This window comes from Calonectris borealis, chromosome 17 (genome assembly GCF_964195595.1).
Source record: "Calonectris borealis chromosome 17, bCalBor7.hap1.2, whole genome shotgun sequence".
Classification (NCBI taxonomy): domain Eukaryota; kingdom Metazoa; phylum Chordata; class Aves; order Procellariiformes; family Procellariidae; genus Calonectris; species Calonectris borealis.
The window spans coordinates 16,281,291-16,419,516 of NC_134328.1; the positions used below are offsets into that span (position 1 = coordinate 16,281,291).

The window sequence follows — 138,226 nt, forward strand, 5'->3', positions numbered from 1 at the left end:
TCAGCTCGGGGGTAGCCCAGCACGGCTGCGGCAGGGTTGGGTGCTCGGGGTGCCGGGGGCAGGACAGCCGGGGCATCTCGGGCATCCTTGGCTGGAGGGAGCACAGCCCGCTGCGGTCCTCGCCCGCCGGGTCCGGGGTGTCTGAGGCTGCAGGAAGCCATCGGAGACATCCCCATCGCCCAAGATGGGCGCAGAGACCACCCTTGCCAGCTCTGCCTCTGCTCGGCACCGAGCCTCTCCATGGATCTCCCTTCAGCTTGTTTTCTGTAAAACCAATTCCCCAGTCGTCAGTCAGGTCCTCTGCCTCAGTTTCCCTGTGGCAATGCTTGTCGCTGGGTGTGTTTAAGGAGCAAGGCGGTGTGATGTGATCTGGATAACCTGGGACACACGGACACATCGACAACCGTTTCCTGCTCCATTTTGACTTCTTTTGGCCAGTTGGTCTCCTCTTGCATGAAGATGTGCTCGAGAGGTCTTTCTGAAACCTCTTCCCACTTAAAACCCACTAGTTATGAAAATGAGCTGCAGCAGGTCTTCTCCAGCCCTCCTGCTCTCCCAGGGTGTGTTATCCCTGGAGGTGGATCTCCTTTGGGTGCTGCTCTGTTTTTGGTGCTCCGATGACTTGCCCAGCTTGCTGTGGTGGAAGCAGGTGAGCTGGGGGATGTTCTGGTCTTTGCTTCTGCGGATCAGTGCTGCTTATGTCAAGCCAGCTGGCTTTTATCCGGAGCAGACAAGCGCATGAGCCCCTAATACCCACGCGTCCTCCTCCACAGCAGCCGGGTCCCTTCAGCCCCCCCCAAGAAAAGCTTTGTATCCTCATTGCAACCCGAATACCCCCAGCTTATTAAAACACAAATGTGAGGGACAAAAACCGCTCGTCGTGGGTAAATGGCTCTTTGTGGGCCATCGTCATGGGCTGGCGCGTGTTCGGCCACCACCTGGGTGTGCAGGTTTGTGCGCCCGCGTGGCAGCAGCCGTCCCCAAGCAGCCACGGTCTGTGCTGGGGGGGGACTAATCTGCGTCCCCTTCTCCATCGGGCTGCCCAGGGTGGGGTTTACCTGCTTCCCATCCCTCGGTGGCGGCAGATTAATGTCAGCCTGGTCCATGGAAAGTGGCTCTTCCCCTTTTCCCTCCTCCCGGCGTCTCCCCCGGCAGAGCGGCGGTGACGAGCGGGAGGTTATAACCACGCGGCGAAGATCAGCTGCGGGTCCCCACGTCTGCTCGGCAGGCGGGTGTCAAAACAAGCATCGCTCGCGAGGGGTTTGTGTGGGCAAACATCTTGTCGGCGCCTGCCGGTGCCTGGTGCCAGCCGGCGGGTTCGTGGGCTGATGGGTTTTCTCCCTGGCAATGGGAAGGGAAGGTGGGAGGGGGGAGATTTTGGCAGTGGGGGGTACAGCCGAGCTCGACAGGTCCCGTGGGGTAGAAGGGGCGTTTTTGGGTGCCCAAGCACGGGGCAGAGGGGGACTGTGGCCGTCTCTCACCCCCCTTCCCTCCGCAGCCGCCGCCGCTCACTTCAGCTTCTGCCGCAGCCTCCTGGAGCACACGGTCTCGGCCGAAAACCTCAGCTACCGCCTGCAGAGGAACCCGGGCAGCAGCCTCACCTGGCACGACGGCCGGAGCCAGCGGGCCGACGGCAGCCGGACCGTCAAGCTCCTGCGGCAGCCGGGCACCGAGGGCTCGCAGGTACCCGCCGGGCTCCTCCGCACCCCCCGGTCCCTGCCCCGGGGCTGCCCAGGGGAACGCGGCTCCTCGTGTTCCCCCCCATCCCATCGATTCCCTGCAGGAGCATCTCCTCTTTTCTGCAGGATTAGGCCTTCAGATCCTGTTTTGCTGAAAGCCCTTGTGATTGTTGGGCATTTAACTATAGTAATATATATAAATATAATAATTTAATTATTATCATCAGGCTGGGGGCTGTGCTGGGGTGAGCTCTGTGCGTCCTCCACACCTGGCGCTGGGACTTAATACAATTTTGCAGTAAATGTGCCAGAACCAAGTTCCTTATAATGCCTTAAAATCCCCGAGCGCTTGGGTATGTCTCTCAGCCAGGTTTGGACCATTGACCTCCTAAAATTCTGAACTTTATTGCATTAATGAGGCTGTGAGATGAAGGTTTCCAGCCATTTGCCTGCTGCCCTGCCTCTGCACGGCCGTGGGAAGGAGCATCTTCCCAGTGAGCGGCTCCTGGTGCTTCCTAACCCCTTTGTAACGCCCTGGGAGCCGTGTTCGGAGGCAGCACATCCAGCTGGAAAGAAAACAGGGGAAATCAAACTGCCCAGCTTCCAGCTTCCAACATGGAGATGCTTTTCCATCTTGAGGACCTGACTGGTTCGGCGCCGGAGGGCAGCAGGGTCCCCGCAGGGGTGGGTACAGCCCCACCGTCACGCTGTGATGCTTACATGAGCGGCAGCCCCTCGGGTCCCCCTGTCCTGGCAGTGCTGTGCCTCTCGTCCCCATCACCCCTCCAGGCACCCCGCTGGTCCCTTTCCACTTGCACCTCTGCAAAAAGCATGGGGACAGCACTGCCTGCACAGCGCTGCCTGCACAGCGCTGCCTGCAAGTGCTGCCTGCACGGGGACACGCCAGCCACTATGTGCCTCCCAGAGGGATTTGGCAGGGAGAAAGGTTTTAATTTTGCCATAAGCAAAGAAAAACACCCCAGAGAAGGGAGGTGACGTGAGTTGCTCCTTGCAGCTCCCAGGGGATGGCTCCCATCACCCAGCTCCCCCCAGCCACCTCCTGCCTCCCCGCGGGAGCAGCCTCCGAGCCCTCCTGCCTGCTCTCCTCAACACTCAATATTCACAGCTGAGAGTTTATCAGAGAGACAGAGCCGCTCAACCGACTGGAAAACGAGCCCGTGATTCATTACACCTCCCCTTCCCACCCAGGGGCTCACTCGGGGACCCGCGGGGGGGGCTTTGCCTGCCGCAGGGGATGATGCATCCCGAGCTGGCAGCGGAGGGTTTAGGGATGCTGAGGGTCTCCGGCGCGGGGCTGTGTCTGATGGGTGAAGCGCTTGCAGACGTGAGCGTGCCCAGGGAAATTGCAGGTTGTTTGTCACCTCTTCCGCCGTGCCGTGGAGGGTTAGTTGGATAATAGCTGCGGGAAGCTCGCGGGAAGCTCGCGGGAAGCTGGCTGTTATTTCCCCCAGCCCCTCCGCTTCTCATCATTGCTTGTTAGTGAATCCAGAGCAAATCGCCTCCTCCTCCCCACGGCACGCTCTCCGGCACGCTCAGCCGAGTGTGAAGGAGCCGAGCCAGGCGCAGGCTGGGGCTGCTCCCACGGGCAGGCGGCTCCTGGGATGTGTCTGGGGGGGGCAGGCAGCTACCGGGGGTCCCCAGAAAGGTGAGGGTTTGGTGTGGTTGGGAAACCAAATTGTGTGCATTGTCTACTGCATTTTCCCTCTGCTTTGGAGATGGACTCCTTGGTTATTAATTTACAGCCTCCCAATTTTGGCTTCTTCCCTCTCGCTGGAATGTCCCCAGTAGCCACAGGCGAGCTCTGTTTGAGGCAAGGTCCCTTTCCAAGCCCAAATGCTCCCCTGGGTGAGCATTGCCCGGCACAGGGCCACGGGAGATGTCCCAGACCCTGCTGCCCTCCGCTGCCTCCTCTCCAGCATCTCTCAGGGACGTGTCATTAGTCTCAGTAACAACGGGATGTCTGGAGTCCCTGTCACACTAATTATCTCCGCTCCTCTATTAGGCATGCTTAATTAGCCAATATTCACACATGGAGGTCGACATTGCCATACCGCGGTCCAAGCGCTGTCGACCTTTCCCATGCTGGTACGTTCCCGCATCGGCTGCTGCTTCTGCCGTGCCCCTGCCGTGTCCTGGACATGGGTGAGGACCGTGCCGGCAGGGACCCTGACAATCCAGTCCCCTCCCGTTGCAGGCAGCGGGGACCCCTTTCGCATCCCCACCTGCCCATGGTCCAGCCCAGCACAGTCCTGGCAACTCGGGAGCTGCTTCGGAGGAGTGATGTTTGCTGGTGCTGCTCGAGGATGAAGTCTCAGCATCACCAGCAGCGGAGAGCTCACCAATATCCCCTGGGTGTTAAAACCAGGAAACGGTGCTCTGCAGGTCCTGGTCCCATCCTGCCCCCAGGCAGTTGGGGGCCAGGGCAGTCCAGGCAAGGGGCGAGGGTGCGTGGCAGAGGTCTCCAGGAGGTGGAGGGTGGCCAGGGCACATCGGAGTGCTGAGGACTGTGACCCTGGTTATCCCGGGCATGGCATTTATCCCATGACTCTGGGTGTGGCAGCACCCCAAGAAAGAGCTGTGGGGTTCAGAGGTGGCTTTAGATGCCCGGGAGGCTGCAGGACCTCGTCGTGGCTGGTCAGCTCAGGGTTGAAGGAGGCTGAGCAGGAGAGAAAGGGAGAATCCCTCCTGCTCCAGGGCACCAGCTGGCTGCTGGCTGCTTCCCTGGGGAGTTCTGGTGGGGATGGCTTTGCACCGGTACCGACTTCTGGTGGGGGTGGCTTTGCACCGGTACCGACTTCTGGTGGGGATGGCTTTGCACCGGTACCCGCTGCCCCCCAGGATCTCGCTGGCTCCATCCCCACTGCCCTTCTCTGCCCGGCGAGGGGGGACCCTGGGGACCCCCGGGATATCTCCCCAGCCCGTGCGATGCTCTGCTGGGCTGGGAGACGCGTAGGGGAGGGGGACCGGGGCTCTTGCCTGCAGCAGGAGGGCCGGGTGGCTCCCAGGTGTGGGGTCTATGTAGCGCAGGACCCCCACCTCACCTCCCATCCCGCCTCCCTCACCGGTTCCTCTGATGCTGCTATTTCAGGGCGAGCCCAGAGACTCCAGAGGGTGCAAAGCCAAAGCCTGCCGGCATCGCCGCAGTCCCGTGCCGCCGGCCAGCATCTCCTCCGTCCCCGGGGGCTGACCTCCCGGCTCAGGCATTTTCCTCCTCGCAGGGTTGAATCCCGCTAACCCCCTCCCCTCCCGCTCCCTGTAGGGCCGTGCCTGCGACCACTATGGCATCTACCACACCAGCCCCACGCTGGGCAGCCTGGCCAAGCCCGTGGTGCTCTGGACCCAGCAGGATGTATGCAAATGGCTGAAGAAGCACTGCCCGCATAACTATCTCATCTACGTTGAGGCGTTCTCCCACCACGCCATCACAGGTATGGTAGACATCCCCACTAATCACCGGTACTAATCACCATCGGCACGTGCTCCTGGGCAATAGCTGTTTGGAGGTTCGTGGTTCGGAAGGCAGACGTACCCCCCCATTTCTGTCCCCTCTCCCCGTGGAGTTGCAGCTGGGGTGAGAGCCGCCCCATGGCACCGGGCATGGGGACACCCACCCGGGCTGGGCAGGAGGCATCCGTCCCTGGGGTGAACTGCAGGACAGGCTGGAGCTTGTTTAAAATGAGCATAAATTGCCCAGGGGAGATTGTGGTTTATAAGATGGGGAAGAGTCTTTTCCTCGACTAGGTTAATATAATAAGAATATTTTTATAGTTTTTTAAGTGCTGGAAATTTTTGCGGAAGAGGAAAGATCTCTGCTCAGCTGGAGTTCAAGTTGCAAATTTCTTCCTCCAGGTCTGAATCCAACTCCCAGCCAAGTCCTTGGAGGATAATAACCTCAGGGACCTGCTCCCTCCCCTTTGCCCCCTGGGGACTCTGGCTTTGACTCCTATGTACGAGCATCGTCTCGGTCCGACCACGATGTGCGCAGGGCCAGGCAGGGCTCTGCCAGGGCCAGGAGAAGGCAGCGGGGAAGGGAGCGCTGGAGCTGCCCGCAAGGGATGCAGAGCCCTAATGCAAGAGCTCAGCCAGCCCTTGCATGGGAAACAAAGGCAGCATTAGCAAACGTACGCTGGGAAACAAGGACAAAAGCTGGTTGTAAATCCCTTGTCTAATAGCCCCTGGACTGGAGAGAGTGGTTCGCCGGGGACGGTGGCGGCAACACTAATGTGTTTTGATGGGTACCCCCGTTCCCCCGGGACGGCCAGCCCGCGCGGGGACCGTGCGCTCGGAAAAACATCTCCTGATGCGGGAGGTGGAGCAGAGAAATGGAAAGCTCCTGCCTGCGGGGATGGGTTACGTGACTGCTGAAGCCAGTACCTGTCTGAGGCTGGGCACCTCCAGCTGCCACCCGGCGTGCTCCGAAAGTGGGGCCACCTGCGAGGCTTCTCCATCCCTGTGGGTCCAGGTGGTGAAAGAGCACTTTAGGATTTCTTCCCTTTCCGCCTCCTTGTTCCCACACGAGCACGGGTTCCCGCTGAGTTGCACTGGTACGGTGTCCCCGCCACGTCGCTGAGTGATGCCGTGTTTGCAGGTCGGGCGCTGCTGCGGCTGAACGGGGAGAAGCTGCAGCGCATGGGCATCGCTCACGAGGCGCAGCGGCAGGAGGTCCTGCAGCAGGTCCTGCAGCTCCAGGTGCGCGAGGAGGTCCGAAACCTGCAGCTGCTCAGCCAAGGTAGGGCCGGCGGGAGGCCGAGCGGGGAGAGAGGCTTTGAAGCCCAACCCCGGGGGGGTTGTGCCCCTCCTGCAGCCGTCCAGACAAGCAGAGCAGTGGCTGGGTGGCTGCCAAAGCCAGAGGCACCCACCTGCATGTCGCACGTGGAAATGCAGCCCATGCGGCGGCTGGGATGGGGTGTGGAGCACAGGCTGGGGGGCACAGGGAGAGGCTGTGGTGCACGGGCTGTGGGGCACAGGGATGGGTCGTGGTACAGAGGTCGCGGTGCCCCGGGACAGACCTGTGCGCAGGTTGTGGTGCACAGGGACAGGTTGTGGTGCACAGATTTTGGTGCACAGGGGCGGGCTGCGGTGCACAGCTCAAAATCCATCAGTGGCATTTTGGATGGAAGGGACAGGATTCTCCAGGGCTGGCAGTGGGTGAGCTGGAACGTGCCACCCTGCAGGCTGTTTATTCCTTCCTCTCCCGCCTTGTTCCAGCTTCTTTTGGAAATGTCTCCTAGCTGATCCGTCTGTTTGGCAGATTGTACCAACACTGTGATTGGAGTACCTCTGGGATGGGCTGTGCACCGCCGATACGAGACCTGAACCACGCGCTTGGAATACGAAGAGACAGCTTCCCAGCCACGCCGGGGCTTCTCTCCTTCTTCTTCTTTCTCTTTCTTTTTTATGAATACATTTCTGTGCAGAGATGGGGGGTTCCCTCCAGCAGACGTGGATCTTGGCTGGAGGAAAATTAGCCAAACAGCCTCTGGGACAGATGAACTTTTGCCCACCTGAGCCAAATGGTTCCCAGGGAAAGAGATGGAAAAAAGGAGACGGCGACAGGCAGGGCTCAGCGCTGCGGACAAACCGAGCGTGGTTATTCCCGGGACGGCTCAGAGCTGTGCACAGGAAGGTGAAGCCTTACGCACATGGGCGACATCCCAGCACCCGGCAGCTCGTGTCCATACCTCGGAGCTTATTTAGGGAGCTTTAGTTTTCTCTTCAGACTGGGCTGTCTTCCAGCATCCTAGGAGGTAACGTTATCAGTAGCAAATAAGATGACCTGACTGGCCAAAAAAAAATTAAAAGCGGGGCCAAGCAAGCAGCGCCTGGCTCCCCTTGCTGGGTTAAAAAGGGAGCTGAGTCATCGGAGCTGGAAAATCCGGGAGCAAAGGCAGGGTGGCCGTGCCGGGAGGGTGCCGTGGCCTGGAGGAAGCTGTGCCAGGAGCTCATCCGTCATCGTCCTCGTTTGCAGGCAGACGGGGGAGCCGATGCAGGGGCCGGGTGGGAGCAGCCGGGGATGCTGCCGGACGGTGCCGGGTGCTGCCCGGGGTGAGGCTGGGGATTCCTGCCAGGTCCCCGCCGGCCCCGCTGCCCAGGCTGCTCCCTCCTGTGCCATCTGCGCTCCCACCAGCTCTTTGCAGAGCTCTGCTCCTCCAGGCATTTGCAAATGCTCGTCCCAACCTCTTGCCCAGGGACTGGTGATGGTGCCACCGAACCCAGGCACCGACCTGATGACCCAGCTCGTCATTAAGGTGAACCAATGTTTACTGTTACACCCCCACCACCTGAGCCCCCCTGTCCGGAGCCACAGACCGCTCATGCAGGCAGGTAAGGACCAACGATGCCTAAAACCGAGGATTTGGGGGCAGGTGACGAAGGCAGGGCTGCGGGGCTGGGGGGGTCCCGAAACGGCAGCACCCCAAAGCCGCCGGGGCGTCGGAGCTGGCAGGGATGCGGAGGCAGGTCGGGGTGGCCCCCCCGGCCGGGCGCCCGCCCACCGCCCACCTGCTCCTCTGCTGGTAATAAAATAAGAGACTGTTATTTTAACTTGCTGCTTTTCCGACTCTTCCCACACCTGAACCTGCGCCGCGGGTTTAATCCTTCCAGCCCTTCCCAAAGATGCTCAGGAGATGTCTACAGCCCTAAATCCCCCTGGACAAGCACCTCCACAAGGGACAGGGGTCCCGCCGGACGGCCCTGCGGGAACAAGCCTCCGCCTGGGGGTTTGCCAGTATTTAAATCCCCTCCCAGCTCCACAGAACCGCTGCGGAAATGAGAATTAAGAAGCTCCTAATCTTTGCCGGTGGGTGGCTGGACGGGGGGATTTGGGGTCGTAGTTACCACTCCAGTGCAGATAACGGCTCGTGGCAAAGCGAAGGTCTCCAAAGCTCGTCTGTGAGCGGCATTACCCCGGCTAACGAGCCCTGCTACGCAGGGTGGGAGAGCACGGGGCTGCGGGCAGGGTTAAGGCAGCCGGCAGCGGAGCCTGGGGCTGGTGTGGAGCAGCGGCAGCCCCGTGTCATCCCAGTCCCATCCCTGTCCCATCGCGGTGACACTGCTCCTCAGTGAAGGAGCTGGGAGAATTCCATGGGGGTGGGATCAAAGAGGAGCTGAAAATGAGTTGTTTGCCCACAGCTAGCAAAAATTGTGATTGCACCCAAAGTTTTTTTGTCTCCCCCCTGAAATCCCCAAGGAAAGCTGTCCCCAGAGCTCTCCAGGCGATGGTGGGGCAGGAGGAGATGCCCCAGGGATTTGCCTCCAGGATATGGAGGGCAGGAACCCCCCAGGGCTCGGACCCCCGCGCACCGACTGAGGCTGGGCGGGGGTTTCAAGCCAGCGCCTGGCTCGGGGCTCGGGGGAGGACGTGGTGGGGCCCGGGCGGGATGCGGGAAGCACGGAGCATCCTCAGGCTCCGGCCGCGGTGGCTGCGCTGGGTCCCTGGGGCGGGGGTTGTACAAGGCCCAGGTGATGGAAAGGTCTCAGAAACAAAACCTAGTTCTCACACCGTTTTGGTTTGGATAACAGATTCACCAGATGGTACTCGGATCCAAGCAGGTGAATTCTCTCTCCTGCACCAGGGTGATTTCCAAGACACCAGCATTGCCAAAGGAGTTTATAACTCACGTCTGTCACCCTCAGAGGAGGGGTTTGGTGCTGGGCTGAAGGCAAAGACTCCAGATTTCCCAAATCCAACTTTCTTCCAAATTTCCAAAATCCAAATTTCCTCCAACTCAGCGAAAGGCATCGCCTGGTCTGTGCCTGCAACGGAGCGACCCAGACCGTGGCGGCCGCTCTCTTCCCTCTCTGCACGTGGCTGGGCTCGGCCGGACCTCGCCAGCGGGTGATTCCCGTTTGAGCTTTGCTGTGGTGGGGGCAGGGGGTGGGCTGCCGCCCCCAGGCTCCGTCTGCAGGGAACCAGATTCAGGGCTTTGCTGTGAGCAGCCCCCAGCTCCCCGAGGACAAAGAAATCGGAATTTCCTCCTCTGCCCATATCGACCTTCTAAAAAATGCAGCAAAATTGGCCCTTCCCACCTCGCTAGAACCTCATAAGCAACAAAGCTGGGAGAACTTATTGAATTTTAAGAAAAGGAGCACCACGGCAGCGGTGCTTTCAGCCGTGGGCTCTGCACTGATGGCCGTGATGGAGCCACGCACCCGTCCTGGCTGGTGCAGGATCTGCGTTTGCTCCTTGCTACCCCCTTACGTGGAGAGCAGAGCCCTGCGCAGGATGCGGCCCCGTCCCCTCCTGTGCAGCCACATAGGACACTATGAAACCTCCAATCCTGGAGGGATCAGAGCTAAATAAAGCCCAAGCGAGACAACCCATGGCCAAGAGCTGGGTTGACTCCCCACCTCCACGGGTTTGGTTTCTGCCCCAGTAGTGGGTGCCAGTGAAGGGGTGGTGGTGGGTGCCGGGGGGAGCAGTAGGAGCAGTGGCGGGGGCACAGGGGGCTGCGGGGTGGCCAGGGAGCAGGCAGCATCCCTGAGAACAGACGGCGGCTGCTGGGTGCCTGGCTGCGGGTGAGGCACATCGTTAGAGGGAGATGCTGAGCTTCTCTCCAGTGCTTCGGAGCTGCGTGGGGGAGAAATGGCTTCTCCAGGCTCCGGCTCCGGGCTGTGCTCATGCAGTAAGTTGGTGGTGGTTTTGCTTGAAATGCAGCCGGGGTGCTGGGAGCGGTGCTGGGGCTGCCCCTGACCCCCCGCAAAGGCAGGGTGTCCCCCCCAGGTCCTGTCCCAAACCCGGCTGCCCCTTGCTGTGCTCCCGAGGGTGTGTGTGGCTGTGGGACCCCCGCCGTGTGCCATGTCCACCCGTGCCAGGCTGTGCTCCGGCTCCCTCCGGCTCCTCATCCCCGCAGAAGAAAGGAGGCACAGAAGAAAGCAGAAACCCCACCAGCACTCTCGGCTGGAGCCCGAAGCACGGCCCGGTTGGGGTGTCCCTTTGAGACCCACCTGGGCTTGCCGAGACCTGGCAGGACGGGGCTGGAGGAGCTGGGTGAAACAATCCTCGGAGGCAGGCGGGAGGACGCTGTCCTGGCCCCCAGCCCCCTGCCCTAGCGGGGTCTGTGCCGGCTGTGCCTTCATCCCAGCGAGGATGGTGATGGTGAGAGCAGAGCATCCTTCCAGGCTGGCTCTGGACCACTGCTCTGGCTCTGTGTCTGGTGCCATCGGCTGAGGGGCACCCAGGGCCAGACTGCCCAGGGCAGCAGGGACGCATCCGGAGCAGCCCTGAGCACGACTTTGCCTTCGGTGGCTCTGGGCACGCAGCACAATCCGTCTGCATGGCGGCACCGAGGAAGCACCGTCCTCCCCACGGGCTCCTGAGTGAGCACCTGGGCCCGTGGGTGCTGCACTGGGACCCCCGGGCACTGGAGGACGTGAGATGGGTGCTCGGGCTCCTGTCCAGACCAAGGGACAGCTCAGTCACTCCTCAGCTTTTGCAGAGCAAGAAAAATACATTATATTTGTCTACTGCTTATCTGCCAGTAGTATTTCAGGCATTGCCTCGAACCAAACAGTGCCAGACAATGAAAGGCAGATGAATCAGGCACAGATTCATGCAATGGTAAAACCAGACATCAGTTACAGTGAACAGAGAACACCAGCAGCAGGCAGGAGGATGCAGGCACCGGCGCGAAGGGGCAGGCAACGGCAGCTATCAAAGATCACGCGACTTTGCCACCTTTGGTTAACTTTTTCTGCTCGTGGTGATTTTTTGCAATAAGCAGGACAATGCACTGCTGGCATCAGAAATAATGGCCAGCATCTTCTTGGCTTATAAAAGAAAAATCCTTTATAAAAAGGTAGAGGCAGTTTGCAGATTCTAGCAAGGTTTTCAAGCAGGAAAAAAAAAGTCAACACAGTTGCACATAGAAAATGCATGCCTACTTTGTCCAAGTAATTACTGAGCCCGGCTTGATGATGCAGATACCTCCAGCTCTGAAAGGCTGCTGATTGCGTCTCTGATTCAGGAAACGCTCCCCATTCCCCCAACATTGAAATTCATGCTCGGCTATGAACACAGCCTGTGATTTCCCTGGCTGCATAGGGTTCAAGGACACGATTTGCTGAGCAGAGAGGGATGGCAGCGCCTGCCACGGGCTCTGCTGAACTGAGGCCAGTTTGAATCTGAACACCAGTCCCCAGCAGATTACACGCTTGATCTAGTTAGGAGCCTGTCCTCCCATCAGGTGTCCAGGGGGGATTACAAACCACCTCGAATCATCGCCTTTTTGGTGCTCTCAGGCAGCTCTTTATGAGGTTTCTTGCACTGGAGACCTCTGGGCACCTGAATGCATCACAGCAGGGTGGCAGGCAAGAAAAAAGGAGGAATCGCAGTCGCTGGTGGCACGTGCCACGTGTCGGGGCCACACAAGCCCCAGGGAAGGAGAGCAGGGTGCAGGTTGGGGGGGGCACTGCAGCCTGGTAGGGCTGCACGGGTGCTGGTATAATTCAGAGCATCTCAGGGAGGCGTGAGCTGGGGGAGATGCGGGCGTATGGTGGGGGCACAGAGAAACGGCTGCTCCTGGGATGCTCCGGCAGCCGCATCCCGGCGCTGGCAAACCTCCAGCTGCCTTGTCCCGGAGCCCTGGTCCCCATCCCGGCTGCCTGGTTCCGAAGGACAAGATGGGGCTTGGGGACACGCAGGGTCTCGCGGCAATCTTGGCAGAAGCCTTCTGCCCCAGCATGTCCTCGCTGCACGTCCAGGACTAATCAATCTTGATTCATTGCTAATGAACTTGAGAACAGTGTTGGGATGGATCAGGTGCCACTCAGGGTGAGATGGATAATATAATTAAGATTTCCTCAAAGGTCCCGTCTTTCTTACCTTGTTAATTAAGCTGATGCGGGGCCCTCTATGCAGAATGCATAATGAGAGGCTGCCGGAGATGGAGCTGGCTATTAGCGGGAGACGATGCTGGGGGAAACGCTGGCCTTAACCACAGGGCTGGAGATATTTTGACAACTCTTTGGGGGTTTGGTTCCCCCAGAGCGGCCGAGAGCTGATCTCTGCTGAGAAATCGCTGCATCCTTTGCGCCACAAATGCATTTGGACCGCGCAGGGCAGAGCGTGCAGGCACAGGGATGCAGGTGGAGATGGATGGGCTCATCCCTGCCCAGGACAGGCTGAGCACCACGACAGAGCTTACGGCTTCCTAAAGCACCGGCTGTGGCGCGGGGAGCAGGGCATCGCTGGCAGAAAGCTGTGAGCAGCCCCGTGGCCTCAAGGAGCAGCTCCCGCGCGGCGCTGGAGTCTGTGGCGCGGCGAGGAGGGAATGCTGCTCTGCTCCTGATGGCCCCGGCACATTCTTGGTACTTGCACTCTGGTGGTGACTTATGACAATGAATTAATGGCTTCTTAATAAGGGTGACAGTTCCCTTAATTAGAAAGTACCAGAGCAGGGATAATTGCTTCATTTCATTTTTTTTCCCTCTATGACTTCCTTCATTTTTGGGTCCTCATTCTCAGCTCCTGGATGCCTGCCGGGAGCGCTGCCTCCCCAGAGCCAGAAATGCTCCCAGGTCCAGCGGGTGGGATGCAGAGCCGGGAAGCACGGAGAGCGGGGGGTGCAGGTACGGCTGCAGAGCTGCCGCTCTCACCGGGGCAGTGCCACGCTTGCAGCAATGCCGGGTGCTGGCAGCACCCAGGCAGGATTGGAGCAGGTCCCTGGCCGTTCACGCCGGGCTCGGCGGCCCACGGGACAGCCCGGCGCAGGGCCAGGGGTCTGGCAGGGCTGGAGGAAGGGGGAGATGGCATTTGCAGGCTGGGAACTCCCAAGCGATGACCCAGGGGAGGCAGGCAGCGAGCAGCAGGAGCGGGGCAGCCCCGCGGGGCAGCAGCGACCGCTTGAAGCTCAGCCCAGGGCAGGCAGCGGGGCTGAGAGAAAGAATTTGTCCCAAAATTAATATCTTTTGGGTTGACCAGCGCTGTTCCCCAGCCTGGATGCATGAGTAGCTTTGCTGCAAAAACAAGCCCTGCGGAAACATGTTGAAATATTCGCAGCATTTCACTTGGGCCTTTTTTGGAAGGGAAAGTTTCAGGCTTGGTTTTGACACAACATTTCCAGGCTGCGTGTTTGCACGGGCCGTTAGCGGGGGGCTCCAGTAAAAACCTTCAGACCCCCAAATTGAAATGAGCCACTTTGCTTCCCATCAGAGCATGCATTTCTTTAAAACCAGGGGGATTTGGGGATTTTGCAACCATGCAGCTTCATCACCAAGCCTGCACTCCCCAAGTCCTGTCCCACACCCCTGCATCTCCCCACTGCCCTCCGTGGGGCTGTGGGTGCCCCAGGGACCCGACCCCCCCGACTTGGGGCTGGGTCCCTGCGGGAGATGCCCTCCACGCTGATACGACCCTGTAAATAATAAATAGCAGCCTCAGGGCTGCTGGGAGCTTCGTTTTTCTCTGCCGTCAGGAGCGTTTCCTCCGTTAACCTTCCCTCTTTGCACTGCAGCCATTTTGCACGCTCGCCATATCTAAAATTAAATCTGTTAGGATTTTCTCTCACTCTTTTTTTTTTTATTCCCTTTTGCTTATATTTGCTGAGTGCATTCAAGCACAGGGAGGGGAAAAAAAAAATAATAAAAAAAGCCATCAGCATAATTCATGGCTCGCACAGTCATCGCGGGCTCCGGTTTCCAATCAGAGGCCCGGGCTGCGGAGCCAGCGTGCCGGGGAGGAGGGCTGGGGCTGGCCCGGATGCTGCTTCACAAACCAGCAGCAATTCTCTCTTTGTTCTGGGATCGCTTTGCTTCAGCCAAAACAGCCACCACACAGCCTGTCCTGCAGATGCGGCAGCGCAGAGCCGGTCCGAGGGGCTTTGTCCCCCCCCTCTGAGGGTAATAGGTGATGGAGCAGGCACTGAGTGGGTTCGCAGGCTTCGGACCCAGCTGCGATGCCAGGATAAAGCCCTAGGAGAGGTGGAAGTGCTGGGTCCCCTTCCCTGGATCTGGGCATTGCAGTCGTGCCCTTTCGCTCGCCTGTCTCTGCGCCTGGTGCATGAGGCTCAGCAGACATGGGCTGAAGTCTGGGCTCCCAGTCCTTCCCAGTCCCATGCACGGAGCATCCCACCACCCTCCACCCCCGGCGGAGCTGCTGGTGCTGGCCCCGCACAGCCCCATGTGCACAGCAGTTAGCAGGAGTTCTCGAGATGGCTCCAGAGCCAGCGGCGTGAGGAAGAGGCTCTGCAAACCCAGCAGCCATTTTATTCTAATAGTGTTAACGGTTTGAAAGGCGCTGCTGTGGGTTAATGTATGTTTGAAAGTTGGGTTGGGTTAATATATGTTTTAAAGTTTCTCGCCGTGTAAGCGGCCCACCAGCCAGCCCCAATCTGGGCGAGGGGCACGGTCCTGGCTTCAGGTCCCAACACCCCCAGGAGGATCCACAGCCAGAAAATCAGATTATTTCCTGCCTTTCCTGTAAGAGGGATTTTTGCTCATTTCTGGTATTTTTAATTCTTGCCCAGGTGTCTTTACACACCAGAATTGACCCTTGCCAGGGGTACCTGAGATCGATACTGGGTCATGGGTGGGGGTCACCACACTGGCTGCATCCCGGCATCTCTGGGGAGACCCAGGGAAGCTCCAGGGACCCCTTCTGCTCGGCACCAGCACAAGAGGCCGGAGAAGCGATGTCGGGAGCGCACATAGGATGGCAGCACCTCGCTGCACACGCGGCCCGGCTGGGGACCGCTCTGATGGCAGCGGCGGATGCTTCAAGAGGGCCAGGGTCCCCGGGGTGGATGTGGAGCCTGGTCTGTGCCTCCCCGGGGGCAGCGGAGCCGCAGGGATCTGGCCCCTCGGTGACACTCGCTGTCCTCACTGAGCGAGAGGAGGGAAGGCACACGTGTGCTTGTCCCGGGTGACACCCCGCTGGGTCATCCCGTTTCACCCCTGCCCATCGCAGGGGGACGAGGCCGGGGTTGCCAGCCCTGGTAAAGGCTGCCTTGAATATACCTGAATTTCCCCTGCCCTCTCGAGAAGGCAGAGCCTCCCGCCCTGCCTGCACCGCTGCCTGCAGCCCCTGCCCTCTGCTCAGCCTGATGCGGGAACGGGGCAGAGCCGAGGCCAAGCACCAGCTGCACAAAATGCAACGTCCTCCATGGGAAGCCCGGTAAGAAGGTCTCCACACCAAGATTTATCTCATCCTGGCTATGTAATTGCTTTTGCCCCCCTCTCCTCTTCCTGGGGTCTGTATCAATTTAATTTACTCGATGGCTTAGACTGCTTCATCCCCTGCTGCCAAGCTCCTTCTCAGGCATTTATGGCCGCAGCGTGTGCCGGGCTGCCTCTCCTCTGCCTCCTCCCGCCTTGCGCGGTGGGAATGGTGGGAACGCTGACCCAGGGGCCAGAGCACCGGGGAATCCCCACTCGGCACACGTGGTCCCGTCCCCCCCACGGCATCGTGCCGGTCTGCGAGGATGAGCTCTTGTCCACGACCCACCTCTGCGACGAAGCCACAATGCAAGAGGAGGCACGATGGTTTCCCGTGAGCAGGAGGAGAAAGGCAGCACTGCTGCCTCTGCCACTATTCTTCCTCCTCCTCCTCCTCCTCTTGTTCCTCCTCCTCCTCTTCTTCCTTCTCCTGCCCTTCCCAGCAAGGCTCTTCCACACCGGTACAACTCTGCCTGTAAAACAAAGCGCTCCTCAGCATCTGCTGTGCATTTGCTGTTCTTTTCAAGTCCATTCCTTGGCCCCCTCCCCTCCGCTCAGCGGGGCCTGAAAATAGCAACTGTGGCTGCCTTTATATCACATTATTTCAGAGTTTCTGTATCTCAACCAGGCCGCGGCCGGCCACCCTCCAAGCCTCTGTATAACCCCCCAGGTGGCCGGGCTCCCTGGCATCTCCCTCTCACCCTCACCCTGCTCCTCAAGATGCAAAATTGTGCTTTGCAGATGCAGAAAATGAATGCAGTGGCACTTCTGCACACACATGTGTGCATACACGTGCATGTTCCCCACCAGCACATGTGCCCGGGGTGGCCGTCAGGATGCTGCGGGGACGAGCAAAGGCAACTGGGCACCGTTTGCAGCCTTATAGCGAGGAGGAGACTTTGAAGGTGCTGAAGGTGCTGAAGGTGCTGCCTGGTCCCCGCGGGCACGTGCAGCTGCCTGACAGCCCTAACAGGCAGCTGCTTTCCTGCCTGCTGCAGGTTAACAGCTCTCCTGGCAGGCAGCTCGTTGGCTGGGAAGCAAAGCTGCCTCGGATATGCCTCATTTTATACAAAGAAGGTGGGCTGTGCCTGTCCCTCCCACCCCGCTGATCACCCTCCGCTCCGCCGATAATAATACCTAGCAATTACACAAAGCTTTCCCTGCTCTCCGCAGACATTAATTAAGCTCTTTCCCCACAGTGGAGACAAAGAGGGGAATTGCGGGGAAACTCCCAACTCGGGTTGGGGGTTTTTTCGCTTTGATTTTGCACGGCTGCGCCACTGGTCCTCCTGATTCCCGGTGGCACCGCATGAGCCGTGCGCTGGTGATGGTGCTGCAGGGTGGCCCCGAGAGCGACGGTCGCTCTGGGTTTGCTCTCACGTAGCAAAATTTGTTTTTCCCTAATTTCTAGGCAGCTGCAGCCACTCAGATGGTAGTGCTGGATCCCGGCAGGCTGTGCATTCCCGGTGCCAGTAACCGAGGCTGGCTCTGCCCTGCGGCACCTTCCCGGGTGCCACCAGCTCTGCATGGGTGACACCCCGAGCCTGAGAGCCGGGAAAACTGGACCATCCCACAGGCACCGTTGCCGGCCTCGCACCCAGCCTCGTCCCCAGGAGCCGGGGTGGCTTCACAAGGGGACCCGGAGCCTCCTTCCAGCTGCCTGCACCCCCGGGTTAGAGCGGGGATGGATGGGCAGGGCACCCTGCCTGCACCCTGGGGGCAGGACGATGGGCTGGGCACCCTGGAGGGCAGGACACCAGGCAGGGTGTGCTGCCTACTCCCTGGAGGGCAGGACAACAGGCAGGACACGCTGGAGGAGAGGATGACAGGCAGCGCACCCTGCCTGCACCCTGGAGGGCAGGATAACGGGCAGGACACCCCGCAGGGCCAGATGACAGGCAGGACACCCTGCCTGCACCCAGCAGAGCAGGACGACAGGGCAGCCTGCCTGCACCCTGGAGGGCAGGGTAACGGGCAGGGCACCCTGGAGGGGAGGACGACAGGCAGGGCAGCCTGCCTGCACCGGCAGGGCAGGACGACAGGCAGGACGCCCTGCCCGCCCCCCGGACAGGCAGAGCAGCCCCGCCCGCCCGCTGGCGGGGTGGGGGGAGCAGGCGGGAGGGCCGCCCTGCCCTGCCCTGCCCTGGCCGCGCCGGGGCCCGGGCAGCCCCGCCCGCACCTGCCCGGGCCGGGTCAAGCCGGGCCGCGCCGGGGGCCGCTGCCCGGTCCCGCCCTCCCGGGGCGTGCCCCCGCCCGGCCCCGGCCCCGGCCCCGTCGGCGGAGCCACGCGAGATCCGCGCGGCGCGGGGCCGGCGCGGGCCGGCGGCGGTGGCGGGGCGCGGGGCGGGCCGGGCCGGGCGGGGCGGGCCGGGGAGCGCGCATGAGCCGCGGCGGCGGCGGCGACGGGCGGGCGGGAGCGCGGCAGCGGAGCGCGGCGCCGCCGCGGGTGTGGGCGCGCCGGGGAGCCCCGCACGGCGGCCCGCAGCCGGGGGCGGCGGGCGGCACCGCCTTGCCGGCCGGGGGGCGCCCGGCCCTGCGCGCCCCGCACCGCGGCCCGCCGCCGCCGAGGTAAGCACCGAGCTGCGGCCCGGCCCGGCCCCGCCGGCACCCCCGGCCCGCCGCGGCGGGGACCCCCCGCGTCCCGCTCCGCTCCGCCCGCCGCCGCGTCGCCATTTTGCCGCTCGCTCTTCCCCTCCCGGCGGCGCGGCCGGGCCGGGCCCTCCCCGCCGGCCCTCCCTCCCCGGGCCCCGGCCGTCTCCCGGGGATGGGGCTGCCGGGGCCCGGGGAGGCGACAGGCCGCGGGGCGGCCCGGCCGGCTGACAGGCGGCGAGGCGGCCCCCGCTGAGGCCCGGGGAGGTGCAGGCCCGGGGCGGCCCTGCCTGCACGGTGACGGGTGGGAGCAGGGGTGACAGCGAGGTGGAGCAGATGCGGGGACGAGGGAGGTGGGGCACGGCCAGGCCCGGGGAGGTGACAGCAGGGCCAGGCAGGGCGAAGGTCCCCATGTCCGCTGGCCGCGGGGATGCCCGGGGCAGGGGGACACCCCGCTCCCCGCCTCGGCACGGCGAGGTCTCATTGTCTGCCGGGCGGTTTCCGTGTGCTTTTCCCCTTTGCTGTTGTGCCTGGGGACGGGCGAGGGGGGAGGGACTCGCTAACGTGCTTCAAACAGAAACTTTACACCATCAAAAAAGCCTCGCCCGCACCCAGAGAGAACCGCTCGGCGGGAGCACGGCGGCCGCACGCCGAGGGGTGAGTTGTTCCCTCCAGGAGAGCCTCGCCAGGGACAGCCACCAGCCGCCAGGCTTCGCTCGGCGTGGGCGATGGCGAGGGGCTGCACCGCGTGCTGCCGGAGCCGCCCGGTCACCAGCCGTGCCCGGGGAGGCAGGGGCTTGCAGGGCTTCACCCGCCACGTGGGTCCCTCTCGGGAAACCTCCGACGAGGGCGATTCTGCTCCCTCCTGAGGAAGCCTCTCCCGCCGCTTCCTCATCTTTATTCCTGGGAAGTTTCTCCCAGCACGTGGCCACAGCTGCGGTTCGGCCTCGAGTTGGTGGGAGGGAGCGCAGCTCCTCTGGCAGCAACGAAGACGGCAGTGCCCTTTGGCGTCCATCATCCATGTTGGTCTCATCGCATCTCTGCCTGCATCCTGCCTGGCACACCGCTTGTGCGGGCAGCTCGCTTGCCTTTTTGGCATTGCCTACATCTGGAGCCGTTAGTAAATTATTAATGATAAATGGAGCGAATCAACGGGTGACCGGGCCGGTTGGCGTGCGGCGCAGTGCATCCATAGCAATGGGACCAGGGTGGGAGTCCCGGCAGGAGAATTTGTGGTCAGGACCCGCAGGTGACTTTCCCCCTTGTAGCCATAAGGATGTCTGGGCGCCAAGAGGGTCGCAGCCATCCTTGGCTCTGTGTGTGCTCCTGCGGATCCAATCCAAGGTCACAAACGGGCATTTGTACTTGGCATTATTTCCCCTTTTCCAGTTTGTGCCCAATTTCAGGGCCGTTCCCAGCCCGCAGAGCCCAACAACTCCGCAGGAGGGATCTGTCATGGAGGGAAAGAGCCTGTCAGGGCAGTGAATGACTGGGGCGTTGCTGTCCCTTGTCAAACCCGGCAGAGGAGTGCGTGGCCGTGCCGGCTGGGCAGGGCTGCCGGTGGCTTGGGAGCACGTGGCGGGTTCCCAGGCTTCGCTTCTCCCTTCCCGCGGCCACGGGCTTGCTCCTTGCCCCTGTTCCTGGCACTGCCGGCTCGGCCTCCGCTCATCCCGCGCTGGCTCCTGTGTTGACGCAGGCTTTTTTTGTCCGGAGCTGGAGTGGGACGCTTTGAAAACGCTGCCACAAACTTCTAAAAAGTTACCTACAAAGAGCTGGAGGCTTCATCAGCAAAGACGCTGCCAGCCCCGACCTTCCCATGCTGCATCCTAGCCCCGCTCGCAGGCAGGACCTGCTGATATCTTCTTTTGTTGCAGAAGAGTTTTCACCAAAAACATAACGAAAGCGTGGAAGGGCACGGGCTGTTAGCCGGTTTCAGCGTGTGTTACTCAAAATGAGTGAGAAGTTTGGACATTAAAAAAAAATACAATGGGCTGATTTCTGCTCTCTGGCTCCAGGGCAATTCTTCTCGGATCCCTGGGGTTGTATCGGTGGCCAGGGAGCAGAGTTTGGCTCTCACTAAGTGGTTTATGGGATTTTTATTTTTCATTTAGCCAAAAAATAAGAAGGGAAAAAAAATTCAGTATTTGGTGCGGAAAAACAAAAGACATTCAAAACCTCCTAAGCTGGCCAGAAAGGATCCCTTTGAGGGGACAGATGTGTTAAGGGGAATGAGAAGTGTCCGGCTGCGGGAGCAGGGCTGAGCCAGGCACCTGGAACGCGGCAGTGGTTTTGGGAAGGGAGCATTGGGGGGTGATGCTCAGCACCGCCCCGGCTCCCGTGGTTTGGTGTGCGCTGCCGCAGGGTGTTCCGGGCGCAGGAGGTGGGCACCTTGGCCATCGATGGGGTCTGCCCTGTGTGTCACCCTTTGCGAGTCGTCCTCGAGCCGCCCAGCGAGGGAGACACGGAGATTTTGTGGTTTGTCACCCGTCCAACAGCAGCCCTGCCGGCCTGCGCCGGGGTGCGAGCGTGCTGGTGGCCGCCATTCGGCACGGGGGGTCCTGCTCAGCCTTCGCCCCGGCGCTGGCCCTCCCTCCCCTCTCCTGCTGGGATGTGTGCCCGGCCCAAGGGGCGAAGCCACGGCATGGTTGCATTTCGGCACTAGCCCAGGTTGGATAAGCGTGTCAGCTGCGTGGGTTTCCTCTTGGTTTTCACCCCATTGTAAAGCGCGGAGATCTTGTCGTCTTCAGCTTTCAATTGGCTGGTCTTTCGTGAGTCTTTTTTTTTTTTTTTTTTTTCCTTTTTCTTGGAGCAACTTGACTGAGGATCGCTCAGAGGAGTCAGGAGATAGCACAGGAAGGAAGGGGACTGGCATGTTCGTCCCCGGAGGATCGGGGACAGTAGCAGTGCCCATGCGGGTGAGAGTGGAGCCGCGATTTGGGAAGGGGCTGCAGGGACCCCTCTCTGTGCCTGCTCCAGAGACCAGCTGTCCCAGGAAGGAGCCACTGGCAGTCAGGCTGCAGCTCCTACCCAGGTCTCCCACCAAAAGAGCCCAAATTAGCTGAATAAATGATCCCTGTGTCCAGCACCAAATGCCAGAGAACCTATTTCCAAGGCTGGAATTTCTCACTTGATCCGATTAACCTTTGTGTCCGTGCAAACAACCACATATGTGTCACCAGCTGAACATGTGCTGGAAGCTTTTGCCAGGTCTTCTCGGAGCATCTGGGCTGCATGCGATGCGTGGTGCCCATTCCCGTGTAGAAAGTCCCCAGGGGCACCTCGGAAAGGACTGTTGGACCCTCATGTCCCACGTGTTGATGGCACGGCTGGTGATCCGGGCACACGGGAGGTGCTCCCCCGACCTCCGCCGTCCCTCTGGGCACAAGGACAGGCGGGATGAGTCTGCATGCTCAGGGCATCAACTCCAATGACTTAAACGATGCAAACATGATCTCATGGGAGGAACTGGGAGTGACAAGTCAAATCTGTGTTTTAAAAAACCCGTGTGTGTGGGAGAGAAGTGTTGAGCAGAGGTGAAGAAGGCACCAGCTGGCACTTCCCTTAGTCACACTGCCGGTGCCTGGCTGAGCATCAGCATCGCGTCCCGACCAAGGTCTCAAGGCCGTGGTGGTCCAGGGAATCGCCTCCCAAGGGCTTGGTGCTCTCGTGTTGGAGGCTTGGAGGACTCCTTTCTCCTGGGGCCATATGTGGCATCTCCCGACGCAGCCCCCGTCCTCAGACGTGTCTCTGGTTGTGCTGTCGGGAGGGGAGGAAGGTACTTGAAACCAACGGGGGGAGAGCCAGCCGCGCCGTGGGCTTCGTCCTGGCACTGCCAAAGTGGAGGGGTGTTCTGCTGCCCGCTTCGTTGGGAGCGAGATTGGGCCTTCTGCGATAATTCCTGATGTTCATTATTTATAGAGAAGCCAAATTGAATTATTAATACGGAAAATTCAGATAACATTAACAATTCTCAGTTTATAACAGTTTCCCATTAATAAGGAAAATTGGAAATTTATCACTACATCTGTTCGTTAAAACTCACTATTTTTTTTTTCTTTTGGTGTCTTAAATGAAAGCAGAGAAATAAACGAAGAGGAAAAGCCATTTATTCGCTACTTCTCTGGACAAAGTCAGCCCATAATTTTTAATAAAGTCTTTGCCATTATATGTAGAGGGGAAAACAGCCTATAATGAAAGCAGCTTTTCAACCATGTCTATGGCATTGCTCGACCGTAGAACAAATACTTGGAAGCACGTCCCGTTTCTTCTCTCTGTGGGAACCTTTAAGCTGCATGATAGTTTTCTAATTTCCCTCCTTCCCCAGCAGCTCTCCTTGCTTTCAGCATGTGTTGCTCCCGGCTCCGAGGAGTGAATTTTAACGCCTCCCCTGCTTCTTTCAGAGATGGCGGATTCCTATACCTGTAAAGGTGGAAGGAAAACTGCAGGCTCTAACAAACCCGCTGCCAGCAAAGAAAGCAGGACAGAGACGAGGATAAACCCGCCGGCAGAGCTGCCCAAGCTCGGTAAGGAACTGGGTTTTTCGTTCCGTGGAGGTGGAGGGGACGAGCCCAGGGGTTGGGGGGCAGCTGCCAAAGCGAGGGGGTGCGAGTGCATCGGGTCTGGGCGTGCCTTGGCTCCTCGCTTCGACCCACCGGCGAGGGCTGTGCTGGGCCAAAGAAGCCCCAGACCCTTGGAGCTGCAGAGAGCCGGTCCCTGGGAACAGGAGGGGAGGGACAGGGACGGCCTCTCCCTTTCGAGGGGCGTGCGTCTAGCTTAACGAGATGGGTGTCTCGCCACCTATTTATCGTGTGGGTAGCTAAGTGTTACATCAAGGATGGAAAGGCTTAAATAAGTTCAGACCATCTGCTGTCTCCCGTGTCGCTGCCCCCGGGATGGAGGCTTGCGAGCGTACGAGCCCCGGGGGACCCGCTTGCTCAGGGCTGTCACACTGATGGATAGCTGAGTTCTCTATCCAGGCATCTCCAGGCCCAAGGAGATTTTTCTCCTGTCTGCTTATGCTGGGCAGATCTCCCCTGCGGGTGCAGAGAGCCTCTTGCTGCCTTTACCTTGCTAACGGCAGCCTGGATGCCGTGGGGCGCCTGCACCGAGGGCGAGGGTCAGACCCCAGAGATGTACCCCATACCGGGGAACCATAATCAGCGGCCTTGCGGGGAAACGTGTTTCCCAAATGCCGCTCTTCCCTTGAGGCTGGTGAAGCCGTAATTGCTAACAGAGGGGTGTATCTTATTGCTAAGGGGAATGAACTCCAGCTGTCCGCAGCATGAACATACCTGTGTTCAGGAGAGCATTTTTCCCTGCACCACATCTTATCAGCACCTTTAAAAGTAGAAAAGCCCTTTTTTTTCAGCCCTTCCTTCTGGTTTGGGTGGACTGAAAGCGATGAAGTGGAGTGAAGGACACTCCGTGATGAAGATATTTTGTGGCTCTCCCTGGGAAAGTGCTGGAGGTGGAAACGTCTGCCAGGGTTCACTTTGTTGGGGCGAATTAGGCTTGGTGCAGACGGGGGAGACAGGGATCTCTCCTGCAGTTGCTTCGCAGGCCCCCCTCAGATGCAGCAGCCTGGTTTGCAGAGGGAGCATCCTTTCCAAGCCAGGTCTTGGTCCAGAGAAGCCTCGAGTCCATTGGCAAGCCATTCCTGTTTCTAAAGAGCACGCCGTTTCTGCCCGGCTGACTCGGCACACGACTGCGGTAACCTGCTGCAGGGGCGCGCAGCCGCGGTGCCAGCCTTAACACCGAGTGCCATCGGGTTCGTGTCTCCTGCGACTATAAAGTCCAGGGTTTAGCAGAGCTGGCGGGTGGTAGCCAGCAGTGGGATGTTGGAAGAGCTGTGTTTTCTGCTCCTCCCATCCCTGTCCTCGCTATCCCCAGCCGGCAGCTGGTCAACGAGGGCATTGAGGGGCAGCTGGGCTGGGTGCTCTTGTGCACTTGTTTGGCATGAAACATCCCTGAAAGTTTTGAAACTTGTGCAAGTTGTGAAAAGGAGAGGAGAGCTGTCACGGAGCATCTGCCGAGCCGCAGCCCCGCATGTGCTGGGCTCCTGGGGAGAGCTGCCCGGAGGGACAGGGACGTGCTGCTGTGGGATGTTTCAAATTTGGAATATTTTGAAGAGTTTATGAGAGGAAACAGAAAACAGGGAGAGCAATAAGCAGGTAACTGCAGTGTTGTGAGCTTTTGCTGCAAATCCTGTATAATTTGGTGGTTTATGCATAAACTCCCAGCTCATGGAGTCCCATGACATGCAAGAAACATAGCTCCGTTCCACGTGCAGGGCGAAGCCCTCGCTTACAGGAGTGTGGAGGAAAAGCCTAAGCACGCAGCCTAAGAGCAGTGGAGAAAATACAAAATGCAGAGGGCAGCTGCGATGCACAAACGTCCTTCACAGGCACTGCAAGAGTTTTGAATGAACCCTGCACAGTTACTCCAGAACTAGTACAGTTTGGGGCCAAGCTTGCAAAATCCTCCCCTCTCCGTAGGGCCACAAGCTGTTTTGGGGCAGGAGCCAGGCAGGTAGGAGTCTGAACCGAACGGGGTGTTTTCGGGACAGCTTAGAGGCTGCCTTGCAGTGGGGGGCAGGTAAGTGGGTTTTTAGGGACTTTTTGTTATAGTCCATAAAGGTCACCACCTCCTGCAGACGAGACTTTCTGGGCTAGAGGGATTCGCAAAGGATGCTCTATCACCAAGGGATGCTTTTACGGGTATCAAAGTGGAGCAAACCAGCTGGCGTGACTTCAGGGGACTGGAAATACATGAGCCAACTGTCTTGTTTGCTATTTTACCTCTGGCTGCTGGGGCAGAAGGCATGAAAAGGGAGAGAGTGTGTGGTTTTGGCAGTGCCTTTGTAGGTAACTGGTTGGCTTTCTGTTTGATCTCTCTCCTTTGTTCTAAAAAAATCTTGGATTGGTTTCTTAGTACAGCCCGTGCCAGGCTTGGAGCTGAGCTCTGGTTTCTCAGGAGCTGGAGGGATTGCCGGCTTGGCTTCCAGCCTCTTCTTCTTACCTGATTTTCACCAGAGAAGGGTGTTCTACAGGTTGAGTTTAGTTTTTTTGATCTCAGTTATCTTCTCCTAGCTGTTCTGGGGTTTCCTTTTCAGGGATGCTTTTTGGCTTGTTTCTGTTCTCGTAGCAAATGGCTTTTATTCCCAGTGCCGTTCATTAAGCCCTCCCAGATCTCAGCCTGATCTGTACATGGCATTTCCCGTGGGCCACTCGCATCTGCCTAGCTCGTCTTTGGGTTACATTGACTCCAGATTAGCTCTGTTCCTGCTCGGAATGACGGGAGGTTGGATGTGAAAGTGGATTGATTTGGTGAATTGCCCTCAGCCCCTGCATACAAACCCCGGTGAAAGTTGTCGTGATTTTCATACTGCTTTGCTCAATCCATTTGGGGTGTGAAATAGGTGAAATTGGGGAGTTTGCTGTCATTGTGAGCCGAAGCATCTGGTCTGGGGCTCGGCAGTTTAACATGTTTGTACTTGGCGTGCCCCATCAGGCGACATCAGGGACTTCGTAGTCTCCCCTGGTTGCAGTGTCTGGTTGAACGGGGCACGTTTCTGCCCCGCTGGCATTCAGCTCCTGCTCAGGATGCCACAAGAGTCTGCTCTGAGCACACGCGGAGCCGTGACCCCTCGCAAAGGTGTCCCCATGGCTTCTTCTCCCCACCCGAGTCCCCCCAAGCAGTGCCTTGCCCTGTCCTCGCCCCCCAGCCATCCCCATCCCTGCGGCTCCCCATGTGCTCGTCACATCCCCTGGGCCAGTGTCCTCCTGCAGCCCTGGGGCTGCCCAGCCGCACCGGCCATGCAAAGGGGATGGGGGATTTCTGTGCTCGACAGCCTGCCCAGGGCCCAGCATGCTGACCTAGACGCAGATTTCTTTTGCTAGGTAGCGTAGTTGTTGAAGGATTTCTTCGAACCCAAGTGGAAGGGCGGTTTTCCAAAGGAAGCCCCAGCTGTGCTAAAACTGCTCTGTGTAAATGAAAGGAGGGGGGGTGGCAAACCCCAGGAGGAGCAGCCATCTCCCCTGCAGATATCTGCAGGTGTAGGGGCTGTGCACTGAACTGCAGGGGAGCTGGCATTGCCTTCCAAACGGGAATCTCTGTCCTTGCCAGGGCAGGGACACGGCAGCCCAGAGCCGAGGCAGACCCCATGCAGAGCGAGGGAGCTGGCCGGGCGGCGGGAGGCTGGGGCCGGGCAGCAGGATTGCTGGGACAGCAGCTCCTCCAGCACGGCTGGCTGGACAGCGGGTGATGTGCCCTGCATCTGTTTGCAGGAAATGCAACCAGTGACAAAACCGAAGGCAGGAAGAAAGGACGACCCAAGGCCGAGAACCAGGCACTGAAAGACATCCCCGTAAGACCCCGCGCGCTCTGATCCCCGATGCCCTTCCTGCCTCGCTCCCTCTGACTTGCCCTCCGCGTCTTGCTGCACCGCTCCAGGGTTAAACCTGCCTTCCTGGTGGTCTTCAGAGCAGCCTTGTCTTGGACTTTGCAAGATCTTGGCCCCTGAATCCCCTCCATGCCAGCACCCAGCATCCTCCAAAACCCTGATGGGGAACAGTACCCCCGCTCCAGCCTCCCCTTCCCGGGGCCATTCCCAGATGAGCTGGATTCTCTCGCAGCCACATCAGGTTTGGCTAATGATCCGGCAGCACCGACAAAGGGATGATTTATTCCCTGCAGAGTTGTGCAGTTTAATTCCAGCACGGTAGCGTGGACAACACACAGAGCAGTTTGTCATGAGAGCATGGGCATGGGGTGATTTAGTGACTAGATGAAATGTGGAGTGGTTAAATCACCCGGGCAACTTCTGGCCTGATTTATTCCCCAGCCTGGCCGGGAGCGTGTGTGCGCTCTGGGAGGCACGGCAAGGTAAAGTCTCGGGAGGAACCATTAGCCTGTAGAGCCTGCAGCTCCATCCCAGCACCCCTCGCTGGAGGGAGCACCGCTGCACTGAAACACAGCCCTGGGGTCTGCTTTGCAGCTGCGTGGTGGGAAGGGCTGGACAGAACGATTGGAGGTCCCATGTGCCCCCCCTAGCCCCCTCGGGATGCACCGGCACAGACCCAGGCACGCAATGATCTTTGCTCAGCTATGTCTCTTGTCTCTCCTGTTCCCAGCTCCCCCTGATGAACCAGTGGAAAGACGAATTCAAAGCCCACTCCAGGGTGAAATGTCCCAATTCAGGCTGCTGGCTGGAGTTCCCCAGCATTTATGGCTTGAAGTACCACTATCAGCGCTGCCAAGGGGTAAGGAGACCAGAGGGCTGCGTGTCCTTCCCAGTGGCCAGCTCTTACACTACCATCTACAGGGTAAAGTCCCTCTCAGGTCTTAAGCCCCAGCAAAAACTTGAGATTAAGATGGGGAGGGCACAGATGGGCCAGGGGCAGTCTGTGAGGTGTGTATGAGAGGGACTGGGGTCCCTCCAGCTCAGTGTGAGGTCTGGCCTGGGGGGATCATAGACCATTGGTAACCGTTTGGAGGGGCAGAAGGGTATTACACATCATCTGTGTTTGTGCCTGTGTCAGAAGAAGCCTGTCCCTTTTGTGGTCTGACGTCCATGTCCGCCTGTCTCTCCCTGCTCCGCACAGGGTGCGATCTCAGAGAAGCTGACCTATTCGTGCTCGTACTGCGAAGCTGCCTTCACCTCCAAAACCCAGCTAGAAAAGCATCGGCTCTGGAATCACTTGGACCGGCCAGTGCCAACCAGCAAAGCAGAAAACAAAGTGCCGAAGGCCATTGGGAAGAGCAGTGGCAAGAAAAGGTACCAGGCTGTGGCTGGGCTGCGTGGTGTGGCTAAGGGACGGCTGGGAGAAGGGGAACCTGCCCACCTCCATTCCCCTGATCTGGGCTGGCGAGGGGGGAGAGGTGTCAGGACGTTTGTCTAACAACCCCTCTTTAAACAAGCCCTCTGTGCTTTGCCCTAGAGCTGCTGAGAGTTCAGCTTGCCCCACCATCCATCCCAAACAGGCAAAGACGGAAAAAGCCGTGGCCCAGGACCACGCCGAGAATGGCGAGTGCCTGGCGGAGAGCCGGGAGAGCAAGGAGTTTCAGATCGCAGCAGCCGAGGCAATGGCAGCCGCCACCCCCACGGCGAAGTCCTCGAGCGGCAAGGATGCTGTGCAGCAGGGGGGCAGCCAGGCCTCGCTGCAGGAGGAAGACCCCGAGAGGATGAAGCACAGTAAGATTAGAGCCCGGGGCTACGCTGGTTCAGGAGCCCAGAGAGGGGTGTCCCGTGGGAAGGGGCTCTGCTCCAGCCGATGCTGCTGCGAGTGTCTCTGAATGTATCCAAGCCTTGTTTCAGCACCCTGATAATTTGCCCCCCCGGTTGCTTGCAGCAGTGAGTTCCACTGGGAGTTAAAAACCGGTTGCAGCTGTGGCAGAGGTATTTCTATAGGACCTGTAGGATTGGAAATGGGTTGAATTCCCTGCAGCATAGCAAGCTGCCCTGTCAGCCCGTCTGTCCTCACTGAGTGTGGCAGTTTAAACCAGGGTGTTCTGGCAAACCCATTTTCCTGAAGTATTGGGGCAGGGTAAGGAGGCTCGCTCTGTCCGTGACCACTGCGGGGCTGGCAGGCAGGGCCATGGTCGTCCTCATCGTGGCATGGGTTTACACTGCAGCACTGAAGTGAACCACCAGCAGCCACTTTAGCTGCTGAGGCTGTGGAAACCACGCGGCTTTTGGCACTAGACAGAGCCACCACTCCCACTCATTGAATTAGCGCTGGATACCATTATTTTTCATGGGTTTGTGAGGTGGGAAGCAGATCCTGTCCCTGTTTGGTGGGTGGGTGCTTCATTCGACAGCCCCTGTATTTCACAGTGGTAAAGGCCTCCTCAAGGTGATCCGCTCCTGACGTGGAGCGTGTGCCCACCCCATGCCCTGGGACTGCAGAAGCCCCCCTGGCAGTACAGTTATTTGACCAAATCTCTCTCTCTGTTTCTCTCTTTTGAGTCAGGAAGGAAACAGAAAACTCCTAAGAAATTTACGGGGGAGCAGCCGTCCATCTCGGGGACATTTGGACTGAAAGGTAATACGGGGACGACTCTGGTCAGCTGTAGGGTTGTAGCTTCTCCCTGGGGCATTTCAGGGAAGCCCCTTCCGCAGGAGCCCTCTCTGTGGTGGAGATACGTGACAGCCACCTGGAGCCTGGGGACATCACGCTGGAGGACCCGGTGCCTTTGACCATAAGAGTGTTGGGAAGGGAATGAAAGGCAGCAACAGAGCTGCTACTGGTAACAACCCTGCCTGCTCTGCTCGGGAGCCTGTTGCTGGGAAATGAGGGAAGAGGAGAAAGGATCCAGGTATGTCCAGCTGTAACACAAGAGCAACGAGCCACTGATACAAGCGAGACATGAGAAACATCATCTCATCATCATCCCACCGCCCTGGGATGTCACAGTATTTCCAATAGCGTCGAAAGGATTTCTGCTGCGTAGAAGGGCTGGGTGACGCATCCGTCCCTCAGACGTTGTCTCCAATGCTGGTCGCCCACATTCAAGAAAATGAATTCAAGTGGAAGAGACGTGTTACCGGCATGTTTTCTGAGAGCAGGCTCAGGAGCTGGCTGCTTCAGCCTGACAAAGCAAGAGCGAGTGGGACTGTGGTCGTGTTCCATAAATACACCCAACTGGGCTGGAAAGGAGCGGGGAAACCTGCAGCATCCCTGGCGTGAGAGCAACTGGATTCAGACTGGCTACGAAATACGTTCAATCAGGGAAACAAAAAGCAGATTTCCAGGCACTGCAGGAGGCAGCACCTTTCGGTACGAGAAGCACTTGGGAGAGAGGCACTAATGGCTCTGAAGGAATTAAACGTTTACTGAAGAGCAGGCTGGATGTGGTCTCTGCGATTTCCTTTCCCCTGGCTCCTGGGAAGTCCGGGGTTGTTTCCCTTAACTTCCCCACAGAGGCACTGCCATAGACTGAAACATCTGCTGTGGGTTCCTCGAGAATAAGCTGGTCCCCGCAGTGACCCGCTGCCTCAAATGGAGAATGAAAATCAGGCAGGTGTTTGCCTACATCCCCCGGGCTCAACGTGGCAGTTTGCTCCCCAAAGACAAGGGTGCCTGCAGCCCATCGTGGGGTGCTGCCTCCATTCAGACCCTGGGTTTGCAAGAGTCACAACTCACAAGTTCAGGGGGACATGGATCCTCGTGGGGCAGGTGTGGATCTGTCCCTGGCACTCAGCGGGTTGCCTCCAGCACCTTCTGTGGAAGCGCAGGCACAGGGCTGAACTGCGCATGGATTTTGGGGCGTGGGCCCAGGGGAGACCCCCCTCCTCTCTTCACCAGCCTTTCCAAAGCGTCGTTTAGAACTCACGTTTTTAATTTCTTACGTCAGCCCAGAAACTGCCAGGGGATTCTGCACGACAGAGGAGGATCAGGCAGCACTGCCGCTGCTGGCATGCTTTCAGCACGTGCTGACTTCCCTCCTGCTCGCTTGGCCCTGCTCGGCGCAGGGAGGCTGCTTCGGTGGTTGGCAGTGATGCCTTTAGCAGGCTGAATGGGAAGCACACGCTTTGCCCGTGCAGTCGTGCGGGGATGAGGCACAGACAAGGTGGGAGGGTGGATGCGTTCGGGAGAAGCTGGCTGAGAGCCTGGCGCTCTGCCTGCACGGAGAGCCCTGCCTTCAAGTTCCTCTCCGCTTTGCAGGCAGGCTTGGTGACAGTCGCCAGCAGCCCAGGGTAGCTGCGCCAGGCTTCCTCTTCCCCGTGCGCCTGTCGCCCAGTCACCCCTCCTCTCCTTCTGTTCCTTCCTGACCTTTCCCAGCACCTGGTGGGACCGGGAGAGACCTGCGTTCGTGGTGACAGTGGCATACAGATACAGGGATGAAAGGTCCTGCGGGATCTGGTGTCTGGGATCCCAAAGTTTGCCCAGTTTTCTAAGAGGGACCCCAGTTCCTTGGCGTAAGCAGTTAGACAGCCTTTCCAGTGCAGGAGCATCAGCAGGAACATCACTTTTATATCCTGAATTTGCTGTTCGATTCTCCCTTTGTTTCTTGCAAAATGCCCTTTTGCCTCCTCCCCAGCCTGTCTTCCCCACAGTCTGCCCTGCTAGGAGCATCCTACCCCGCTTTGCCATGGTGTTTCCATATTCATAAGCTGTCTGGGTTGGGGGAAATTATTCTGTTTATAAAACACCACTAGTTGTTATGATATTGCTTGTCACAATTGTGGACCTGATCCTACACATACAGCCTTGGCAGATCTACAGCCAGCTCAGTGTCCTTGGGTTAGAGGTAGAGATTTTTTACCTGCTAAACGCGAGTTGGTCTGAGGACTGAATAAAAATCATCTCTCTCTACAGGTCTCGTCAAAGCAGAGGACAAGGCAAAAGCCCATCGAGCCAAGAAGTTGGAGGGGAACACCAACACGGAGGAGCTGAAAAAGAAACCTCCAGGAGCTGGTGTGAAGAAGGAAACGGCTGTGCATCTACCAGCAGGTGAGGCTGGTGGAGGCAAAGCCCAGGCAGCAGCTCTGCGTGCAGCTTAGCTGCTTATCCTGTGCTCTGCTCCAAGCCTGCACGGTCCCCACCTTCACCCGCAGTTCGTGGTCCCCGCACCCCTCCTGGCCCAGCGGGCTGTTTGCTGGGTGAGTTTTCTAGCAGGTTTGCAAGCAGAAGCAGCACAAAATCAGAAGAAGGAGCACTCAGCTCCTGCCCTTTTGAGGTGTAGCACAGATGTGGGGACAGCTGCTGCTCTTAAAATACTGGTGCAGCCACAACTGACATCCCGAAAGGGTTACTCTACCTTCGCTTCACTAACCGGGACAGACCGCTGCAAGTGTTGGGAGATGATAGCTACCTGGTTCCACTGTGACCACAATTTGGGTCAGCGTCTGGATGATGGCATTTTTCTAACAACATCTCTGTGAAAGACGCCAGTGCATAACTCTGGGCATAATTATGTCTTCGAGGTGCAGCCTACACCCTAGCACAGGTTGCTGACTTTCCCTGGGAGCTCTGACAGCAGGAGGAATGCAGGATGTGCAAGATAAACACAGCTGCAATGCCTTACGCTGCTTTCAAATTCAAACAAACGAGACTCTGATCTCACAGCCATGCAAAAGCATCCAAATAAACAGACTTGGCGGATTTTATTCAGACCGGCTTCCCTTGCTGGAAGCCCAGTGCTGTTCTGCTGAGAAAGCAGCGTGAACTCTGGACCTGGGAGCAGGTTTTAGGCCCACGTATCTCTTAATTTGGGTGTTTTTTAAGCTGGTCACAGCCATTCAAATAAACACATGCCTGGAAGCTAGCACTCCCCTAGCTGCCTGTGTGTCTGCCGGGAAGAGGAGTGCAGGGAAGCTTTCCAGGCACACATCCAGGTGGAGCTGAGATGCTCACCTTTGTTTCACTCCCACTAATTGTTTCATTTGGCAGGGGGGAGTTACTCCACGCAGGGCAAGACGAGGTGTGTCATCATGTTTTAACTCCCAGTGTGCAGGATACCAGCGGGGTTGGAAAGGTGAACCTCTTTTTCCCCGTGAAATGCCGGCAGGTTGAGTAATTCCACGTAAAGTGGCCCAGTGACCAGTTTGCTCAGGCAGAGTTGTAAGTGCCTGCAATGGTTTGTGCCTGGCTTGGCCCGTGCCTGGGAGAGTATTTCTCTTTTTTTAACATCAGGAACTTTTCCGAATACAGTGCTTTTCAACGTAGCAAACCAAGGCTTATGACAGCGCTGTCCTCTGCCGAGCAGCCCAGGCAGCTTGTGGTTTCTGCGGCTCGGTGTAACACCTCTCTCCTCTGTCTCACCAGCAAACCCTGAGGACCAGTGGCAGCGGGAGATCAGCGAGAAGGGAGAAGTCGCCTGTCCAACCTGCAGCGTTATAACTAGGAAAACTATTGTGGGGCTCAAAAAGCACATGGACGTCTGCCAGAAAGTAAGGGTTGCTTTATTCAATTACGCACATATGGATTTTGGAGGGGAATGGACGTGTACACGTGCCGCTCATACATGCATATTGGTGCTCCTAAAACTAGTTCTGGGCTGTGTTTGATAGAGCACTTGCTCGTCATCTTCAGAGAGCTGGCTGCCTCGCATCGATTCGGAGGGATTTGAACACCTAATTCTCAGCAATTCTGAATCCCTTTGTGGTCTGGGCCCCTTGCCCCAGTGTCTCCAGCGGAGTCGGGTATTTCTAGTAGCTAAATGAATAGTTTTAAGGCTGGAGAGATTGCTGGGGTTGTCTCTAATCTGGCCTCCTCCGGAGTCCTGGCTGTGGGATTTCACTGTGTGCCATGCCTTGCATCAGGCCAGATAAATTGTGGTTGAATGAGAGCACGTCTCGGGGAGACACCGAGCTTGGATGCGCTCAGGCAGGCTGTCAAGACGCAGGAGTTCAGTAATGGTGCAGTGAAAAATTGTCTCTCTGCCACACCGCCATCCATCAGAGCACAGGATTACGTCTTCATCTGTCACCTGGCACGGTGCAGAGCCATCGCCACAGAAAGCCAACGTGGGATCGATGCCTCCCGCTTTGAAAATATGTGGCTCGGCTTTGGTTCCACATTCATTTTCTGTAAATGCCTCCTCAGCCTGTGCCTCGCTATTTATACAGCAGTGGGAGGCTACTCTCCCTTTCAAACCCTGTGCTACATCGATGCCGAGCAGAATCCTGCCTCCTCTGACGTCCTCCTGGCTTCAGTGGAGTGGGGATCTTGGCCATCAATGCTCATATCTCCTGCGCTTTGGAGCATCTCCCAAGCCAGGCAGGCTCCGCGTGGGCTGCTCGGCCAGCCGGCCTGCTGAGCGTGACTCTGCCAGAGCAGTCAGGCCTGTCTTCCCCGCTGTAAATAGGGCAGTGGGTGTTCGCCGAGGAATCGGGGCTGCAGCCCAAGGAGCGGGTGTTTTGTCACCCTTCCCCGGGAGGCACAGTCCTTGCTGGGGCTGGGGTGGTTTGCAGCGTCCCTGCCAGAGCAGCCTGTGGCCCAGGGAGGACAGTCCCCAAGCTCTGCGTGTGTGACCGCAGGTCCAGCTCTCAGCATTTCATCTCCGAGATGAACCTACGGCACGTCCTTAGCGAGTCCCCGCTGCTACGGGCACGTGGTATCCCCATCAGAAGTGACCCTGGAGTGCAGGCGCCCTCTCAGTTTGCTCTCTGTTTTAACAATTGAGGTATTTCTTAGCTGGACAATGGGAAAAGGATATGCAGTTTCTCAGCAGAACAAGAGTTTGGTTTACAAACTCTTGTAAAACAACGGAAATTGGTTCCTCCATTCCTTGCTTGTCACTAAGCAGTCTGCCCTGTTTCCTCCCGTTTTGGAAAGGAAATAAGGGATGGGGATGGTTGCAACATGCTTGGGCCCGAAGGAGATGGGGGCAGGTATATCCTCCTGGTGTCCCAGGTGGGAGGGCTTGTTATAATACGGACGTGTCACGTTCTTCAGTGTTGACCAGAGGAGTAAACCCCGAATTGGCTGGCACTGGCATCTGGTGAGTCAAGGAGCTTTTAGCGCCCACCTTGTTAGGATCAGCGCTTGGGTCTGGAACAAGATTAACCGATGGGAGCACAGGTACAAGTGAGTCATTCCCAATGGCTGCAGTGGGTTTATTCTTCATTTCCCCGGAGCTCCAGGATGAGGAGGGATTTGCAGCTCCATCTTCGTCCTCTCTCCAGCTTCTAGTCCAGGCTTGATTGGAGGGGAACTGGTGAAGGTGGAGCATCAGCCAGGCAGGAGGAGCAGGAATGGCCACGGACGTCCAGGCACCAACTCCCTGTCGAGACATCGTGTCTCTTGGTGTCCAGAGCGTTCACCTCCTGAATCAATAAATTCTGGTACCTGCCCCAGCAGAAGTCACGATCTGCTTACTCGCTGTGCAAGTTCGCCCTGTCCATTGCGTTTAATGCATTTCCCCAGTCACGCAGGAGGCCAAGTCAGGTCAAACAGCAGAGCAGTATGAGGCGGGAAGTATTCTGCTGCGATCGTGTCCAGCAGCGTCTTAATTTCAAACAGCCCAGGCACCCAGAAAGCATATCGTACGCCAGCATCTGTTGTAGTTAATAGGGCTGCAGAGCACAGTCCGCTAACATATTGGTAGATCAAAGCGTCTTCTCTTTCCTAACCCTTTAACAGGAAGACTAAGACACCAGATCCAGATGTTTCCAGCCAGTGGGGCTTTAAATCTACATCCAAAATGGAATGTTTTCCAAAAATTGGGGCATGTGGGTTTGATAACAGTATCCAGGACAACAGAGAGAAAACTCTGAGCTGCAGGCTGGGATTGGGATGGAGGACAGGGACGCTGCGTTGCCTGCTGGGTCCCACCGCTGGGTACTGCTGCAGCGACAGCTATCCATGGGGCTATCCATGGAAAAACGAACGCTGGACTGTGGCTTCCACAGTGACTTGCCTTTACTTCCTTCAGCTGCAGGATGCCTTGAAGTGTCAGCACTGCAAAAAGCAGTTCAAGTCCAAAGCTGGGCTGAATTACCACACCATGGCTGAGCACGTCAGCAAGGTAAGGGAGTTGGACTGCTCTTGTCTCGCGCCTCGTTTCTCTATGCAGATGCAGAAGATGAAGCAATCGGCAGTCCACTTTCCTTTGTCTTTGTAAAGGAGGGATTCACAACACCATCTTTGCAGCATTTCACATACTGCTCAGTCCAGGCGGTGGCCTTCCCCCTTCTCTGCCGAGCAAAGGCATTCCTTCCGTGCAGCTAGTTAGGCTCACACTGATCCCAGGGAGTGGAGCAGAGGACTGGAAAAATAAAACTGGATTTCAAATCCCAGAATGGGGGAAGATTCAGTGAGTACAGTGAGGTGGATTTTGAGTAGCAAAGCTCTGTCTCCAAAACTGTGCCCGCAAATCCAGAACTGATGGGTTCTGCCTTGCTTGAATCTCCAAATCTAGTCTTTAGCTCTCCACTGTGCATGTGAGAAATAGCCACAAAATTTATCATGAATAAAATCTGGCAGGCACCAATTTAGATGCCGTTCCTAAAAATCTGGTTGTGTACGTCTCCCGAGATACCAGGGCAAGGCATAACTGCATTTCTACGTGTCCCGTGCTTACCAGTGGTGACTTGGCTTTTACCTGTGCGTTAATCTCCTGCTCTTCAGTCCAGCTGGTGAATCCTCCGTGCAGGAACTGCTCCTGGGTTTCTCAGCTGGCCCTTTGGGTGCAAACGCAGGAAAGGCATGAGCAGATCTGGCACATAACGGCGAAGGCTTTGGCATGCGGTAAAGCAGTGGGAGATCCAGCTCTTCGTAACGAGAGGTTCCCCCCGGGCAAGGGCAGCTCCTGCGAGGCAGAGGTTTACCACCCACTCCTGGCACAGAGGACATGAGTAAATGGTTGACTCTGTCGCTTCTGTTACTTCCTTATTTCCAGCCTGTTCCTGTGGAAACCGCTGGACTTGGTGAACAGGAAGAGCGGGAAAGGCTGAGGAAAGTGCTAAAGCAGATGGGAAAACTGAAATGCCCCAATGAGGTAGGAGAACGATTCCGGTTTCTCATTCTGTGAAAAGGTGAAAGGAGCGAGTCCCGATGCAGAGGGGGACGCACGCTCTCCAGGCATCCCTTGGCACGCGCTCCACTTCCCACCTTAGCTCAGCCGTCCCGGTCCCCGTCCCGCTGGCTCCGCACGCTCCGGCGATGGGCCGTCCCGGCAGGGGGGTGGGCACAGGGCAGGTTGAGGACGCTGAAGGGCAGGTTCTGCCTCCTGAACTCAGGAAGGGGCACAGCCTAAAACTGAACCAAACCGCACCGAAAAACGGTCACGAGCCTGCTGCAGACAAGTCCTGAACAGGTAACGGGGGCGTGTAGCAGAGGTTTGTGCCAGCGAACGCTTTACTCTCCGCGCAGGCAGTGCCTCCCCGCTGCCCACCGTGCGTCTGTCCGGAGAGCCCTCTCCGTGTGTTGGGGCAGGTAGCGCCGGGGACGCTTGGCACTGTCATGCCTGCGCGTGGCTCTGTGGGGGAGAGGGGCCAGCTGGCGATCCCCCATTGCTCAGAGGGGACGGGTTGGCGGAGCTGCTCTGCAGAGGGGGCTCCTCGGGACATGTTCCTCCCTGGAGCAGCGGCACCCGACTGTTTCAACATGGGCACGTGAAGCCCCAGCTCTCCTTAACCCTCCCCTTCTCCCCATCTCCGTAGGGCTGCATGGCCAACTTCTCCAGCCTGATGGGCTACCAGTACCACCAGAAGCGGTGTGGGAAGCAGCTCGCCGAGGCCGACAAGCCTGTCTTCAGCTGTCCACACTGCGGCAAGAAGTACAAATCCAAGGCCGGCCACGACTACCATGTCCGGTCAGAACACACGGCCTCGGTGAGCCCCCCGGACGCCTCCGCAGCCCGAGGAGCGGGGCCATCGCCCCCGGGGGGTGACTGCAGAGCTGCAGAGCCTGTGGGCAGGACAGAGCCGGGCAGGGCCGGGCCGGGCAAGGCAGGTGCAGACGTCGGAGCGATGTTGTTTTCTCCCTCACATCACCACGCGCGTGTGTTTTACCATGCAGTGTCGGGGGAGGCACGGGCTGCAGCCCCCTCTGCCCCTCCGAGAAAGCGGGGAGCTGCATTTACGGGAGCGGAGTGGTTGGCAGCGTTCCCCCTCCCTGATGCCCGTGGGGCTGTGCTCCAGCCCACCCTGCATCCGTGCTCTGCAGGGAGAAAAAAAAACAAAACAGATTTCAGGCTGCTCCTTCAGCAGCAAGCAGGCACCGGCTGCTTGCCAGTGCTGGGGTGGCAGGATCTGTCCCTGGGGAGCATCCTTTTCTGTTCTGTTGATCCCTACTGACAGTGCATCCGACGCTAATAACTCCCTAACTCTAATAAATGGAGACGTTTATACACGTGGGAGCATGGAAGGACGCAATCGGTCCAGCGCGCGGCTGTCTGCTGGTCTGCGGGAGGCGGGTTGCTCCGCTCGTTCCCGTGCTGGCGTGCAGAGGTACGCTGGTGTCTCCGCAGCCCTCGCCTGCGCAAAGCAGGTCTGCAAACGCACAGCCCAAACCCCAGCATCCCTGTCCCGGGGCCGGAGAGCTCGCTGCCTCACCCCTCGTCATGCCCTTCCTAACTCTGTTTCTGTTGCAGCCTCCGGAGGAGCCAGAGGTGAAGCCGGAGCCTGGCCCCATAGAAGATTTCGAAAGGACCCCGAGCGGCCGCATCCGTCGGACGTCGGCCCAAGTTGCCGTCTTCCACCTTCAGGAGATAGCGGAGGACGAGCTCGCCAAGGATTGGACCAAGCGGAGGATGAAGGACGACCTGGTGCCTGAAACGAAGCGGGTGAGAAGCCTTTATTTCTCTTTTTTTTTTTTTTTTCCCTCACTAGCTGTACACAGAGATCCTGGGATGTTAGCGTGGCCCCAGCTGGCTGAGGGCTCATGTGTCTCATTTTCTGTGCCTTAAATCAATTAGCTGCGATGGCAAATTTATTGCTAAAGAGCCCACCCAGCCCAGGCTGAGCCCCAGTGGTCTGGAGGCTCCGTACAAGCCTGGCAGCAGGCAGCTTTGTCCTTTCCACTGTCAGGACCCAAATCTAAATGGAGCAAAAGGTGGTGCTTTGTGGGCAGTGGAGAGATCAGGGTCGGAGGATGTTGTGGAGGGAGGTCAGGTCTGGTCCGTGCTCAGCAGTGAAGTGGGAGCTGGCAGCCAAGAGGAGCATGTGAAGAGAGCAGAGGTCAGATCTGAAACTCTCTCCCTTGCACTGTCAAAGAGCAAAGATGCCCCCGGCAGAATTTTCTCCCTTCCATGTCCGTTCCTTAATTTCTGGGAGATGCTTCGCCAGAGGTAAAGGGCCTGCAGCATCGCTGGAGCAGTGCTCCTGCGAGCAGAGGAAGCCAGAGCGTGGAGGCAGGGCTGAGCCCTGCAGTCTCCTGCAGCGATGCACGTGTGGCCTGGTGCTGCGGGATCTGTGCGGCGAAAGTCGGTGCCCTGGCAGTCTTGAGCTTCGTGGAGGCATCGGAGTAACATGTTAAATCAAACGTCCCTCCTGGCTGTGGGAGGAGGTGATTCCCAGGAATGTCCCAGAGCTGAAATTCCTTCCAGGAACGCTCCTTCTGGACCATAAAAGGAATGAAGCAGCAGCAAATCATAAACCTTTTTGGTTTCAAAGGGAAAAAAGCGAGGGAGTCGGAGTTTTTTAATCCTGTGGTCGATACTTTTTGGCCAGCGCTGGGACTCGACGCAGAGCCATCCTGCAAGTCTCTGCACAAGCTGCAGCCTGTTTCCTGAGCAAGTAACTCTGCCGTTAGGTACCAGGTCTCTTCCTTGCTCTGAACAGTTGGGCATCTCTTGTCCAGTGCTCCGAAATTTCCCCTGGGCAGGATATTTGGCACATTGCAAAGATGGGAGTGAGGAGCAGAAGTTAAAGCTTTGCCGCAGCAGGAGAGTGTGCCAGTACCTCTGCCGTGAGCGTGCAGAGCGCAGGACAGCCCCAGCCCAAAGGACCTGCCTCAAGCCAGGAAAACAAGTCCCAGAGCCAGCCCGGAGAAGCAATGCGGCTTGCCCCAGGCAAACGGGTGGCCCAATGGCAGAGCTTCAGGCAAAACGCCTTCCCGCTGCCGCAGCTGTCCTGTGCTGTCCACAGCACGTGCGTGTTTTCGGCAGAAGTGCCACCGTCGTCCTGCAGAGACCTGGAGGAGCTCAGCCTGACTCAGCTCCCAGTTTGCATGTGGTAGGCAGGTGAAAAACTGGCACACAAACAAACCAGCATCTTCTTTACCCTCCTTGGCATCCTGGTGAGGTGCTGGCGCAGAAGGGGGTCCAGCCACAGTGCTGCCGCCCGCCTTGGAGCAGAGCTGGGGGCTTTAGGGCCAGAACTTGTTGCAAACTTTTTATTTCCCCAATGCTTGGTGTTGTCGTTGTTGGTTTCCAGATGACTTCAGCTGCAACGCATTTATAACGTAAAAAAATCAAGCCCAAAGTAGCTGTTTCATTTTAAATACTGTAGGAGGAGAGGTGTGGTGCTTTCTTCTCCCCCTCCAGCCTCAGCACTTGCATTCCTCTCTTTCCTCCTTGAATTGCTCCCCTTACTCTTGACTTTGGGTGTTTTCTGTTTGAATTGAGGGAGCAGCCAGGAGTCCGAGGCCTGGACAAGGGGCCCATGTGCAAGCTGACATACAAAGGCATCGTAAAGGTCTCAGCCGCTGGCATAATTGCTCCGTGAAATGTTGTTGGTGGTGGTGGTGGTTTTTTTTTTTGTGAGACATTTTTTGTGTTCAGAGTCTAATTGTTTAAGTTTAATTAAGCCGCATCTCGGTGCTAAAAAACAAAGAGAATTGCTGTGAGGTTGGCGGAAGCAGGTTTGCATTGAAGATGAGCAAGGGGGGAGTTGGACCAGCTCCCAGGTGGCAAAACAAGGCTCTTGCGCTGGAGGATGGGGACCTAGGGCCCTGCACGGGCTGCTCTCCCCGGCTGTGCTGGCCGTGTCGCGCAGATGGATTTCAGAGGAGGTCAGTGCCGTGGGCCGGTACGTATGTAGTGTGAGTGTGCCTGCGGGTGCGTCTTGCAGCGACTGTCATGTTCCCTTGACAACACTCTAAAATATAATCTGTTCAGTCTATGGCATTTTTTCTCGACGAGCGGTGCTGGAAGGAGGTGGGAGGCAGGTTCTGCCCGGGGAGGCTGGTGGGAGCTCACTGGCTTCAGCACACTCTGTGCTGCTCTGCTGAGCAGCGCCTTGCACCGCTCGGGACTGGTCCACGTTTACAAGTTGCTTCAGTTCAGGGTGCGGAAAAAAACCTCCCAACTGCGAGCGACTCAAACACGCGACTGAGCACCCAGTTTGACCCCGTTACAGCCCCAAAAATAGCCCTTCCCTCAGAACTGGCTTCAGCCGTGCTGCCAGGACAGCTCTGTGGCGGGTCCAGCCCCAGGCAGCGCAGGAGGCTCGGAGGAGCGGGCAGCGTCCCCACGTCCCCGTGCCACCGCCCTGCCGAGTACGCGTGGTGGCCGTCCCTCCGAGGGAGCTGACAACCGGAGCCACTGGAGCTGCAGAAAGACAAACACCAGTGAACCGTGACCGGGGCGGTAGGGCTGATGTTTCCCAGAAGAGCCGCCACGCCACTGCCTCTTCTTCCCACGGGCCGTATCCAGCCGTTGGGAGTACGCTGCCGGGCCCACAGGCCCCCTCGCTGGCGTGGACCTGGAGAGAGGTGGGATGTCGGGGATCGGCGGCAGACTGCGGCTGCTCCTGCACCATCTCGGCAAGACCTGGGGATTTCCGAGGTCCCAGAGGGAGGGATGCTTCCCAGCTCCGGTCTGTAACCGGTGATGGCTGGATGCACCTGGACTTGCTGCAGCGCAGGACCCGCTCTGTCCCCGAGCTCTCCAGTTACCCCCACGGTCGCAGCAGTCAACGTGGATTTCGAGGGAGCCGATGGAGAAAGCCACCCCTCCTCTCCATCCCTTCTCCAGGCAGCAAAGTTTTTCCCTAGGGGAAGGCAAGCGGCTCCTCAGCAAGCTGATGGGATACGGGGGTTCGCAGCCCCCCGGCAGGCACAGCCCACGTGGCAGCCGGTCCCGGCTGGGGAGAGGGACGTTGGGTTTGGATCCCGTTGGTGGCCCGTGGTGGGATGTGTTCGCCTTTCCCCGGGAGGACGGATTCCTTCGCACCAAAGCAATGGCATTAGAATAAACGATTGCTGCTCGATCCCAGGCCCTGCGCTGCCTTCATTCTGCACTAACCAAATCCAGCATTTCTAAATATACACTGGAGTCTTATTTTCTCGCTCCGATCTTTATTTGCCTCTGGATAAGCTGAAACAGATGGGGTGTTTCACAACGGCCGCTTGCTGGGGATGTCAGATGGGGAAGGGCACACCCCTGCTGCTTTTCTGGGAAAAATCCCCTCTCCAGAAGCTCCATGAAGATGATGCCGATCCTCCGACGCTCCTCTGGCCTTCGCTGTGGCCATCGCCTGCCCATGAGCAGTCTCGGGGCTGCCACAGAAGAAGCGAGAGGCTGGCAGGTTCCCCCCTCGGTGGCACGGGGCAGGCAGTGGTGGACTCTAGATCTGGCAGGGGATGAAGCTCTTACACTTTTTGGAGGCTGGACTGAGAGAAACAGCCTCCTCGAGCAGAGGGAGGAGGCAAGAGGGGAGAAAATGCCATGGAAATCCCACTGTTTCATGGTGTGATGCTTTCCCTGTGATGCGCAAGGTGGGGTGGCAAGCTTCAAGGTGCCACAAGCTCTGTGCTGGAGGTGGTGGTGGGCTCCTGCATCCCAGGCAGCCCCTGTGCCGTGCAGGGAGGGATGCAGAGCTTCTCCGTGGGGTGCAAGAGCACCCTGTTCGCCTCCCCACAGCTCGGGGTCTGGGTGTTGTTGCAAGGCTGGGGGCAGCCATGGAGGCTGCACGTGGGTCCTGGGTGGTGGGGTGACGGGGGTCCAGAGCGCAGGACCAGTCATAGAATAGGCCAGTCATGGCAAAGCTGAAGGGGAAAAGTCATCTCCAGGCTTGAGTTTTTAAGAAAATCCCATTGTGGAGCCAGGATAAATTCCAGAGCAGAAGAGCCTGGCTCGGGTTGATCCCCCAAAACAATGGCCCTGCGCTCCGGGCGGGAGCCAGGCTGAGCCCTGCAGATTCATGTCACTGGTGGGCCAAACCGGACCCCAGCTCCAGCTGCGGACCCGGAGCTCGGCAGGGCCGAGTCCATCCTTCCTCCCCTTGCTCGGCAGCTCCGGCGTGGTGTGACCCAGCTGCCCGGAGCTGCCTGTGGGACCCGGCTGCCGGCCAGCGCCCCTGGCTGTGTTTTGGCTTTGCCTCCCGGACAGCATCAGCCGTGGTTTCCGTGGGGCGATGGGAGAGCCATGCCTCACGCTGGGGACCTCGGTAAGGCTTCCAGGGGAGTTTGTTGGCCGGGGCCAAGGCAGCCCGCATGGTTCTCATTTACTGCGATATATTTTGGGGAAGGGGAGAGCTGTCTAGGGAGCAGAGAGGATTGAAATATGAAAGTTAATTAAATAAAACCATCAGTCAAAGAAAACAAGCCTTCCCACCCCAGCATCCTTCGACTGTTCAGAAGAGATGGGCTGCGGCCAAAACCAGTTGTAGTCGTTTAATGATTTGGCCATGAAGATTTTCACTTACAGGCTGTTTGAGGAAAATAAATGGAAAAAAAAAATAAAATATTCCATGCCTGGGGCTCCCTCTTAATAGAGACATAAAGATGACTTTGACATTCCCAGAACCGCAGCGCCCCGGGAAGACATGGGATTTGCATGTTATTGTACAGGGCTGTTGGAGGAGAGCAAGGAGGGATTTTTCTCCGGAGTGGGAAGCCGGAGCAGCGGAGTCCACATCTCTGAACATCCCCCCTTGTTTCTTCCCTGGGGACGCGCGGAGGGAGAGGTTGTTGCTGGGGCTGTGTGCGGTTACCGTTAATGTTTGCTCATTCATGGGATTGATTGATTTTTAATTAAGGAGGCTGTTTGGTATCCTGGCTCTCGGTATCGATGACAAAAAGGGACTCCTGTGTTCTCCCCCAGAGGTGGCATTACCTTCTCTGGGCGGGGGACCAAGCGGTTGGTAGATGCACCATCCCAGCGCTTCAGAGGGCTCTGCTGGCATCTCCCCCAGCCGCGAAGCACGACAGAATAGCAGCACGCTGGGGCTCGGGGGATTTTTCCACATCCGTCTTTACCAGCATTCGTAGCGCTGTTTCGCAAGGCCCTTTGCCCCTGCCCCTCGCGCGGAGCCCAGCTCTCCCCAGGCTCCCTTCTCCTCCGGCCGTGTCCCGCCACGTGCCGAGGTGGGGGCCGCGGGGTCTTGTGAATCACTTAAATTTGGGTGGAAACGAGCGGTTGCTGTCTGAGCCCTCTACATCCCCAGCCCTCAGTGGGTGCTCCCCTTTGCGGGGAGGTTTGGGAGCAGCCTATTTGGAGGGAGCCAGACAAAGGCAAATTTGCAGCTTTATCAGCACATTCGGGAAAAATCACAGCTGGAAAAGAAATCCAGCCAGCCGCCTCCCCGCCGCATCGGAACCGCAAGCTCCGCGTCCTAGGGGCACATTTCGAAAACAGAACCCGGGTTTGCACCTCTCTACAAGCACAGTTTGTCTGTGTATCCTCCCCGGACAGCGTGGATGTGTCGATGCAGCCGTGCCCTGTGCTCAGCTGTGCCCACGGAGAGCAGCACGTGTTTGGGTACCAGCGCCCATAGGGTGCCATGTGCGAGCTCACCCAGCCCTGCTCCGACTGGGGGCAAGTTTGGGGCTTGGGAGCCAAGCAACATCCGTCAGAGGTAGCAGAGCTCGGTAGGTTGGGCTGGGAGTTGTGCTGATGTGGTCGTGCAGCAGGCAGGCAGCTCAGACTGCAGGCAGAGCAGCCCCGTGTCCCCTGCGGACTTTGCCACGGTGGCACGGTGGCAGGCAGAGACCAGCCCCCCAGGTAGGGCCAAGCGCGGCGGTCGGCAGGCACGGAGATGCCGCAGCCGCGTTTGCTTGTGCTGAACATGCAGAAATGGAGTTGGGAAGGCTGGTCCTCTATGCTAAACCTCAAAGTTGCTAATAAAGCGGTAATTAAAAGCACTTGGAAAGAGCAGCCCTGCCAGAGGAGAGGCAGAGACACAAGAGCCTTTCATTGTTTAACGGGTTGTGCCCATTCATCGGTGGAAGGCAGCCATGGAGGCTCTTGGCGTCCGTCCCCTCTGCCCAGCGTGCAGGGTTGTTTATTCTCCTGGTTATGAAATGCGGCAGAAGGGCCATGTCGACACGACGCACCGAAAACGCCGGGTCCGGGCCTGGTCTGGCAATGGGGCACGGACCCGGGAGCCGGAGCAGGAGCCTCCTCTCTCCCGTTTGCCAGCACCACGTGGAGGTGGCTGCCGCGCCGGGGGCTCCTGCCCTGCTCCTCGCCCGCAGCCGCCCCCCAGCCCAGCTGCCGCCCCGCCGGTGGCACAGCAGCGGGCAGAGCCAGCCCCTGCTGCGCCGTGCCCGGGGGGGAGACGACCTCTCCGGGCGAAGCCTCCCAACTAGTTTTCAGCCCCGATTCACTTCTCCGGGGGGCGGGAGGGGGCAAGACCCGTGCGAAGAGCGAGGACTCCACCAAGGACCAGACTGGTGTGTGCCGCTCTGCTAATCATCTTCTATTGTTTGCAGCTCAATTATACCCGACCGGGGCTTCCAAAGCTCAATCCGAGGCTGCTGGAAAACTGGAAGAACGAAGTGAAGGAGAAGGGCCACATCAACTGTCCCAACAACGTAAGGACTGTCTCTGTTCTCCTCTGGGCCGGCTGGTCTCAGTCTGCAGGAGGAAGGGGGAGATTTTGGGGGAAAAACCCACTGAAGCCAGGTTCTTGTTGGGCCCCGGACGAAGCTAGCAGTGATGCTCAGACCCTCGTTTCACCCCCTCTCCCTGGGGTTGCCTGCCATGCCTGGCTGAAGCGTGTCCCATCTTTGGGACCCTCCTGGTGCGTTCGAGCCACCGGGCTGGGGGACCGGGCCACCCTCTCCCCAGGTGTCCTTGGGCTGACGGTTCAGTGTTGCCTGGTTCGGGCTCTGGAGCTGCCTTTGGGGAGCTCCTGAGAGCCAGACGGGGCGAAGGCTGCGCACTCTGTGCTCGAGAGCCTTTTTATGCAGAGAACCTGCTTTTCCCAGAGTAAAGCCGGGGCTGGTTTTAAGCCATTCTTTTTAAAGCCCTGTGACAGGCAAAGACCTCGGGGACATGGTGCGTGTCCATGCAGCCTTGGCCTGAGCTGGTGGGGAGGTGAACTCCACCCTCGGGCTGGGCCGTTGATTTATCATCTGAAACAAAGCCTTGCTAATGGGAGTTTTGAATGAGGCTGTTACCGCAAGGCCGGGGGAGACGCGCTGGCTAATTAATGTCATACACAGGCACTTTGAAAAGACGTTGCTCAGAAACTGGTCATGCTGCTGCCCGGGTGATTTCTCTTCTCCATTAAGCGTCTGCTGTGGCTCCAAGAACTCCTGTAGCCCAGCAGGACCTCCCGACTGCTCACAAATGTACGTTTTCCACGGAGACATTTAGGGGAGACATTTTTCAGCCCGTTGCAGAGGGATGTGGCCACATGACTCCCATTAGCACTAATAGGAAACGTGTGACCAGAGCCCTCTGCGTCTCGCAGAGCATTAACCTCACGCTGCTTAGCCTGGACCGGTGGCCTTGCTGGCACAGCGGGCTCCTGGCCCCGGCACAGGGGAAGGCGCAGAGACGAGGGGGGATCGTGGCAAACCCTGCTTTGTTTCTTCCCGCAGTGCTGTGAAGCCATTTACTCCAGCGTTTCGGGGTTGAAAGCTCACCTGGCCAACTGCAACAAGGTAGGTCCCTCCTTGCACAGCCGCAGCTCGGGGGTGGGGATAGGTGTTGGTTTTCTGCCCCCCCGGGACTGTTGGGATGCAACAGGCCAAGGGACAACGGCACAGGTTGAAAGGATCGTGACTGCTGGGAGGGCTGGCCAAGCCATGCCGCTGCCCATCGAGTTGTCACTGCTCAGCCCATTGTCACACCATCCCAGTCCAGCCATTCGCCCTCAGCACCGTCCTCCTGGGCAGGATCAACCCGCACCCATGGGCAGCCGAAGGGGGAGAGGCTCGTGCAGAGCAGATGTGATGGGGGGGATTTAGCTACCGCCCAGCCCTGGAGCAGAGGTCTTGCAAGGCAAATGTCTCACCCAAGGGCCCAGACCTCCGACACACCGAGTGCCTCGGAGTTGGGGGCAGCAAGCGCGAGCCCGCCTGCCTCACGTCCTCCCGCCTTGGTGTCCCCGTCCCGCAGCAGCCCCTGCCCAGCGTGGCTTCTGCAACCCCCAGTTGTTCGCGAGCCTTCGGCTACCCAGCGTGGCCAGCACCTCGCACACAGCCGCGCATCGACCGCAGCAGCTCAGAACAGGGAGCTGGGCGTTGGAAGCTGAACGTTTTCTGAGGCAGGTGGGAATCGAGGGTCTTTCTCCATTGATTTGGGCAGCCCTGCAGCCGCGCTGGAAGCCCAGCGGTTTCCCCAGCTGGAGAGACGCTGGCGCGGTGCCTCCTGGGGATGGAGCTGAGGCTGGAAGAGGCGGCTGGTCTGTGCAGAGACCAGTGCCCTCTCGCTCCATAGAGCAGCAACGCTGCCGGCTGCAGTGAGCTCCGGTGGCCTGCAGCCGCCACGGGGGAGGGATCGGGAGCTCAGCGTAGGTCCCTCAAATTGGAACTGGGTAAGAGCTGGTAAAGCTTTATACCCTGAAACGTTTCCAGCTGCAGCTTCCATTGAATGGAGCTTCCAGGAGGCAGCTCCAATACATACCCTGTGGTTATTAAAAACACAAACTCCCGCACTCCTCCAACACTAGCTGGAACATCAACCCCTAATGAGATCATTTAGAAAATGGGCTGCAGAGATCCGGCCGAAGGAGCTGTATTTATGCAGGATAAAAGTGCAAACGTAGGAGCCTGGGGCAGTTCCTTTGCTAGCCTGCAGCACCAGGCAGCCCACCAGCAAACGGTCTCCGAGAGAAAACGGAGCCATTTTCTGGCTGGTTCTGTGCACAGAAAGCAGCCAGGCGTTTGCACGAGCATTTTCTTTAACCGCAGAGCTGCAACCTCCAGATCCGGTGAGTCCGGCGTAGCTGGGGCTGAGTGTTGGGGGTCAGCGCTGGGGAAGTTTGCTGCTTCGTGTCCCCCACGCACTGCCGTCAGCAGGACTCTCACCATTAAAGAGGATTTTGTTTTGCAATGGATACATGCGCCACCAAATCTTGCGTAAATCACTGCCCCTCCTGAGCTGGCCTGTGATTTCTCCTGTAAAATCCTGCGGAATTGGTTGAAATACATTAAGCCTTACTGAGAGTGGAGGATGCTGCCAGGCAGCACCCCGTCCTCAGCGGGGATTGATGCACCGAGGTGATTTTTGCATGAGCATTTCTGAAGCCAGCCTGCAGCGGGGCCAGGCCTGCCCGCGTCCTGCCTGTCCCTGAAATGAAAGACCTGTCTAACTCCAGATTTACAGCACAGAGCCAGCTATGGAGAAATTCCCAGGGAGCATATATATTGCCTGGAGGGGCCCATCCATAAACCCCTCGTCAATAGAGAGCACATTATCTCCCCTGTGCCATGAACTGCGGCAGAGCCAGGAGATCAGTCATCCCCACAAGGGCTGTAATGACAGAAATCCAGCAGTCGCTGTGTCCCTTTGACAGCGTAAAAGGAAAATTAGGTGAGTCTGTTGGACATAAATTAGATGGCGGAGAGTCCCAGGAGATCACAAATCTGCTGACAGTGAGGAAATGGGGCGATGGGCCTCCTCAGCCCCCGCGCGCCCGGGGACACGCACGCTGGCGGTAGTAACGTAACAACGGGTGTTGGGGATGCACAGGCAGCAAAACCCGCCGCTGGCTGCCCTCCAGGCTCATAGGACCCGGTGCTTCGATGCCTGGTGCCGGTGTCGTGATGGCCGGCACCGCCAGCGCTGCTGTGGCACAACCGGCACGGGCTGAAATCCAGAGCAGAAGATGCGGTTGTGAGCTCCTGGCCTGGGACCGAGGGCCGGCGGAGATCTGGTGGTTTCGAAATGAGCATTTATTTTCTGTTGCTTCAAGGTTCAGGGATCAACCTCCCTTCGTGGGGGGCAGCAGGGTGGGGGGAGCCACCCCTCCAGGGTGTTTTCGGCTCTGCTTGGGGCTGCAGGAGGATGCTCTGTCTTGCAGGGGGATCACTCGGTGGGCAAGTACCGCTGCCTCCTGTGCCAGAAGGAGTTCAGCTCCGAGAGCGGGGTCAAGTACCACATCATCAAGGCTCACTCGGAGGTAAGGAAACGGCTGGGGCTGGTCGGGGCTGGTGCCTGCTCCAACATGCCCACCCTCGGGCTACCCCGCTCCATCCGCCAACAGCGGAGCACAGCAGCTCTCAGCAGCATCAGCAATGCTGTGACAGTCTGGGGGGGACCTCCCTGTCCCCCTTTGGGTCCCCGACACCCCCAAGGCAATTGCAGCTGCTCAGCGCTGGCCAGCTTGTCCTCGGGGAGGTGATGCCAGCGGGGCCTGGGGCGGTCCAGGCTTGGGCAGGCGAGGCATGGGTTGTGCGTGCCGGTGCCGGTGCCTGGCCCCAGGATGGTCACTAACCCCTGTGTCACCCCGCGGACACAGAACTGGTTCCGAACCTCCGCAGAGGCCAGCCGGAAAAAGAAAAGCAGGGAACAGCTTTCTTCCAACAAGGAGGAGAAAAAGAAAAGCACAAGCGGGAAGAAAAGGGGGAGAAAACCCAAGGAGAGGCCTCCAGAAACGTCTCTGAAGGGCCGAGAGAGCGTGGCAGCAAAGACTAATCACAAGAAAACCCTCGAGCACTGGGAAGGCTCCCGAGGCAGCCCCGATGGGGACGAGCGCATCCCCAAGCCCCCGAGCCAGCGGAAGGGGGGAGCCAGTAAAATGCCCGAGAAATGAGCAGCTCAGAGACTCGTCTCCGAGGATTCGTTTACAGCCCAGGGTAACAGGGTGGGGGTCTCTCCCAGTTTTCTGTCCCCCTCATCCCACCTCCCCCCCCACCCTCCACTCACCCCCTTTTTACAAAAAAAAAAAAAAAAAAGAAAAAAAAAAGAGACAGAAAATACCAATTAACCACTTTAAACAAGTCACGGACCTTGTTTCACACTGGAAAACAAACAGGATCAAGCAAGCTGGACCGTTCTCCACCCCCTGCCCATGTACATACCCCTCTGCCCGCACCCCTGCCCAGCGGGACCCTGCTGCCTTCCCCCCCGCCTGCCCGTGACTTCCCCTCTTACTCCCTGCGCCAAACTGGTGACGCTTGAGCGAAAGAAAAGTGCAATAGCAGCGGGGTCCCCTTGGACGGGGTCTCTCTGCGGCTGCGTGCGGGGCCGGGGGGCTGCCTGCGGTGGTGCTGCCTGCTGCCTGCCTGTCCGGGCAGCCTCCGGCGGGCTCCAGCCGCCCGGTGCCGGCAGCGCCCGCATCCCTGCTCCCAGAAGGGTGTTTCCAAAGATGTTTGACCCATGCAAGCGTCAGGCAGGGGCAGAGGGCCAGCAGGGTCTGGCAGTGGACACTGGGGGGGTCCTGGCCACGCTTTCCCCGCAGCCTCGGGCTGAGAGGGGACGTGCTTCGGCAGGGAGCGGCTCCGTGGTGTGGCGGCTGCGTGGCCGGCTCGGTGCAGGGGTTTGTCTCGGCGGCGCAAGGCACAGGCAGAGGAAGGAGCAGGGAGCGTGGCACGGGCTGGCAGAGCTTCGAACCGAGATGGCGGGGCTGGCTGCGGCTGCGGGAGGGGCTGCGGGAGGTGTGAGCACCCCGGGCAGTCGGTGGGAGAGGGGGTTGCTGCAGGACGGATCGGGTTGGAGGGTTTAACCGAAAGTTGTGGGAATGCCGTGAGCGCCGTGGAGGCCGCGGGGGGGTGTGATGGGGGGAGCTGCGCCCCAGTGCTCAAGTTGTCGTTGCAAACGTAGCCGGACGTGGAATGCTGCAGTGGCAATGGCAACGCCGCGATGCCAGCGCCGGGATCAGGGTGAGCCGGCAGCCGGGGAGCTGCCTGACCGGCGTGGGCAGGTCCAGCTGGGGGAAAGGGCGATTCAGGGTCCCCATCGCGCCCCATCCCAAAGGTGCTGATTGCCCAGGACGGAGCAATGGGGTTTCGGTCACCCAGCTGCAGCCGCGGGAGGTGTGTGACAGGAACAGGGGGTAGCATCAAGTGACAATCATGGGTCCTGCTTTCGGGCACGTTGCACTCGCCTTGTCCCTCTGGGCTGGGACCCACCATGGGGTGAGTCTCGGCTCCCCCGAGATGCATCCAAGCCCCCGACCACCTTCCTCGGGGATGGGGTGTCCCTGCACGGCGCGCTGTCCCTTGCTTGTTCTCTTTCCCCAAGCGTTTCTTTGTGTCTGTACTAATACCGTCGTGACACCTCGCTCCGGCCTGGAGGGAACCATCCCTGGACCAGGATGCGTCTGTCTCCAGACAAAAACCAGGCTACCTCGGTCCTTGGGAAACGGGCACGTTTTCTCTCAGTAACAGAACAGAAAACCTTAATTCAATTTTTTTCCCCCGTGCGGGAACCGGGAAGGTGGCGTCGGGAGGGAGGAGAGCTTCTGCTTTTACTTTAATCAATTAAAACCTCAACCCTCGGTTTCCTTCGCTGCTCCTCACCGCCCGTCCTCCGCCCGCCGGAGGCTCGGTATCGTTTCCCTGCTCCGACGAGCCGCTCAGTAATAATTAAGGTCCTTCTCCACTGGCAGGTTATTACAGCCACGGCGGGAGGGAGGGGACGGCGGTGTCTGGAGCCAGGGCGGCTTCTCGGGGGAGCCGATGCTCCTGCTCCGGCCGCGGCTCCCGGCAGCTGGATGTCACTGTCTGCATGGCCCGGCACGCTCAGCCGCAAGCTGGGCACGTGCCTGCGGGCGAGGGAACCCGCCTGAGCACTGCTGGTTGCACCGGGCTTTGAAGCAATTAGTGAGAAAGCTTAATTAGTCACTGCAGCTCAGCCTGTTTGCCGCTTGCGCTTCATCTGATCTTTGTTTTGATGGTGTCGCCGGTGCAAATCCTGCCTCCCCGGGGGAGGGAGGAGAGCTTCAGGAACCGTAGGACCCGCACTCTCCGAGCCGTCTCGGTCTTTGTCACGACGGGGATGCGGGGACAGTCTCCTGGGCGATGGCTTTTTGCTGTGCTGAGCCCGAGGGACAGCCCCGGCTGCCCGCAGAGCCCCGTGCCCGCTCGGCGAAGCAATAACGGCTGGAAGGGCCGGCGAGGAGGGACCCCCGCGCCCGAGGAAGGGGCTCAGGCGGTGCTCGGGGGCACGCCGTGGCTGGCGGGGGGTAGGCAGGAAGGGGAGAGCGGGCAGAGCTGGGGACCTGGCACGGAGTTTGGCACTGGAATCTCTGCGAAGGCGCGGAGGGGGCGGCTGGATCCTGAAATCATGTCCCACCCCGAGGGAAAGGCCCCGGCAAAGTTCCTGGCCCGGGAGGGGGGGCCCACGTGGCCCCGGCTGCCGGTTTGGACGTTGACCTTATTATCCCCACCGCCTCCCCTTGGGGATAGCACAGGGCTCAATTCTCATTAACATGCAATTAATTGGCTTCTCATTGATTAAATTAGCAGGCAGCACTCTGCTCCGTGCTGGGGTGAGCCCCGGTGCAGGAGCTCGATCGGGAGCTGCTCGGGGGGGGGAGACCTGGGGAAGGGACAGCTTGGGGGGGTCGTTGTGGGGTCCGGCTCAGAACCCATCCCGCTGCTTCAGTAACGAGAGGGTCTCCAAACGAGTGTCCTGGGAGGAGCGAGGGGCAGGGGTGGGGACAGCCACAGCGGGCGATGACAGCGTCCCGGAGGGGACCCCAGGGTCGGTCTGGGGTCTCGGGGCAGGCGGCGGGCTCCGGGCGGTGGGGACGGTGGTCCCCGTGCTGGGGCTGTCCCCTGTCACCCTCGGAGCTGGGAGATGCTTCTCACAGCCCCCTTGAAAGCAGCTCCTTGGTCAAATGGAAATTTTTATGAGAAAATGAAATCTTCAGGGTTTTTTTTTCCCCTTAAAAGGTATTTTTCCCCCAGTAGTCATCATTCAAGAGAAATATGTTCTCCCACTGCCGCCTTCTCCATGAGACGTCCTTTAGTCTCCTGCTTGTCCAGGGAAGGCTCCAGAGTGATACTGGGAATACCGGCAGCTGCCTGCCCCACGGCACGCGAGCTGGCAGGGACGAGCCGCGGTGGCATCGTGGGAGCCCGATGGGTTGTGCCCAGTGATTGTGCCCAGTGGTTGTACCCGGTGGTTGTGCCCGTTGGGTTGTGCCCGGTGGTTGTGCCCGTTGGGGTGCTCCTGGCGAGGCAGTGGCCGAGGGTTGGGTGGAGGCTGCAGGGCGAGACGGGGGATGAGCGCGTCCTCTCCCCTTCCGTCCCCTCGCCCACGGGGGTTTGGAGACCCTCGGGTCCGGCAGTGCGGGACCCCCCAGGCCTGGCACCCCCCCTGCCAGGGGCCTGAGCTACAGGGTCATCCCCTGCGGCAGCGCGGAGTAACCTACACTTAATGTAAAGCCCCGCAAGAGGGAGAGGGGTGCTGGGGAGCGGTGTCACCCCCGCGGTCCCGGCCCGCTGCCCGGGGTGCTTGGGGGGGTCGCTCACGGTAAGTAAATGGGAGCGTGGGGACTCGGAGCTCGGCGGGGGCTGCGGGGCGGCTCCTCCGGCTGCAGCCCCGCACGTCCCTGGGTGGCTCCTTCCTCTGCAGCGCCCTGGGGACCGTGACACCGCGGCTCCCGCAGCTCCCCTGCTGCAGACACCGCTGTCCTGCCGCCCGCGTCCCCGAGGAAAGGGCTAAACCTCCGTGGGGTCGGGGACAGGCGGGCTGCGACCCCACGGGAAAACTTCACGGAGCCGTCCCCAAAAGCTTCGATGGTGGGGGGCTGGCGCGGGCAGGAAACCCTCGGCGCGACCGCAGTGCGCCGGGGAGGTCGGCTGTGCCGCGGCGGCACGGTCACCCTGCGGGGCGGGAGCGCGGGCCGAGCCCGGCCGCGGTGGAGCTGCCCCGGCCCGGAGCATCGCTCGCGCCCGGGAACGTTGGGAGCGTTTTGTTCTTTTCTTTCTCTCCTGGTGACACCCATCCCACGGCATATCCGAATGTTTCTCGTCGATGCCAGTTATTAGTGCATAAGTGTATTTTGGGGAAAAAAAGAAAATGGAAAAAAAAAAAAAAAGAATTTTCAATTTATCACTTGTAACCATATATATAAATATATAAATATATATATTAAAAAGTGTTTATTTGCAAAAAATAAAATTGTTTTAACAGTAAACGATCTTATAATAAACTCCCGATTTGTGACGATCTGTTCTTTTGTTAATCATTGACAAATCCTCAGTTGGAGAGTACTGTAACAGCAGCTCTTAACAGCCGCGCCGCCGAGCACCGCGGAGGGGTAACTCGATGTACTGTATGTATTAAAAACAGCTGTATCGAATAAATGTTTATTGATTTTTTATTATTACTATTATCATCGTTATTTTGCAGTTCGGTGGGAGGGTTTGATGCAGGATGGGCTGGGTTTGTCCTCCCTCCGTGGGCGGCTGGTGGTGGCCGAGAGGCCTCCCGGGACGGCCCAGCCTGGTGCTGGAGCTCGCGGTCTTCATCCCAGCGGTGCCGCCGGCTCCCCAAAACCGGGAGGGCTGGGGCGAGGCCCCGCCGTGCTTCTCCTGGCACAGCCACCCGTCCCCGGTGCCAGAAGGCGCTGCCGTGCCCGCTCGGCCCGGCTGCCCCAGATCTGCCCCCAACCTGCCCTTCCTGCTAACAGCACCAGCATCTCCCAGCACCAGGGGCCGCATCCAGCACGGGCCCTCTCCTCCCCGGGGAGCTCTGCGGGACCCGGGGCACCCCCCGGCCGCCCCAGCGTGGGAATAAATCCTCTTCCACTTCCTCGTGTCTTTTTTGGCACCGAACCCAAATAAGCACCAGATTTAGGCCGATCTCCCTGTTCTGACCGTTAACCCTGCGTTTCCCGGTGGACGGTCTCGGCTCCCCGAGGGCGTGACGGGGACTGCGGGCAGCAGCGCTTGCCCCAGCCCCCCCAAACATGCGGCACCACAAACCTCAGCCTGGGGAACCCCGGGCATGAGAATGGAGCGTGATGCCAAGAAAAAACGGATCCCCCAAGTGCCTGGGGCCCCCGCAGGTCTGGGATCCCCCCAGCCTCTCAGCTCCCCAGCACCCAGTGACCATTTCAGAGCCTGGGGCCACCCAAATTCCCGCTGCCCCCCAGCTCTGCTGGCAGCTGCTGGGGGGTGGAGGGGGTGCTGTGTGCACCAGTCTGAGCCCTGCAGCACCCACCCACGCCTTCACCACCCGTCTGCCCCCCAAAGCAGCCACACATGCCCACACCACCCATCTGCACCCCACAGCACCCACCCATGCCCACGGCACCCACCCATGCCCATACTACCAATCTACACCCTATAGCACCCACCTGCACCCCACAGCACCCACCTGCACCCCACGGCACCCACCTACATGCAAAGCACCCACCTGCACCCCACAGCACCCACCCATGCCCACAGCACCGACCTGCACCCCACAGCACCCACCCATGCCCACAGCACCCACCTGCACCCCACAGCACCCACCCATGCCCACACCACCCATCTGCACCCCACAGCACCCACCCATGCCCACACCACCCATCTGCACCCCACAGCACCCACTCATGCCCACACCACCCATCTGCACCCCACAGCACCCACCCATGCCCACGGCACCCACCCATGCCCATACTACCAATCTACACCCTATAGCACCCACCTGCACCCCACAGCACCCACCTGCACCCCACGGCACCCACCTACATGCAAAGCACCCACCTGCACCCCACAGCACCCACCCATGCCCACAGCACCGACCTGCACCCCACAGCACCCACCCATGCCCACAGCACCCACCTGCACCCCACAGCACCCACCCATGCCCACACCACCCATCTGCACCCCACAGCACCCACCCATGCCCACACCACCCATCTGCACCCCACAGCACCCACTCATGCCCACACCACCCATCTGCACCCCACAGCACCCACCTGCACCCCACAGCACCCACCCATGCCCACAGCACCCACCTGCACCCCACAGCACCCACCTGCACCCCACGGCACCCACCTACATGCAAAGCACCCACCTGCACCCCACAGCACCCACCCATGCCCACAGCACCGACCTGCACCCCACAGCACCCACCCATGCCCACAGCACCCACCTGCACCCCACAGCACCCACCCATGCCCACACCACCCATCTGCACCCCACAGCACCCACCCATGCCCACGGCACCCACCTGCACCCCACAGCACCCACTCATGCCCACACCACCCATCTGCACCCCACAGCACCCACCTGCACCCCACAGCACCCACCCATGCCCACAGCACCCACCTGCACCCCACAGCACCCACCTGCACCCCACGGCACCCACCTACATGCAAAGCACCCACCTGCACCCCACAGCACCCACCCATGCCCACAGCACCCACCTGCACCCCACAGCACCCACCCGTGCCCACACCACCCACCTGCACCCCACAGCACCCACCCGTGCCCACAGCACCCCCCTACACCCCCCAGCACCCCCCTCACCCCACATCACCTCTCTCCCCTCACCCTCCCTCCCCACTCCCCCACTCCCACGCCCCGCCCCTACCCCACGCCCTCCCTTCCCCATCCCCGCACTACAAGTCCCGGGGACCCACGCGGCAGCACCGCCCCCGCCCGGGTCCCCGCCGCTTCCCCGCCCGCCCGCTCCAGCCTCTCCCCGGCAGCACCATGGCCGCGGCCCCGGTGGCCGAGGGGGCTCCGGCGGAGCCGCACGACAGGTAAGGACCCGCATCCTTCCCCGTTACAACCCCTCCCGGGACGGGACCGGCACCGCAACGCCCCGGAGCCGCCGGTTCTCGGCGGCTCCGGGGCGTTGCGGTGCCGGTCCCGTCCCACGATGCCACTTCCGCGAGTGGGGCCTCCCGGATCCCATCGCTCCTTCCTTTTCTCCCCCTTTCCCTTTTCCCAAGCAACGCCACGGATGCTTCCCATCACGCAGCATCAGGGAACCATTTATCCAATATTTTTTCCCAAACGGGGCTTATTTCTTGTTTGGTTTTTTCCCTCTTTTTTTTTTTTTTTCCTTTTTCTCATTTTTTTTGGTTTTTTGGCCTTAATTTCACTGCAGCGCCCGTTCGCAAGTGAGCTGGCACATGCATCGGCTCTGGCAAGCACGAGGTGCCGGCGGAGCAGGGCAACCTGCAAGTTTGCTACCGAAAAAACACGCAGGGGGATATTTTTCCCCCCACTCAGGTTTTCTCTAGGTTTTCCACTCCCATTTTCACCACAATCCTCAGGCACGGAAGAGTGTGACCGCTCCCAAACACCAAATACCCGGGAATTGGCTCCGGAGCATCACCGGAGCGGCAAACCTGGTTACAGGGATGCGAGCATCCCTGGTGGTAGGGTACCGGCACCCGGGGGTCCCCGCGGCACCGACCGACCCCGGCTCCGCCTGAGTTGGTGAAAAACGGGCCCCTGTGTTTCGGCAGCTAAATACGGAGCCGGCAGCTGCCGGTGGCGGCGTTGCCTTTGCCCTTCCTGTGAGTCAGCGGCGGGTAGCAGGGAGGCTGAGGATGAGCAGGGGAGGAAGGAGCCGCCCCGAGTAACATGGGCCAGGCGGGAGATGAGTAACCGGGTTGTATAACCGAGCCCCTTCCACCGCGGAGCGAGCCGCCGGTCAGGCTGACCACGGTTCCCGTGGCCCTCGCTCCGAATAAATAGCAGCGAGATAATTGGGTTTGAAGAGGGGAATGTTTGTCCTTTCGTCGCTGGGAATCGGAGTCCTTAATAGAGCTGGAAGAGAGCGCGCGCGTGTGCGTGTGGTGTGGAGCTGCCCGGGGATGCTCCGTCCTGCTCCGGGGCGGCTCTGGCCAGGGCAGGGCGGCGGCAGAGCTTGGTGCGAGGCTGGGGAAAAGCGGGCACGGTGTTCGATGAGTTTGCAGGAGGGGCAGGGCCCGGGCACGGCGCGGCGGGGCCGCCGGGCAGCGTCTTGGCACCCCTGGAGCTGCTGGCAGTGGGGTGGCAGGCAGATCCCTCCATCCCATGGGTAGGTCCCTCCATCCCATGGGCAGGTCCCTCCATCCCATGGGCAGGTCCCTTCATCCCATGGGCAGGTCCCTCCATCCCATGGGCAGGTCCCTCCATCCCATGGGCAGGTCCCTTCATCCCATGGGTAGGTCCCTCCATCCCATGGGCAGGTCCCTCCATCCCATGGGTAGGTCCCTCCATCCCATGGGCAGGTCCCTCCATCCCATGGGCAGGTCCCTTCATCCCATGGGTAGGTCCCTCCATCCCTCGGGTGGGTTCCTCCATCCCGACGCTTAGGGCTTCCCGAAGCCTTTCCTTGTGCACTCCCTGCACAAAACTCATCCTCCGGCCTGGCTTGCTCGCAGGGTGGTGGGATCCGGCCCCATCTCACCCTGGTCCCTGGCCAGGGGGTCCCTGCTGCGGGGCCGCCCCACGTGGCCCCAGGGTTTTGCGCCAGGCCGTTGCAGCGCAACCGCTTTCGGCTTAAGTTAAAGATGCCGTAGGGCATGAAAGGCCCAGCTGAGGGCTGGCTCAGGCGGGTCTGGCCCAACAAAGACCACGCTCAAAGAAGGAGGGAAGCAGGTTTGGCCCCTGCGCACCCATGGGTGCTGCTCGCAGGGGTGGGAGCTGGGAGAGGGACCCTCTCCGGCGGTGCCAGGCACCCCTCCGCTGTGGGTTTGGTGTGTCCTGAGCTTTTACACGGATCCAGGGACAATATTCGGGTTACAGCGACCAAACCAGGAAAAGCCACGTGCAATTCGGCCTCCGTCCTTAAATCCCAAGGAAAACGTGCCGAGCAGCTTTCCACCACTGGAAGGAAAAGGAGACCCCAGCCTTCGCGCGGTCTGCTATTTCTGCCAAGTTTTAAGTCCAGCTCCTGGGGGCTGCGATTGCAGAGGAGGGATTCATGCTTAAAAATCATCTAGGAGAAGAAAAAGTCCAAAACCCAGGAGTCTCGGTCTGTGCAAGAGCTCAGCAGCCGGGAAGGGAATTGGGAAGCGGAGGAGCGTGTGCCGGGAGGACGGCTCGGTCGCTGCCGGGATTCAGAGCTGGTGCCGGCAATTCCCGTCCTACCTGGGCGCCCGGCTGGGAGGTCGGGTGAGCTGCCGGGAGGGTTGCTCCGGTCGCTTGGACGTTTTAAACAAAGGCAGGAAAAAAGGCACCGGGGAGCATGCGATAAGGAACAATGTCGCCTTGGCGAGGGAAGGGCTCCTCACCGCCAAGTTCCTTGTCCCTTTTCTTTTTGGCTTCTTTAATGAGAAAGAATAGAAATCGCTGCGGAAGAGAATTTTATTTTTAAACTTCTGAAAGAGCTTTTACAGAGAAAGGGGAGTCCGTGCTGAAATCACAGGATGGAAAACGTTCCTTTGATCATCGCTCGCTTCACTGGCGTTGTTGGGGCAGCAGCCGTGGCTCCAGCTGGGGACAGGTTACCTCCGAAACCCTCCCGTCCCCGTCCTGCTCCGCCTGCAGCCCCCGTTCGGGGAGCGGAGCCGAGTCCCTGCTCTCGAGCAGTGCTGCGGTCATCGAGACGTGTTTCGGGGTGATGCTCTCCTCTGCGGGTCCTGTTGCTGCTGGGTGTGCTGAAGCCGAGCTCTGGTCTCGCCGTGCCGGGGAGGGCTGGGGGCTCACGTGTGACTGCAGGACCTCGTGGTGACGACCCGCGTCCCTGGCAGCGCCTGCCCGCCGCTGCCTGCCTGGCGTTTTGGTGTGTCCTCCGCTACCTCCCCCCGTCTCAGCACCAAGTGCTGGGTGCTGCTCTGCCCCAGTCCCTGTGCTCCAGCGCCGGCCGGGACCCCTTCTGCCGCGGTGCCCGGCGGTCTCCCACCCCTTGCTGGGCGTCCTGCCCTTCAGCTGCTGCCCCCAGGGACTCGGCGCTGGGTGCCCGGGCTCCCTGCCCTCCCCGGCGAGGCTGGCGCCGGGAGAGGAGCCGAAATGGCCGGGGGGGCAGCGGGCAGCTGGCAGGGGGAAGGCTGAGAGAGCAGATTGCAGGGCCCGAGCAGCCAGGGATGTTATTCTTAGCCGCCCGCAACCCCGGGGTGTTGAGTTTCACCCACTTGTTTACTCCGGGGCCGAGGGGACGGCGAGGGGCAGCTCGTCCCCGGGGAGCTGAGCACCGGGGGGGCTCGCAGCCGGACCTCCCGCCGCTGGGAGCTAAGGGAGGGGGATGAGTCCCGCACCAAAAACCCCAGCACGGCCAGCAGCGCCTGGGCCCTGAGCCCCAGCCGGCTCCATCGGCTGGAAGCGGGGTGCTGGCTGGGTGCCCCCTCCATCCCTGCCCCGGGGTCCTGCCCCCATGCAGCCTCCTCCCCGCCGGTGCCGGTGCCGGTGCCGGTGCCAGGAGCTCCCCGGTGCTCGCGGCCGCGCACTTACCGGGCGGGCGGCGGAGCTGCCCTCCCCGCTGCCCCGGCGAGCCCCCAGCGTCCGAGGCAGCCGAAGGAGCCCCGGTCCCTGGGAGCAGAGGCGCAGGGGGGCCAGTGTTTATTGCCTGTGCAGGGGCGGTGAGGGGAGGTGTCACTTCGCCCCCCCGACCCCCCCGCTTTTTCTTTAATCAAGCCAGTGCTATTAATATCAGGTAATGAACGTAATCTCTAGGTTAAGCTATCCTCTTATGCGTGCTGACCGCCCCACAGCTCCCAGCAAAAGACACTCCCCCGGCAGCGCTCTTCTCTCCTTCCTCCATCTTCCCGTCCCGAGCCCCCCGGATCTGCTGGGGGGGTCCGGGTTGCCCCGGCCCCTGGGGAACCCACGGTCCCTGTGCCGGGGGGACGCTCCCGTGCATGGCTCCTTGCACCGGGGTTCGCCCAGGGAGCCCCGCTGGCACGGCCGCCCTCTCGCCACGGTAGCGCCGGGAGGTTGGGGGACAGGAGCCGAAGGGTCGGGGGGTGAGCACCCTCTGCCCGGCATCGCCTCCCGCTCCGCAGCGGGGTGGAGATGAGCAGTCCCCCGGCCTTCTCCAGCGTCCGCATATCGGGCTGCTGGGCCCTCGGGCCGGACGGCGGGTGAGTTCCTCCTGTGCTTCGGTTTCGGGTGGGTTTTTACTTTTTTTTCACCTGTTTGCTTTCAGTCCCTGCTTGCTGGAGCGGGGTCGGTCCCGGTCCCGGTCCCGGTCCCGGTCCCCCAGCTGAGGGCTGGGAAAGCGCAGGCAGCAGCTGGGGGAAAGATCAGCTTCCCACGGACAGGACCCGGGCTGAAGCCAGCCCGGCACCGTTCGGCAGGCTGCGGGGGACTTGGCGGGGGGATTTGGAGGGCTGGGCGCTTGGTCGGTGTGTTGTTTACGGGGTGCAGGGCTGAGAACATGCTCTCCTGTTTGCTTCCAAGTTCAGGTTTGGGGCTTTGTCGTTTTTCCTTGCTGGCTGAGGGGGCTGTTGGGACCTGCTCTCTTTCCTCTCCCAGCCCAGCAGCGCGCCGGGGTGGTCGGGGGTCTCGGAGGGCAGCGGGATGCAGAGAGCCTTAGCACGGAGGGCGCAGGGATGGGAGCAGCGGTGGGGAGGGGAGAGGGGTGCCCCTCTCACCCCAGTAAATCCGTGCTCGGGGTACGCGGGAGCAAAACGCTTCCTTCGTTTGTGCCAGCACGTCTGCGGGGCTGGAGAGCCCTTTTGGGGAGCAGAGGCTGCACCGGCTACAGGGAAGGCAAAGCGTCCCCAAAAGCTGGGGACGGTCTGCAGAGAGCTGGTGGCAGCCGAGTCCTCCAGGAAGGCTTTGCAGGAGAGGGGTTACCAAGCCCAGGGCGATGTTGTTTCCTTTCGTATTTGCCTTGCTATGGCATCGTGCCGCTGAAACCAGGGGCTACGCTCTGCTCGGGGAGGCTGGGAGGGTCTGCGTGGGACAAGGACCGTCCTTTGGTTAGAGCAATGGCATTAACTTCAGCTATAAAGAGAGTCCCCTTCCCCTGGGGGCTTTACCTTGCGGGAGGGGCCGTTGCAGGGGCTTTGTCGCTGCTGCAGGGAATTTTTAAAACGTGATAGGAAGAAATGGCCAAGCGAGATAGCTGCGAGATGGCTGGGATCTGCCATTCCTTCGGAGGGGAGGAGAGTCCCTTCCTGGCAAAGGCAGCTGCAGAAAACTTCTACAAAACTTGAAGTGTAATATTAGGAGAAAACGCATGACCTTGCAGAACTCCAGGACAGACCCACAGCCCTCCCCACGGCCGTGCTTATCTGAGATAAACCACGGGAAACGTTGATTTAAGAGGTGTAGAATATCTACTCTTGTATAGATACAGAGAATTCTGTATCTATAGATATCTGTAGATACAGAATTTAGGTGAAAGTCCAGGACTATTTGGATGAGAGGAGGCAAAGCAGGCCAGCTCTTGGAACAGGATTCAGATGCTGCACCCAAGAGCAGCCCCGGGCGTGCGGGGGGAGGACGGCTCCGCTTCTCGCCGAGGGCCGTCCCTGCGCCGTCCCGTCCCCGCGCGTGTCCCTACGTCCCGCGGTGATGCCCCGGCGCGGAGCTGCTGGGTGGGTGCCCTCTGCGCCAGCCGCCTTGGTGTGCTGCGGGCACCTCGGGGAGCGCAGGGCTGGGAAAGCGGGATGTCTTTCCTGGAATTCTGGGCACAGCCAGAGCCTTCGGGGTCCGGACCTCCTCATCCCCGCCAGGAGCTGGGTTATGTCGGTACTAATCAAAGATGCTGGTAGCAAACTTTGCAGAGCTCAGCCTCTCGCTCGGGCTCCACTCCGGCTCCGAAAACCAAAGTTTTGCCCAACTCGGAGTCGCGCTGGGAAGCGTGGCCTCAGTCAGCATCACAGCGTGTGGATCATGGTTTCGGCCGTGGCATCTGCGGGCTGAGGTTGGCACAGGAGAGCTCGGCACTGAGTTACACCAAAGAGCAGAGCATCCCAAAACACTCGCCTGCCGCACGGAGACCGGTGTGCATCCCCGGAGGAAAACCGGCTGAGCTGCCCTCGGCGGCAGCGCCGGCGGCACGGCTCTCAAGTAACCGCAGTCCCGGGAGAGGGGCTGGGACGCAGATGAAAGGAACCATTTTATTTTCTGGTAAACAACTGTGTCTTTGTCATCTCTTGCTTTTATCAAGCCAAAATGACTTTGTTTATGCACCGGCATCGTCGACTGATGTCAGGCCCGCTCTGGGAATAGCGCGCAGTGGCTAATTACTGCTGCAGCGTCACTGGTGGGAGAGGAGACCGAAATACCCCATCTGGGTTTGCTTCTCCTGCCTCTCGGGTGGAAGGAGGCATCTTTGCACAGAAAGAAGCCCCAGAAGGCTTTCCCGGCAGGTCTCACCTCCTGACGTTGCTTTTTAAAAGCGGCCTTTGGGGTGTTTACGGCTCCTGGGCGAGCCGGAGGCTGGTGGTGCTCGGTGCTGGCCATGTGCACCGATGGGCTCGTGCATGGGACGGGGTGTCGGTGGCCTGAGGCTCTCGCAGGGGGACTCTGTAGGTGCACGCTTGTAGGGCCGGCGTCCGCGTGCGATGTCCTGGCGCAGGGGCAGGAGCTGCAGCCTGCCTTTTGCTAGGAGGGGTTCAGCAAAGCCAGGCAAATCGCTCCTTGCCTGCTCCGCAGGGACGTGCCGGTGCGGGAGGTGGGCATGGCCGGGGGGCTCACGCCACGCTCACGGGGTTTGCCGGGTGGCGTTACGTGCAGATGGCTGGTCTCAAATTTTGATCTTTATCTAAAATTGTTCTAAAAAGGGCTGGGGGAGGGAAGGGAATTAATCTTCATACCAAAACAGCTTAAAATCAAGCCAAAATCTGTAAAGCCCTGCAGTTTAAGCCCTTTCAAGAGCAAAAAATAACAGAGAGGCAGCAAAGCCCCTCCAGCTCGGTGCCGGGTTTGGCGTGTTCGGTGCCCAGGGCTCTCTGACCTTGCAGAGGTTTCGTTTCCAGCCCGGTCACGGCTGAGGAGAGGAGCAAGCGTGAGCAGGGAGAGCCCTTTGCACCTTCTCAGAGGGAGGAGACATCCCTCCCGAGGCGGCGGAACTGTGAGCGGGGAGGAGCGGGAGCTGGTATAAATAATCCTCCCCATCCCCGTGCTGGCCGGGCAGCGCGGCTGCAGCTTATCTCCTGGCCAGAGGCCACTTATCACCTCCCAGCCGCCGCTCTCCCGCTGCCAAGCTCGGAAGGGCTCCGAGGGGTGGTTCGTTCCTCTCCCTCCCCGGGCCGCGGCGGGAGGGGAGATAAGAGAGAGGCGTTTAGCAGCTCCAGGGCTCCGGCCGTGCTCGGTGCTCGCTCAGCCCGCATGGCACAGTAGATGCAAACGGCTTGGCAGCCCCGCTGCCCGGCTCTGGCCAGCTTGCAGGCCTGTCCCCAGGGGGTTCAGGCCTGAAGGGTGGGAGAACGAGAGGTTTGGGTGGGAGTGGAGCACTCAAAGTGGGGAGAGGAAAGGGCTTGCGCATGCGGGACGAGGACGGTTGAGCTGTAGCCCATGTGTTTGGCTTCCATCCCCCAGAAAGGTCCCTCGGCACATCAGGACAGGTTATTGCCCTCTGTAATAACACCCCTCAGTGCTTTTGAGAGCTCACTGGAGTGTTTATTTAACGTAGACATTCCCCAAGCAGTAAGGCTGTAGGAGGTGATGCTTGTGCTGCACCTTTTCCAGGTTAAAATGTGGTCCTGTGTGAGAATTTGATGTTGGCCATGGCCTGGGGTTGCAGCGGCTCAGGTGCTGGTAGTGCTGCCGCAGGGCTGTGGTTGCATCTCCCCCTCTTCCATTGCATCCCTCACCCGTACAGCGTGGGATCCCCCGGAGACCCCGCTCCCACGCACCGGGAGCGCGGGCCCTTCCCCACCACCCATAACCGAGCTCCTTCCTCTTCCCATCCCCAGCAACAGCAGTGCCGAATCCTTAGACCGGCTGTACCCTGCGGTGGGCTCCACCAAGCCACCCCGAAAGCGGACCACTAGCCAGTGCAAGTCTGAGCCACCCCTGCTGCGGACCAGCAAGAGGACCATCTACACAGCTGGCCGGCCACCGTGGTACAACGAGCATGGGACGCAGTCCAAAGAGGCCTTCGTCATAGGTAGGCAGAGGCAGCGCGTGTCCAGGCTCTGTCCCACCTCTGCGCTTCAGCCGGCGCAGGCTAGCACGGGCAGCGTCGGTGCTGCCTGCCCGGTGGCTCTCCTGGGGGGATTCCTTCCCCGCAACCTCCTTGGAAACTTGAGGTTGGCTCCAGACTCCAGGCTATGAGCTGCTCAGCCCGGACGGGCGCAGGGAGGGTCCCCAAGGTTAGTCCAGCGTTGACTGGGTGAGCCATAGGGTTGGGCAGAAGCTGAGAGCTTGCAGATGGGGTGGTGGATTACAGCAGGCACTGGGCAGACCACAATCTTTGCTTGTTGTTCCCTCAACTCTTGTTGCCTGAGTTGTCACGAGGTCCCAGGGATTTAGTCTAGGCTGGTTCTCATGCCAGTTCTCCCCTTGTTACACAACCATCCAACAAAAGGTTTCCCAGCTTTTGCTGGCAGTTGTAGTACGTACCGTTCGACATTCTCAAGGATAATGTCTCTCTTGTAGTGCCTATCGATCTCCCTCTTTGGAGGTGCAACAGAGCAGGACCTGGGCTGCAGCCTGTGGCTGGAAAGGCAGACTGTGGGTTGGTGGCTTCATCCCCTTTTCCCTGGCAGGTCTGGGAGGAGGCAGCGCCTCTGGGAAGACCACGGTGGCCACCATGATCATTGAGGCTCTCGATGTCCCTTGGGTGGTTCTGCTGTCTATGGACTCCTTCTACAAGGTGAGGCTGCTCCTTGGGCTGCCGTGGCCCTTGGCATAACCCCCTGATGGGGAAACGTAATGTGGATTTAGTGACAGCCTTATGGTTTCCCCTTCAGATGGTTCTTGGGGCAGGGGGAGAGGTTGCTGGGCACGGCGGTGGGGCGGGAAGGCTGCCGGTGGGCACGGCCGCGTGCACTGACCTCTCCTCTGTGGGCAGGTGTTGACCAAGCAGCAGCAGGAGCAGGCAGCCAGCAATGACTTCAACTTTGACCACCCCGATGCCTTCGACTTTGACCTCATCATCGCCACCCTGAAGAAGCTGAAGCAAGGCAAGAGCGTGAAGATCCCCATCTACGACTTCACCACTCACAGCCGGAAGAAGGAATGGGTACGGGACAGTGGGGGGGTCTGCCAAGGCAGGAGAGGGGGCTGCCGTTTGGACCCCCCAGCCCCTGCCTTTTGCGGTCAGACTCCTGCAGTCCGCTCTGTGGCTGGCTCAGGGCACGTTTTTTGGGTGAGCTGTCGCAGTCGCTGACAACCCAGAGAGATTCCCTGGGATGGGGCGTCTCTGAACACATGTTCTCTCTCTAACCACATCGATTTTGATTCCACAGAAAACCCTCTATGGCGCCAATGTGATTATCTTTGAAGGCATCATGGCATTCGCAGACAAGGAGCTCCTGAAGGTGAGGAAGGGTGAGGGGTCAGTTCTGGGGAAGCCTGGCAGGCACGAGCACTCCAGCTCCCTCTTCTACAGCCTTAGTCACAGCACATCGCAGGCAAAGAGTCCCGGGTGCACTGGGACTCCTGTGCACCACTGGATCGGACCCTGTCCTCCCACGGGGCTTCAGCATCACCGCTACAAACCAGCCCTCCACCCCGTAGCCAACTGGGGGGAGATGGTGGGAGCATGCTTTCTCCTGAGGTTCAGCAGCAGGGAGATGACCTTCTCGTCCAGGTTACACCGGCCGCTGCGGCACTTCTCTGTGCAGGAGAAACAGGCCTCGACTCTTGGACATTAGGAGAAATTTCTTTACTGAAAGAGTGGTCAGGCCTTGGAAGAGGCTGCCCAGGGAAGTGGTGGAGTCACCATCCCTGGAGGTATTTAAAAGACGTGTAGATGAGGCCCTTAGGGACATGGTGTAGTGGGCATGGGGGGTTGGGTTGACGGTTGGACACGATGATCTTAGAGGTCTTTTCCAACCTGTATGATTCTATGATTCTTGCAGCAGCAGGGGAAGAGCCCCCGGCAGAGGTCCAGCGTTTCAGCAGAGACCTTGATCTCTCCCAGGCACTGGCAGCCGGGTGGTGACCTGGTCCCTGGCCGTGGTGGTGCATAAATAGGACTAGAAGTAGCCCACCTCGTGCTGCATGCCTCAGCTTGCACAGCCAGAAGCAAAGTCTGCTGTACTTCCACTGCGCAAAGCCTGGTGTTCCTAGCATGGACTCACCCAGCACTTCAGGCTTCCAGGGAGTTACTTGGATACGTGAGAAATGCTGTAGGAATGAGCGAGCCGTGCACAAACTTAGCCAAGCTCGGTCTAGAAAGTTTCCTTCCCTGCCAAGTGAGCGTTTGGGTTGCACTTTCCTGGAGCAAGGATGACCTCCAGCGGACAGCTGGGTAAATCCCCCAGGAGCCTCCTCTGCGCATCCCTGCTCTTGTCTCCCGCGGTGAAGGGCAGTGGCAGGAGCTGACCTGCTGTGCCTGGCTCCCCTCCAGCATTAACGAGCCAGCGCCCCTGGGTTAAGCCTGTTGGTCTGTGTGGTGGGCATTAACTTCTCGTGTCTCCTCCTCGCTCTTAGATAACATCCAGCCAACGTGTTGGGGCTGCGTAGGAGTGGAGACAGGGTTTGGATCCGGCCAGGTCTCAGGGGGCGTGAGGGTAAGGGGCAGGTGGCAGCAAGGGACTCACTGCAGCATCTGCACTGCCAGCCTGGTTGCCAGGTTCAAGTTCAGGGGTTGCAGAGGCGAGAGCAGAGCTGAGCCGGGCTCTGTTAAACCGGTGTTGTGCTGTGCACAGAGCTCGGCCTTCTGGTGGCTGGTGGGGAAGGCCGGTTCAAGTTACACAGCTAGCCTGGTGGGGCTTGTTCCCTCCCCTCTCATTTCAGCTTCTTGATCTGAAGATATTTGTGGACACGGACTCGGACATCCGCTTGGTGCGTCGCCTGCGCAGGGACATCAGCGAGCGTGGCCGTGACATCGAGGGTGTCATCAAGCAGTACAACAAGTTTGTCAAGCCCGCCTTCGACCAGTACATCCAGCCCACCATGCGGCTGGCCGACATCGTTGTCCCCCGAGGTACCTGCCCAGCGCTGCCCTGAGCTGCCGCGTGGCTCAGTCCTGAGTGGGACCTGAGAGACCCCGTCCCTCTGCCCTCAGCTCTGCTGGCCAGTCCCACCGCCCTCCGGCTGGTGAGGACGGAAGAGTGGCTGTCCCCAGCCAAAGCGAAGGTCCCTCCAGTTGAGTGTCTCCAAACACCGGCCGAAAGCAGATTCCCAGGGGAAAGTCCGCACTTTTCCCTCAACCAGTCTCCTGCCCTACCAGCTCCTGCAGCTTAGTGATTTAAAAGCTAGAGGTGACTTCTAGATATTCAATACTGGATTGCTAAATAAGAATTTAATAATAGCACGAATGTCTCCTGCTGGATGATGCTTTGCTAGGGAAGGGATGTTTGGGGCACGGTGTATTTTTTAACATAGTGGGGAGCTTGGGGAAGAAACGTGTTTCAGGCACTGCTAGCACTGTGGTCCTGACCAGGCTGTCTCTCTTTTGCTTTTGGTTCACCCCAGGGAGCGGAAACACAGTGGCTATCGACCTGATCGTTCAGCACGTCCACAGCCAGCTGGAAGAGGTAAGAGCTGCCTGGTCACTCGGGTCTTAGTGGTGGGGTCGACCTTGCCCGTGCAGCGGTGGCATGGCAGGACGCAGTGCTCTGGGTGCCAAGGTGGGAATGGCCCAGCTTCCCGCTGTGCTCCAGGCGTGCGAGCCGCGGGGCTGTCCCCATGAACTCCTCCCAGCCCTGCTCCATGGCAGCGAAGGAGGCTGCCTGGTCCCTGTGCTCTGGTTAGTGCAAGGCCCCTCTGCAAGCTGTGGTCCAGCAGCTGCTTCCTTCCCTCCCTGGGAGAGCAAGTCATCTGGGGACAAACCATCCATCCTCCAATGACCTGAGCGATGTGCCCTCCCTGCCTGCAGCCCTCCCGCGGCCAGCATCACCCCAAACCCCGCAATACTTCAGCTCTCTGGCTCCGGCTTCTCCTCTTCACCCCCTTGCAGACACCGCTGCACAGTCTTTCCACTCAAGAGCCCACTTCTCCACTTCTAGGTTGGGTGCAGCCCATGGGTTTCAAAACCCAAAGTCTTGTCATGTTTTACGCCCAGCCTGAGCCCCGATCCAGGCACATGCTCCATCACTTCCCCACCACTGGCTTTAACAAGTCGTCTTCTCTGTGTCCTGGGCCAGTCCTGATCAGTGGTTTGAGCCTGGGACCCTTCGATCAAATGACCCTGTTGTGTGTTGCTGTTCCCCGAGCAGCACAGCCTCCTCCCGCCCACGTTTGTAGCTTTGATGTTTAAGTTGTGGAGATGCTCAGAGCGATGTCCTGGGAGGTGGAAGGAGCGTGACCTGGAGATGGATGCACTTGAAAGTAAAGGGCTCGATTCCGGCAGGCCTTTCTGAGCTGCCGACGGCAGGAGCCGCTCGGCCCCGGGGTGAGAGCCGGCACGCGACCATCGTGCCTCCCACGCCTGCTCAGGAGGCACCGCTCTTAGGCAAAGGCGTGCTGGCAGGTTCCCCCCCCCAGAGCACCCCGCTCTCCGCAGGGCTGCAGGCGGCAGTCGGGGCTTTCTGACTGCCCGGATTTACGGCACTGAGCTCTGGCAGGTCGGGAAGTTGGTTTCTAAACCCTAGGTCACAGGAGCAAGGATCGGAGCCCTGGCGTCGTCGCTAGCACCAGGCTGAGGAGGGCAGGCAGCCGCGGGGCACAGGCCAGGAGGGGGGAAATGGCTGTTTCTCCCAGCCCCTGGGATCTGGCCAGGGAAGCTTGCGCCTGGACGCTGCAGCGAGCAAATGCGGCAGCTCCTCCCCAGACCGCTGCTGCGAGCCAGGCAAGGGGTTGGCTTGGGGGGGCTTTCATTTACCTGGGGAGGGGAAGAAGGGGAAAAGGCTACTTGTGAATGCAGGAAAATATTCCTATTTTTCCTTTTCTTTTATCTTGAAACGACCCTGGTGTTGACAATGCTTAATACCGGTTGCATTGTGTCTTTGTGTTGCTGCCGCAGCGTGAACTCAGTGTCAGGTAAGAGCCCCTAACTCTGTCCTGTCTGTGCAGCCCGAGGCATTTCCAATGCCAGGCACTGCTTGGCCTAACCCTGACCTGCAGTCGAGACCGACAGCTCGCATAACGCACGGCCTCGTCACGCTCGAAGCTGACGAAAGGCCACCTTGTCCTTGGCTTTGGGACCAGCAGGGACAGGGCAGTTCCCCAGGGAGGTATTCGTCCTGCGAGGGTACCACCAGCTTGAGCGCAGACCCCTGAAGCTGGGGCAGGGCCAGGTTTGTTAGTTGGGGACCCCCGATCTCTGCAAGAGGAGAGGCTTTGTGTCCTGGGATTCTCTTTTATTTCCCTTCATCCTCTAAGCTGAATGGTTGTTCAGAGCCACTCTCCATCCCTGATGATTAAACATCATTAGACATCAATTATTAAATCAAACAAAGCGGCTCAAGGGTGGTGGGAGCCCTGGATCCCTCGCCGCCGCAGAGGCTCTCAGCTGCAAGCCTGATGGCACCCAGGAGGAGCAGAGCAGCTTCGGCGTGGCGAGAGGTACCCGCTTTCCTGCAGTATCTAAAGACTGCACAGCAACTACCTGGGGACTAAGAAAATATTTATGCCCTAATCCAGCAGGATTTCTAATTTCTCAGTACCTGCAGGTGGATGCTATAAAGTATACATTGATTTACTTAACCTCTTCAGCCAGTGGATCCAGATGGGACTTTAGCTCTCTTGCTTCCATTAAGCAGCCAGCCAAGTTTCCAGGTATTTTTGTAGGAAGCAGAGGGGATGCATTACTGCAGATGGGTTTCCATTTAGATCTCCATCATTGTGTGGAAACACTTAACTCAAGTAACCCTAAAATTTACATTTAGCATACAAAAAGCTTTTAAAATACCTAAGATGAACAGGAAAAGACTCTGCTTTACTTATTTCTGCTGAAGCCATTCACCTCCTAGACTAGGCAACTGGATGTTTCATTTTATTTCTGTTTGCTTGTTTAACACCATGGGGCCTGACATTTCCATACAGACAGCGTAAGCTTCCCTGTGTATCTGGAGGTCCAGGTGGGAGGGTGCTCTTTAGCGTGGAGAGAAGCCTGTTGCTTTAAAAAATTGCAGGAATAACATTAGAGAGTAGACTGGTGTGTGTGTGTGTGTGTGTATGTATGTGTGTATATATACACATATAAAATTTCCTTTCTCTCCAGGGATTCTCCTCTTTAATCAAAGTGGCACTCAGTACAGGTGATCATTTTGTGCACCTTAAAAATCAAGTATTTAATAATATGTCATGAAAGTGTAATGCTAGCAGGTTTGGAAAGGTAACTCTGACCTCCAAAAATAACTCCGTGATAACCACAGCCACAAACATTTTTATGTTCTGTTTAAGGCTCATGGTTGCCATTTATGCCTTTGCCAGAAAGTCTGGAAAAAATTTCCTGCAAAAAATCTGTTTACACTCCTGGAGTCCCAGTGCTTTTACTGCTGCTGTGGTTTCCCATCAGCTCCTCTGCGGCTCTGCGCTCGCAAGAGGAGCGAGGTGGATGGAGAGACGTGTGTCAAGCGAGTGATCGGCAAACAGGGGGCTTTTCATCTTAAACAATTCCCCATCCTCCTGTCTTGAATGGCTTCATCTAAATGTCACAGTTGTTGTTCTGATGTCACTGCCTTTTGGCGGCCCTGGGGACGCAGCGGGATCTTTGTAGCTGGTAGAATAAAACCTGGATTCTTAGATCTGGCCCCGGTCCGAGGTGCTTCTCTGGTCCTCGTGCTCCAGGCTCCTGGACTGCCTCTCCTGACCCAGAGGGTGGCCGGGACGGGCGGGGAGTGCCCTCCCCAACGCTCAGCTGATCAAATGGATGAATTCTGAGGAGTTTAAAGAAAGTGGTGCCGTTCCCTGGACCTGCAAGCCTTTTTTTTGCCTCCTGTAGCTGCTGGCTGCTGAGGAGCATCGTTGCCTTCCTCTGTATTCCCTCAGAGCGCAGGTCAGACCTTAGCATCCTTGCAGTTGGGATATTTCTTGTCCAGCTTCCCACATGTTTAACCGTGCATGTGCTGGAGGTGTAATTACACAGGCACTGCCGGGTGAGTATTTCTCCTCCAGCCCAGCAGCAGGAGCCGGACCGGCGAGCCCGTTCAGCCGAGGTGCAGTGCTCTCAGCCGAGCCTGTTTTCTGTCCCTTCTATTTCAGCAACCAGCCCAGCTCTCGGAGCCAGTGCTCTTTTCAGCTGAATTCCCCTCACCAATCAATATTCCCCACCCCCAAGGTCTCGATCAGCTTGGCATGCCCTTTGCCAATTGTGTCTTTAAATATCAACCCGTGGCGCAGTTTAATAGCCCTTGTTTGAAATGTCAGCCGTGAAAGCCAGCCGCTGTACGTGTTTGAAATGCCTTGACTGCATTAGCTCCTTTGTAGCTGGATGTCTCTTGTCTGCTTCCTGCTTGATAGCACGCTCAACAAAGAGCTGAGGATGTTCCCTGAAGCCTTCCTGAGAGACGGTCACCCCTTTCTCTCTCTTTCTTTCTTTCTGCTGCTGCTTTTTTTTTCCCCTTTAGAGCTTTTGTTCTGGGGGGAAAAAATAAGTTTCCAAAGTGAGACGTTTTCTTGACATGCTCATGGCTGCCCGTCTGAATTTTCCGTCGCGGTCCTGTCAGGGGGAGGGACAGGAAGCATTGCTCTCGCGGGCAGGCTGCCTGCGGGTCGTGGCGGCAGAGACCCGCTCCCTCCGTCCCTCCCAGCAGGGCTGGGCCAGGGGTTTCACCGCAGGCGACACGGCTGTAGCGGGGCGGCTGCCGCCGAGCTCTTCTCTGCCTCAGCCTGCAGCCCCTCTCCCAGGGATGGCGATCCCAGGGCAGGGCCAGGTCAGCCCGGGGGAAGGAAGGTCTTCCCGGCGGGCAGTGATGTTCAGTTCAGAGCTGGGTTTCTCCCCGTGTTCCCAGTGCTCTCGGCTTTCCAGGCTCTCCGAGGCTTGAGCAGATTGTTTCTCCAGCGTGCCAGGAGATGGGCACCCCTGCGAGCCCACAAGCAGTTTGCGTGGGTGCGGGGCGGGTTGGATGAAGGTTTTGCAAGCTCAGCCTTGAGCGCCTGCGCTTGCTCTGGGGTTGCAGCAGAGCCTCGGGCGAGGGCTGGGCATTTCCCTCCAGGCTCCGAGAGCTGCAGCTGGTGTTGCAGCATGGTACCACATGGGACAGAGATGTGACAGTGTCCCTGCTGTGCCCCAGGGCGCTGAGAGGGGACAGAGCTTTCCCCCCATGGAGCCAGGAGCGGAGCCGGTGCCATGGAGAGCGGCCGAGACATGACTTGGTCACCAAGGGAGGAGCGCTGGGGTCTGTACGGTGATGGCATCAGGCAGGTCCGAGAGCCATAGATCAATTAGGGCTTTTTTCCCCCCTCTTTGACTAATGACAGTGCTTTTTCCTTTGTTTCATGTTATGTTTGTCCCTCTCCCCTTAAACTCTCATGTTTCCTGTCTTGTCTCCCCTGAACATCCCTCCCACCTGGTGACCAGAGGAAGCTGCGCTGGGATATGTGAGGAGACAAACGCTAACGGCAGTGTTTTGGTTGTGACACTAACGCCGGGGAATGGGGGCGAGGGCTGTGCAGTGTGAGCCGCATTACTAACCCGGGCAGACAGCTCACAGGGTCCTGCTTTGCTGGGGCTGTGCAGGGCAAACCGGGGTGGGGGGACTTGAGAGACCGTCTTTATCCTGACCCCAAAAATGGGACCTGCCGCTGTCCCCCTGGAAAGCACCGTGGAGACCCCCACAGCATTGAGCAGCTTCCCTGGGCTGTCGGGGACAGGGGCCCAAGCAGGGTTTCATCCAGACCTCCCTGTCCCTGCACTGAGCACCAGCCCCTGTGCGGGTGTCGCAGGAAGGTGCGGAAAGCTCGGTGACAAAATGCTGACAGCGTTTCCCCAGGGGCTGTTGACAGCTCGGGGTGCAGGGGAGGTGTTCCCAGGCGCGCGGGGCTGCTCTCGGGGGTAGGAGCGCTCGCTGGCCTCTGCAGCAGGGAGCAGGAGCCGGGTCACACCGCATCTCAGCTGCAGCACCACAGAGACCAGGGCAGGAGAGGGGCTGCCCATCCGCTGGCATGGTGGGACGCTGTGATGTGGACCTGGCAGTGATGGAGGGGAGGGGTGCCCGTGGCAACCTCAGGCATGTGCCCCTGGGTGGGCCGTGGTTGGGTGGGAGACAGCCCTGTGGGCTACGACCCCTACAGCTCCTCTGGTTTGGGGGACAGCGGTTTGTCACCTTAGCAAACCCAGCTGGGGCCGTGAGTTGGTGTGTGGCTCTGTGTTGGGGGGCCGATCTCTGCCTCCCCTCGAAGCAGGCAAGGAGGCAGCCCCTGTGCAGGCACCAGCGTCCGCCAAAGGCAGGCGTGTGGGTCTGCATCCCTGGGGCCAGGAGGGGTTTAGGCAGGGCTGGATGGCAACTGTGCCCCCAGAATCTGTCCCCGGGCCAGGTCTGGCAGGAGGAAGGAAGGGGGGGTGCAGGGGCAGAGCTGCTGGGTGCTGCCAGCAGCACAGCCCTGGCGTGGGAGCATCTCTGAAGGCCGCTAACATGAGTTGCAGTGACTAACAGAGTGAGCTCGCTTCACTGACGGCAGGTCCGGGGCCTTGAGGGCTGCTTGTCCCAAACAGGCGGTGGGGTCTGTGGGCAACGGGAGCGCGCTGGGCTTGGCCCCAACCCAGCCGGGTTCTGCCAGCAGCGGGCAAGCCTGCAATGGGAGCACAACCCGTCCCACACGCGCCGCATGGCTGCGAGCTGTCGGTGCTCTTGGAGCGTTCCCTGCGTAGGGGCTCTTTGCTGCTACGCAGGACCGGAGCTGGCAAAAGCAAGAAGGAGCCCTTAAGTACCCACAGGCCTTGGGAATGTCTCGTTTGGTGTTGGTCAGCCAAGACCAGGAGATGGCTATGTGGATGGAGGCCTCAGGTCATCGAGCCCTGCCCTCCTCCATTCCTACCCAGTCATCTTCTCTGTCTTCTTCTCCGCTTGTGTGCCTCTGTGTGTGTGTGCAATTAATCCAGGTTTCTGCTTGATTTGAAGTCTTAATCACCTGGTGCTTTCGTTTGCTCTCTTCTCCTCCTCCCCAACATCTCTCTGACCGGGATGCAGCCACTGGCACATTTGTGATCTGACGTGTGGCTTTCGGACCCCAGCCCTCCTCCCAGACAAAGTTGCTTGTCCATCCTGCCCAGCCTTGTGGAAGCCAAATAGATGTGACCTTCATCTCATTACTGCTGCTCTCAAAGAGAGAGGTGACTAATGGGGCTCCATTGTGCGCTTCCCCATGAATGGTGTTCCCTTGATCCAAGAATAGCTCCCAACGCTATTAGTTATGAGGAGATGAGTCACACAAAGCCAGTCCTGTCCAGCCGTAAAGTCTTGAAGCTGTTCCCAATTTGGTGTCGATCTGACCATCCTTGAATGGGCCAGGCGCTCTCTGAAATGGTCTCGCAGCCTGGTTCCGCACTGAGCTGTGTGCCAGCGCCACGGGCCTGGCTGCCTGTCCTGTTCCTGGTGACATCTGGCACTTGTAGGACAGAGGCAACCACAACAGCTCCTCCTCACCCCATGAGTTCAGGATCCACCGCCAGATAAGACTCCCGAGCAGGAGAAGGTTTTGATTTTATTTTCCACTTTCTTCCCAACCAGTGGAAACCGTGATGGGCCAACCATGGGTCAGCTGCCCAGCAGGAAGGGCTGCGAGGTGCCCCTGGCTCCACCGACCACCCGCTGCCTGCCCCGTTCGTGGGAGCAGGTCCCTTTGCCATCGCGGGGGACCGGGCAGGGCTGGCCGCTCGTTCGGCTCGGCTGGATGTGCGTTTGCAGTGTGAGATGACATCTGGGAGGATGGCTCCGGCCGTGTGCTGTGCACCAGCCTTCGGGCAGCCTTGCCCGGAGACCTTCTGACCCTCTGTTTGGTTTTCAGGGCTGCCCTGGCCTCTGCCCACCAGTGCCACCCCCTTCCTCAGACCCTCAGTGTGCTGAAGAGCACCCCTCAGGTGAGGGGCATGCACACCATCATCAGGTAAAGCCCCCGCCACCGCGGCCTCCTGGGCGGGATGGGGCTTGGCTGCCGGCTGGGGCCGGCTCGGCTTGCTTTGGACTCCCGAATCCCACTCGCACCCTGTCCTCGCGACCTGGGGACATGAGACAGGATAGACAGTGGTGGGCCCTGGGTACAGGAGCTGTGCTGTGAGTGCTCCATGGTTTTGCCAACAATTTTTCTGCCGTTTACCTTAAAACTGCCAGCGCAATTCCCGGCTCAGCCGGTGGACCCCGTGCAAACAAAACGCTGACAGCCAGGCAGGGGCAGGGGCTGCCCTCCTCCACGCAGCCTCTGACCTCTGTCAGCATCTCCCAGGGCACGTTTTGGTCCACAGCTTACGTTGCCTTTCCCTCCCCTCTAGAAACAAGGAGACCAGCAGAGATGAGTTCATTTTCTACTCCAAGAGGCTGATGCGGTTGCTGATTGAGCACGCGCTCTCCTTGCTCCCTTTCCAGGTGGGTTCACGGGTGTAGCTGGGAGGATGGGCAGCAGGCGCTGTGTTTCCTCTCCGATTCCTAATCCATAACTGCCAGGGAGCTGGGACAGTCCTGGCGCTGCTCCTCCAACCTTCCCTGTGTATCAGCCCTCTCCTCCTAGATTAAAAAGGGGCAGGGCTCCCCTAGGCTGTGGAGCAATGGGTGACAACTCTTTGTCCAGCCTCGGTTTCCAAGGGTGCAGACCAGCCCGCAGCTGGCTGGCTGCCCAGTACCAGGGCTCCTCTGAGAGGAGGAGAGCCCTGGTAATGCTTCTCACATGGTTTTTGTAGAGTTGCACAGTCCAGACCCCTCAGGGACAGGACTACGAAGGGAGGACGTACAGCGGGAAGCAAGTAAGTGGAAGCAAGAGGTACTTCCTATTCAAACTTGCCCTATGGGGCTACATTGAAAGCCCTGTGGATGCAGGGGAAGGACACCCCGGCTTCTCGGGGCTTCCATCAGGCCTGGGTTTGGTGCCTGCTGTCATGATACCCTGTGTCATCAGGACAGGCGGCAGGTTGGTGGCCAGGGGTGCCATCAGCAAGGTCACTGCGCCACTGCTGCCCTCCCACTGGGGGAGGCAGCCTGAGCTGGGAGCAGCACAACGCTCTTGGAAGGGATGTGCTTTGGGGTTGCCCTTTAGAGTCCCCCACTGTCGAGGCCCAATGCCACGCGGGGGTGGCATGCGCCTCCTGCACCGTGCCTTCCCATTCACCCTCGCTGCGTGCTGCAGATCACCGGGGTGTCTATCCTGCGAGCGGGCGAGACCATGGAGCCAGCGCTGCGAGCGGTGTGCAAGGACGTCCGCATCGGGACCATCCTCATCCAGACCAACTGCAACACGGGCGAGCCGGAGGTAAAACTCGGGGCCCTGGGCTGCCGAGGGCATCGCGCAGCGTTAGCCTGCATGCAGGGGTTGACTCGGGTATTTCCTGAGAGCTCTTCAGCGATCCGAGCGTTGATCTCGGCGGGGGGTGAGTGCTCAGAAAGCGAGTGCTTTGAAAGCTTCTGAAGTGGGCTTTGCCAGCATGTTTGTGCATGCAGGGGCTGGTTTGCTGTCCAAGTATTTGCACCAAATCCTTGGTGCAAATTATTTGCACCTGACTCCAAGCCGACAGCTGGGATCCCAGAGATAGAGGTGCATGAAAGATCCTTCACCCCGCTAAGAGAAGGGCTCGGGTTGCTCCATTCGCCTTGAGCCTGCAGCCTCCAAGCTGATCTCTTTTCCCCCCGCCCAGCTCCACTATCTGCGGCTGCCGAAGGACATTAGTGAAGACCACGTCATCCTGATGGACTGCACCGTCTCCACGGGCGCAGCAGCCATGATGGCAGTGCGGGTGCTGCTGGTACGGAGGATGTCGGGCACGCTGCAGAGGGCGGGTGGTTCGCCCCCAAATAACATGCAGAACACCAGCCGCAGCCATGCTGAGGGGCCGTGCGCTGAAACTGGCTGCTCCTTGCGAAGGAGGGTGCCGTGGGAGCCAGCACAAGCTGGGGTGACTCTGTAACCAGGCCTTGACAAAGTCACCCCTTCCTTGTGTAGTAACAGCCTGGATTTAGTTGGTTTCTCAGTCCTGTCCCCAGTAACCCCAGCTGGCCCAGTAACCCAGGGGAGAAGAGAAAGTGGCTCCTGGAAGGCCCTTGAGTGCCCCGAGTGCCGCTCCCTGGAGGCGTGGGCCATAAGCTGCCTTAGAGACCCTTACCCCGAGCTGTCTCTGTGCCTTTCCTGTAGGATCATGATGTCCCAGAAGACAAGATCTTCCTCCTCTCCCTGCTTATGGCGGAGATGGGCGTCCACTCAGTCGCCTACGCTTTCCCCCGGGTGAAGATCATCACCACAGCTGTGGACAAGAAGGTGAATGACCTTTTCCGGATAATCCCCGGCATCGGTGAGTATCAGGGTAGGAATGACCTGTTGCAGGGGGATTTTCAGTGCTTCTGGCCCACTCACCAGAGGAGGTGAAGCCCTGGTTGTCAGCAGCAGCTTAGGTCTGGCCTTGTTTTACGCGGGGACCTCTCCTGGGTCCTGCTGCCACGTGGATGTTGGGATCAAGATGCACACTCTGAGAGCTGTCAGGCAGCCATAACCTTGTTGGCAGAAGGAGCCATTCCACGTGCCATGAGCCTCCTCGAGCCCCGGGTGGAGAAGCTGGGCTGGGACAGCTGGAGCAGAGCTGTGCCCACCTCATTCCCTAAGCTGTCACCTTAAACAAGCTCATCCAAAACAAGCTCACTCTGTTCTTCTGTCCTCACCTCTGCTGTGCCAGGAAACACCCCTGCCACGGGGTGCTAACACAGCCTCCAGGCTGCTCCAGTTTTACTGCTACGTGTTCAAGCTGCTGGATAAACTTGCTCTTGTTTCCTTGCCTGCTGGGACGAGGGCAGGCTGGAGGACGGGTCCCAGGGCTCCCTGCAGAGCTGCAGCGCGACTGCGTCTCTCTCTTTCTCCCCACAGGGAACTTTGGCGATCGGTACTTCGGGACGGATGCTCCTCCTGACTGGAGTGACGATGAAGATGCTCTTAGCACTTAGCTGGATGTGGAGATGCCACTGGCACCAGGCAGCTTCAGCACCGCACCTTAACCCCTTCTGTCCATTGCAGAGATTTCTCCTTCCTCCTCACCAAGCATAGATATTTTTTTCAAATCTTACATTGGAGATCTAGGGCATATTTTTTCAAAGAAACACAAATCCTAGTTTGACTTTGTGGACGGTCGCGTGTCCCAGCATAGAGCGGAGTTAATTTATTTTAATTTAAATATTTGCCTATATAACTTATTGGAGATATTTTATAAAGAAAAATAATAAATTTTTTCTCTGGTTTTCTTGAATGGAGCCATTCTTTGTCACGCCCCAGGGATGCCCAGAAGGATTTGCAGCCCTTCGGTTCTGCTGCCCTGGGAGCGGAGATGCCACGAGTGGCGGTGGGAGGTAGAGACCCTGCTGCTGAGGAGCAGGCTGACCCTGCAGCCGTGGAGAGGTTCTTACGGCTCTGTCTTTGTGCTGCGTACAGGCACCTGGTTGTTGTTTCTCTTCGGTGAACACTGAAGCTCTAACACCCCAGGGAGAGCCTGCCCTACGGGATGCACTCGCTCTGTCTGGTGCTGCCGAGGCAGGGAAGGAGCCTTCCCCTCATGGGAGCTGGTGGGGACAGAGAGCACCCTGCGGCCTCTCTGCAAGGATGGCGTAACCCCCCTCAAACCAAGGTCTCCTGCCTGCAGCAGGGCTGTGAGCAGGAGAAAAACCCACCGCTCCCATTCCCCAGCTCCCACCTCTCGCTGCTGTGCGCCGGGGAGGAGCTACCATGCTCTAGATCCAAGTGAAGGGTTGGTACCAGAGGAGAGGCAGTTCTTCATATCTGCACAGAAGCTGAAGTTCAGCTCGGATCACATCACGCTTTAGCTCAAGAAGCACCACCAAGCCCCTGTTTCAGTTCAGCAGCCGAAGTGAAACACAGCTCACCCAAACACCAGCTTGCTCCTGCTGAATCAGAGCTGCTCAAGACGTGGTGAGGAGCAGGTCTCCTAACGGTCTCCAGGAAGCTGTTAGCAGGCCAGAGCAACCTCAGTGGAAGGCGAGCCAGCCAGCCCCACGAGGTGGCTTCAGTCAGAGGAGGCCGTGACCCCTGTGGCTGAACACAGAGTATTTTCCTTTCCTGCATGATTCAAAGTGCCAATGCAACGTCCTTGTGCTGGAGGCAAATGGGCCAAGAGGAGCAAACCTACCCCTCGGCTGGGCATCCCTGGCTCGGATGGGGTTGGGCAAGGCAGGCAGGAGCTGCCGGCAGCGAGGAGAGCGGGGCCGGGAGGGGGATGCTCTGCCAGGCCCTTGCCAAACTGGAGAGTCGCCTGGTGATAACTCAGTGTGGGCTCAGGTGTGATGAGCCCGAAATAACTGCCACCGCTCTGCGGCATGTTGTATAAATTCTCAACTAAATTTAAAAGAAAACACACGCCCGAGTTCCTGCAAGCGCTCGGCGAAAGCATGAGCCCTCGGCTTGAAAGCCACGCTCAGAGCCAGCACTGACACTTGATTAGTGTCTGCTAAAAATAGCTCCTTGCGTAGGTGGAAGGAGAGCTCATAAGCACAAACACAGGAGGATAGGCAGACACAGGGTTTTTTGGCTGGGGCACCAGGTGAGCAGCAGTGGGACAAGGGACAGCAGCATCGCCAGGCCCATGGAGGAGCATGGCTGCACCCGGAGTCCTTCCTCTGGGCTGCAGCCACCAGCACAGGAGCTCAGTGCTGGAAGAGCCCTGTGTCTTCTTTCTAGACCATGCTCAACCCCATGAATGAATGCCGCCGCCATCCTTATAAAGGTCCGGCAGACCTTGTTTGAGCAGTGCCGATGTCCTCCTTGAGAGAGACAAGATCATGTGTGTGTCTTGAGCAGGGTTTGCCCCCAAGCTCTACCATGGCGGTGAAGATCCCACAACACCTACACTTCCTTCGGGAGGGGGGGGCAAAGCACCTCTTCTCCCCTAGCATCCCTCACCCCAACCCACACACCCAACTTCCTTGAAACATCATGGACGCAGCCTCTCTGTGCCCCTGATAACAGCCCTTGATGGGTAACATGTAGGAAGTGGCCGAGGGAGGCGTGTGGATGGAGAAGTGGGTGCAATGGGGCTGTGACCCACCATGTAGAGCATCAGAGGGTGTCCTGCACCCATGGTCCATCCCATGGCCCCGATGAGCCCGTGATGGGCATAGACAGCAGCTGTAGGATACTCAGCCATGGGAGGGGAAGACAAAAATTTGGGTGTGAAAGGTGGGGGGAAGAGGAGGCATCACCAGAGCCTCAGATGTCTTGTTTTGCAGCACTTCCAGGCTGCTGAATGCCACCCACGCACCCAGGCAGTCCCCAGCACCCATGGCCGGTGGCTGGCACACCCATGATGGCACAGCGGAGTGTGGCATGGCCGCCCTTGCCACTGCATTAAGGTCCAAGTGACCCACACCCTGCCCATGGGCATGGCCACAGAGACCACACAGCCCAAAGGTCCCGGAGATCTTTGCATCCAAGGCGATTCTTGCTTTTAACCCAGTACATCCATAATTTTCCTCAGAACATCTGCATTTTTCCTAGCAGGTCCACATTTTTCCTCAGATCCACATTTTTCCTCAGCAGATCTGCATCTTTCCCCAGTAGATTCCTATTTTGCCTCAGAAGATCCGCGCTTTCCCTCAGCAGATCCACATTTTCCCTCAGCAGATCCACATTTTCCCTCAGCACATCCACATTTCACCCCAGCACATCCACATTTCACCCCGCAAACCCAGGTTTTGCCACCACACAGCCATATTTTTCCTCCCAAACCAGCCATGCACCCACACCAACGCTTTCCCCAGGGCGGGCTGCTCCCGCCACTTGAAAACATGGCGCCTTCCCCTCCCCTCCTCTGCGCCCTGCTTGAGGTGGCGATGGCGAATTTAGCAGCAGACACTGTGGCTGGTGGCCTCGATGCCAGGCGACCTCGTCACCGCCACCATTGCCCCCATGCCCAGGCCATGGCGCCATCTTGGATCCCCTCAGCCTCCCGTGGCCGTGGTCCGGAGAGTCCGCCAGGCCCCTCTCCCCAACCCCACCATTACCAGCGCTACATTGAAGATTGAATTTCTTTTGTTTGCAACAAACTGCTGGCAGCAAACACGCCATGTCGGAAACCCTGCGTGGGAGGTGGGCGGCTCCTCTCCCCGCCTCTGCCTCTCTGCCCTCCCGGCCGGGACGCACACGTGCTCCCCAGTGCCGGCCGTGCTGGCCGCTCACAGGCTGGGGTGGTGAGAGCGAGAACAAAAAAAACACTTTTTTTTGCCAAGATATCGATCTAAGGCTTCCTTAGGCAGCCCTGGCCATGAGGCTGCATCACAGCAGGGCAACCAGTGCTGCCCGCACCGCTGCTGCAGCCCTCGGCAGCGCCGCTCTCCTCACCAACCCAAAAAGCCCCGCGGGTGTCACGCCATTTTTTTTAAGTGAAAAAAAGAACAAATGCAGTGGTTTATTGAGCCACGGCATGGTGCCCGGCTGCCGCCGAGCACAGCGCTCCCCAGACCCTGACCGGGAGAGGCGGCCGCCGCCCTCGCGCACCGCTCCAGCTCCAGCTTGCTGCCTGCGTTGACCAGCCCGGCCAGGACCGTGCAGCACACAGGGACACCTTGCAGGACAGCCGCCCCTGGGGCAGCCACAGCCGCTCTCCCCATGGCCTCCTCCCGAAACGCGGGGACGCTGGAGAAAGGGAGAGGGAAAAAAAAAATCCCTTTTTTCTCATTACATACCCAGGCAATGCCACACTTCCAGCTCTCCCATTAAAGTAGCCAAAAAAACTCCCAAAGGCATTTGATTTATTGCTATTGCGAGGTGCCCACAGGCTCGGCTGCAGCCCCCCGCCACGGTCGGGGTCCCACCCCACACCGCAGGACCCCCCCTCTCGGCAGCACCTGCAGACCCAGCGCAGCGCCAGGAGCGGTTTTGCTTGACTTCCTGCCCGGCGTCCGGAGCAACCCAAACCACAGCTGATCTGACCAGAAGCAGAGACTCTTCAACACCATCCCCTCGTCACTAAAAATAGATTGGAGCGGTTGAAAAAAAAAAAAAACACACAAAAAAATGAGAACAATATCTGCTTGACCATCAAAGAGAAAACACACTCATTTCCAGGCAGGAGCACCTGAGAGGAGAACTTTCGGGTTGTATTTTCTCTTTCTGCAGCAGATGGGCTTGGTTTTCTTTGAAACAGATAAAATACCTCATTGCCGCCAGCCCGAGGTAACTGCCTGAGGCATCTCCAGGGCTGGTGGCTGCCCCGTTCGTGGGCTTGGTGGGGCTGGAAAGCAACCCGGTGATCAATCAGGTCAGAATAAACGACTCATTTTCCTTTCGAGCTTGCTATCCACTTGTTTCCTATTTGTACAGAAAGAGGCAGAACTTGTGGGCTGCAACCTGCGCACTCGCCCCACCACTCATCTGAGAACTTGGCAATTCATTGCAGGAGTGGGCTGCGCTGACAAGCACGAGCAGCAGCCTCGCTGCTACCTCCCGGTGCCTGGGTCTGGGCAGAGCAGCATGCCGCGGCTCTCTGGACCTGGCAGCTCCATCCCACAGCTCCGCAGGGTACAATCTTGGCCAGTTGTAAAAAAAATTCTTAATTCCTGTGTATTATAAACGAGGAAATTTGTTGCAAACAACCGCTGGCAGAGCTGGCATTAAAAACACTGCTCTGCTAACAGAGGCGGTTTTTCAGAAGTCAGTATCAAAACAGCAATGGAAAATGGGGTATTTTTAGGCTGTTATATGAGGAGTATTTGAGACGGCAATCAAACAATACATCGGACACATTATGCACTAACGTGTTTACCTGGGGCCACTGGAAACTTTTTCACCAAGACCTTAAGTTAAATTCACGCCGTCTCTTGCTGAAAGCAATCCTTGGTCAAGCTCTCTCACCACAGAGACATTTATAAAAATCAAAGACATTTAAAAGACTTTATTCAACCTCAACAAATGAACGCTGAAGATTCATTTGTCCCCATTAACCCATAGACTGAATAATTGCAACAAGAAGAGAAAATGTTGGGAGAGAGTTCAGTAAAATAATCCAAAGCACAGGAGAAACCTGGGGTCCACCGCAGTGTCCGCGGCTCAAGCTTCCAGCATTTGGGATTTTATGGTGCAGTACTTTGGGAAGCTTCTCCCTGTTTTGGTAGTCCTTCACCAAGCCGCACGGATATCTCAGCCGTGCTCAGAGCAGGGCTGTGCAATTGCCCTGCTGTTCTCGCCGGCCTCGTGCGGGTGGAGAGCAATATCTGGTGACTGAAATGCTCAGGGCCAGGTTTCTGCCGTGGCCAAGCCACCACGGCGGATCCGTAGCGACCGCCGGCGCGGGGCTGCTCCACGCGCCGCACGTCCCGGGGGTCTGGTCACGGCGGGCTGGGGGGTGCAGGAGTTTGGTTAAAGGCGGTCACGGAGTTTTGCACGCACGTATTTGGTAGCTTTCAGCAGCCAGTCCAAGCTCATCTGGCTTTCTCTTCTAAGCCTTATCCCTAGCGTTCTATACGGTTCGTTAGCCAGTAAAATTGTAATGTGCCTTGAAACTCAGTACAACGTCCCTGAAAAGCAGCAGCAAGGGCTTCAGGAGTTTTTCAGATGCTGTTTCAATTCCCAGTGCCCAGCAAATACATTTGCAAAATTGTGCTGTTTCATCTATCTTCCTTGCTGCCACAATTGTTTTAATATTAATTAATGGGAAATAATACTGTTGTGTTAACGACAACTTGCAGAGTCTTAGGTAAAAAAGCAGCAGCATGCTTGCACACCATTGTTGGGAAGCCAGATAGCTATTGAGAGAGTCACATTATTTAACTGACTGTCATTTTTTCTCTGTCGCACCACGAGCTGTGCTGGGGAAGGGTAGGTTTAGCGTGGAGCACCCGTGGGTGCAGGCTGCAGGCGTGGGGCTCCCGCTGGGTAGTAGCAGGTTGGCTCATGCCAAGGACACAGGTCTCTGCCGTGCCAGGATCTGCTGGGTGCATCCCACCACTGCCGAGTTTGGGCACCTCTAGGGGAGATAGCTGTGCTCTGGGAAAAGCATGGGCGTTAAAACACACGGAGTCTGAGCAGAGAAAGAAATCTTGGATCCTGAGTATTCCTTCTCTGCTTTTAATAAACTGAAAGAAAAAAACAAAGAACGTGCAAGTGCTCCCCTCCCTTCCTTTCTCATGCGAACAGTAGCTGCAGTATGAGAAAAAAAGGGGTTGAGCAGCGCAGCCTTTCCAAGCAGGTCGCTGAGCCACGCTAACGAGTTCGTCACAGGTACTGCTTAGTCCCTGAGCAGCCCGGGCTGGGGTAACTCCCTCATCTGACATGAACAGGGGGAAAACAAAAGCCCCAAAAGGTGAGGCTGCAAGGGCAGAGCGTGCAGGAAGGAGACGGGCTCCCAGCCTCCCCGAGCGCCCGTGGGGACTGCAGGCGAGCCGGGGCCAGGGGCGAGATGGAGATCTCCACTCGCCACGGCAGGACCCTGAGCCTGCTGCACCCGAGAGCCGCTCCGACACCAGGACCTCCGCTCTGAGCCACGTTTGAGGGGAGCGATGTGACTCGGTTGGCTAAATACACCCTTCAAATGGCCAGGACCGACCAGGTGCTGGTACTGCAGCATTTCCCGCGCTCATCGCGGCTTTTGCTGGTGCGGAGGGACACACACGCTGCCTGCTGCAGCTGAGGAGGTTTTGTAGGTGGTTCCCACCACAGGGATCCCATGCAGATATGTATGCCAGGGCCACAGCAAACTCCCAGTGTGGCAGCTTTGCCCAGGGATAACACGGCATTTGCACACACAGCGCTCGGGAAGAGCTGGGCTGCAGCTCCACAGCCCCTCTGCCGCCGTGCAGGGTCTCCTGGAAAGGGGCGCTGAGGAAGCGATGTCCCATCCAAGGCAGCAAACCACACACAGGTCCTTGGCCCACCAGACTGCCTCCCTCCACCGTTATCACCGCCCGCCCGTTCAGCCCCATTTCAGCTCGGAAAGCAGCACATGGGGTGTTTTACACCCTCTAAAGCAGGGCCCGGCACAGAGCCGGGATGAGACAGGGACAGCCCAGGGCAGCGGTGGGGCTGAGGGAGAGACACGAGCTGGAGCAGACCAGGAGCTATCGGAGACTCTGCAACGGCCGATGGAGAGCCCTTTGCGGAGGTGGCGAGGAGCACAGCTTGCCCCGCGGCTGTGTGTCCTGCCGTGTACGCACACTGCTCCAGCCCCAGAGGAAGGTGCTGTGCCCCTCCGGACCAAGGGACGCTGCTTCAGATGTGCCTGGATCCTTTGTTAGCATCCATATTGTCATGGCAGCCGGTTTTCCACTTCTTCCTTTGTTTTCCTCTGTTCTACAGCCAAAACGGCTCTTCTGGGTGTGCCAAGGATTAATGAAAGATCAAAATAAATCACTCCCCTCCAGATCTGCTCTCTTAGAGCCACGAGACGTGGGAGCTGCTCTCCACTCCAGGTTTGGCCTCGAGGGAGGATCTGCTGGCTGAGCCGGAGTGGCTTTAGGGTGGAGGGGGATGCAGCCACGTGCCGCAGTCCTCAGTCAGGGCAGGACGGAGCTTTGCCTTGTGCTCTGGCTCCATTCAGAGATGCAGCATTTAGGAAACACGCTTTTTTTGGTGAGTGGGGTGGAAATGAGGGTCTTCTGCTTGTTGAACTGAGGAACAGGACATCTCCATCCCCTCAGGGACAGGGAGGGGGAACCCAGAGCAGCTTCATGCCCAGGCTGGACCCAGGCACCGGAGGATGCTCTGCATCTCCCGCAGCCAGGGCATCCCTCCTCACCTCCCTCTCTCTAACAGCAGCCAGGCGCTGTCTCATTTTCAAATGAGTCGAGAGAACCACTAAAACACAAAGTTGGTTTGGTTTTTTTTTTTTTTTACTTCTCTTCTCTTTGCCGCCCTGTCTGTCCAGCGTGTAATGGAAATTTTACCACAGACGCTCGCGATGAACAAACAGGAAGCCAGCAGAAAGCGTGGCAGATCGCTGTAGCCCGGCTCAACTCAGCCGAGTGATAAGAAAGGCCATAAAAGCCGGCTGGGGGTGGCAGGGTGGAGGAGAGCAGGCGAGAGGGGCCGGGCTGCCGGCGCAGGGGAGCCGGCCTCTGCCTCGCCTCCCCGGGGACGCTGAGGGTTCGCAGGTAAGGCAGGCGCTGCCCTGCACTTTCTTTTTTTCCCTTCTGCAGAAGCGATTTCTAATTATTCTTGGAAGTCCTTACCGCATTTCTGCTTGGCTCCTTCTTGCAACGGGGGAGGTCGGGAGGAGTCTGCCGCTACTTCATTGCTCTGTCCCAAACTTACTAAAACTTAACCTTGGTCAGAGAAACTAATTCTATTTGGCTTTTTCTCTTTTTTTGGTCTTTGCAAGCCCATAATTCAAAGCTTAGAAACCCCCAAAAGCTGATCACAGATTTCCAATAGAGGTATTTGAGAATCTAAAGCTATGCTGTGGCTCTGCAACCCCCTTAGCTCCTGCCTGAAAGATTTTTCTTTCCTTTGCTCCCGGGCAAATCCAGAGTCGCTCCATTGAAATAGTCTTGGCTGCGTATGGGGTACCTAGAGGTGCATCTGGCTCAGTCCATACCACACAGGTGGGAATGTGTTAGAACCCAAACGAAGCAAGAAATCCAGAAAGGGGCTGAAAATGGATGATAGATTCCTCTGTGCCTTTTTCTGACAGCTTTCTAGGCCCGCTCACATCTTGCACGGAGCTTGTCAGTGCCAAACTTAAAGAATCCTTCCCTTTGATTTTGTAGTTAGTTCACCCATTTTAATTGATGAGCTTTTAACATTCATTTTTCCACACTTAGGGCAAATCACTCTGCCATGAGGCTGCCAGAAACGGCAGCCAGAGATCCCCTTCCCTAGAGAAGCAACTTTCAGCATTCCATAACATTAGGAAGCGGAATCAGGACCCCCCCCATTACCTGCAGATATGGGCAGATTTTTGGGTTGCCGAATTTCAAAATCCAGGGCAGCCTCCGCAGAAACACGCTCTGCCGCTCCGGCCGCTCGCATGGGTGCTGCCGCCTGCAGCCACGGGAGCGGAGGGGAAGGAGCTCTGCTCTTCCCTGCCTCTGAGGCTGACGGCCCGAGGAATCGCAGCAGCGGAAATGAATTAGGCATGAAGACAACTTGAAGATAATGAGGTGCTAGAGGATTTCGTGGGGTGCCAGCAGACTCTCCATTAGTGGTGTTTCCCAGAACAGGCAGCTCTCAAAGATGGTTAAGGCAGAGTTAACCCCACAGCCTGTGCTGAGCCCAGCCCCCTCCTGAGCCCAGCCTGGTGCCCGCAGGACCCCACTGCTCTCGGCAGTGACACCGCATGTGCCGGCTCCCCCGCTACCCCGCAGCAGAGGAGGGGGACTTGCAGGGTCCCATTTGCCCCAGGTCCTGCATGACTTTTGGCTGCAGGGTTGCAATCTGCCGTACGATAGCCTGGAGCCGAGCCCCGCGCCCTTTTGGTCCCCTGCAGCCCCACACGTGGTTCTGCAGCCCTGGCACTGCAGCCCTGAGCCCCGCTGCCCCGGTTTAACACCAGCACTGGGTGATTTCGGCCCCTCCAGGCTCATGGAGCCCGGTGCTCTGCCCCACACAGCCAGACGCAGCCCTCTGCACTGGGGGAGCCGGGCTGCTCCACGTGCTCCCTCTCTGAGACCGTCCCCAACTCATTACATGTGTTGAAATGCAGCCGATGCCCGTTCGAGCAGGCGCGCAGCCTTCCTGCTCCGAACAGCCCCCGTCGCCTGCTACCAAGAGGCTGTAGCACGCCCAGGTGTGCTCCTCCTTTCTTTTAAAAGCAAAAAAAATCCACACAGGAGAGGAGTAGGGCCAGGATTTCAAAGGCCCCGCACTCACGTGGGGGTTACCCTCCTCCCTGCTCAGGTAAAGGGCGAAGTTTTCCTCCACCACTGAACTCGGGACCACGCGCAGCCCGGGCTGCTCAGGAGCACGGCGCGGGGCGGGCAGAGCCCTGGCAGCGTCTGGTGGCCGTGACCATCCCTGCTTCTCCTTCCCGCCCTTGCTAAGCCCATTGCGTATGGCTGGAGATGGTTCGCACCGACTGCTCTCCGTGGGTCCCTGCCTGATCCAGCTCACGCGCCCGGAGGCCCTGGGCACCTCCTGCCATTCGCCTCGGTGGCTGGAGAGGGACAGCTCTTGTACGCATGGCACGAGCCCTCCGCCTGCCTGCACTTTGCAGTTGCAAAACCTGCAGGGCCACGACCCGTTCCCTTCAGGAGCAAAGCCCTTTGGCTGGTCCGTTTGAATCAGGAGGTGCCCGTGCGCTGCAGCAGTTTGGCTTGAGCGGGAGTTTCAGCCCACAGGGCTGAGTCAAAGCCCACAGGGGAGCGTGCAGGGCCGGGTGGCTGGGGATGTGAGGAGGATCGGGTAGGTCCCACAGGCAACCCCACCGTAAAACCAGGGTCCGATGACACAGACAAAAATATCCACCACTGGCTGTTAAACCCACGGACACGGCCATTCAGCTGGCCCATGGCTGCACGTCCCCAGCCCGGGCACACATCCCTCCTCCTGCCCCTCTCAGCACCCGCTTCGGGAGCCCAGAAACAGCCCTGAGTGCTGCCGTGAGCCACCCCGGGCAATGTGCAGGGGTGGGAATGAAAACGAAGGGGAAAGCATGGAGGGCGAGCTGCCAGCCCGGCGCAGGCAGTGTGCAGGCAGGGGCTCAGCGCTGCCAGACACCCCTTTCCCTCTGCCACAGCCTTGGCCCCCTGCATCAAGGCGGCCCCAGGGGAAAAGAGCCTCCCCCAGCATCTCCTTGGGAAGGGGCTGTTCCGTGCAGAGCCCAGGGACAGAGAGGAGCCGGAGTGCCGCTGGGGCTGCTTCTCCGCTTTCTCTTCCGAATTCCTCAAAGGTTGGGGGGTTCTGGGCGAGCACATGGCGTGGGGCACGGGACGTGGGGCACAGGGCACACAGCATGGGGTTCGGCGGCTGCCCAAGCGAGGGGCACCTCGAGGACTGTCTAACCTGAGAATGGTGAAACATAAGGGTCAATCTCAGGTTCGTCAGCCCATGAGACGCCTTCTCCAGAGCGGGACGGGCAGCGCCGGCCCCACCGGCACCACGGCCGCCCCCTCCACCCACACGCGGGGGCTGCATGGTGGGGAGCAGGGGGCAGCGGAGCTTTGCAGCCTTTCACCGATACACGGCTGTTTGTGACAATGGGGAAGGACCGGGGTGGGCGCCAGCCCCCAAGGGGCAAAGGGAGGAAAGTGGCCGGCAAATCCCACCCGTTCCTTAGGAGAAGCTGCTGGAAGTTCGGCCATGCTTCAGTGCCGAAGCTGTCACGGTCAGCAAAGCAGCGGCTGCCACGTGCGACTTGCTGTTCACGAGACAGAAGGCTCCAAGTGCTAAAAGCGCCTAATTAGGAGCCTCTCTGACTCCCACCAGCTGCGAGGCCGCCGGATCCGTACCTCTGCGAGCCAATGAGCGCAGCCGAGGGGTGAATTTGGCATCCCTGAAAGCATCATTAACACGTCACTCCTCGCACTCCTGACTAGAGGAAGAGACAGTGACATCCCTAAAAGTGACGATAATGAATCCCCAGGCAGCACACGGGGCCCTTCAGCGCTGAACGTGTCAGTAATTTATGAAGGGAGAAGATTTTTTTTTTTTTTTAATTTTCCAAGTTGAGCTTCCTAAATAAAGTACAAGCGCACTTGTCGGATTCGCTGTCTTTCCCACAATTAAATGACTAATCCTAAAGCACACGGACCAAAAGAAAAATGGTCTAAAGCGTTACCAGCCCCAGTGCTGGCCACGGGGGTAACGGATGAACCGAGCTGCATCTCTCCTGCCTAGAGCCGCTGGCTCGCTCCTCCCGAGCGGGGGTGGCCCCCAAAGCCCCACGGGTGATGCTCCAGGCATCAGCCCCTCCTGCTGCAGCTCTTCCCCCCCGCAGCCCCTGGCCCTCCCAAGTGCTGCTTCTGCAGAGCAGCCCCAGGAGATGGGGCAAAAAGAGTTTTGCAGAGAGAACCCAGCCTCAGGTGCAGGGCAGCAGCCAAAATCGCTGCCGCTGGGGCACCCAGGCACAGCCATTGCGGCCGGAGGGCAGAGCATCCCCGAAACGTGGGCCACCCCTGCAGCGAGGGCTCCCTGGCTGTCAGTGCCCGGCTCTGCCGCCTCAGCCCCCGTGGCCCCGAGTCATCTGGGGTCACCTGTCGCCGTGCTTGGCCTACGTAAAAATAAGCCCCAGATTCACTTGCATGCTGCCCCACGGCAGAGAGCGGCAGGGTAGGCAGGGGAGCAGCTGGGTAGGCAGGGGAGCAGGCAGGCAGGAGAGCAGGCAGGAGAGCAGGCAGGCAGGCAGGCAGGGGAGCACCTGGGTAGGCAGGGGAGTAGCTGGGTAGGCAGGGGAATAGGCAGGCAGGCAGGCAGGGGAGCAGCTGGGTAGGCAGGAGAGCAGGCAGGCAGGCAGGGGAGCAGCTGGGTAGGCAGGGGAATAGGCAGGCAGGCAGGGGAGTAGCTGGGTAGGCAGGGGAGCAGGCAGGCAGGAGAGCAGGCAGGCAGGCAGGGGAGCACCTGGGTAGGCAGGGGAGCAGGCAGGCAGGCAGGGGAGCAGCTGGGTAGGCAGGGGAGCAGCTGGGTAGGCAGGGGAGCAGGCAGGCAGGCAGGGGAGCAGCTGGGTAGGCAGGGGAGCAGGCAGGCAGGCAGGGGAGCAGCTGGGTAGGCAGGGGAGCAGCTGGGTAGGCAGGGGAGCAGGCAGGCAGGCAGGAGAGTAGCTGGGTAGGCAGGGGAGCAGGCAGGCAGGCAGGGGAGCACCAGCACCCGCCAAGTCCTGACCCAACTTCAAGGAGACTTAAAACCATGCCGGGAGCACCCACGAGCAGCCTGGCAGCACAGGGGAGGCAGCTCCGTTCCCCCGCCCTGGGGGTCACAAGGGCCGGGGCTCCAGTCGCTGGTGGAGCTGCTTCCTTCAACTCCTGGGATTTGGGGGGGTCACATTTGCCCTCAGCACCCACCAGGTCTGGGAGATGCCCTGGGAGCTGCAGGCAGGGCAGTGGCAGCCCCCAGTCGAGGGCTCCTACCAACATGGCAGGGACAGGCTCAGCACCCGGCGCAGCCGTGGCATGGGGTCAGGCTTCGGGGGACAGAAGGAACAGCAGGCTCAGGTGGAGCACTGCAAATTATGGCGGTTCTCGATGATTCAGTAAAGAAAAGGACTTACACAATGCACCGCGCACAAAGCAAGTGGGAGGCGGATGCTCCCCCCGCCCGCCTGCCGGCCGCTTTCCTTCTGCTAGGAGTTATTTTGCAGTCAAGGGGGTGTGGGGGAGCCCCCAGCTTGTCGCCCCCACAAATCCTCTTAGCCCTTCCTGGTGACCCTCCAGAAAGCAGCAGAGCCCTCGTTTTTTGGCGGGCTCCTGACCTGGAGGAGGATGGGGGCGGTTCTTGCCATTCATTCAAGTTCTATTTAATGTGGGTTGGTTTTTTTTTTTCCCCTTCTCTTGAAATGTTTATTCCTCATGAGGGAATTTTAATTTTAGAGGCAGCAGCACTTTTACAAGATGAAGTGATTGCTGAGCTCCAAGTGCCGAATGATGGAAGCTCCAGCAGGGAGGAAAAGGCAAATGAATCACATGCATGAATCCCTCGGACCCCGGGGTGCATCCAGAGGGGTGCATCTGTGCTGGGCGACTAGGCCAGGGAAAGAACGTGCCTTTTGTCCTGGCAAAGGGGGGAAACTGTCCTCCAGAAGCACATTTACGCTTCTGAAGTGAAGTTTTCATCTGCGTGATACCAGGGGATGAATCACTCCAGGAGCCGGGAGGGTGCCGGGGCTGCCTTCGTCGGGCAACTTCCGAAGGAGCCGGGGAAAACTTTCCCTGCGAAATGAAGCGCTGAGGAGCTCAGGGCCGACCCCGCACACGCGGGGACCACGATGCTCCGTGGGGGTTTCCGGGGGACTGAGCGTGGATTCGTGTCCGAGTGCCTGGAAACACGTCCCGGTGCGACGCGGGTGCGGGGGGCTGGTCCTGCTGCACCCCCGATCGCCCCCCTCGCACACGGAGGGTCTGTCCTGCACACGCATGTGCACACACACCCCCTCACAGCCCCCGGCTCCCCCTCGTCTCCCAACCCCCCCCGACACACACACACAAACACCCCCCAGACCCTTTGTGTCCCCTTGCACGCACAGCCCTGCACACACCTCACGCCCCCATGGGCCCCCCCTATATCCCCCAAAACACTCACCCCCCCTCACCCCCACCTACCCCCGTGTACCCCCAGGGTCGCACCCCCACGTGCCCCCAGACTCTCATCTCTCTCCCCGCCACGCACCCCCGTGTCCCCCCCGACTCTCCTCCACGCACCCCCGTGTCCTCCATACTCTCCCCCCCCACGCATCCCCGTGTCCCTCCAGACTCTCCCTCACGCACCCCCGTGTCCCCCCAGACTCTCCCCCCCCACGCACCCCCGTGTCCCCCCAGACTCTCCCCCCACGCCCCCCGTGTCCCCCCAGACTCTCCCCCCCCACGCACCCACGTGTCCCCCCAGACTCTCCCCCCCACGTTACCCCGTGTCCCCCAGACTCTCCCCCACGCACCCCCGTGTCCCCCAGACTCTCCCCCACGCACCCCCGTGTCCCCCAGTCTCTCCCCCCCACGTTACCCCGTGTCCCCCAGACTCTCCCCCACGCACCCCCGTGTCCCCCAGGCTCCCCCCCACGCCCCCCCGTGTCCCCCCAGACCCTCCCGGCCGTTCAGCACCGCGGACAGCTCCCGCCGCCCCGGCCCCGCTCCTCGTCACGTGGGGGGGGGGGGGGGCCGCCCCGCGCCGCCCGGCTATAGCGCGGTCACGTGGGTCCCGCCGCCGCCCCTATATAGCGCGGTGGCGGGCGGGCGGGCGGCGCGGAGCGTCCTGCCGGGCGGAGCGGAGGCGAGCGGTGAGCACCCCCCACCCCCCTGCGGGTCCCGTGCCCGGGTTGGGGTATCCCATCCCCGGGGGTCCCGTCCCGGGGGCGGGAGGGTCCCAGATCCCGGGGGTCCCAGATCCCGGGGGTGTCCCGTCCCAGATCCCGGGGGTCCCAGATCCCGGGGGGAGCCCGTCCCAGCGGCCAAGGGTGTCCGATGCCGGTGCGGAGGGGGGGGAAGAGGGGGGAAAGGGGGGGGTGTCCCGTCCCGGGAGCAGGGTTGTCTCTATCCCCGGGTGGGGGGTCCAGCCCCCGGGGGGTCCTGTCCCAGGGACAGGGGAGGGGGGTCCCATCTGCAGGGGTGGGGGTCCCGTCCCGGGGGGCTCTATCCCCAGGGGGTCACATCCCTGGGGCGGGGGTCCCCCATGGTGTGAAGCCCCTCGGGTGCCCCCTGACCGCAGCGGGGGGGATGTGGGGGTCCGGGGTGGGGGGGGGGGCGGGTCTTGCAGGCGTCTGGCCCCGGAGCGGCTGCGATGCGGGTGAGGATGATTTCGGCTGCCTCCGTCCTCGTCCTGCTCTTCTTGCCCTCGGAGACCTGCTCGCCGCTGCAGTGGCCCCGGGGCCCGTCCCGCAAGCTGACCCTGGCCCCCCAACCCACCTGGGACCCCTGGCCGGAAGCCCCGCGACCCCCGGTCCCCACCGCCGGCCCCCTGCCCCAAAGACTGTGCCAGCCCCGTGGGGCAGAGCCCCCCCCGGCCCCCCGCACCCTGCGGGCGCTGCAAACCGGCAAGAGGCGAGACGGCAAACCCAACTCCTTGGATCTCACCTTCCACCTCCTGCGCGAGTTCCTGGAGATGTCCCGGGAGGAGAGACTGGCCCAGAAGGCGCTCAGCAATAAGCTCTTGCTGCAGAGTATAGGAAAATGAGGGAGGGTCGGGGGGGGGGGGGAATGAAGAAGACTGACCCCATAGCGAGCGGCCATGGCAGAGCGGAGAAAGGCGGGGGGGGGGGCTGGAGCCGTGCCCAAGGAGCCCCCCCGCCCCTTGCCCGGCAGGGTCCCCGTCGCTGCGTCCCGCGTCTTGCTCTCGCTGTTGTGCATTAAAGTCGCCCTCGCACCTGCCCCGCTGCCGTGCTCTTGCGCTTCCCCCCCCCAGCCCTACATGGGGATGGCAAAGGTGACCCCTTCCTCTGCTTCCCCGGGGAGCGTAGCCCTGATTTTTGAGCTCTTTGGATCCAACCTCTTTGCAGACACAGGGTTTGGGAACGCTTTGACATACCGATGTTGCAGCGACCATGGGTGCCGAGCATCCTTTTCCCTTCCAGAACTGCTCAATCCCTACCACCAGCTCTCCCTAAAAACACCGGAGCAATCCCAGATGCATCCCTGGGTGACAGGCGCCGGCATAAAGTGCTCTGAGTGGTGAAGCTCGCGCCTCTCCCCCGAAGTTCCTCGGGTGGGAGAAGCGCGAGCTGCACCACTCAGCAGCCGTGGGAGCACGGGACACACACGCATGTGGATGCACACGCATGCATGTGAAAAACCACCATCACAATAAGGAGCGAGGTTGCCCAAACAGCCGTGGCATCGGGATGGGGCAGCACGTGCTGCAGAGGGGCTTGCGGTCAGTCCTGCAAGAGGGTCTTGAGTTGGTTGGGATGGGGCATGGGTGATCGTGTCCCACCACAGCCCCTCAGCAGCCTGTGAGGGATCGGCATCACCCATGAGTGATCAGCAATCGCCCATCAGCCCTTCACCACCACCCATGAGTGGTCAGCATCACCCATGAGAGATCAGCATCACCCATGAGAGATCAGCATCACCTCTGAGCCCATCAGCAGCCAGACACCAGCATCCCACAGGGACCCCAAGGTCCCTCATCCTCCTCATCCTCCTTCCAGGGCTGCGCTAGCAGCAGCTCCGGTGCTGGCAACCAAAAATATCCTGGAGAGCGGTCTTGGGTCTCTCAAACCGAGTTTGATCTCTGAAGCTGATGGTTACATGGGACGAAGCTTCTCCTCGCACTGCTAACGCGCTGTGATCACTTTCTGGGCTGGGTTTTTTTTTTTCTGTAAAGGTACATTTTCTCCCATTATGAAAAAAAAAGGTAAGGAATACATAAAAGCAGTAATTACTGCAAGGAAAGGGAGGAACAGCTGGTTAAACCAGGGGCGATGGCACACAGCCTGAGGCAGCCGGAGCCGCTCAGAAGCGCTTTTAACCCTCTCCGGAAAGCTGGGGCCTCGCTGGGGTGGGAGGCCTGAGCTGAGGCCCCCAGACCTGGCGGGAGGAGGAGGAGGAGGAGGAGGAAGAGGAAGAAGAGGAAGAAGAGGAGGAGGAGGAGGAGGGTTTCTGCTGCTTGCAGGCTGCCGGGCGCCAGCAGCAGCCTAAGGGAGGACAAGTGCTCAGGGAGTGGCCTGGGACACGAGTGGGGGACAGCCGGGTGTGTGGGTCCATGCAGGGGGGCTGTGGGACGCTGCGCCGGGGACAGCGGCTTGGCACAGGTCCTCCAGCCCCCTGAGGGACCCAGCACTGTCCATGGGTGCCGGCGAGCTCCAGCCGGAGCAGCCCCGTGTCCTGCGGCCGCAGAGCCCTCCCGGGGCCGCAGAGCCCTCCCGGGGCAGACACGGCTTTGACAAGCGGGGTTTGCTCCAAGCCCCAGGCTGGGAGCTGCGCCCCAAGACCCAGCCGCGGCTTTTCCTCCTCCAGTATTGCTGCGAGTCTGCGCCTTCCAGTGGCACAGCTGGCGGTTTGGGACAAGGTTTAATGAAACCTGAGCTTGGTGGCTCTCCGAGGAAGACGAGCATCTGTGTAAGAGTTTTCCCGACTGTGCATCAGCAGCAGGAGCATCACAGCCCCCCGAGGGGTCCTGGCCCCCTCCCTCCTCACACTGTGTCCCGCACGGGGGCATGGACCCCCCCATGGCCTCAATCCCCCTCCTGCAAACGCAGCCCCGGGTTCGCAGCGCCCGTTTCCCCCGCAGGCTGCGCAGGGATCGCTGCCTGCCAGCCCCTGCCGTGCTGCCGAGCTGCAGCACTGGGCAAGGTGGAGCTGAACTGGGTGACCGAGGGGGGTGGGCACGGGGACAGACAGGACCTCTGGCACCCTGGGGACATCAGAGAGGGGACGGTGTGGGAGCGGCAACTTGTGGGGTTAGGGCAGAAATCAAGATAAAAGATCAGACCGTGCCGAGACAGGAGCGCAGGGCAGCGGGTGCCGCGGCGGAGGCACGGCGATGAGGAGCAGGTGCCCAAATTGAACTTTGACTGGGCCTTGTGCAGCCTGACCCTGCACCCCCCAGCCCGGCTTCCCCTGGGGTCTTCTCTCCCCCTGCAGCTTTTCTCCTCTGCCCGGCAGCGCCTTTTCCAAGTGAGGCCGCAGCAGCTCACGGTCCACGAGCCAAACACCGGCTTTCAGCGAGGGACCGCTCCAGCCCCGGCCCCGCACCGCTGCGTCCCCTCCCCTGCCCACCCGCCCTGCAGCCCCCTCCTCCGCAGTGCCGCGTCCCCCAGCTCGGAGGACGGCTCAGGGTGCTCCCTAGAGCCCGGAGGGGGACCTGAGGCTCTGGATCTCCTCCTGCTCGTGTGACCCTCCGCATCATGCGCTTCCTTGGCCCCTCCGGCCAGCGTACCTGGTGCCAAACGTGACTCCCACTCCAAGAGCGCCATTTCCAGCTTGTGCCGGCGGGGATGAGCCAAGGACCCGCTGCTGGCAGGCAGAGGCAGGGCATCCTTCAGCTGCTGGCAGGCAGGCAGGGCATCCTTCAGCTGCTGGCAGGCAGGCAGGGCATCCTTCAGCTGCTGGCAGGCAGAGGCAGGGCATCCTTCAGCTGCTGGCAGGCAGGCAGGGCATCCTTCAGCTGCTGGCAGGCAGAGGCAGGGCATCCTTCAGCTGCTGGCAGGCAGGCAGGGCATCCTGCGGCCGTCAGCACACGGGCCACAGTTTGTCGATAGCGTTTCAAAGCGATGGGAAGGGGAAGGTTCGCAGGCAGCAGCAGCCGCAGCCGTGGGAGCCAAGCGCCCGGCTGCGGGGTGGGAGCCCGGAGCCTGCCCACGGCGAAGGGCCGTGTGCGGGTACCAGGTTTCATCCTGAGTTGAGGTGAAGATGAAATTCATACACACAAGTAGCCCGTGATCCAAACCCCAAAGCGACACGTAAAGGGGTTCAATTTGTTATGAGGGGGAAACAGCCAATAAAAAATAACCAAAAGTCTCCAATAGAAAATGTCACTTTACCTAAGTGGCCAGACCCACCACGCTCCGTCCCTCAGCACCCTGCGGGCAGCACGGCCAGAAGGTGCCCAGCGATGGGACGCCTTTTCCCAGCAAAAGGCAGCCAAAACGGTCCCTGCTGCGCCCCGATGTCTCCAACCTCAGGCTGCGCCCTGCCTGCCCTGCCCGCGCTCCTGCCAGGCGTCCCCAGCCACCGTAACCCACGGCAGGGCATGCTGTGATGGTTTCTCAGTTCTCAGCGCAGCCACCGAGGTGCCCCGTGGCAGTGGCTCCAGCGGCTTTGGCGCGAGGGGAGGGTGGTCGGGGGCAGCTGCCCCCGGGGAACCGTCCCGCAAGGCGAGGGGTGGGAGCGGGACGGGGCGCAGCCCCCCGCCGAGGCCGTACCGGTGACAGCGGGGCGAGTCCTGCCGGGGAGCACGCGCCGAGTTGAAACGTCACGATTTTGTGCTTACCTCCTTCCCGCGGATTTGCATCAAATGCGGAATTAACCGCTTCGAAATGACGGACGCCAGGGAAGCCGTGCGGGTGACAAAAGCCGCTGGTGCCACCCTGCAGCGAGGGCAGCTCCCTCCACCGCGGGCCCAGCTGCGGGGCTCACATTTACGCCGCCGCCGTCCCCACCTTGGCTTGGAAACACCTCTCACAGCCGCCTTCGGCGCATCTTTCGCTCATCCTTGCTTCCGTCTCTCCACCAGCAACACCAGGAATAAAACCACTCTCCAATGACATCAGCTTCTTCAGAAAAGCCTATTTTTGCTGCAAACAGATAGTTCTTACTGCAAGACCTCCACCGAGGCCGGAGCAGCCGTCCCCTTCCCCGGCACCCTGCAATCATTCCACGCACCGCCTGGCAACTATAACTTGAATTTACACCCCAAATACCTGCCATGGTCCGGCATCGTATAACGGTCTTTGGCCTTTTGCTCCATGGCGGGTGGAAGAGGGGGCAGAAGGGAGCAGTGGCAGAGCTGCGGAGCTGTCGGGCACCGCGATGTCCCGTCCAGGGGACAGCCGGAGACAGGAGACCGCTCCCCCGTCCCACCCAGCTCCAGACGCGGCCCCGCTGCACCTCGGGCCGCGCAGACCCTTCCTCCTGTGACGAGTTCCGGCGTGCAGGTAAGGAAAGAAAAAGCCGATGCGCATTTCTGCATTGAAAACATTTATTTTACAACAGTGGTTTCAGATAACTTAGCAATCTTTATTTTAGTTTATATTCAGACATACAATACACAAATTACCATGCTAAAACATAAAATAATTCCTTCTGCCGTAACTGCGTGTATGTACAGGAGCTCAGTAGTATCGAGTGTTACAATCCACAAAGTTCAGACAGCCACATCTACTTACATACAATTCAAAGTATGGTCCTTTAGTAACATAACAAAATATATATATGTCTATATTATAATTGCTTTTCAGATGCATTTATACTTCGATTGTGGTTTGGTTTTTTTTACAATTTTTTTTTTCTTTTTTAAAGATGGGCTCCCCCCACCCACCCGCCCGAGTTGAAGTGCAGTGCAAATGCAAAACGCGTTCTCTCCCGGCGTCCTCGGCTCCCTCAGGCTTCACGAAGAGGCCGATACAACCAAACCCCACGACGAATTACTTAGCTCAGGGCCTTGCTCACATGCAAAATGAATACAAACCGGCTGGGATGTTGCGATAACGCAACCCAGACCATCCACACCCAGCCCCAGAAAAGCGGGCGAAGGTGGGGACGAGCGGAAGGAAGGAATGACAGCCATCGGCTCCGGTGGCCGCGCACCCAGGCGAGGGAACATGGAGTGTTCGGAACTTGGCAAACCTCAGAGTTCGTCTACCGTGTCGGACACAAACGTGTAAGCGACGAAGGAATCCCCCCGATATTGCCCCGTTTCTGCCGTGAAGCAGAAGCCCCCGGTGTTCTGTATGTCAGGCACAGCCCCTGGAACGAGAGGCCCGAGGAGGGCCGGCTGCGGGCTCTGCCCAGCAGGACTGGAGTGGTTTGGTGGCACGCACAGGCAGGCTGGCCACAAGCGTTGTGCCTTTACACAGATCACCGGCCACTCCAGTTTTATGACCTGCAGTAACTCCACGTCCTTACGAATCCAACCTGCAAGCACCGCCAACTGAGTAACTGGGCCGCCACACTGCCCAGTGTCAACGTGCCCGAGGAGGGAAGACCTCGGGAGCAGAACATTGCTTTTCCTTTCCAAACAGCACGGCTCTCCCACTTGTACTACCCGTTTGTTTATACAACCGGATCCTTCCACCGTCTCCTTCACCAGTCACTTAACCTGACAGATTTGTTTGGGTTTTTCCTGCAGCTGAAAGGAGAAAGCGCAATTCTGGACACACAACTCACACCCTCCGCTCGTCTGGCTGAGAGTTCACAGCCGTACCTCGAGCCGAACTTCATGTTTTTACCACCAAAGAAAAAACAGCAGCAAGTACTAGGTGCACACCTGTTGTATAAATATATACATATGTGCATATATACATACATGGACACACATGATGTTGCAATCCAAAGCCTACAGCGCGGGTTTGGACCTTGCTCCGTGAGCTCACCGAGTCCCGCTTTGGAGAGTACAACGTGGTGAAAACTAGTATAAGGAAAAAACCCAAATCAACATGTTCTGTTACACCTCTAGCGATGAGCGCATCGACCACATTTAGAACACCCCACGTACCAGCCCGCGCACGTCCAAGTCATTCCAGAGATGGCCCCTGCCCTCCTCCTTACCGTTGGGTTCCCCTCCTTCCTCCGAAGGAAAGCTGGAGCAGGCAAAGCCCAGCTCCGGCCGGAGGGGCCGGGGATAAGGGGCAGCTCACAGAATTCAAGTAGATCGTTAAATTTTTGGAAGGGTATGACAAGCAACCGCTAACAGACTGCAAGAGTACACCCACACGGCTGGCTGTGGGGGAACGGGAGCAGAGAAGACAACAGCACTCGAGAATGAATGGCCATTTTATATAAGAGCTTCCTCTACACATATACATATATATATATATAACCACCAGAAATTCCCAGCATCTATCCTTTTAACAACAAAATTAACTGTGCATGTCACATTGGCATTTGATTTCCAAATGAAGGTTTGTCTTCCAGATTTATGGCATTTGGCTTGTGCAAACGTCAAACACAGACAGCTTCCCTCACGCAGTTTCTTCTTGTAAAGAAAGCATCTTCTTGGAAGGAAATGGGAATTTCAGTCTTGCCGAGTCCCAGAGAGCACGTAAGCCTCCCAACGCAGGACGTGGAGCAGACCACAGTTCTTGCAGGACGTGAACGCTGACAAATTTCCTGCCACCTTGTTAGGTATCCGTTACATTTCTTTCAAGACATTTTAAGCAGCTGTTGGTGTAATGATCACTACAAGCTAGATGATTTCCACTATGATACAGAGAAGCGGCATCAAATAATTAAGCGTGTTAAGTTTATTCCGACCTTACACTATAAACACTTGTACTGGGGGGGTTACGTTTCAGTGCTCTAAGATTAATGCGTATTTAAACAGCATCCAGAATTATTAACATGAGGCAGAGGCTGCAAAAGCCTCCCTAACCACCTCCCAAGAGTCTCCTGTTAAACATGACGCCAATATCCAGTTGCATCGGGTAGGAAAAACCTGCAGCACAAACGCATTTCCTAAATTACCTGGGAATGTCAAGAACACCGAAGGGCAGCGGACAGACAAAGGGCACAACCTATTTGAGAAAAGCGGGTACCTCTCTCAAGGAGTGCATACGGTACGAACGCTCTGATGCAACCGCCCACAAGCACGCTGGTGTGCCTCTACACCACACAACACAACCGCTTTCGAGATGGGAGAGGAGTATCTCTTCAGTCAGGCTCCTGCCCTGGTTACACCCGTCGTCTTTACAGGCTGACACGAAGGGTGTTGCAAACTGTACTCCCCCGACTACAGCACTGCGGCAGGACTCGGTGTTTCTCAGTACCGTGCTCAAGCCTTCCTCCTCAGCGGGTGTTTCTGTTCAGACTGCAGGCTGTGCCACCCAAACCTCCAAACCTCAAAGAGCATCACATTTTAAGAACACTATGAGCACTAATATCTAAAGCAGTTTAAAAATATTACAAATCTAAAAATAAGACTAAAAAGGTAACATGGCTCTAAAACATCACTGCATGGAATCAGCAGAAATCTACACCCTACCAGACTCCACCGAGGTTTACATAAACAAATTTATATACAGATAAATATTTAAGAATTTCCTACAACCACTAACAAAATGAAACTGGCATTTAACGGGTGCAATGCCCCTTCATTCACTTCAAGTGAAGCGTACAATTCGTCGTACTACAGTGCGTTGGGGATTTCACCATCCCCAGGGAGGACGGGGCACCCAGGCCCAGCACCGCCTCCTCCCGCAGCAGCTCTGCCGCGGCCAGGAGGGATGGCACCCGAGCACTCTCTGCAGCGAGGCAGCAGCTCTCCCGACTCACCCTAAGCTACGAACAGCTCTCCACGCAACACAGATCAGGAATAAAGTCAGTGGTCCGCCACACCAGCCAGAGGAAGCTCTCCAGATCAGATTCTCCCCGAAACTCCTCCTCGTCAGGAGGAGCTACAAGTGCCAAGAAAATTGGTGCTGAAGAGGTTCGATGAGCTAGATGGAGGTGGCCGAACTACTGAAACCGAGGTCTCAGGCAACTCGTAAAAAATGAGACAACTTTTAAGAAACAAAACAAACAAAAAAAAAAAAATCAAAGCTCAAGTTTTAATTCTGGCAACACGCTGAACAGAGATCAACAGTGCTCAGGTTTAATTTTGGAAGGAAACATTCCGCACGTAAGCCAGGTAATGGGCTGCAGTGCCTGCACCACTACGCTACTGCAGTTCTGGCGGGGACACTGCAGCTCCATCCGCCCCAGCCCAGAACTGCTGAGTGACCTTCTGCACCAGATTTCTAACCATTATTTCCAATACAACTTTGCATTCAACTTGGCCATTTTGAAGGGCAACTCACGTTAGAGCCCGGGATACTCTTGTACCTTACCTACAAGAGCAGAAAAAAGGTGGGCGTTAACCTGCTTATCCTCCAATTACACAGGTTTTGTTTTAAGGAAGAAATGTTTAAATAGCTTTCTTATACAGTTCAAGAAGAATTGTGGTAATACACAATAATCTTAAATTTAGAGATTATGGAGTAACATGGGCAAATTTAAAACAGTTTCAAAACCCATGAATATTCATCTAAAAACGTGTTTTCCCGTCATTCCCTGTAACTGGGATCTCAGAGTAGTTTCCCTTGGAGCATCTAACATCATTCTGGCATGTAACAGCATACAGACTAATTTACTATTCACACACCACCCACAGACACCACGGAAAGAACGCAGTCTCTCTCAACCCATGCCTTGCTAAGCGAAGAACTAACACAGCAAATTTATCCTGGATGTCATCTTTTCCCAAGCAATGCGAGACGCGGATAACGGCATCGCCTCTAATCCTCATTTGCTGCCCACACTTTGGTTCCGACGCCAGGAGCCTGCGGAGCGACTTCAGGTGAGCTACACACCTCCCCGGAGCCACAACCTCCCGCCAGCCTTTCTAGTTCAGTGGAAGTAGCCCAGAGGGGTTAAGAAATAGAGTATTTTTCCAAATTAACACCGACAACCAGCCCCCAACCTCGGGGGTCACAGCCGCTCTGCAGTGGAGCAGCAACAGAAACAACCGGCTTTGTGTTACCCATCTAGAGGAACGTGGGGAGACGGAGTATAACTAACGACAGCACAAGGGAAACAGCCTTCTCCTCATTCTACCGAGTTAGTCTGATCAACGATGCTCATTTACAAAGCCAAAAAAACCCCTAATGCTATTTTTTTTTCTACCAAGAACATAATTTGCACAGATAAGGGCAATTTTAACAAGTGAGTTTTTAGGGGACAAAGCCTGCAGACATTCAAGCATATTCCAGCGTGCAATTCAACATCAAGAACAGGCTTCAGGCAAAATCTACAAGGACAGCCAATGTGACATTATTTTTCCAAGCCTAAAAATTGGTTTTCATTCCAAGGGGTCAAAGACTTTAATTAAATAAGGACCTCAAGCCAAATCATACACGACCACCCAAGAGAGTTTTCCAGACAGAAAAAGTTAAAAGTATCTTCCAGTAAACCACCAAGTTTCAGGTCTAAAAGGACTATCGACGAGGGAGAAATGACTTAACAAGTGTGCTACTGAATTCTAGCCAGTGAACTAAAAGTAACATTTCTTTTTGAATTTTTGGGACCTGATGTGGTATCACAAGCATGCTTATTTGCACCAAGCTCACGTGCAGGCAACAAGCGTGTGCTTGTGCCAACAGCTACAGGGAAGTCTGATTTTGCAAACATCCCTCACTTAGCATTGAGAGACTGTGTTAAGAACATTTTCTTCTACCCAGCATGTTTAACACTGTTTCACATCAGATTTTATGTGCTCCATCATTTTCAGCTTGTGTAAAACCAGCGTGAAAATATATTCAGAACGATTCTCTGGCAGGAGAGTCCCCTTCATTTTCTGATGGTTTTCTTACAGACCGACACTGCTTTACCCCGCTCAAAAGAAACACCTGGATCTTGTAACAGAGCAGCATGAAAGACCTTCAAAGCAACACCGGGCGGAAGGCTGTAAATAGCCTCTCAACAGAAATAGGCGGAAAATGAAAAGGGGAGATGGGGGATACAAAGGACAGTAGAGGCATTGTGATATAAAACCATAAAGATCAAAATTAAAGAGGCTGTAATTAGCCGCTAAAAGTGCCAAGTGTAGGTTCTCTGGTAGCTGTTCTAGATCCTGACTCCGTATCATCTAAAGCAAGATTATTAACAACAAAATGTAACAGCAATTCAGCAGCTGCCTAAAATGCTTTTTTAACAGTTAAATCTCAATAAGCCACAGTTTCTAGAGCAGTATTCAAACATGATTTGGTTTCAAAATAGTACAGGAAACCTTTCAATGGTTTCCCCATAGTTGTTCGGAGGAAAAGAAAAACACTGGTGTAAACAAGTCTAAATGCAAGACAATGTGCAAATTATACAATAGAAACACAAAGGTGTTGTGTTCTTAAAAAGCCATTTAAGTACTCCACAAAGATGTTCATGAGAAAATTAAAGGGCTAGTGTATTATAAAAGCTTTAAAAAAAAGACACTTAATATCCCATTTGTCTATTAGAATCTCAAATTATTAGAACAAATTTTTAAAACCCAATTTTTTTAAAACATTTATGCTGTTGCCTACTGTCTGCATTTTACTCACTTGCTCAGTGAAAACCAATTAACCAGTTTCACTTTAAGATTCTCATGCATTCAAAAAAAGCTGCACTATTTGGTCTTTAGCATTTCAGGAAAACAACTGCACTCAAACCAAAACAGCATTGTGCTTGAAGTTAAAATCCCACCGCCACCACCAAATAAGCCCATTCACAGTTGGTTTTGTGACAAACTACAGTTTGCGGTTACGTTGTCACTGAAGATCGCCTTACACATAAAGAGCTGTTCATCAATTTACTGTTCAAAGATTGGAAACTCTCCCTTCTTATTTTTCAAGGTAGATTTATTTAAGCTGAAAACCAGCATTAAAGAGAATTCCAGCTCTGCAGGACTGGCATTTTTTGGTTCTTGGCTTTGTAAACTTGCTTAGATAACAACGCAGGAATAGCAGGAGGAATAAAAGAAGTGGTTTGTTGCACTCAAATGAAAATCATGAACTTTTAAAGGTCTTCGACAGCTCAGCTGTATGGAAGAATGGTGGCTTCTGTGAAACTTTTTCTTTTTAAATCTCATTTTTGGGCCAGTACCACCACTTAAAATGCAGAATGTCTCCATCATACTTATATTGTGACAACTCAATACATTACACCACAGACATTTAACATAACTCCATACATGCTATAAAAAAAAAACAGGAAAAAAAAAAAGAAAGGAAACAAATAAGACCGTAGCTAAACTGCTTTAAATACTGCATGCTACAGCACTTCATGTATCATCAAGATACGACACTGAAAGGTGACAAAAGGCTGAAGGGATTACAAAATATTTTCGGCAGGTTGGAAAGCTGCCTTCTTACTGTGGCAGAATTATTCCCCCTCCCCATTCTCTACTTCTAATGTTCATGATTCTAGTGTTGAGTTGGCCATGTATTTTTTTTTATCCATTCTAATTACAGTGTTTCCTTAACTTAATTAAATCCATCAGTGTGGTAGCTGGGGTGAGAGTCAGCTGTGAGCTGGGTCGTCTCTGTGGCTGATGCTGGCTGTATCACAATAGGTGCGTCTGAGGCCTCTGAAAAGCGAGACAAAAGGTTTAGCACACCAAGGGAAAAAAAACCAGCGTCGTATGGTTTGGTAAGCGTAAGTTACGTCTCCCTACAACACTTTGATAACACAATTTTACACTGCTCTAAGAGTAGATGTTAATTTACTGTTTTTCAGTCTGCACACAATACCATTTGACTCAAGTCTACGTGTGGAACATTTATTAGATTTCCTTGTTCATGCACGAGCAGCTGATCCTCACCCACCATTCAGCAATGCCCATTAAAAACGTGATCAGAGCACACACAAGGCTCTATAATTTTTTAAATAATCGGTTCAATTCTACAGAAATAGCATTATACCTTCATAAACAGTATTAGATAGAGCTACTAGGGTAGCAGTCCCGTTTCCTTCACGCCCAACGTAGTTAACAGAACTGCCTTGACACCCCCCACCCTTTGGGGTAAAAGAGCCCCTTTCTGGAATCACATGCTGGTAACGTTACTCCAGTGACGTGGGAAGGAAGCTAAATGATGGTGACCTGCTGCTCTGAAGCTGACCCCGAGTTCCATGAAGACGCTCCGGAAGTTTTCAGCAACCGTATCTCCAGTGTTAGCGTTACCCACAAGTATTCCCTCACCATCATCTACAATCCCAGGCCTGTGCTGATCTCTACAAAGCAAGCGCTGCTCCTTACCCACCACACTAAGCGCTCGGGCAGAGACTGCCGCCGTTTCACTCTAGAAATCTCAGTGTTTTTACCTACCCCTTTCATCTGACTGCAACTGTGCCTCCAAGTCCTCTGGAGAGACGTAGTATTCCTGCTCTTCACCCTCAGGAGGTTTAGGTTTACACTTCCCACAGCAACAATTACAGCAGCAGCACAGACAGCAACAGCAATAGCAGCCTGTGATGAGCCCACAGAACACAAACAAGGCCTGCAGAGGACAGAAGACAAAGAAATACTCATAACCTGTGCCTACCACGCATGACCACTGAGTTTGTGAGACTCAGATATGGAAACCAGAGAGCAAAAATACAGCAATGTAAAGACAGAAACTTACAGGCTACATTTCTTTTTTGTACTTCATCACCAAGATATAGTTAAAAATAGGTGTAAACTGACTACTGCTATGAACGTTTTACACTGAGGTGAATGCTGCCAACCTGGTTTACTGGAAGATATTCCTACAATTTAGGTTTAAGTGGACTATTCTGCTACACCTGCAAGAAGATACAGGTCTAAGAAGTGTATCTGTACTAAAATCCAGAGGTACAGTAGTTTAGGACAGATTGTAGCTTGCATAAATAACCCTGGAAAAGATTCATGCTAGCTAGTTGATGTACAGGTCGTGATCTACCTACAGCAGGGACTTCGACCTACCCTGGCTGCAGGCATGGCTGCAAAGCGCACCTTACTGAAGTTTGGGGCACTGGGGTTAGACGCTACTAATACGTGAGCAAGGCAACTCAAAGCTAGCCAAGTCTGCCAGGTGCTTATCGCGGTGAGAACAGCCAAAATTAAACTTTTCATACAGGTCACTGTGTAATTGTTTGAAAAAATAATTTTAAAAATAGCAAACCAGCACAGTGATATTCCCATTCCCTTACAGCAGGGGAATCAAGAGATGGAGATAATGCTAGCAAAGGGTAGAAAAATAAACCTATGAAATGAAATGCCAAGACTAGGAAAAGGTTTTAATCAGCCATAAAGCACTGTGAACAACGTCACGTCACTAAGTAAGTTGGTGCAGTTATGGTTTCCTACTTCAGTTTTGTAGTCACGCTGTGTTTTACTTATTACTTTCTGTGCCAGCAGGCTGCAATCACATGAACTCTGAAACGCAAAAGCCTGGACAATTTCAGTACGAGAAATGTGTGATGTGCAACGTATGGGTTTTTTGCACTTTTGAGAAATGTGGTGATTTTAAAATGTATTACTTAAAAAGACAGAAGCATATTACGCTTAAAAATAGTTCAAGTCCAGTAAAATACAGTAATTCCTTGGTACTGGCAGAAGACTCCTAGAAGGCACCTACACAATAATTGTTACATCTACTGCACGCATGCAATACTTTCAAACAGCTTTTTGCATGCATTTGTGAGGAAACATGAGCTTGCAGTGTAATTTTGGTACACTGATGATACTCTTCCTGCTGCACAAGAAACAAGGATGGGCAAGCGAACAAATAACCTGGAGTCTCTCAAATCAGAGAAGAGCTGAAGAAGTGACATTTGTTCAGGGAAGCCTCCGAGTAAGTTTGTAAGCACACTTCTAAACAGGATCTTCTCTGTGAACTCAAGTTCACAGTCAGGACTCATTCTGCAAAATCGTTTAGCAGGTATTACCAAAGAGAATACCCCCCCAAATCCTCATCACTTTTAAATCCACTAGAAGGGTCCAAGCTTCTCTTAGTAATGTAAGTCTTGCTTATTAGGCCCGTATCACTGAAAGATATTAGAAAAATACTTCTGAACTAGAGATTGCAATGCAGTAAGAGAAGGTTAATTACCAGGTGTCAGAAATCCAGCAATTTCCAAAAGTAAAAACAAACACAATTATCAAATGGAGCTCTTTAAGAGTTTTAAATGCCAATCCAGAATAACTTCTCTTTGCACTTTTATTTACCTTTGCCCACCAACTGGACAGCACGAAGTATGTGTTCACATTTTCTTCACCAAACTGTTCTGCTACATACAGACCCAGAGAACCATACTTATCATAAATGTTTCTCTTTGTGGCATCTGTCAATATTGCGTGTGCATTATTGATCTCTTTAAATTTTTCTGCTGCCTCTGGATTATCAGGGTTTTTATCAGGATGATATTTCAATGCAAGTTTCCTGCAGAAAGAAAAAAAGACATCATTACAGATTAAAAACCAGGATTTGGGTTCCTGGTTTTGATGGTTTTGTTTTTTTTTTTAAATTCCATAGCCTGTCACTCAAGGGAGACTTTCAAGTTCCAGTTGGTTTCCTTCATCTGTGATTCCACTTCCCTGATGATTCTTCCTTAGATGGTAACAAAAGGCTACAGCACTGTCTAACTTAGTTCACAGGATTGACTTCAGACTGCTGGATTTGGCCCTCAGAAATCCAACGGAAAAAAAGAGAGACATTGAAGAAAAGTAGTGCTCTTTTTCACCTCTCAGCTCCAGCAATTTCCACCGGTAAGTTTTGCTCCTGCTAAAGCAAAGACCAAGCGAACAGAAAAAAGACACACCACAAGTCTAAGATATAGTACCAAAGAATAAATAAAAGCAAGCTGCCACAGCTAGTCTGCAGTGTCTGAACACAAAAACAGAATAGACAATCACTTGTGGTTAATTCACCAACTCCTGTGCAGGAACAAAGTACTTTTCAGTTCAAGGCTTGCTAGAATAGAAAAAGCTTCAGAGTTTCGAGGCATCAGGAAATCGCAATGTACCTCCCTTAATCATGCTAGATTTCTTACAGCTACATGACAGCAGTTTACAGTCCCCAGAGATCTCTGAACATAGCACACACACACAAAAAAAAATCAGATTGAGCACTGATAAATTTGCTAGTTCTGACATGGCCCAGGCTATTTACAGAAATCACAGAAATAACTGGCCAAACACCTCCTTATAAACAGAAAAACTGCTGTTTTGCCATTTGAGCCTTTTGTGCTCTCACGTAGAAAAATGATACAGAAAATGCTAACAGTTCTCCTCCACCAAAAAAGGTACTTCTCCTCCTACAGAAGATTACCACAAAGTCCCATATTTGAGAAATACACTAGAAGCTTGCAGATGTTTACACGATGACTTTGCAGTGAGGAAATATTTAGACAAACATAAAATAAAGATTTGTGCAAGCAATTTGAACATGCATACAAGTATATCACAGCGTTCAAACAATAAATTGAGTGTGCACTTGAAATACTCAAACTGTAAATGATGTTGCTTGGGTATATGACGTCCAGGGTTGCCACTAACGCCGTAACCTCAATGAGGACTGAAATAATCACAGGTTTTATAATTAGAGGGAAGTTATATAAACCTGGAAAGGGCTTAGCTACTATCAGTCTGCAACAGATAAATATTTTTCCTTTCCCATTTCCTACACATACACAAACCCCATAGCCCACAAGCCAGCAAAGGATGTTCAAATGGAATGAAAACAGGTGTCAGTCCTCCTTTTGTAAAGGAGCAGCAGAGGAAACAAGGTTAGATGAAGGTTCAGGTAAGTATAAAGCAGCTACATTTCACCCTAGGATCTAGTTGGATCGTTCCTCCAAAGGAAAAACTGTTGCAGTTTTTCCCCCAAGAAGATAAAATTATTTTCCAGTTGCTAAGGCTTGAAGATTACCAATTCAAACTTCCATTTAAAGGTTGTAGGAAGACACAGCTGATTTTTGAGAATCTGGGGACCCAGTTTATTCACAGACTTTACCATGTAGTTGCCATCAGTATTAAGATGTAACTTTGAAAGGGAAAAATTTTGGTAAATGTTAAAGACTAAAAGAAAACAACTTCAAAAAAGAGTATCCTGAAGTGAAGATTACTACTGACCCCTAGTGTGATGTTGAATACACTGCCACTTGTCAAATAGTCGTACAAGAGGTAGCTCACGCTTAAGGTAAAGAAGCAATTGCATATAAGCAGATTTTGGGGGAACGTGGAAAGGGAGGATGTTACAAGACTTTTTTTGTTTTTATTTGGTCAATGTGAAGCCATTTCATGCGTCTAACTCTTTAAGAAAGGAAATAAAGTTAAAAAATCCTCTTTTAAAATAGTAACTCCACATAGAATAAGAAATTTTGAATGGATTTTTAGAAAAAAGTCATTGTTGATACTCAGTTTTCATCCTTATCTGCATCTTTAATCTACGCCTCACCGTGCCAGAATTGGAAATGATGGACAAAAGGGCAAAACTGCACATCTGTGGTCTCTGTAAGGCAGACACAAGGCTACGTAACACGAAGAATTTAACTCTGATCACACTGTCTTAGAATTCTGTTCAACTTTAGATAAAGACCTTTCAGAATGATACTGCATATTTGAGAATTTAACTTACTAGAGATGAGATGTGAAAATTTAACAGCACTTATATATAAAGTCTAGGCACGTTTTCACACCAATTTTTGCAAGAATCAACCATGTTTTCACCTGGTTTTCTTACATGTTTTTCTTGCAAAAGGTTTAAATAAACCAACTGGAGCCTATAAATAAATAGGCCATCTGTTGAACACTTAATTAAAGCTATTTGTGCTATTGGGCAACACACATAAAACTTGAACCTTTACCTGTATGACTTTTTGATATCATCCGAAGTGGCATTCTTGTCCAACCCCAGCACGTGGTATAACGATTCTCCAGAGGTAGAGAGCGAACGTTGCCTCTGGTCTGCCATCTTGAACTAACCAGAAGAGAGAACCGGGCCCTGCCAAAAAAGAGATTAAGAAATGCTTAAACAAAGAAGAACACGGACCTCATTCATAACATCAGCCTTGAAAACAGAGTTTCCACGTGAAAATTCATCTTTTGTAATGTTTAAATGTGCTTTGAAAAGAAAAGGCTCTTAACATATGTGGAAGTTAAAAAGATACAAAACTCAGCAAATTATCGTGAGAACAACTATTATGTTTTCAGCACAACACCCTCGAATCACTTCTGTATAGACTCAACTCTTCCTTCCAAAAACCCAAAATCAACAGCTGAGGTATAGCTATAGATATGTACTACATTCACATCCCTAAAGCTACTTCATCTTCTTTCTTAGGCTTAATATTAAGATAATTTATTTGTGATAATACCTGTAAAACCAACTTAACAACAGATAGGTTGCTATGACGTTGAGGCTGCCTTTTTGCACCACACTTGCATAGGTGTAAGTTATTTCATTTGTATTTTCAATTGCAGACATTCGGTTACATTAGAAAAACAAACCCAAACTTCCACGCACCTCCCAAAACCCCAGCCGCCCGCCTTATCACTGACACCAGGTCGAGCAGAATCCTTTACACAAAATCCAGTTTGACTAGGCCTGGCCTTCCCACCGTGAAAGAGGGAATGCCTGCCCTCTTAGAGAGATCTCCCCTCGCGTAATTTAAAGTCGTGGATCAAACGTTTAACATGTATTCTAGTTAAAATCGTGCTACTTGGATGTGAATTAACCTCCTGCTCCAAATTCAAACGTCAAAGACCCTAGAGGTCTCCCCTGTGCCATGCCACGGACAGATATGGTTATGTCCTCTAGCATCCTGAGGAGATTAGCATCTGCCATTCTTTAGCTGCAGAACTGCAGCAAGGATGAGCATCGAAGAGAAGACTATTGGCTATTTTTGGATTATGTCATTACAGTTAGCCTACACCAGATTATGTAGTCTTTGAAAAAGATATTTAAAGCACCAGACTTTTCTAATTTAACCCTTTATCTTATACCACAAAGTTAGTAACTTCAGTTTTTAAAAGTCTACCTGCAAGAAATACTCTCAGACATCGCATCTTGCACTGCCTGGTTCTTGGTATGACCTCACAGTGCTGGTACGCTTCACAAGGAACAGTTCCGTTTGTACCAACGAACAGTTGGTATCGTCACGCCTGTACAAGTGTGACTAGGTGGCAAGGCCGTGGATATAGACATCACAACTTTCTTCTTTACCTCAGAGCCTACTGTTCACTACTCTTCTGCATTCGGCCTCTCCAACTTTAGATTAGTTTAACACTGGGCACTATGTCCAGTTTCTTTGACTTGACACCAGCTAAACTAGGAAACCCTCATCTAATTTCCTTCAAGTCGTCATTGGCAGCTCTGGTAAATTTAATTAAAGGCTACCTAATAAGGAAGCTATAAATTATTATTAATAAAAGGTCTAAACCCTAATGCTTTGGCTAAGAATTCAAAATATGCCGCAAATCTGGAAGGTGAATATGTGGGCAGGGAGAGAAAACCTTTTCTTTTCTTTTAAAGGATACTGTTCAGCTACCAAAAGTTTCTGTGAGACGAAAATTATTGAGTGCTGCGAGACACAATGCAACCGATTCATTTATTTGGGCACAATCTGACTCAGGGAAAGGCAAAAAAAAAAAAAATTTCAGGAAAGAAATCCCACATCCAGGAATACACCAGGCACAACCCTCCACGACGGCCTTTTCCCGTCCGCAGCTACGGGTCAACCTGGCCGCAGCCTCCCAGCCCCCTCCACCCAAGCGGTCCCACCGCTGAGGTCAAAGACTGATGATCCTGACGTCTGTCTGGTAATCTAGCTAATCGCACAGGCCTGCGCCGACCGCTGCCCTGGCTCCCTGCACCGCTTCTCCTGCTCTCCGACCGCCAGCACCGCTCCCTCGCAGCCTCCCCAGGACGCTCTCCCGCAGCTCTATGACGCCGGTCCCCCGTTAGCAGCATCCAGCCAAGGGGAGCGTGTCTGTCGCTACTGCTCTTTGCCAGGACCTGGGGGATTAATCTGAAGTCGGGAGGCGGGGGGAATAAAGCATCCTGGTTGAGATTGTACATGTTAACTTAGTTCTTCCAAAGGTATTGCTTCAAACTGGAGCTTCGAGGGCATTACGGACATTTGTGTTGTTTGAAGTCTGTAGCTCTATTTAGGTGTAACAAGCTTCCTTTAAAATCAATCCAACATGCCCTTGGTGCACAGATGCTGCAGATGACAGGTACACACTATGTTTGCTTAATAAAATCTCCACCATTAAATTAGGGCCAATTTGTTTAATCAAAATGAATTCAATTTGATCCAGGTGACGTCTATCAGTCTGCAGGCTACCTGTCAAGAATAAAGGCAGGCATAGGAATAAAATTCCACACTGCTGCAATCTTTAATCGCTTCAATCTGAACAGTTCAGGGTATCTGGAGTTCAGTGTAATGGGGTGTCTGTTTTTCAAAACTGGTATGAAATGGACACGTTGGCCTTGGCAGAAGAGTGGAGGACAAGGTGGTAATGGGAATTCATCTGGGAAGCTTGTTATTTAAGGCAACAGAATAGTAGTATTACTAGGAATGCAACCTTTGGCTTTTCAAATATGAAACAGACAATAAAGGTGCAAGTTATTTAAATTCAGAGTACTTCATAAACCAGGATATTATCTATCCTACTGTTTTTACATGTGGCTCTAATTCACATTACTGAAAGCTGCTCTGTATTTTTAAAAAAAGTGTTGTATTCAGCAGCAACAAGCCATCTGCTACATATTCTAACCAAGCAGGATGCCCTGAAGAGGTTTCCTCTCAGAAGGCTCTGAAGAAAGGTAATCCCCTGGATTAAACAGCACAGTTTTTAACTATCTGTGTACCAGAATATCCTCCGTTAGTCAGCTTTACCAGAAAATGCAACTGTTTTCAGCATGACCAGGTAAGTATGATCGGTACCACCTTGCTGAAAAGACTTAGATTAAACCTGGTAGGTTATATATGGAAGCCAGCCTTAACATTTTAAATACATCAACAGTAAACTGAACCTTAGAAAGACTAAGTTTCTTTTTAGCTTCCTAAAAGAATCCTATGAAGTTTCATGAAACTGGTGATATCTTAGTTTCTGCCAGCTCCGCTGACCCTTTTATAAGTTGTATTTAACTCATTAAAATGGCAAACTATTATTACAGCCAAGAAAAATGAATAGTTCTCTGCCAGTTTAGGGAATTAAATACTCAGAGAACATCCCAATAAATGCCAGCAACAAAAAGGGTGACAGCAGATCCGGCGGCCAGAAGCAGGGAGGGAGGACTAACACCTCCTCTGACCCCACCACAAAATGCTGCAAAGAATTTTAACTGGAAGGGGACAGCGAGGGGGAATCAACTTTTCCAAGAAAAGGTGCTTAGCTGTGTGGCAGGACGGAGGGTGGAGGTTACCGACACTGCTCGCACAGGGAGCAGATGCTCTAACAACACTGCATCGCAGCCGCCAGATCCCGGCTAGGAAGAACCGCCTTGCACCAATAAAGCGATGGAGGGCTAATCCAACGGACAGGGTCGTTTGCAGCCGAAAGCGGGCTAACAGCGGTACTTTCCATTTGACTTCAAGGATGAAGCATTAGGCATTTATTCATGAACAAACCTCTGGAAACTGTAAAGTACCAAGTTGTCTAAAATATCACTTTTCACATTTCCAATTAATTCTGTACATTTTCCCCTGTAATTCCAAAGGCACAGCTGCTCACTTGAATTTCCTCACTGGAGGAAAGACTGCTGTTGAAAGCAGTTGTGGCTGTTCAGCTCCACTGACAAAAATCAGAAGGGGCAGAGGAAATCAAACGATGTTAACTTCAAAAATACTACTACAGCAGGACATTGGGGTACAATCTTCACCAGAATTTTAATTTTCTTAATACCTGTATATTCGTAAGCTTAAGTTACTAAAAAAGAAAAGAAAAAAAATCACACCATGAATGCATGCACCAATGCACAGACCTTTAAATACGCGCTGTTGATAACAATTTTAGTGAAGTGTCTATCTTCAATGTAGAGAATCTGGCTGTCAACAGTTGTTCCAAAAAGTAAAATCCTGCTGTAACAGACAAAATCCACCATCTCCTGAAATGGTAAATGATACTTACCCACTAGACATAGGTTAATGGAAGGTCATTAATCTTAATGGATACTCTATCCAAACTTCACGTTTGCAAACAAGTTTCATTGAAACCAGAACAAAAACAGCTTCCCAGTCTTTCCATATGTCGCCAGTAACACAGAGAACAGAGAAATCCCCAAAAGGGACAAGTAAGAAACAACAGGAATGAGAAAGACAAACTCAAAGCCATGCTGGAAGTGCTGGACAGGAGAAGGAGAGGTAGGTTCGCAGCACAGCCCAACACCACCGAGGCACCAACCCTGCAAGTGTCTTTACTACAAACTACCTGTAACGTTGTCAAGCCCTCTGCAGTTACAGTTTTAAGAGCATATTAGCAGATGATTAAAGAGTCTAGTTTGGAAATGATGTTTTGCCAGCTCTTACAAAAATTATGCTCAGTTGATGCTTTATTATACAACTTTAGGAAGCACTAGAGTATTTTAAGAAAGATTTGTAGTCCACAAAGCATTTCTGGTTACTGACTACATGGTAAAATATAATGTCAGTTAAGATTACTAGCTTCTCAAAGATTTCCAGTGCAGAAAATTAACTACAGGTGTTAATCTTAAACTAAATTATTCTATCTCAACCAGTATTTACTAGTAAAAGTCTAAATAAAAACATCAAGCCAGAAAACACGTTAGTAAATATTGATTTATCACAAAAATGAAATGGCACCACTGGCCTCCACATCGTGTCCATCTGTCTCGGATTCCTTCTCACAATCTGGTATTTTTCGAGGGTGGAAAAAAAAATTTTTAAAGGGGAGAGGAGAGAAACATATACAAGATTGTATTATCAAGAAAAATACGAGGTGTTTTAAGCTTGGCTTCGTGAGGTATTCGAGATTTCTGTAAGAAACTTTGAACTTTGTTTCCTCGGCATTATTTTGCATTTAAAAGAGTAGCTACAAGAAATCAAAAAATACAGTACTTACCTGGTGTCTAGTTCGAATATTCTAAGGTAAGTGGTAACAGCCTCCACACACCTCTAAAACTGAATCTCCTAAAGACAAAACAAAAGCAAATCAATTGTTCACTAACTCTTACGTTGAGAGCTCATTGCAAAATCATCATCATATTATTTTATTTTAACAACCCTCTGTAATACACTAAAGACAAGATGGAAGCGAAATAACAAAACTGTAACCTTCTATACTTCTACAGAATTTTCACGTAAAGCAGGTAAGTATTGAAGCCACCAGGAATGCAGAGGCATGCTGCAGTCCGGATGCATTTAATAGGCAGGCACCTTCCTAGGGCACGGTCAGCTGCCATCAGAGAATACATTTTCAAGGCTGCATTTATCATTACGCTTTCACTCAAATGCCGCCTTAACACGAGTGTTTTTACTGTCCAAAATATTTTATACTACAGTAAGTCTCCACAATGTAAATACTTACCTTCAGAATTGATTAGCTGTCAAAGTAAGTTACAAGTATTTTACAGTTTAGATTCAAGGGCTCTGTGCTTTTATCTGTAGCTTCAGCCTCTTTCCCCAAAGCTTTTACCACATGAAAGACACCCACTTATCTAAAATAAAGATACCAGCCGCACAGAAACTCTAATAACCATTATCTGTTTAAGACTTTGGATTTTTTCAGCTTAGGCATTTGTGAAGTATCTGTACTTAAAACAAGAGAAGTGTGTTCTTCAAGTCTTGATAACGGGTGATGTTGTTCGAGAGAGACCGCTGAAGCAGCTCAGCCACCAGAGCGGACGGCGCGCCCCGGCACGCCAGCGGCAGGCAGCCTGCGGTGCTGCCCTGAGGAGCCGCCAGGCACAGGCAGAGGGCAAGGCGAACCACGGCAGAGTAAGGCTGCAACAGCCCAGAGAGGTTCAGTGGCGTTCAGACGCCCCCATGACAAATACACGTCATTTTTTTTAGATTTCAATAGAAACACAGTGTTGTCTGTACAGCACCTTTCTTCACGGGTTATTAACAGCACTGCAGCTAAGACGGAGGAGACGTGCAAGCGCATGGAGTAGCTGAATGTCACTATGCCGTTTCTAATGCCGCTCTACCTGGCATCAAAATTGGTCCATGTGCTTAAACCGTAGAGCAATACCAGCGCATTTTGCCAGGACAATTTTCCATCAAGAAAACCACAGTTTTATCCTATTCGCATTCCCTCATCCTGAAGCAGATTACCCGAAGAAGAAACAAGTCTCACTTCAGCACAGAAGGAGGAAGAGAACCTGAGGTGATCCAGCAACACAAACCCCTTCTTTCAGCGGTCAAGGCGAAGTTAGACAGATTGCTCCAGATGACCGATCACACGAAAATAAGAGAATCCACGGGCAAGAGGAGCCTAGGAAATGCTAGATGATGCTATGGAAAAATTTAGGGAAAAGCCACTGCAACAGATTAAAATATCTTTCTGATTAAGCGGGTACAGGATACATCTAACCCATGTCATTAATCAGGAAGTCATTTATGCATTAGATTACCAAACAATAAACTTCATGAGTGGGATTTCAGAGCAGCTTTTACCTGGCAAGTCATCGCTTAATCATCATCCAAACCCTTTCAACAGATTCCAAAGAACAAGCTCTGAATGCACTTGAGAAATAAACTCCCCATTCAATTAAAAAGTACGCCTTTCACGAACATTTCAAGGTTTTGGTGTGGCAGAGATGTTGGGAATACACCCAGTAAGCTGTTGGCATTACTGACCACAGAATTTGTTTTATGCAATCTGTAAGAAGCTGCTTGATCTTAGCAGCATATCCATAAATGAGTAAGAATGAACTAACCAACAACTAAAAACCAGCTTACTGTTGATGGATCTATTTAGTTCATTTGCTAGATACCGCCAAAAGACTCTTCCTGAAAAATGAAAGACAGAGTGCACAAGCCACAGGCAGAATTTAAACTTTCACACTCAGACATATTAAAGGGTGGACTACCCCTCAGATGAAAAATGTCCTCTTTTGTGAACCTAGGAAAGCTTCCAGGTTCCCTGCCCACTGCTTTCTTCATTACAAAGTAATCAACAACAGAACATTAAGTGATCTTTAGAAAGCTGCAGCTGGTAACTGGGTTAGCAACCAGAATTACGGCCCAGGCTCCCAGGACACTGGGGACCAGAACAGACTTATTCAGATGGACGAGTCCACCAGTTTTGCCTGTGGTCACTATGAATCTTCTCTTCCAATCTCTAGCTAGCAGATGCACTTTTTTTTTCCTAAATAAGCTCTGCCTTCATACCTAGATGAAGACCATCTTTAAATTAACCACTAATTCTGTTTCAGACAGCAACCTAAGCTTCAGAAATGTTGACAGTCAAACTGAAAAACAGCTACAGTATGCTCAATTTATGGATGTACACAGCTGGAAATCTGTGAGTGAAGCAGGAGAAGAAAGCAAAGTGCAAATGTACTTTGGAGATTTGATTATACTTGCTTGCCTTTGACAAAATGAGCTATCCTGCTAAAGTCAGCGTTTGGCATATAATGAAGTAAATGAAAATACAATGATGTGTGGATAGAAGCTTCAAATAGTTCAAATACAAGATTCCGGCCCAGGCCTCGTCAAAACTCCATCAGAAAAAAAGTCTTTATTTTTATAGCACACATACACAATATCTAGCTGAGCACAGAACTCAGAATATACAGAAAAGTAATTTTTTTATCGTAATATGGATGCAAATAGCAAGATTTTCTTCAGTCTCTCAGTTATGCCAATACAAAGCTTCATTAACAGCAGAAAGCCTGGTTTACAGCTGGACATAACTGAACAAGACCAAAATAAATTCCAAAGGAAACTACTTCTTATAAAAATCCAAGTCCCCGAGAAACCCGTGCCAGCTATTTCGCATCACCTCTTCCTCACCGCATCCTCCCGTGCGCGCTCCCTGCCAGCACGGCTGCCAGCCGCAGCACGGCTTTCCGGGGTTCTGCTCGCTGGGCTTCTGTTGCAACCGGCAATTCTAACGGAGTGACTCAGGAATGTTTTGATCTACCCGTCCAATCTCATTATTCTGCAGGCCAGATCCACTGACCCAGAGCTCTACTTAACACCCTGCTTGTAATGACTTGTAAATATCTTCCCTCCTTATTACATGATATTCACGATACAAACAAAAGGAGAGAAAATGAAAGGACAGATGCCGGAAAAGAAACAGAAGCATTTAAAATCAAGATTAATGGATGTTACCCGGTTTCAAAAAAACACAAAAACCTCAAAGGAAAAAAGCCTGGGGAAGGAAATAAGCAATTGTTTAAGAGGCAGAGAATACATCTATAACTATGAAAATCAGAAGAAAAGATTAAAGAATGATGAAGGTAAGTTAACAAAACCAAGCAAAACTACATGAATGCAAACTAAATTCATCAACACATTAAAATTGTGGTAAGTTTTGTAACACAAATGAAGAAATACGCTTAGGAAGCTTGCCTGGTCTTTCAACCATTTTGCTCATACCAAAAATAGCTCTTCTAGCCTCATTTGTCCTGCAAATTTGAATCCAATTTATCTAATATTATATTTTCCCCATATACTGTGATCATAAATAGTGCTTGGCACCTTTTCTTCATCTAACCAAGAGATATATACTACCTTTTCCTTACAGAAATCAGACACGTTCTCAGATCTATTCTCTTTGATAAAAAGCGTATCTGTGTCTTCTGTCTACTCTAACCTCCTCTGTCAGATGCAGAACCATTTTTATTTAACAGTTCTATTAAGAGAATTGTCATCATCCTGCTCCGTATGTTGTTAACAAAAAGAGGTAAGTATCTTTAGGACACCTTGCTTCATAATCCATCTCCGTCATGTACATGAGCTATATCGTAGTTATCAAGTATTCAAAGAATTAATACTGCAATTAAGGCAAATAAAATAAATAAATAAATAAATAGACAAAACAGAAACCCCCAAGTCTTTATTTTCTTACATCCTTACTTGCTCACATCACTTGCAAAATGAATGAGTACTGGAAAAATTATATGAAAAGGCTGAAGGTAAAACAAACTGGCTAATAAGTGCACTCAGAAGACTACTACTATTTCAAAGTACTCTTCATGAACATTCCTCCAGCTGTCTTGAAATAGTAATTTTTAACGTATTAATTGAAGCACTAACACTTGTTATTTCATTAAAGCATCCAAGAGTCAGTGTTTTGATGTTGCTTACATTTTTTACATCGCAGCACAAAAGCCTTTTAGCTAAATTTTGCTATTCAGTTTGTAGCCCTTTGTTAAAGGTCCTGTGAGAAATCTCCTATCCATAAAACATTCTGTTTTAACATGCAAATCCCGATGTAAAGCTAACCTAGTATCTGCGGAATTGGTTTCAAATGTATGCATCTTTCTCCCACAAAAAAAAGAATCTTACTACAGCCAAATTCATTTGCCTTTGGAACAGAAGATAGGTCTCCAACAGTGAAAGAATGTGACACTAAAAATCTTCATTACGTTATCTTAAATATAAGTTAAAAAAAACCCAACAAACAAAAACAAAACACAGAAACACACAGCTTTTAAATAAATGAAATCTCAGACAACGCAACTCCTCTGCTAAATTCACGTCTAAATTCAGGTAACATGCATCCGTAACGAAGGAGATGTTACACTGAAACTTGTGACAAACTTAACTACAGCGATACAAGTGTTGTTTCTCTAATAAGCTTAGCAGATTAAAATTTAGCCATTTAAGTCTGATTGACCAACCTGTTATAAAGACTTGTGACCTTGTACCCTATACAAGAGTAAGATTCAAACCTACTAAAGAAGGTTTTCCATACTAGGGGGAAAAAATGTGAAGTATTAGATTCACATTTTCTATCATCTCTCCTCAGCTAAAAGAATTACTCTTTAAAACCCTAGTTTTTTTAGTGGATTCCATACTTAGGATTTCATCGCTCCTATTTAATCCTTCAGCAAAATTAAATTACTGTTTATAGCATTACAGTAGTTTATATGGCAGAGTGCAAGTGTCACAAATTGTACACGGCTATAAAAAACCCCCACGTCTGCTTACTCAGCTATTTTAAAATTCATGAAAGAACAGTAGTTCTGTTTGCTTGTCTCATTATTACCCTTAATTGTCTCTCTATATAAACCTATGCAATGTTTGAATTGCTGTAACTACTCATAGCATGCAAGTTCACTAGAACAAATCAGAGAAACCACAACATTCACTACTGTGGGTGGAGTGATACGGATGTCACTTATTTCTTCCAAAGAAGAAATATCTTACACTTCTTCAAAAGCATCAATGCAGAGGTACAGCTCCATTCGTGCTAGGTGAGTTGAATAAACTATATCAATTAAAAAAAACATATTGCTAATGACTATACCAATATAGTCAAAGCATTAAACCTTTAAAACATAGAGAAAGTCTTGGAACAAACAGGTGGGTTTACTCACATCAAAATGGGATTTATATTATTTTGTCACACCTGTAGGTAAGACAACTAAAGGCTTTTAAACAGCAATAAAAGAAAAAATGTCTATTCACTCATGTGACAAAAGGTTCAGCAATTGGATCAACTGTCAAAATGTGATCACCGACCTCTGGACAGCCTGCTCCAAACGCTTTGTCACGTTCAGGAGGTTAGGATGGGTTTTCTGTGGCATGAAGCAGCAACTGTGCAACAAAAATACAGGAATCAAAACAACTTTAACAACAGATTAAGGAGACAACGCTGGTCTAAGCGGCGTCTTTTTACAGCACAGGCAGTTTCTGCCTGGTCAAAAAGAAGGAACAAAGTGAGGTCAGAGAGTACATCTAAAAAAGCCATATAAGCAGTCTGAGAGGCAAAAGAAATGACGCAGTGATCTTCCCGACATGAACGCACCTTTCACATTACAAGTTGGTCGGTAAAGGGAAAGAAAAAGAGATTTATCAGAAATTAATGTGGAAGGGCAGGGCAGGGGAAGATTACCCTCTGTACTCACCTACAGTAGCGGAGATGGAGGGGAAAAAAAAAGAAACTTCCTATCTTCTTTTGCTATCAATTGTGGAGGTAGATGAAAAGGTAAATAAGGGGTTCCCCCTCTCAAAATTTAAATAATGTATAAGTATGGTTTTACAAATTGCAAAATGCAGACCAAAATTATTTCACAACTAATTTATTATTGGAATCACTTTGTTGTCAAATAAACACTCTTGGCAGTTTCAATCATGAACGGTTTTTGTTAATGACTTTGAAACGAATAGTTCATTTTAATGGGTAAAAAAGCAAAAACGAAGAGCAGGTTGTACTGAGAGCAGAAGGTAATTCACAGATCCTCAAACTGACCTAAAATGATCGAGTCTGGTGTTTCCCTTTGAGAAACTTTACTTCTCTTTTCAGGTTATTAATCTCTGCCATTCAGTTCTTTAACAGTTACCTCTTCCCCCACCAAGCACACAAAGCTTCTTCTCAGAAAATTATGAATAAAAAAGCAAAACAAGCAGAACTGAACAGCAGAATTTATAAAGCCAAGTTTCCAGAAACAGCCACCCACCAAGCCACCTAGCTCAGGAAAAGAAAAGCTAAAACGCCTTTATACGACCACCAGGAATCCAATGTAATTGCCTCTGTAACGTCAAAGCCTTTCTTTCTGTTTCACAGGGTAATTAGTGTTTAGTAATCTACAACATTTTACTCTAAAAAGTAAGCTTATTGCTTTAATAATACAGACAGAAAAACTTTTTTTCCCCTGATTTACTTTTACCTCATGTATCCGATCAGGTCCTCCCAGCCTACGAAGGTGCATAATTATTCAAGCAACACTTGTATCTGCTCAGTTGAGTTGTGAAGACCTTCGTTCCGAAGATTTCTTTCTTTTGCAAAGTTTAAAACTAAGCATATCTAAAAATCCTTTCTTCTCCTAATTGCTCAATTGTATTTCCCCAGTTTTTGTGGAGAGTGGGGAGGAGACTTCACTATTTCATTATTTCACTTCCTCACAGAAACTGCCAGAGAAAAGAACATTTTAATTTCCTCCTGTAAAAAACAGAAACACACGGGCTTCTAACATACATTCAAAGACTTCTTTATTAGACCATAAAAAAACAAAGGCAAAAACAGCAAAACAGATTGTCTTCTTTTCAGATAAGATTGAATACTAATAAGAAATGATAAAAAACAAAACAAAAAACCAAACCACAAAAACAAAAACAAACCACCACTCATTCTCCTTTCCTAATTGTAAGGCTGCATCCAACACTGCAAGCTACAGCCAGAAACGCCAGCAGAGCAGATCAAAGACAGGGAGAGCTGTACTGGTATCAACCGCTGTGCTAGTGGTCGTGCCCAGTAAGGACATCCATGGGCCAATAAACGCGAGTTTTAACAACAACCTGTCCTATCCAAGAGACACACGCTGACATAACTTTCTGACGCCGACCTGGCAACCGAGCCTTTTGCCGGTATAGCTTCACGCTAAGGCACTCCAAGCCATGACAACAGCTCAGGAATCCAGGTCAGCAGAGCTACAGCACCTTCAGGTGACAGGCCCTTGGCGTAACGGCACCGATGACCACCATTCCCCGTTAGTCAAACATCACAAACACAATAGGAAGTCGCTCCTGCAGCTGAGAAACATATGCCAGGACAGAGCAATCAGTGTTGTAAAAGATGTTTAAGGTTGCAAATAGCATTTTCGACAAGTTTCAAAAACACCCTCAAAACCACTGCTTTCAAAAAACTACAGATTAAAATTATAATCACACCAATAATATTTTTTAAATTGCATGCTCTTTTCTACCCTAGGATCACCAGACTCTGCATGAACTGAAGTAGTGTGACCAAGGTGCAATACCGACATGAGTGCTGCCTGCCAGTTAAGCCTCAAAAAACCCCCAAACAAGACATCACCAGGAATAAGCAGTCTCCTGATTACAAAGGGGGCATGGGCCGTAGGATAAAAACCCTTTGAACTCAAACACTGTGCTACGGTGGGGGGGTGAGCACAAACCCACGCAGACCAAGCTCCCCAAGCAGACCACCCCCAGGCCCCCAGGTAAACCTCTGCCCCGAACACAACTCGCCAACTGACAGAGAAACCTCAAATTGCCTTTTCCACAGCCAGTCTCATACCACAGATTCTTCCTCACCGGATAGTGTCAGATGTTACAGAAAATGGCTTAAAAGGCACAAGGAGATGAGTTTCGTACCATTCAACTCCCCAGCACATGGACATTTAAAAAGCATTAAAAAAGTTAAGACTAAAGATTTTCACAATAAAATCTGAAGTGACCAGCACAGCTTATATCATTCAAAGTTTTATTTGTTGTTTTGGCAGGAAAATACAACAAAATTCTTTCTCTTTTGAAGGCTGGGTGATGCTGGAGGGGCATGCCTGCATTGCAAATATTTTTGTTTCACCTTAGGTCAACAAAAACAGAGCCCGCCTCCAGAGGTAAACAGACAGCAAGACACAGAGGAAAGCACTTTGGGATACAGGACACAATCATAGCGATCAAAACCAGTTTTCATAGCACTGAAGAAAGTCACTACAAATCCGTTGCTAATGTAACTATATTCTTAAAGCACATCAAGAATACATTAACGAGTATACAATTCATACGTTTGAGTCAGTCTGGATAGCTAGGTGCTCAGGACCCAAGACCTTGTACATTGTCTCCACCCGGCTCATTTGGCTAGAAACACCCAAACAAATCACAGGGTTGGATTAAAAGTGGGTTTAATTTAAACTGACATTTTCTTACAGGAGATAAACTCTTTGGTATTTTCTAACTATAAACAGTGTGGTTTCACCAACAAAAAGATTTATTTTGTACTACTCCTACAGAAACCACACTGATATTTATTTCCACTGTTCTCTCATTCTGCATACATTTAATCTGCAAACTGCGTGATGAAGTATGTCCTCAGTTCCGCCATTCAGTCTGGCAACACTATTTCATGGCCGCTTAAAAAAAAAAGCACAAGCCCATAATTTAGAAATAATAAGGCAACTGAGAATGGTATTTGTCATACTGATTCTCCCACTAACTCAGGAGCGATTAACAAGAAAAGACACAGCTTGAATTTCAGACCGTAGACTTCATTTGCAAACCTAGCACTTCAGGAAAAAACATGTTCTAGACTTTAACGGTAACCGAGTTTTCTAACATTATAATTGGGATAAGAAATAGAACATCCAAATGCATATAGATTTTATAAACTAAGTTTTCAGGGTGGAATCACACTTCAGAGGACAGTTATTAAAGATAAATATTTTCACTAATTACTGTCCAGGCAAAATATTTCTGTTCAATATGCATTTATTTTGCTATGTGATAAAAATGGTCCACCCAAAGCAAGAACCTTATTTCCCAGCATGAACGTTGGGGCCTTCAAAAGAATGACTGACTGACTAGTCATTTGTCAAGCCAACCCCAAGGATGACAAAAGAAGCTTTCTGAAGAAAAGACATGGTTCATCGCCTATTTTTCTTTCACCACTCAGACCAGAATAACTCCTTGAGACACACATCAGAATAGTACATGTGCGGAGAAGCTGGGTCCCTGTGTGACACAGCTTGTCAGTTATCAGATGGAAAATATTCCTAAAGTTCACAAAGAACAGCAACTCAGAACGAACCTGGAACTTAAATCAATTCACTGCTCTGAACAGTAACTGAACCCGTTTTTTTAACTCAATTTAGAACGGAAATATGTCTGGTTATAGCTTCTGAGAAACAGCTCACCTCAGATTTCAGTGGAGGCACCGAACAATTTCGTGGTCCCTTCCCTCCTCCTCCAGGAGTAGCAGGCGAGGAGATGCCAAGGGGGTGCTGGGAAGAGCAGAGGATCTAGGAGCGGCAAAAGCTAAACCATGCAGGCAAGAAGGAAAAGAAACAGACACCTGCTCCCACCGGGCTCCCACCAGCCACGCGGAACCATCTCACCCTCTTCCAGAGCTCGCGGTACGCAGCTGGGTTCCCTGCCCGAAACGTCACGTAGGTCCAGGCAGTTGAGGCGTATCGGATCAGTCCAACTGTTTCGGATCAAAGCAGTTATCAGTCTGCCCTGGAACTGTATCAGGATAACTGCAGTCCCTGACGGACCTGAACTAGAGCAGAACTTAAAAAAAAAAAGTACTGCTTCTAATCCCAGGTGATTTCACACGGATCCCGTATGCCCTTTGTAAAAGCACAGGAACACTCACTAATTTTATTCCCCTTCTACCCGCTGTTATCACAGTGTCACGTCTCCCAAAGACACGTTGCCATGCTCCAGTATCTGAAGGAGACCTTAACACATCCCGTTTTGTCTGCTGACCTCCCTTCTCGTACTTCTAAGTATCAGAAGCAGGACCACCAACTTTCATGCTGACCTCGTAACTACAGAGAAGTAAGGAAAAATTAAGACATTTCTTAACATATGTTAAAAAAAAAAATCCCCTAATTGCACACCATCAGGTAACAATAGATGCAAACTGAAATGATAAATATCTCACCTTGTGCAACCTAGTCTTGGCGGAATGAATTTCCTGAACTTGGCATCTTCTAGATTACTGCAGACATTGTACTAGTAACAGCCCACGAAAACGTTCGGAGTTAGGCTTCCCAAGCTCCCCTCCCCTCTACAAGCAGCTTTAAACCTAATTATGTTTTTGCAATAAGTGTCGCTAAATCCTCATGCCGTGAAAAGCAGATTCGTAAGGAAAATTCTTTAATGACTGACTCAGTCTAGGCCAAGGCCCACATTACACACCATGCACTGGAACTCTGACACAAAGATGACAAACTATTTCTGAGCATAAATAAAATCGCTAAGATATTACCATCACAGTAACAGAAAATCCTGTTAAGACATAAAATATGTAATGACAGATGGAAGGGAAAAGAATATTTTCATTTGGAATACAGCCAAAAACTTAAATTTAAAGGGGAAACGCAAACAGAAAACCAGTGAAACTTTCTACTTTTTGTAACTGCATAATTGGCTACGGTCATGACATCAGTAAACTTTGGACTCTTCCTATCCGCACTGCAAAATATTATTAACATATAGGTCCTATATATTCACCTTTTCTACAGATTGTCCTGTAAAAGCCACAAATGTTCCAGAATCACTGCCACCTAACACAACTTTAGTAAGACACAGATGAAACCAAGTAAGGACTGTGAAGTCCCGTGTGACAAAAGCAAAAGCAGGATGGTGTAAGTCAGCATTCCTAGAGCAAGCAGTTAAAAACGGTTCTTGACAGGTATATAAATATACATTCTCGGTGGGAAGAGGGAGCCCAGAAGGCAGGTGGGGGAAGCCCGGGGTGCTGGCTGGATCTCTGGTTTGTGCTCTGCTATCAACTTCTCCCCACTGGTAGTAGATACTGCCCGCCGTTGCAGTCAGATCTCAAGAACTATTTATTTGCATCATTCATCTGTCAGAAGCCATCAGACCACCACCATCACAAAAATACCAGTTAACGAAAACATACTCATGGCGGCCCATTTTGTGTTGCTGCGCTAAATTTTTAAAACAGAACTATATATCATGTCATGCAAAAAACCCTGCTTCTTTACCAGTGCTTTGATAAGAGGTAACTGGGTTTTTTGTCTGCTCAACCAATGAAGTTCAGATCACTCGTTCAGTTTGCACGGGAGCTACCGTCCCGCCGCGCACCACACGCCTTCCATTTTCTTCTACCGATGCACGCACAAGAGGATGAAAAACTTGCACCCGGAAGAAAAACGTACTGAAATGCTACAGTTGGCCCTACAACGTGCTGGCACTGAAAGTGTTTCAGCATTACTGAAGAAGGCAGAACAGGACTTTAAAAAGGCACATGTTATTGAATGCAGATGCAAGGTAATTAGGAGAATTTGCCAGGATGTAAGAAATCTGAATGTATGCTAAAGCAATCTTATTCACGTTCTGCCAAGCAAAACGTACACATCCACAATGCACTAATCTAACACCAATAATTATTATTATTTAGCTATTTTATGCGCACACACACACACACAAAAAAAAGTTATTTTTTTGGTAGCTACTATCACTTCATTAAAAATATTTAAACAATCTTTTGAGGCACTTCTGTTCTGGAATGCCGTTCTTTTCTATCAGTTCACACTGTCTGAAATAGGAAACAAAGTGCCTCTGAAGCCAAAACATGTACTTTCTAACAACTGTGCTTCGTACGTTTTTATTGATTAAGAAAATACTTTAACTGAACTTCTAGGTAAATCTTAAGATACAGCACTATTCAAACGCCTGTCTTTCAAGACTAAAAGCAGTCACTGGTTAACCAACCAGCATCAACGCATAGTAGTTGACATAGTAACAAAATCATGAGGATAAAAAATACGTTAGAACAATGGTAAGAATTCACAAACAGCTCTTGAGAGATTATAGGCGCTGGCAATCTGCTGACAGCATACGCTGACCAGGTGCACCAAGATCACCCCTCAACTTCTTTTTTATCCTCCAAGTCTTTTCTTTTGCAAACGTCCAGTCAGTCACCAAATCATCCTGAATGTGTGGAAGAGCTTTGATGGCTGGGACAGGTAGCTAGAGAGTTAAATATGCAAAAAATATTTACATGGACACTTCTAAACCAATATTGCTTAATTCAAATTACTTCAATTACTGGAGCACAAGGATAACAACTTTTTCACGTTAAAAAAAACCAGTGCAACACCTCGCTTTGGTCCTCAGCGTTAGCCACATTCCTCGGCCCCCCCTCACGGCAGAGGTGGCCACACAGCCATTTCCTGAGGCCGTGGACTGGCCCACTGCAGCCCTCTGTGCATCTGCTTACAAGTTGGGGGTCGCCTCACGGAAACCAAGCGACTGGCCAAACTGCACACAGCTCCTTGAAAACGCCTTTTCCTCGGGCTAGTGGGGAGCGACAGAAGAGCCACATCTTCCTAGGCAGAGGCAATCCCTCTCTAGCGCTGCTTCGTGTTCCACCCAGGCAGGTAAACCTGGAGGAGAAGAGAGGCCGTGAGCGGAGCTGCGGCAGAGCCCTGAGCTAGAACTGCAACGGCAAAGCCAAACAAAGAGGACTCGCACGGCTCGAGACCAAACTGTGAAGGAAATCAGTTCGTGTATTAAAATTACCTTAAATTAATCCCCGTGCTTGTGCGTTTGATGGGCGAGCAGTGAAAATGCTGGCAGATGCTATTTTGCATGCTCTGGGGAGGATACTGGCACTCAGTCCTATGTATAAGCTCTGCAGAAAAGTTCTGCCAATCCCTTCCCAAACATACAGAAAAAATATTTTTATCTGGTTACTAACATTACTGATACCTAAAAAAGAGAAAACACTGGCAAACTGATCAAAAGAGGGAAATACGGCAATTATCACAGGCCAGTTGCAGAACTGTTATTATAAGTTAAGTCATTTAACAGACACATAGGATTTGCAGAACCACCTCCCATTCTTAAATCATGCCCACTTCCCCAGAGAGGGCATTCTGGCAAGTGAATTCGTAAATTCAAAAGGAAAGTCGTATCAGCAACTTTTCACATTTAACCTAAAACATGATTTCTTAAGTAATCCAGTTAGGCTTCCATTAGTATTCAACATCAAAATGCCTAAACACAGACAAAAATCCTTCTCGAAGCTCACAAAGAGAAGAAATATGATGATTAACAACATCTATTGCCAACAACTACCACCTCCCGAGCAGTATAACCTGCAAATTAGGCCAGAAGTCTTAAAATCAACATTCATACTATTAGGTTCCTAAGTCATATTCTGGTACCGCTCAATTTTTTCCGAAGTACGAAGATGCAAGGAACACCACTGACTTGATGGATGTCAGCACGGCACAGTAAAAAAAGCTTGTCCTCATCACAGCTGTATTTCGACCCCTGCTCTGATCCTCCGCTGCAAAACAAGTCTCTGGCAGGCTCCAACCATCTTGGGTAACTCCATCACTGAAGTCAGGTGGGTGCCTGCGCCACCTCGGCCACAAACCACGTCAACTTACTGCAATCCAGCTGTAAAACAAGGCACCAACGGACCAGGAGGCGGACTGCCCCGCATTTAGGAAAGACTGAAAGAGTGTTTATGCTTCTTGGGAGTAGTCAACACGGATATAAGGTCCACGCTAGGAGACTAAACATGCTGCAAAGACATTATTTTTTTCAGACGCTCACTGATAAAAGATAGTTAAATATAGCACACAGCTACCCTGTGAAGTTCGGAACCCTCCACTTTGGTTTCACCAGCGCTTTGAACCGACAGCCTGCAATTTATCAATACAAGACATCAAAAATTTAGGAGGAAAATGACCACGTTGCAGCATCTCCCCTTTCATTTAAATGCCATGGACAATCACTAAAATGAAGTAAAGGAGGGAGGGAAAGAAGCATTTATTTATGCTTATAAAAAGCTGGTTGACTGAAAAATCTCATCTCCAAACTCAGGGTTATCCACAAAGCAGATTCTGCACGGCCAGCATCATGACAAGTTTCTCCAAAGTCCTTAGAGCTCCATGAGAAAACCACAGGAAGCTGCTCAATAAAAATAAACTTCTTTTCATCCTACACTCTATATATTAAAGTCAATTTCCCTTCGACTCCAGCTTTTGCTTCCCCTCTTTTCTCTCTCCCAGAGCACAGCGTACTTGAATTATTAGAACTGATTCAATAATGCAAATGAATTTGGCATGTATTTCTCAGGATCTCTTAGTCAGGTTAGGACTCTACCATTTTCATCGGAAGCAAACAAAAATGCAAACACTGATCCTAAGCAGCCTGAAACCAACAGATGCCTTAGAACTTGAAAATGCCTCTACTGAAATTGTGGTCAAAAGAACAAATTCCACCTAAAGGCGGCTGCTACTATTCAAGAATTTAAATAGGTACAATCCTGACGCATTTCAAAAGGAAATCCTTTCAGATTTGCATACTTTTGATAGCTTAATTTACCCAATGAAATGGGTGAAACACCACCGGCCAGCCACTGGGTGAATGCGGCCTACAAGTTTTTGCTTCAATAGCAGCAAACTAACACGGTATTTAAACACACATATAACATTCCTGTTTCCTTAAGATAAGCTAGCATGAGAACATTAGGCAGACATCAGCTAGGAGAATTATATTATTTCACACTGCTGTAAGATGAGGTACCAAATTTATGCCATTTTTTTAAAGCTTTACCGCAGGAGAGAGAATATTAAGCATACACAGCTCTACAGCAATGTCTCACAGCCCACGAAAATTAATACCCCGATTAAAACAAACCTAAAAAAAGACAAAAACGCTTGGCTTTCCTTTCTGTGTCATACGGATGGCTTTCACCTTGCTCTCCAAGGGAGAAACAGCTCCATCAGTGTAATACACTCCAGTAATAAAGTCAACGGCTTTGTGTCACTGTGTGTATAGCAGCAAGATATTGATAAAGCATAAAAGCAAGAGCGAGGCGTTATCAGTGGATTCGCTATCTCCGTTTCGTCCAGTTGCATTCAGTATGACCACAATTACCTGACTGGAATTCTTAATTCAAGAACAAGAAGACACTGCACAAATAAACAGAATTATGCTGCCTTTGCAAGTTTCTCATTATAAAGGCTGGATTTACTTCCCGTTGCTAATACGTCATTCATTAAGCACATAATAATCTGAGCAGTTACAAATTATTTTTTTGCTAAATTAAGCAGAACAACGTAAGGAAAGGGGAAGGAAAAATCATCCCAGATCCCTCCAGTGAAAAAACCAGTCATCGTGAATCACGGCTCGCACACCGCACAAATGACTTTCATTTAGAATTCACCTTCCCAGGCCTTTTGTTTGGGGGTTTTTCCCCTCAACCCCCGCAGCTCCGAGGCAGAGGACGCAGCCCCCACAGCGCCGCGGAGGAAGGCGCGGGGGGGTGGAAGGAGGGCAGCCGGGATTTCCACGCACCCCCCCGGGCAGGAGGTTCCCGGCCAGGCAGGGCTGCCCTGCAGAGCCGCCCACAGCCCCCGCCGGCCGGGCACGGGCAGGAAGAGCCCACCCTCCCCCGGGGCACCCCGCCTCGCCGGTCCCCTCTTCCCCCTCCCGGCCTCCTCCCGCCCCCCGTTCCCCTCACGGCCCCCCCACCGCCGGCAGCACCAGCTCCATCTTGGCCTCCACCCGCGGGCCGGGCCCGGCGAGGCCCGGCCCCCCCGCCGCCGCGCTCACCTGCGCCCCGCGGAGCGGGCGGGGCCGGGCAGCCCCGGCCCCACGGTGCGGGGGGCTCCTCCCGGCGTCGAGCGGCCCCCGGTCGCGGCGGGGCTCCCTCAGCCGCCGCCAGACACCGAGCGGGACCCGGCGACGCCGACGGCGGGCGGGGGAGGAGCCAGCGCACCGCGCCTGCGCGCAGCGCCCCCACCCCCGCGGGGCGCGGGCACGCGCCCGCAGCGCGGTGTGCGTGTCCGTGGGTGCGCGGAGCGCGCGGCGTGGGGGGGGGGGGCCTTTGGTAAAGGGGGGGGCCGCGAAAAGCGGGCAGAGCGTGGTAAAAATGGAGCTTCCCTGACCGGGAATCGAACCCGGGCCGCGGCGGTGAGAGCGCCGAATCCTAACCACTAGACCACCAGGGAGCGATGAGAGCAGCTCCCGCCCGCCGCAGTTCCCGCGTTGCCGCCGGGCCTGGGCAGCGGCTGCGGTGGGGCTGGGGGCTGCGGCACGGGGAGCAGCGGGGCCGGGGCCTGCGGCGGGGCCGGGGGCTGCAGTGGGGCTGGGGGCTGCACCAAGGGGAGCAGTGGGGCCGGGGGCTGCGGCACGGGGAGCGGCGGGGCTGGGGGCTGCAGCGGGGCAGGGGCTGCAGTGGGGCTGGGGGCTGCAGCAAGGGGAGCAGCGGGGCTGGGGGCTGCGGCACGGGCTGCAGCGGGGCTGGGGGCTGCAGCGGGGCAGGGGACAGGACCAGGACATCACTTTTCGGCTGCAGACTCGGAGTTTGCTGCTTTTCCAGGTGGCGTCAGCCCCCAGCGCTCACACACACACATCGACCCTCAGGTTTGTGCAGCACCTTCGTCATCTGCGCTGCTTCTCGGGGCGCTGCGCCCAGCCTGCCACCTGCAGGTCCCCGCATGGGCTGCCAGCTCCTGTGTGCCCCCGGAGCACGGTGCTCAGCCCGTTCCTTTTAATGAACAAACGAGCACTTACAAATAGAGGAAAACAGGTTTTTTTAAGCTCAGGAGTCTGAGTATTTTTCCCAGTTGCTCAAGTTTCCTGGCGCTCCTGGCCGCTCCCTGGGGAACGCTGCTGCTTCCCACCGTGGGTGAAAGCCCGACTTCCCCCCATCCAGCGCGTCCCGAAGCGGATGCCCCCAGTGCTGGTGCGGGAACGCTGCCCGGGCACCGCAGCTCGCCCCGGCCGTCCCTCCCGCCGCCCCAGCACGGCCCCGCCGCCGTGTGACCTCCCCGCGCGGCTCTAACGGCCTTTCCCGTCTGCTGCCTCTGACTCACGTTTTAAAGAAATGAATGATGATGAATCCCATTTGCCAATGGAGTCATCATCGTTAATCATGCGCCCGCACCCTCGCCTCGCTCCAGCCCCAGCTTCCTTCGGCGGCTGCCGAGTCCTCGACCCCAGCTCAGCTCCGTCACCGATGCTCCGAGGACACCCGGTACCTCTCCCCCTCCAAAACACCGGCTACATACAGGGTTCCCCAGCAGCACCAACACTGCGTCTTGGACCTTGCTCGGAGTCTGCACTCAAGAAGAGATGCTGAACCCACCCCAGCGCCCACACAGGGCCAGCCCAGGCTGCTCGCACCCACAGGGGTGCAGCGAGTGGGCCCAGGCTGGGAGCCCTGGGCCAGCGCTTGGCTCTGGACGCTGCCCGCTCGGCCGGCGACGCAGCCCCGGGGGGACGAACGCAGGCTCCCGGCTGCTGGAGCAGTTGTGCAAGCCCTCTCACGAGCATAAATGCCAAATTCCTTAAAAAACGCTTGTTTTCTCCGGTGTTGGCTGAGGATCGGGACGTGGTGCCAGCAGGGAAAAGTGGCTCCTTCTAGCTTTTTGCAATAAGTTACTTTTCGATTCTGCTGTTTATCTGCTTGTTCCCACTTTGTGGGATGGAACGATCCAGCTTCCCCCCACCTTCGATGCTCCTGATGAAGCCTCCGCACCTCGTGTTCCTCTGCCCGAGCCATCCTGTCTTCGGGCGTGGGTGCTCACCCTCTGCTTTGAAGTAATGCAGATTCCCTTTTGATGGCTCAGGTACGCCAGTGCCCTGCACTGGGTTTTCTCAAACTCCGCAAGCCGGGCGATGACGGTGCACAAACCGAGAGCAAGGGCGCGGGATGCTGCGCTGCCCGGCCACCACATGTCAGCTCGTGCTTTGGGGTTTTGGAAACTCCCCAGTGATGTCGGAGCGAGGGCTCGGTGCTTTGCTGGGATGAGGGCTCCCATCCTCTTCCTCACGGGCAGGAGACAAACATCACAAATCCCCCAGGAAGTTTTCGTTTCAAGCCAAGAGGGTGAGCCTGTCGCTGGCTGGTTGCTGGCAAGCTGAGTCTCTTCCATGTGTCACCACACCCCAAAATGTGGCTTTGGGCTTTCTCGGGAGCGCCTGCTGCTCTCCCTTCCCTGGTGAATCTCAGCTCCCTCCTGTTTGCTGGGTGCTCGTCCAGTTACAGACTTAAATAATCCCCCCAACCCATCCAGCCCTGCCCGCTGCCATGGCAGCCGAGGCCGGCAGCGGGACCCGGCCATGCGGAGATGCTGCTGCATGAGCATCCAGCTTGGAAACACGTCGGGAATGGGCTGTCTGCATCACCTGGCCCCGTGCTTTGCACCACAGAGCCGGCAGAGACGAACCGCAGCAGCGGGAGGTGCGGGGAGAGACAAGCATCCTCCCGGGGCGGCGGCAGCGCCGGAGGCACCGCCATGGGAAAAGCTTCTTGTCAGCTACCGCGTCCCCGGTCAATAACGTCAGCTCAGCATGGACCCCCCCCGAAACACGGGAGCAGTCAAAAAGCCCAGCAAGTCCTCAGTGACGAGGAAAGAAAAGGAAAATCACGCGGTAAAACCGGAGCAGCAGGAAAGAGGAGACGCTGTTTTGGTTGCTGGCTCCGTCGCTGCCTGTGAAGATCCCAACTCTGATGGGTCTCGTGTGCTGGCCTCGTTAGCGTAGATTTAATACCGGGATGTTTCATTCAAGGGAAGCAACAGGAAAAAGAGGGAGGAGAGAGAAGTGACTCTGAAAAACTCCAGGACAAACCCTCTCCAGGCTCCAAGGCAGCAGGAGAGCCACCCAGGGACACCGGCTGCCCCCGAGCCCCTCTGAGCAGCTCTGGCCCACCGAGGCTGTTGGCAGGGGGTGAACAGGAGAGGAATATTGCTGTCAAAGCCTTCTCCCCCGGTTACAACAGAGCAGGCGGGTGCTCACAAGGCTGCTGGGGCTTCATACACCCCTGGTCCCAGATTTTTCCAGGGAAGGAAGCCGCATTCCCCTTGTCCTCTGCATGGGACACTGCAGTCCACAGCCCAGCCCTGAAGGAAACCAGGGGTTTGCACCCGCGAGAGCTGCCAGGAGCATGCTTAGAAACCGGGAAGCGACAAAAACATCAAGCCTGTAACCAGGAAGGGAAGGCTTAATTAACCTTCTTTCAAAACACCCAAGATCCCTCGCTGGAAGGGACCGGGGAGGTGGAAAAGCATCCCCCTGCCCCTGGGGCTCTGGCACGGGAGCTCGCAGCCCCAGCTCCGCAGCCTGGGGGCTCCCTGCAGCACCTCTCCTGCAGGATCAGGGATCGTACCAACCCCTGTGCTCTTAGACCCAGTCGCAGAGATGTAGTTTTACCTACAGAAGTTAAGTAGCAAAAAAACCCCAACCGTCAAAACAAACAAACAAAACCCCACAAAACCAAAACCAAACCCTCACCACAGGCAGGTGTGTCAAACCTGGCCAGGCACCCTTCCGCTGAAAGCACAGCACACCGAGCAGCTACAGAGCTCCGCTGGCCTCTCTCACCACCTGTTTGCCTGCTCTCCACTCCCTTTTAAATATAAGAGAGCAGCTCCCAACTCCAGTCATAGATTCGCTGCTCCCCCTGCACCGTGCTGTTTAAATCAGTAGCGACTGCCAGAGCTTCCAAGAAGCCGATTCCCTGAGGTATCACGCCGTAACTCCGAGCCAGCACCACAGCTGCTGCTTTTCCACATTAGAAGTTTCTCCAGCCTCACTCCCCACTGCCAAGGTTACCGCTGCCACTGCGGTGCCACGCTCCGAGCTCAGGAAAACGGTGCGAGGGAGCTGAGGCACGTCTGGTTCACCTGCGGCACCGGTGGTGAAGGGAGCGACGGGATGGTACTTGGAGGGTAACTGTGGGCTTGCAGCTCCCCAGCCCTTGCTTGAGCACAGGTATGTCTCGGGAACCAGCTGGAGTTCGGCATCTTGAAAAGAAAACATCAGACTGTAAATATTATTTAGTACATCCCTTCATGAGAAAGCATCCGGAGAGGCGATGGACAAACAAGCCAGAGGGATAGGATAGAACAGAGTATTCCAGTTGCTTCTCGCCTCAAGCTGCTGCAGGCACTTGGTATTTGCCCGACAAGTTCATAAGACGCACCCAAGAGCAGACTTCAGTACTGTTAGATAGAACAAGACACGAACAGTCACCCCATTTTCTCCCAAAGGAATGCTTTATTGACAAGTTTCCGCAGTCTTTATCTGTGAAGAGAAACAGTTCTATACCCAAGCTCCAGCAGTCCCCGTTTGGCTCTGTTCCTCGCAGGGAGGCCGGTTTCAGTCAAACAAGGAACGCCACTACATACACTCTACGCTCCACCTACTGCCTAGTACATCTGCCTTCTAATATTTCATCCTGTATCCCCAGGTCTGCAGAGGGGGGGGAGCAGGGGTGGGGGAAACGGGGATTAATCAGCAGGTAAGTGTCAAAACTTGCTTCTCTAAGGAAGGGTCAGAGACAGTTCAGTCCCTCCAGGGTGATAAACCACTAAAACTACCCAGATATGTACACAAGCAAGTCTAAAGACCTGAGTAAGACCCACTTCGCCTCTAAGGCACAGAATTGCTCACTCTAGGTATTTCTATGTGGAGGCACCTTGCCTAGAATAAGATCAGGACTCTAGAAGAAAACTCAGAATTTTTCAGCTCCTGAGCAATGAAGTTGGACATCAAAAGAGCAAAACATCCAGCTCCGGGGGAACTGGTTGAGCTCCGTGACTCTCTGCCAGTTTTGTAAACCAAGATTAGAGCTGGGGCTTTCAAGTGAAAAACCCGTCCAGTCACAGTCAGATGTACCAGATGGAGGAGCCCACAGAGAGGAGAGCAGAGTCCCTCCAACATAGTGTCCATATTGCTAGAGACAGCGTTGGCCTTTTTAATCTGGCCCTGTCGCTAGCAGCCTTCAGAAATTCTTCCTCCAAGAACGAAGGCATAAACTGAGAAGGGAGAAGCAAGTTTCATACACTCAGGAAATGGAGTGCACCACTGAATTTAACACAAGAACTGGCTTATAAGCATGCTGCTACTACTGTATGATGCAAAACTCCAGTGCTCAACATCCAGCTTTAAAACC

At 55.0% G+C, this 138,226-nt stretch overlaps 5 protein-coding genes and 1 non-coding gene across 40 annotated transcripts in view; 3 read left to right on the forward strand and 3 right to left on the reverse strand.

The window, feature by feature from the left end:
- Positions 1–8,241, forward strand: part of SAMD10 (sterile alpha motif domain containing 10) — a 12,606-nt gene extending 4,365 nt beyond the window's left edge. The window contains exons 2-5 of one of the 3 annotated variants that reach the window (XM_075166109.1): positions 1,499–1,683; positions 4,960–5,128; positions 6,289–6,429; positions 6,909–8,241. In XM_075166109.1, coding sequence (XP_075022210.1) covers positions 1,499–1,683; positions 4,960–5,128; positions 6,289–6,429; positions 6,909–6,931 — 518 coding nt within the window. In that variant the 3' untranslated portion in view covers positions 6,932–8,241. Of the gene's footprint in view, positions 1–619; positions 1,684–4,959; positions 5,129–6,288; positions 6,430–6,908 lie in introns of those variants that run through there. The other 2 variants (XM_075166108.1, XM_075166107.1) reach the window with 2 other exon arrangements.
- Positions 8,242–18,353: 10,112 nt separating this feature from the next.
- Positions 18,354–54,285, forward strand: ZNF512B (zinc finger protein 512B). Of its 6 annotated transcripts, none has more exons than XM_075166765.1 (17): positions 18,354–18,419; positions 22,841–22,963; positions 26,726–26,805; positions 27,572–27,763; positions 28,043–28,215; positions 28,379–28,632; positions 29,411–29,482; positions 31,760–31,894; positions 33,209–33,333; positions 35,820–35,912; positions 36,786–36,884; positions 37,549–37,836; positions 38,481–38,672; positions 45,485–45,586; positions 46,601–46,663; positions 49,027–49,125; positions 49,465–54,285. In XM_075166765.1, exons 2-17 carry the CDS (start codon positions 22,843–22,845, stop codon positions 49,756–49,758), a joined length of 2,382 nt encoding a protein of 793 aa, XP_075022866.1. In that variant the 5' UTR covers positions 18,354–18,419; positions 22,841–22,842; the 3' UTR covers positions 49,759–54,285. The 6 variants fall into 6 exon arrangements, 5 of the variants coding, with proteins under 5 accessions (XP_075022866.1, XP_075022870.1, XP_075022867.1 ...); XM_075166769.1 differs by having other exon boundaries at positions 18,401–18,419; positions 27,572–27,700; XM_075166766.1 differs by lacking the exon at positions 18,354–18,419 and having other exon boundaries at positions 18,847–22,963; positions 37,549–37,719.
- Positions 54,286–56,564: 2,279 nt separating this feature from the next.
- Positions 56,565–79,211, forward strand: UCKL1 (uridine-cytidine kinase 1 like 1). 3 transcript variants are annotated; one of them, XR_012676317.1, is made up of 15 exons: positions 56,565–56,652; positions 64,696–64,889; positions 65,491–65,597; positions 65,796–65,966; positions 66,193–66,264; positions 67,688–67,877; positions 68,369–68,430; positions 73,359–73,378; positions 75,785–75,883; positions 76,266–76,359; positions 76,671–76,733; positions 77,114–77,354; positions 77,619–77,726; positions 78,113–78,269; positions 78,836–79,211. XR_012676317.1 is itself a non-coding variant. In XM_075166771.1 (15 exons), exons 1-15 carry the CDS (start codon positions 56,603–56,605, stop codon positions 78,910–78,912), a joined length of 1,584 nt encoding a protein of 527 aa, XP_075022872.1. In that variant the 5' UTR covers positions 56,565–56,602; the 3' UTR covers positions 78,913–79,211. The 3 variants fall into 3 exon arrangements, 2 of the variants coding, with proteins under 2 accessions (XP_075022872.1, XP_075022871.1); XM_075166771.1 differs by lacking the exon at positions 73,359–73,378 and adding an exon at positions 69,858–69,874 and having other exon boundaries at positions 77,114–77,236; XM_075166770.1 differs by having other exon boundaries at positions 77,114–77,236.
- A 19,987-nt stretch (positions 79,212–99,198) lies between these two features.
- DNAJC5 (DnaJ heat shock protein family (Hsp40) member C5) lies at positions 99,199–133,023 on the reverse strand. 5 transcript variants are annotated; one of them, XM_075166774.1, is made up of 7 exons: positions 123,483–124,372; positions 122,335–122,409; positions 116,756–116,823; positions 111,535–111,671; positions 108,896–109,109; positions 107,033–107,204; positions 99,199–106,294 (listed from the first exon to the last, which is right to left on the reverse strand). In XM_075166774.1, exons 4-7 carry the CDS (start codon positions 111,639–111,641, stop codon positions 106,191–106,193), a joined length of 597 nt encoding a protein of 198 aa, XP_075022875.1. In that variant the 5' UTR covers positions 111,642–111,671; positions 116,756–116,823; positions 122,335–122,409; positions 123,483–124,372; the 3' UTR covers positions 99,199–106,190. The 5 variants fall into 5 exon arrangements, with proteins under 5 accessions (XP_075022875.1, XP_075022876.1, XP_075022877.1 ...); XM_075166775.1 differs by lacking the exons at positions 122,335–122,409; positions 123,483–124,372 and adding an exon at positions 132,877–133,023; XM_075166776.1 differs by lacking the exons at positions 122,335–122,409; positions 123,483–124,372 and adding an exon at positions 128,286–128,506.
- A 179-nt stretch (positions 133,024–133,202) lies between these two features.
- On the reverse strand, positions 133,203–133,274 carry TRNAE-CUC (transfer RNA glutamic acid (anticodon CUC)). The gene has a single exon. It is a non-coding gene; the product is annotated as a tRNA-Glu (tRNA).
- A 2,981-nt stretch (positions 133,275–136,255) lies between these two features.
- Positions 136,256–138,226, reverse strand: part of TPD52L2 (TPD52 like 2) — a 17,924-nt gene continuing 15,953 nt past the window's right edge. For 11 of the 22 annotated variants that reach the window (XM_075166791.1, XM_075166778.1, XM_075166797.1 and 8 more), the window contains one exon: positions 136,256–137,075. In XM_075166791.1, the coding sequence (XP_075022892.1) occupies positions 136,914–137,075 (162 nt within the window). In that variant the 3' untranslated portion in view covers positions 136,256–136,913. Of the gene's footprint in view, positions 137,076–137,308 lie in introns of those variants that run through there. The other 11 variants (XM_075166792.1, XM_075166793.1, XM_075166799.1 and 8 more) reach the window with 1 other exon arrangement.

Coding starts and splice junctions, on each gene's coding strand:
- DNAJC5 (XM_075166775.1), bottom strand. CDS start 111,641: ATGGCAGACCAGAGGCAACGTTCGCTCTCTACCTCTGGAGAATCGTTA. Junction 107,205..108,895: donor TGTCCAGTTGGTGGGCAAAG/GTAAATAAAAGT, acceptor TGTCCTCTGCAG/GCCTTGTTTGTGTTCTGTGG. Junction 106,295..107,032: donor GTTGCAGTCAGATGAAAGGG/GTAGGTAAAAAC, acceptor CTCGCTTTTCAG/AGGCCTCAGACGCACCTATT.
- UCKL1 (XM_075166770.1), top strand. CDS start 56,603: ATGGCCGCGGCCCCGGTGGCCGAGGGGGCTCCGGCGGAGCCGCACGAC. Junction 66,265..67,687: donor CAGACAAGGAGCTCCTGAAG/GTGAGGAAGGGT, acceptor CTCTCATTTCAG/CTTCTTGATCTGAAGATATT. Junction 75,884..76,265: donor GGCATGCACACCATCATCAG/GTAAAGCCCCCG, acceptor CCTCCCCTCTAG/AAACAAGGAGACCAGCAGAG.
- ZNF512B (XM_075166765.1), top strand. CDS start 22,843: ATGGCGGATTCCTATACCTGTAAAGGTGGAAGGAAAACTGCAGGCTCT. Junction 28,216..28,378: donor AAGAGCAGTGGCAAGAAAAG/GTACCAGGCTGT, acceptor GCTTTGCCCTAG/AGCTGCTGAGAGTTCAGCTT. Junction 49,126..49,464: donor TCATCAAGGCTCACTCGGAG/GTAAGGAAACGG, acceptor CCGCGGACACAG/AACTGGTTCCGAACCTCCGC.